The sequence below is a fragment of the Mixophyes fleayi genome, chromosome 6 (assembly GCF_038048845.1).
Source record: "Mixophyes fleayi isolate aMixFle1 chromosome 6, aMixFle1.hap1, whole genome shotgun sequence".
Classification (NCBI taxonomy): Eukaryota; Metazoa; Chordata; class Amphibia; order Anura; family Limnodynastidae; genus Mixophyes; species Mixophyes fleayi.
The window spans coordinates 126758071-126902249 of NC_134407.1; the positions used below are offsets into that span (position 1 = coordinate 126758071).

The 144179-nt window shown below is 41.7% G+C and overlaps 1 protein-coding gene across 5 annotated transcripts; it reads right to left on the reverse strand.

Moving 5' to 3' along the window:
- Positions 1–46706: 46706 nt before the first annotated feature.
- KDM2A (lysine demethylase 2A) lies at positions 46707–109797 on the reverse strand. Of its 5 annotated transcripts, none has more exons than XM_075176390.1 (22): positions 109543–109797; positions 105622–105729; positions 102503–102641; positions 102335–102413; positions 102150–102196; positions 100442–100620; positions 99548–99654; positions 98474–98567; positions 92045–92198; positions 90341–90456; positions 90109–90235; positions 89452–89918; positions 75727–75810; positions 70152–70421; positions 69771–69902; positions 68437–68517; positions 68039–68074; positions 60714–61300; positions 52753–52916; positions 50123–50281; positions 49794–50009; positions 46707–47859 (listed from the first exon to the last, which is right to left on the reverse strand). In XM_075176390.1, the coding sequence occupies exons 2-22, from the start codon at positions 105655–105657 to the stop codon at positions 47678–47680; spliced, it is 3456 nt and encodes a 1151-aa protein (XP_075032491.1). In that variant the 5' UTR covers positions 105658–105729; positions 109543–109797; the 3' UTR covers positions 46707–47677. The 5 variants fall into 5 exon arrangements, with proteins under 5 accessions (XP_075032491.1, XP_075032492.1, XP_075032493.1 ...); XM_075176391.1 differs by lacking the exon at positions 109543–109797 and adding an exon at positions 109012–109506; XM_075176392.1 differs by lacking the exon at positions 109543–109797 and adding an exon at positions 106203–106226.
- Between the last annotated feature and the right edge of the window lie 34382 nt (positions 109798–144179).

Here is a 144179-nt window from a genome sequence, read left to right on the forward strand (position 1 = left end):
CATCATGCCCCTTTTACATATCTGCCATCATGCCCCTTTTACATATCTGCCATCATGCCCCTTTTACATATCTGCCATCATGCCCCTGTTACATATCTGCCATCATGCCCCTTTTTCATATCTGTCATCATGCCCCTTTTACATATCTGCCATCATGCCCCTTTTACATATCTGCCATCATGCCCCTTTTACATATCTGCCATCATGCCCCTTTTTCATATCTGCCATCATGCCCCTGTTACATATCTGCCATCATGCCACTTTTTCATATCTGCCATCATGCCCCTCTGTGTCCTTAATGCCTGGCTGTTCCACATTTCTCGTGCCCCTCACTGAACAAGCATGGGCCCTCCGTTAGTTAACTTACCTTTTAATTGACTGTTCTGTTCTTGTTTTCTTCTTTTTTCGATGGCGCGCTGCAGCTGCTCCTCCTCCTCTGGTCCGGCTGTGCTCCTCGCCGAATTCTCACTGAAAATGACGTCGGGCGTGACCTCATCACGTCATCATGTCAGTGGGAGACAAGGAGAGGAGACTGCCGGGACCCGACGCGCGGTCAGCTGACTTTTTTTTTTTCTTGGATGTTGCATCAATTTGAAGCCTGTATTGTGCCGGCGGCCAGAGGGGGATGGCAGGTGGAGGGGAGCGCCCCTCTGCCTTGCCTACCCCACTCACCGTCGGCTCTGGCAGGGCCCCCTGGGTACCGCTGGGCCCTAGGCAGTTGCCTAGGATGCCTAGCAAGAAATCCGGCCCTGGCCGGGTGTGTGTGCTTCGTTTACCTGGAGAAGAGATATGGCACCAGGATGCACTGTGGGAAGAAGGCAAGTCGGTGGAAGAAGTGTGATGCTCTGGGCAATGTTCTGCTGGGAACACTTGGGTCGTGGCATTCATGTGGATGTTACTTTGACACGTACCACCTACCTAAACATTGTTTCAGGCCAAGCACACCCCTTCTTGACAATGTTATTCCCTGATGGCAGTGGCCTCCTTCAGCAGGATAATGCACATTGTGACACTGCAAAAAATTGTTCAGGAATGGTTTGCGGAACATGACATAGATTTCAAGGTGCTCAGTTTGCCTCCAAATTCACCATATCTCAATCCAAACAAGCATCTGTAGGATGTGTTTAAAAAACAAGTCTGAGCCATGGAGGCCTCGCCTCAAAACGTACAGGATTTGCTGCTAAGTTCTTCGTGCCAGATAACACAGAGGTCTTATGGTGTACGTGCCTCAACTGCTCAGAGCTGTTTTGGTGGCACGAGGGGGACCTACACAATTTTAGGTTGGTGGTTTTAATGTTGTGGCTGATCGGTGTATATATACATATAACAATAAATATATGTTGTTTAGCCATGAGAGAGTTGCTTAACAGATTAGTAAAGTCTAATCAAACACAGAAGAGTCTATAAATCCACATATTTGAACTTTATGATTTAACTATGCCCTGGCAGTCTTGAGTATACTTGTGCTTGTAGTACAATAAACACCTGTATGCCCAAACTCTTAATGGCAGCTTGGGCATGCTTTAACCTGTAATGCACCAAGGACAAAATGGATTTATATAGTTAATAAATTAACATTGCAACACAACCAGGGAAGGGCTCTTCCCTAGTGCTATCAATACAGTGCTAGTTAAGTCCAGCAGGGGGGGCAGCATTTTTTTTTGCAGTCCCGATCTTCCTAGGGATCCAGTCCTTGCTGACCAGCCTGTGCATTGTTTGGCATTATGCCAACTTTGCCAGTACCAGCCTAGGCTGGCAGCACTATAGTTGGTTAAGCTGTATGGGGGAAGGGGGGGTGGCATACACACTGTTTTTTTTAAAATGTATTACCTTTTCATGTCTACGTCTATTTATGCCGACATTTTGAATGTCGACATTACAACCCTGTAAACATTATGACAGTGTGTACACATTTGACATTTTAAATGTGGAGACGTTATGTATACGGCCACCATCAGGGGAGTACAGGGAGTACAGCAGTATGGGGCCCAAGAGCAGAGTGGAGTCCCATCAGCTCTGGGCACAAAGAAATTTATTAGGGACAAGGACCTCCACAGTGAATTAAGGGAGGTAGTGGACGCCATTTCTAGGCAGCAGTTTTGCCTGAGATGTGAGAAGTGGTGTGGGGAGAAACCTCTGTGCGTAATTAATGATGCGGCAGTGTGCCCCTTCACATGCAGCATGTCTGCCTCCGCGCCAAAGATGGGAGGTTCCCACAGCTGGCGCTATTTGCTCCAGTCCAAGATTAATTAATAACAACAGAGTGCTGGCAATATAGAGGAGCAGAAAGGAGACAGCAAGAAGATGCAGAGATGTAAGTAAACTACTGCGGGGGTTAGATGAAACCGGGAATGGGGGGGGTGACTGTAGAGAATGGGGGGGGGCTAATGTTGGGTAGAGAATAATTTAAAAATGAAAGTGGGGTGAGAGATGGTAGGAGGGGGGCCCTGCCTGTTACATTTGTACAGGGTCTCGCAATTTCTGGCGGCAGCCCTGTTTATGTATGTCCACATTTTAACTGTGTAGACATTATAGACATGTAGACAGTATAGCAGTGTATACATTATGACTGTTGACATTTTCAATGTCGACATTATGAATGTAAACATTTCATAGCCAAGTACTTTATTACCTCTGACTTTGTGTACAAATGAGTTTTGTGTGGATAGAAATATTACAATAAATGTATTATCTTTTTTCAGAATATGATAAGAATCTAGAACACATGAAATATTATATTTAGATCTACAGATCCCATCCCTCCTTGTGGCAAAGCAAGTCCAAGGATTAGTCTAACAGGCAGAAGAGGATATGAGGATATGTTCAGAGCCAGCCTTCCTCATTATCCAGAGACAACTGCAGAATGGGTCAGACGGAAGATACAGAAGAAGCTGGTGATTTTGTTTTTTCAAGTTTGACAGGTGACTGCAGGTATAGGATGTCTGAATTGTCAGGTTATGTTGGGAAGCTGGAGACACTGGTTTTCCAATTTTGACAAGTGACTGCTGGTATAGGATATCTGGATTGCCAGGTTAAGCTGGGAAGCTGGAGACTCTGGTTTTCCAATTTTGACAAGTGATATCTGGATATTCCTTTTAAAGGTGGACACTGAACACCTTAGACTAAGTTTGTTAGGAAATTTGGTATGAAATTTCTTCAGGAGGACTGGATCATGAACATTAGTCAGAAGAGTTGACCCAAGAGTGTTCCTCCGGCCCATATTCCCTTCCATTCCACTAGGTACCGAATACCGCTACGAGACATCTTTTTGCTTTCAATTCTTCTCCTTGTTTGGTACTGATGATGGAAGGAGGAGTTGAAGTGGATGAAAAGCGGTCTTCAGAGGGAGTGAAGTTGGGAGTTTCAGTTTGAAGTACACCGGGTTAATGACTCTAGGAATGAACATCATGTGTGGAATCTTCAGGCAGATATTCTTAGTGTAGAGCCATACTCTGTCTCCTGTCTTTAGTGTTGGTGCAGCTTTCTGTTTCTTGTCAAAAGAACTAAAAACTTGTATCGACTGGAGGATTTTTTTAGGCATTTGAGAGCTTGGGTCCAAATGGAGGTAGAGTTGTGACATAAGGCATTAACAGCAGGATCGTCAGTGGGGAATAAAGCGGAGAATTTGGGGAGGAGGGAGTGGACACCATAGACAATTGAGAAAGGTGTTCCGAACGTCGACTCATGATATAAATTATTATGAGCAAACTCAGCCCAGGGTAGAAGGTCGGACCAATTATCTTGAGTGGAAGAAGTATAAACCTCTTGGTTTGGCCGTTAGTTTGAGGGTGGTATGCGAAAGAGAAATTGAGTCAAATGTTGAGAAATCTGCAAAGGGATCGCCAGAATTTGGAGATGAACTGGACTCCTCAGTCAGAGAAAATTTCTATTGTCACCCATGCAGGCGAAAGATTTCTTTAATAAAGACTTGGGCGAGGACAGATGCAGAGGGAAGACCCATAAGTGGAATGAAATGGGTAATTTCAAGAATTGGTCAACCACCACCCAGACCGCATTGAATTTCTTAAAGTCCATGGAGATATAGGTTCAGGGTTTTACAGAAAAAGGTAGTGGTAGAATAGGGCCACAAGTCATCTGGGTGGAGTTTTGTGCTTGGCAGTAGTATCACAAGTCATCACAAATTCTCTCACATCAAAGCGGATGATAGGCCACCAATAACTTCTGGAGATAATTTCTGTAGTTTTGAATATTCCGCCATGAGCAGAGAAATGGGAGGAATAGAACCACTGAAGAAGTCTTTTCTGAAGTTTCAGTGGGACAAAGGTTTTTCCCAGGAGGAGTTAAAGGAGGCACTGCCGAGGTGGAGGATAAAAATTTGGGGTCTAGAATTGTATGACTCTCAGAGCCTTTCATCTCCGGCTCCGTGTCAAAGGCCTGAGAGAGCCTTCTTTTTATTGTGACCGGGCTTAAAGGTGATGTGGACATCAAAAACACATTGAACAGTTTGCAGATACAATAAGTTTTTGTGGTGAAGATGGTGACAGGGAACCTGGATCCTCTAGAGGTATCTCCACTCAGTGAGGGCTGTTTCAGGGGTTGGATTTCTTTGTCACCGATGGCATAGTTCTTCTCATCAGTAAGGAACTTACGCGAAAATGACTGCTCCCACTCCCTTGGAACAGGCATTGACTTACAGATAGAAGGGCAAGGTGGTGTCCAATTGGATGAGAAATCAAAGGCTTCCGAGGCTGCCGATGACCAATTCTTCACGTCCGCTCCCTTGTGTGTGAGTGCCACAATGGGGGCAACAATGGTGACCCTCAAAAGGGTGGCCACCAGACGTCCATGAATCTATTTATGGGGGAATTTCCTCAGGAAATTTTTGATTGCCTGTGAAACTTGCATATCTGATGCCCCCTTCCAGGTTCATTATTCCAGGTTAAATACCATCCAATCTACTAGATATTGAAGGTTACCTCTGTATCTGCAGACATCTAAAACCTGCTTGATTTCATAATCCTCCTGTAATGACAGTGCAACTGGTGTTGTTGGCCAGTCCTTGGATTAGAGGTTTTTGCAGTGAAGTGTGGAACACATTGGAAATCCGCAGGGAGCCTGGTAGTTTTAGCCTAAATGCCACATAATTGATGATTGGGTGATTTGGAGGTATCCAATGTATCTCGGGGCAAATTTCATGGAGGTTACCCGTAGATGAATGTTCTTGGTTGACAACCAGACATTGTTTCTGTGCCCCAAATGTGGCTCCTTCCTTCTCCTTTTATCAGTCGGCGTTTTGTGCGTGGCAGAGGATTTGCCTAGCAGTAACTTGAAATTCGCCTAAATGTCCTGGAATTATTTGTGTACATTGTCCGCTGCTGGTGCTTCCAATGTCAAGATGACCAGAGGTTTGGGAAGTGCAAAGAATGTGGAACATGTATTTGACTGCAGGTTGTGAGCAAATTCTACCCACGGGAGAAAGTCTGCCCAGTCCTCCTGGTTGCCTGAGATGTACATGCACAGAAAGGTTTCGAGGTCCTGGTACACCCTCTCCGTCTGACCTTTAGACTGAGGGAGATATGCCAAGAAAAAGTTCAGTTCTATGCCCGCCTTCCTGTAAAAGGTCCTCCGGAAACGGGATGTGAATTGGGTGCCCCTATCTGATGTAATGTCCTTTGGGGAGCCATGGAGTACTCATTGTAGTACTCATGGAGTACTCAATGATACTCATTATTCCTTACATTACCCCCTTCACAGCACCGATGACCGCGTTGCGGATATCGGTGACATCATCAGCTGGCGCCGGCTTCTTCTTCAGGGATCGGCATCACTTCCAGTCGCATTACAAAAAAGTCGTCCTGGACGCTGGTCGGGGAAGGAGCCCTTCAGTCTCTCCATGTCTGGGTAAGTAGTGTCAAGGTAGTCAGCATCGATATGCTGACTACCATCGATGGAGTCGGAATATGTCACTAATGAAAATTCATGACAATTCCACAGCTGATGGTATGCCCTTAAGAGATACAAAGTGGGCCACCTAAATGAACCAGTCCACTTCAACCCAGATGGTGTTACATCCTTTAGATGTTGGTAGTTCAGTTATAAAATCTATGGATATACTGGACCAGGGTTGACTTGGGATGGGGAGTGGACACAGAAGCCTTGTGTTGGGCACAACTGTCACAGGTGGAAACGCATTCTTGCACATCTTTCATGAGAGTCGGTGACCAGTAAGAGAGGAAGTGGGTCATTTTCGGGGTCCTGGGGAGTCTCCAAAATTGTGATGTGTGTGCCTAGCAGAGTAATCTGGGTCTCAGCCCTGCTAGCATGAAAGATCTGCTGGGGAAACTTCAGCCGGTATGGTATCCATGGCTGCTAGAATTCTAGCTGGGTCGATGAGCGATTTGGGCTATACCTCTATCTCTTGATAGGGTAGATCATCTGCTTTGGTGTTCCGAGAGTCTGGTCGAAAGGTGATAGTAAATTGGATCCTAGAAAAGAAAAGTGACCAGCGTGATTGTCTTGGGGTTAGTCTGCTGGCCGACTCCAGATCTGCCAGGTTCTTGTGATCAGTGAATACTGTCACCGGATGTAGGGCCCCCTCCAGCAGATGTCTCCACTCCTCAAATGCCAGCTTGATGGCTAGGAGATCCTTGTCCCTGATGCCGTAGTTCCTCTCTGTGGGCAACATCTTGTGGGAATGGTATCCACAGTAGTGAAGCTTTCCAATGGTATCCCGCTGGTATAGTACTGCCTCTGTGCCGATGGCACAGCATCCACCTCCAGTGTGAAGGGTCAAGAAGTGTTAGACTGTTTGAGGATGCTAGCTGACATGAAGGCCTCTTTCATGGTATTAAAGGCCCGTACAGCTTCTGGCGGTCATTGTTTAAGATGGCTACCTGTCCTGGTGAGGGCCATTATCGGGGCAACCACTGTGGAGTAATTTCTTATGAACTGCCACTACTAGTTAGAAAACTCCAGGAATCAAGTGACTTGCATTCCAGGGGTCATGTGGACAATCTTTGATGGCCTGGGGGTATATTTATCAAGCTGCGGGTTTGACAAAGTGGAGATGTTTGCTATAGCAACCAATCAGATTCTAGCTGTCATTTTGTAGAATGTACTAAATTAATGATAACTAGAATTTGATTGTTTGCTATAGGCAACATCTCCACTTTTTGAAACCCGCAGCTTGATAAATTTACCCTTTGGAGTTTTCGCTGATCCATTTTCAGTCCTGTGCCCAAAATGATGTACCCAAGAAAAGGTATGGAGGTCTGCTCAAACTGACATTTATCCAATTTGCCATATAGATGGTTTGCTCATAGTCATTTAAGCAAATCCTTCACTTGTTGCCAGTGGGTCTTGAGGCAAGAAGTGAAGATTAAAATGTTGTCCAGGTACACTATGACAACTTTATACTGGAGGTCTCTCAATATATCATTCATGAAGCCCTGGAAGACTGCCAGGGCAGTGCAGAGCCCAAAGGGCATCACCAAATATTCAAAGTGACCATCCCTTGTTTTAGAGGCGGTCTTCCACTCATTTCCTTGTCGAATCTGGATAAGGTTGTATGTCCCTCTAAAGTCCCACTTGGTAAAGAGAGTGGCCTCTTTCAGGTGGTCAAATCAAATAGTTTGTGGAATGGGGCACTCATTCTTAATGGTTATGGAGTTGAGACCCCTATAGTCGTTACCCATACTTTTTGTCTACGAAGCTCAGGCGGGTGATTTGGATTTTCATATAAAGAGTGGGGTATTCTTGACCCCGAGGTGGGAACTTCCCTGCGACCAGTTTGATGTAGCAGTCACTCTATCATTGGGGTGGAATCTGCTCCCCTCTCCGTTTGTTGAAGACATCCGAGATTTCAGAGTAGTGGGAGAGTAGGGTTGTGGTGACCTGAGAGTGGTATAGCGTCATGGGGCTTCCTTTGACCACTTTGGTGAAAAAATGTAGTGGTCATTTGATCCCCCATGCCTTGTGTTGGCAATGTTTGAAAAGCAAATAGCCTGCAATAAGGTACACAGATGTGTTGGTAATATTTGAACAGTACATAGTGTGCATTAAACAAAAGGATACAATGGAGTATATCACATTGACACTGTAGAACAGAGACAGCAAGTGTAGCATAGTCACGAAATCTGGTGAATATTTAGAGAGTCCTGTGTGTCTGCAAATAACTAATGCTCGAACTGGGGCACGGAGTCTAATGGTAGGTGGTATTCAACATTGGCCCCTAGGAGAGGGCATGGACTTTGCAGCACCTATGATGGCAGAACAATAGGTGGAGCCTGATGTAGAGGGAAAGCTATGGTAGCGGGGACTGCTCAGGGAGATATAAGTAAAATAACAAAGGGAACTCTGGACGTGGTCCTTGAATAGTAGCGATACTGGACTTGCAAATAGTAGGTAACACAGAGCAAAAGTAGCTGGCCACTAGTACAGCGGCAGTTCGGTAGGAGGAAACGATGAGATGAAATTTAGCTGATCCGTCAGATGGTAACTCAGAGGAACGGCAGATGAATACTGGTGCAGCGGCAGGTCAGTGGAGACAATAATGATGAAGAACTTAGCTGATCCGTTAGATAGTAACTCAGAGCAACAGCAGGTGAATTACTGGTACAGCGGCAGTTCAGTAGAAACAATAATGATGAAGAACTTAGCTGATCCGTTAGATGGTAACTCAGAGCAACAGCAGGTGAATTACTGGTACAGCGGCAGTTCAATAGAAACAATAATGAGAAAGAACTTAGCTGATCCGTTAGATGGTAACTCAGAGCAACAGCAGGTGGATTACTGGTACAGCGGCAGTTCAGTAGAAACAATAATGAGGAAGAACCTAGCTGATCCGTTAGATGGTAACTCAGAGCAGCAGGTGTGGAGAGTTCCTAATGAGGCTGGAGTTCCAGTAGTGAAGCGCTGAAGTCGGAGCAGTAAAGCCGAACAGGAAACACAGAACACGGCTGCAGAGGACAGGTACTGTGAAAGTTCCAGCAGAGGCACCGGAGAGAGAGTACAGCTGACCCTGGAACAGCGATGCACAGCAGCCACAGGTAAGTCATACGAAGGAAGCCCAATCCTGATGAGAGTGAGTAACTCGAAGAACAGGCAACAGATAGCAGGAACTTGGAGGTTTAATTAGCGCTCCATAGTACCAGGGCCAATGGGAACGGGTAGGAGGTCATAAGAGAGAGTGACACATGCGCAGAACGGAAAACCAGATGGAGACTGTAAAGCAAAACACTGAGTTCAGGATACCAAGGTCACCGCTTATGAGATAGAGGTAACAAAGCCGGTACCCATCCATGGGGCCGGTGTTTGACAGTAGTACACACACAGATGACAGTAACTAGGGATTGGTGCAATAAAATACACTGGCACAGTCTAAGATCCCCCAGAGTCTAAGATCCCCACCAGAGATCCCTGCAAGAGGATGTTGACTTTGCTCAGTGACCTGCTGAGAGTTGGTAGCAGGTCAGTGATGTCTAAGACTGCTGGTAGAATGCATGCCTCCTTAAAGGGGCATGATCAGTAACCACAACAAAATGTATCTCACTAAGGTAATAATGGAGGCACTCCTTCTCTACCATCGAACACCAGGTTTCCCGAGGGTACAGCTTCTAGCTCAGATATTAGATTGGATGCTGTACCCCTTCAAAATCTTGACATGGGTCTGCCCCTAGTCCACATCGGAGGCATCAGTTTGGAATAACAATAGTTTAGCAAGTCCTGAGACTGTCTGGACTGTCTGCCTTACAGCACTCGGGTCTTGAGTTCAATTCCCGACCATGGCCTTATCTGTGTGGAGTTTGTATGATCTCCCTGTGTTTGCGTGGGTTTCCTCCGGGTGCTCCGGTTTCCACCCACACTCCAAAAACATACTAGTAGGTTAATCGGCTGCTACAAAATTTACCCTAGTCTGTCTGTGTCATTGTCTGTGTGTGTCTGTGTGTATGTTAGGGAATTTAGATTGTAAGCTCCAATGGGGCAGGGACTGATGTGAGTGAGTTCTCTGTACAGCGCTGCAGAATCAGTGGCGCTATATAAATAAATGATGATGATGATGTTGATAGTGACCAACACAGCATGACACTCCATGCTACCCTGTTTGGAGCCGAACGTTTCAGCTGGTCCATTTCAGTGGCTGTCAATGTAGAGAATTTGGGAATAAACCGCCTATAGTAGTCTATCAGTTCTAAAAATGAGCACAACTGTACAAGGAACTGAGGCCTGGACCAGGGGCTGTAGGCAACCACTACCCCTATTGTATCCCAAATATTGTGTCTTTTTTTTCCCGAAGGCACATTTTTTTAGATTAGCTGTTAATCCCGACTGTCACAGGGACTGAAAAACAGCACACAGACAATAAAAATGTGCTTTCCAATGTTCATCATAGAGGACGATATGATCAGTGTCGGACTGGCCCAGCGGGCTACCGGTAAAACCACCCGTAAGCCTGGCTACCTTACGGCCACACCCCCTTTTACCCCTGGATGGAGCTTACCTGGAGACCCCCACGAGAACCCGGCATCCCTGCTGCTCAATTGCGATCGCAGCTGCGATCATGTGACCCGCCCCCTCCCCCTGTCAGCTAATTTTCCCGCCTGCCGCCGTCGCTGAAGAAGAGAGAAGGAGCAGAGAGCCTGCAGCAAGCAAGATATCGGTAAGTATATTTTTTAACCATTTGTTTACACTAAGTATATATATCTATATATAGTGTGTGTGTGTGTGTGTGTGTGTGTGAATTGTGGTGGTCACTTGCGTGGCATAACATTGGGGGCACTATGTGGCATAACATTGGGGGTACTATGTGGCATAACATTGGGGGCACTGTGGCATAACATTTGGGGCACTATGTGGCATAACATTTGGGGCACTGTGGCATAACATTGGGGGCACTATGTGACATAACATTTGGGGGCACTACTGGGTGGCATAACATTAGGGGCACTATGTGGCATAACATTTGGGGGCACAACTGGGTGGCATAACATTGGGGGCACTATGTGGCATAACATTGTTTTGGGGGCGCTACTGTGTGGCATAGGGGGGCTGCCTATCTATACTAAACTATAGGGGGGATGCCTATGCTAAACTATAGTGAGGGGGGGCAGCACAGAGAACACTATAGGGAGGGGGTGATGGGACCTTTAATTAAAATGTGAATATTAATTATTTAATACTAGGAATAGTCGTGGGAAATGGATGTATTAAACGTAAATGCTAATAATTTATTGCTGGGACTGTTTGGAGGGAGGGTAATAGGTTTATTTATTAAATGGGAATACTATTAATTTAATGTTGGGGTTGGTTGGACGGAAATAGATCTATTCATCAAATTTGAGCATTATTACTTTAATGTTGAGGCTGGAGAGAGGCCTAATTATTAAATGTGGGTGCTGTTTATTTAATGGTAGGGATGGTTGACGTTTCTAAATGTACCCATTATTTTTTCCAAATAGGGCCGATCCTCAACATTCCAGGATCCAGCCAAACCGCAACTAAAGAAACCAGCAGCCACAGGTGTTAATAGTGACAACAACAGGTAGGACAGTCTGTCAAATGATCTGAGTCTAGTGCAGGCTTGGCTAACCTGTGGTACTCCAGGTGTTGTGAAACTATAAGTCCCAGCATTACCCTTCCAACAATAAGCTGCTATATATTGGCAAAGTATGCTGGGGTTTGTAGTTTCACAACACCTGGAGTGCCACAGGTTAGCCAATCCTGGTCTAGTGGGACAATCCTGATTTTTGGTGACTGTTCGGCCCAATCTAAGGGGCAGGTCAACAATGTGTACTCTTTATACACACACTGCATTCTTTACATACTAGACTATGGTGCTAGCTGTCCTTCGTGGACTGACCACTCCCCCTCTAGTGTCTGGTCCCGCCTCTATGATGGCTGACCACACCCCCTTTGGTGGGCCCCTAGTGTTGCTTTCCCCGGTGGGCCCTTCATGCCCCAGTCCGACACTGGATATGATCAAGATAAGCAGCAGAATAATTTTGGTGAACTTGTTGGAATTAGTCCATAAGGCACTTAAAAGAAGCATGGGCACAAATTAATGCAAACACTGTTTTGCAATTGGGCTTGATCTGCCAATAACCTTTTATATGATTGAGGGTAGAAATATACTTCACCTTGTGTAAATTGTGTAAAGAAAACTGGGTTCTTGCATCAGATTTAGGGACAAGTACAATTAGTCTACACTTTTCTCTAGTGGGCTTTTGCATGACACCTAAGAGTAGCATGTCACGTACTTCCTTTATTGCCTGTTCTCGTTTCCCCCTAGGGAGTTTGTATGGCATTTGACAGACCACTCCACTGGGTGGAGCCACAATGTCATGCTGAACCAAATTAGTCCTACCTGGCGTATCCCAGAACAAGTCTAGAAACTCAGACACCAGGACCTTTAAGGGGCCTTTGTGCCCCTTAAAGGTGCCTGTGTGGAGTTAAAGTTGGTTTACAGTGAACCTCATGCACCTACTTAGTGATACCTGAGGACCAAAATCTATATCCTTTTCACGAGAGTGTATGAATAAAGTTTTCTGCTCTTTCTAGACTGTTAACAGGTTTATATGGTAAATCAGTTGTCATTTCCAAGTGTCAGCTTGGGATATCTTGTAACTAACATCCTCTATCTTGCAGATCACTTCAAAGGGACCTTGACATTTCACCAACAGTTTACTCTCCTGTCTGGGTAACAACAGCAAAACCTTATCTCCTGGCATAAAGACTCGAGAGCAAGTATTGCGATTATAACACTGCTTTTGTGCCTGTTGCATATTTAATAAATTCTCTCTAGTTGAACAACTAAATCCAGGCGATTATGCATCTAAACAACATATTGTAAGACATTCTCTCCCTCTACTGGCTGTTGTTCCCATGACTCTGGAAGTAGATCGAGGATTTTCTCCCATAATGGAGCTCAAAAAAGACTGATGAACCTCATGTACTGCAAACAACAAGTACGGGAGAAGTTCGTTTCACTGCTGTTTAGTTTAAAAAAAACTGTTTCAGCATTGATTTTAATGTCAACTAAACCAGTGTTTCCCAAACCCAGTCCTCAGATACCCCTAACAGTGCTTGTTTTCCATCATCATCATCATGTATTTATTTATATAGCGCCACTAATTTCCATATCTCTTTGCTGGAGCACAGGTCTATTCATTACTGACTGCCACATTTTGAAAGCTCCACAGGTAGTACTAATTATTTCACTTGTGACCTGGAAAACCTGCACTGTTAGGGGTACTTGAGGACTGGGTTTGGGAAACACTGAACTAGACCATCTGTCTGCGGATAGTATACAGACATTCTCACTGAAATTCAGGACCCCTTGTATCGACTAAGAATTAAAATTGGTAGCTTGGTCAGTGAGGACCACCTTTGGCAAGAACACTTGGGAAAATAATTCCATTAACTTACTGGCAACCTGTTTGGCCGTGGCAATCTGCAACGGGAATGCCTCCTGATACCGGGTAGCGTAGTCTACAACAACCAGAATGAAATTAAAACCTTTGAGGATGGCTCAAAAAGCCCTACTAGACCCACTCCCACTCCAGATTTTCCAAAAGGAACACCAACAATGGGAAGGGTGATCAGTGGAGCAAGGGCTAGATGAGTCTTAGCTGTTCTATGAGAATCAGAACTTGTTGCCCAAAATCTAGCAAACGCCGCAGAGAAAAATAGCCAAAAAAAACTTGCTATGTTCCTATTCAGAGTTTCAGTTATTACCTGTCCTATCCAAAGTCATAACCTATTTTTTAAAGGGGATGGGAACAGCCAAATGCCGTATAACCTCCACCACTTGTTTATGTATTAAAGTGTTATTGGGAACAGAGTCCACTATGCCCTTAACCACCTTACTCTCATCCTGCACCAATACCTGTATTACCGGCAAACATTGAGAAGCGGAAAAGATGATGAGCACCTCAAAAAGGGAACAGTCCATCTACAGGCAAGTGGTCTCGCTATTTCCTTGGCCTCAACCAGATGAGTAAATTGGAACCAGAGGCTCTTGATCAAATAACAGAAAGAAAGTGCAGGCTTCCAGAAACCATACGCTAAGCCTCTTCCCCACTGTTCTGTACCTTGGCTGAAAGGAACCATGAAATGCAGGTAAACTGGTAGGGAGACTGGCTTAGGGGAAGATGACTAGTGAACTACTCCAAGAACACGGTCTCCATCAGCTGACTGGATGTATGAAGTTTCGGCCAAAGCCACTTGACTGCAAAGTCAGACAATTTCTGTCCTAAGGCCCGTGACCTAACGAATGGATCATAGCAGTCTGTACAGAACCACTGTCGGTAGACCTCTGGATTAATGGCAAACTGTTTCGCAGATGGCCGCTTTCTCTTTTCCGTAATCACCGACAATACCAGCGGAGAGGTGTACTCTTTGTCCTTGCAGCTCCTTAAGATGTGCGAAGAACTGCCGCATCATCGACTCCAAGCTGGCTCCCAAGTCTTCAAGGCAAGACCCGACTTAATCCCACTTCTGAGATCAACTTATAGTGTGTTAACATCAAGTGACCAGCCAAAGACTTTAGTGGTGGTCAAGTAGGAGCTTTATTGTGAGGACCACAACCCAACACAGCAACACACGTGAAGAGCAAATCAGAGATATGTACAAAGATCAGAGTATATTGGCTCCTCCAGTGTCGAAATGGGAGACAGGGCTACTTTTTGTACTGGGGTGATCTATAGCCCATCAGGTCTTGAAGAGGAACTGGACAGGAACCTATTGCAGGACATCACTAAAATGGCAGAGGTCTCCCTCAGAAGGTATGCCATGGCTAAATCCATGAGGAGCAAGCCAAAACCAAGGCATAGCCTAGACAGGGACTTTTTAGTAGTAGAGAAACATGAAAAGGTTGTTGTGAAGGGGTATGTATATCTGCAGTCCTGGCTATGTGGACCAATCTTTTATTTCAATTTGATACCAGCTCGTCACGCTTGGAGGCAGTGCAGAGGGCTGCGGCCTGCGAACCTACCTACAGAGAAGCCCAATCGTCCTAGCAGGGGTCCATGGCAAAAACCAGGGGTTTGTTAGACTCCGTGCCTCTATTACTACCAGCCCTAATCTTGGCTGGTGAAAGTGAATCCACATTATCTGTTAGATTTGTGACAGTATACTTTGGCCATTGATTCCCCTGGTAATTCGTCTCCTCAAGACCTGTTGCAAAACTCAGCAGGTTGAAAAAGCAAGAAGCTAATTTGGAGCAGCTGATGTAATTTGTTCATGTTCTCTCCTGCCGACTGGACACACTCTAGACTACCCTGGGCACGAAGGCACCTCCAGCTACCCTTGCAATGGTAGTGTAATGGTGGTTCCAATCTAACTTCGTATTCCTACACCGTCTAAATGCACCTGAGATCCCATCTAAACCAGTGTGCTATACAATTTGAACTCTTTCTTTGAACTCCTTCTGGAGAACTTCCCTTCTGAAAAATCAAAACTAGCTTCTGTTATATCCCTACTTTCTGGTCAAGCACTTGGCTGGGCCCTCCTACTCTGGGAGCGCAATGATCCCCTTCAGCACCATTACAACTCCTTTCTGGAATCTTTTAGAAGAATCTTTGATGAACCTGGTCGTATCTCTTCAGCTGCCTCGAGAATTATTCGCCTGTGTAAAAGTTCGACAGAGTCGGCCAGTATGTGGTTGAGTACCGGACTTTATCATCAGAACTTGTGATTTCACTGCTTTTTTGATTTCAAGTGCTGTTTTTGTTTAAAGTGTGGAGTTGGTTCCTGTAAGGATTGCTGTGCTGTGCTGAGAGAGTGATATAGTTTGGGAAATTATTCTGTGTGTTTATTGAACGGGATTCGTTTTTCTGTGTGTTTATTAAGTGTTTTTTTTTTTGTTTTTTTTTTCCTTCTCTCTGTTAGAGCTAGTGGGTGTGGTTTAATTGCATAGTTGATACAGCTGGTTAGTGCAAGCTCTATTTAACAGGAGGTAGCAAGCGATTTCATTGAGCTTGTGATTTCACTGCTTTTTTGATTTCAAGTGCTGTTTTTGTTTAAAGTGTGGAGTTGGTTCCTGTAAGGAGTTGAATCCAGGAAGGGGTTTAATCTGGTAAGTGGCTAGAAAAGGCTAGTACTAAAGTTCACTGTAGGCTATAAGAAGTTAAGTTAGCCATAATAAGATGAGTAGTAGCAGGCTTGATGATCTCACTCAATGCATATCTTGTCATATGTATGCACACTTGGAGCAAGTGTTCCAAGGTTTATACCTTTGTGAGAAATGTGAGCAATTGGTCTCTTTGGAAGCCCAGGTAACTGATCTAAAGCAGACCATTGCAACATTGAGAGACATTGCCAACCTGGAGCAGAGTTTACAGCTCACCGTTGATGCGTTATCTGAGCAGGGTGGAGCAGAGACAGAGGTGGATGCACAGGTAGGCAGCTGGGTAACAGTTACTAGGGGTAGCAGAGGGAGGAAGAGGCAGGCCAGTTCTGAGCTAGGCAATCCCAGCAGATTTGCCAGATTGGATGAAGATACTGTGGAAGGCAGTTCAGAATTGGTAGAGTTGGATGACACTGCTTCCTCTAGCAACCAGGGGAATGGTCTCTCCAGCACAGAGGGGACCAAAGTTACTCAGGGACCCAGGCAGATTGTGGTGGTAGGGGATTCAATTATTAGGAAGGTAGATAGGGCAATCTGTTACCGGGACCGTGCATGCCGAACAGTGTGTTGTCTCCCGGGTGCTCGGGCTCGGCATATTGCGGATCGGGTGGACAGATTGTTGGGAGGGGCTGGGAATGACCCAGCGGTTTTGGTGCATGTTGGCACCAATGACCGAGTTAGAGGAAGAAGGGGTGTCCTAAAGAATGATTTCAGGGACATAGGTCGCAAACTTAAGGCAAGGACATCCAAGGTAGTATTTTCGAAAATACTACCTGTGCCACGCGCTAGTCCAGGGAGGCAGCGGGAGATTAGGGAGGTTAATGCGTGGCTAAAAGATTGGTGTAGGAAGGAGGGTTTTGGATTCTTAGAGCACTGGGCTGATTTCTCGGTCAGTTGCCATCTTTATTGTCGTGATGGATTGCACCTGAATGAGGAGGGGGCTGCAGTGCTAGGCGAGAGGATGGTTAGAAGGTTGGAGGAGATTTTAAACTAGGCTCCGGGGGGAGGGGCAAGCAAGTATTTATGGGATAGACATTGAGAGTAGTAAGGAGGAATTTAACAAGAGTAAAGGGGTTGGAGAGGGGGGAAAGGGAAGCATAGCCGATAAGGAGCGGCCCTTTTTAAAGCAAAAAGAAATACCTAAGGGAGGCAATAGACTTAAGTGTATGCTTGCAAATGCAAGAAGCCTGACAGGTAAAATGGGGGAGTTAGAACTAGTAGCAATGAATGAGCAGTATGATATTATAGGTATTACTGAGACCTGGTGGGATGATACACCTGACTGGGCAGTCAACTTGGAAGGCTATTCTCTCTTCAGGAGGGATAGGGTAAATAAAAGGGGAGGAGGAGTATGTCTTTATATTAAGCCAGAATTAAAACCAAGTATTCAGGAAGTTATATACGAGAATATTGGTGATAATATAGAGGCATTGTGGGTGGAAATATCTAGCGGAGGAATAAGTTCAGAGAAGTTTCTGATAGGGATATGCTATAAACCGCCAGATATTAGTACGATTGAGGAAGCCCAACTTCTACAGCAAATCGAAAAGGCTACACAACTAGGTCAAATTTTAATTATGGGGGATTTTAATTATCCGGACATTGATTGGAGTACTGAGACCTGCGGTACAGCTAGGGGAAATAGGTTTCTGAGCACGCTAAAAGACCATTACATGTCCCAATTAGTTGAGGAACCAACTAGGAACCGGACTATACTGGACCTAGTAATAACAAACAATGTAGACGTAATATCAAATATTCAAGTAAAGGAGCACTTGGGAAACAGTGATCATAATATGGTCTCATTTGAAATTAGTTTCCAGAAACAACAGTATAAGGGATCAACTAGGACTTTAAACTTTAAAAAGGCAAATTTTAATATGCTAAAGGAGTCTATAAAGAGCATAGACTGGGACAAAGCCTTTGAAGGAAAAAATACGGAAGAAATGTGGGCTGTCTTTAAAATGTTGTTGGAAACATACACGTATAAGTTCATTCCTATGGGAAATAAATGTAAAAGAATTAAGTCTAAACCAATGTGGCTAAATAAAAAGGTAAGGGAAGAAATGCAAAGGAAGAAGCGTGCATTTAAATTGTTTAAGTCTGAAGGGTCAGAGGAGTCCTTCCATAGGTACAAGGAATGTAATAAAACATGCAAAAAGGAAATTAGATTGGCTAAATTAGAAAATGAAAGGCACGTTGCAAAAGAAAGTAAGACAAACCCCAAAAAGTTTTTTAAGTATATAAATGGCAAAAGGATTAAAAAAGATAATATAGGACCCCTAAGAAGTGAGATGGGTGAATTGATAAATGATACTAAGGAAAAAGCAGAGATATTAAACACGTTCTTTTCTTCAGTATTTACCAGAGAGGAACAAATGGCAGGAGTAATACATAAACATGGAAATGAAACCATGCCATTAATTAATAGTTGGTTGTCAGAGGAAGAAGTCCAAAGGCGACTGAAGAATATTAAGATAAATAAAGCTCCAGGTCCAGATGGCATACACCCAAGGGTCCTTATGGAGTTAAACTCGGAAATAGCTAGACCGCTATTCTTAATTTTCAGAGATTCAATCTCATCAGGCTCAGTACCAAGGGATTGGCGAATAGCAGATGTGGTGCCGTTGTTTAAAAAGGGGACGAGATCACAACCAGAGAATTATAGACCTGTAAGCCTGACATCAATAGTGGGGAAACTACTTGAAGGTATTTTAAGGGACAGTATTCAGGATTACTTGGTACGCAATAAAATTATTAGTGGGAATCAACATGGATTTGTGAGGGATAGGTCATGTCAAACTAATCTAATTAGTTTCTACGAGGAAGTTAGTGGGAACTTAGACCAGGGCAGGACAGTAGATGTGGTCTACTTAGATTTTGCAAAGGCCTTTGATACAGTGCCACACAAGAGGTTGGTTTACAAAATAAGGGAACTGGGTCTAGAAATCAAAATTTGTACTTGGATCGAAAACTGGTTAGAGAATAGGGAACAGAGAGTTGTGATAAATGGAACATTTTCTAATTGGTCAAAGGTCTTAAGTGGAGTACCTCAAGGTTCCGTGCTGGGACCACTCCTTTTTAATATATTTATTAATGACCTTGGTGATGGTTTAGAGAGTAAAGTTTCTATTTTTGCAGATGACACTAAACTCTGTAAGGTAATAAAATCAGAGCAAGATGTAGCTTCTCTACAGAGAGACTTAAATAAACTGGAGGATTGGGTGGCTAAATGGAATATGAGGTTTAACACAGATAAATGTAAGGTTATGCATTCAGGGATCAAAAACAAGAACGCAATCTATAAATTAAATGGAATTAATTTGGGAGAATCTATAATGGAAAAGGATTTGGGAGTGCTCGTAGACAGTAGACTTAGCAATAGTGCTCAATGTCAAGCAGCAGCTGCAAGGGCAAACAAAGTATTGGCATGCATAAAAAGAGGCATAGATGCAAGGGAAGACAGTGTAATTTTGCCACTGTATAAATCGTTGGTAAGACCTCATCTTGAATATGCAGTACAGTTCTGGGCACCACTCTATAAAAAAGATAATTTGGAACTAGAAAGGGTTCAGAGAAGGGCGACAAAATTGATAAAGGGTATGGAGTCATTAAGTTATGAGGAAAGGTTAGCCAGTTTAGGCATGTTTACTTTAGAAAAGAGGCGTCTAAGGGGAGATATGATTACTATGTACAAATACATTAGGGGTCAATACAGAGAGCTTTCATGGGAACTTTTTACCCCAAGGACCATACACAGGACACGTGGTCATCCCCTAAGATTAGTGGAGAGGAAATTTCACAACCAGCAAAGGAAGGGGTTCTTTACAGTAAGGGCAGTCAAGATATGGAATTCATTGCCAGGGAAGGTTGTGATGGCAGATTCAATAGATATGTTTAAGAAAGGGTTAGACAAATTTTTAGCGGAAAGGTGTATCCAGGGATACGACCGTTAATTTAAAATAAAGGATAGTAGTGGATATAGGGTAAAAATTGGATTGCAATATTGAGTCTGGGGGGATTTTCAAAATTGAAACAGATGGGCGATTGCCTACTCTGGATTAATTTCAAATATAAGTGCAGGATCGCAGGAGATCCAAAATAGGTTGAACTTGATGGACTGGTGTCTTTTTTCAACCTCATCAACTATGTTACTATGTTTAACTGCTGTGGAAAAATGAACCTCTAGTGGCAACATTCTGGCAAGGACTCTCTGACAGTGTGAAAGATTAACTGGCTTCTCCAGAGATTCCTCTTCCCTGGACGACCTTATTACGCTCTGCAGTAGAGTGGACATCTGCTTTAGGGAGGCATGGAACAACAACAATTACCATTCGTTGGGTATATTGTCTCCGGGTCTGGTTTCCAGATGGATCCCACAAAGGTACAGGCTATCCAGAAATGCCCACAACCAACTGGTCTTAAGACCATGCAATGCTTCTTAGGGTTCGCCAACTACTATCATCAATTCATTAAAGGTTTTCCTACTGCTTTGACTGCTATCCCTAAGAAATGGTCCCCTAAAGCCTTTCGCACACTCAAACAAGCTTTCACATCTGCACCCATTCTATGTTGACCAGATATATTTTTTCCTTTCTTCTTGGAGGTAGAGTAAGGGCAGTGCTGTCCCAACGTCTTTGGGGAAACTCCATCCATGTGGATTCTTTTCATGAAAGCTGCAACCTGCAGAGCAGAATTATATTATTGGAGATAAGGAACTCTTGGCTGTTAAACTAGCACTCGAAGAGTGGAGACATCTTATGGAGGGTGCCTCCTTCCCTGTGACTGTTTATACAGACCATAAAAATCTTCTGTACCTACAAACGGCTCAATATCTTAATCTCTGTCAAGAAGATAGTCCCTGTTCTTCTCCTGCTTCAATTTAATTCTCACTTTTCGTCCAGGTTCCAAGAACTTGAAGACTGATGCCTTATCTTGCTCTTTCCATTCCCCAGATCTGGAATCATCTTTCGAGGGTCATCGCATTATTGATCTGAACTGTATCATTGCCATTACTCCATTGCTATTTCTCCAGCAAATCCATCTTCAGAAAAATAATTTGTTATTCCTCGACATTGTCCAAGTCTGTTACGATGGGTTTATGCCTTTCGTTTTGCAGGCAATGCAGGAGCTAAAAAGACACAGGATCTAATTTCCAGAAATTATTGATGGCCTACTCTTCCTCTAGATGTTAAGGAGTTTTTGCAGCCTGTTCTACTTGCGCTAACCATAAAACTCCATATCAAAACCTCAGTCCTTTACATCCTCTATCAGTTCCATTCAAGCCTTTGACACACATTTCAATGGATTTTGTCACCGTTCTACCCCCTAGCAAAGGATACCTGGGTGGTGGTTGATAGATTTTTGAAGGTGGTCCGCTTTGTTCCCTTGAAGGAGCTTCCTGCTGCTCCTGCTCTAACTGATCTATTTGTCAAAGAAATATTCATACTACATGGTTGTCCACAAGAGATTGTATCTGAATGAGCGGTGCAATTTGTGTCCAAATTCTGGAGATCTTTCTGCAAAAACTTTGACATCAAATTAAAATTTTCCACACCTACAGTCAAATGGACAAACAGAGAGGGTCAAGCAAGACCTGGAGACATTCATTAGGATGTATATTTCTGCAAGTCAAGACAACTGGATCAAATTGCTATCTTGGACTGAGTTTGCTCATAATAAACATACTTTTGAAGGGAAGTCCATTTCCTCTTTTTTCATTAAGAAGCTGGGGAGCATGAAACTGTTTCATAGAAAATGTCCTTATATGCCTTTTATTGAGTGTCCGGAGTCCATCTCTAAGAGGGGGTGTACTGGCACACTTTGAAATCAGGCTGTTATTTTCCAAAACCATTGTCCGGTACGCTCCCTCTACTCTTCCCTTAGCTTCAGGCACATAATTTTGTGTCCAACAGAAGGCGCATGGACCTTTAAGAGCTCTGAACCTGTGATTCTGACCGGAGACCCTCCCTATTTATCAGCTCTGACCTGGAATGTTCCTTACCTCTTTTCTGCCTGTCGTTTGGTACTGTTTAAGCTCCTGACCCAGCTTGTTCTGAGCCTCCTTTTGTTTGCTGATTTGGCACCCTAATATAGTCATTAATGACAAAACATTGTCACAGTTTGGTATTCTGGACTCTTGGGGGAGTGATAGTAACTGGTGTGAAGTAGGCACACTGGTAATGTCAGTTCTATACCCAGACAGCGAATAGACAACAGATGCAGGATAAGGTACAATTAGCGATTTAATGATGCTTGAATGATCACAGAAAGGGTAATTAAGCACAAGGAACATAGGAACAGGGTGAGCAGTACCACCAGCAATGCAGTATGAGTGCATACAATATAGCAGTATAATCAGTGTATTCCAATATAGCGATAGCAGGAACAGTCCAGCAACAAAGTGGAGATGGTAATGCAGCAGGTATATGAGACCACAATGAGGCAGCACGATACAGGAGGTACAGGTAACAGTCCAGCAACAAAGTAGAGTGGGTAAGAGCAAGCAGCTCAGATGATACGACCTGTAATAACCACTGAGCCACCGAGACAAATGTGGAGTAGATGATCTTGCGTGGTGCAGTCCATGGAGATGTAGTTTGAGCAGTATAGCCTTTGAACAGCACACAGCAGAGGTAAGTGCAGTCTGAGCAGTATAGCCTTTGAACAGCACACAGCAGAGGTAAGTGCAGTCTGAGCAGTATAGCCTTTGAACAGCAACACAGCAGAGGTACTGACGATCCAGGTGAGCAGTATAGCCTTTGAACAGCAACACAGCAGAGGCACTGACGATCCAGGTGAGAGCACACAGAATAGGTAGGAACCTAAACAGCCAGGTAACTTGATGAACAGGCCCAGAGGAATGGGAGGAGGTGCCTTTTCAAGTTTAGAGCCAGAACCTGAGACCAATAGGAATCTTGCCAAAAACAGACAGGTGCTCAGTCTGCACATGTGCAGATCAGTCTAAGGGTTTGAGGCTGCTAATGAGGCATAGGTGAGTGTCTTAGTCTTTGTTTATGGAAGCCGAATAAGCGCCGTGTGACAGTACCCCCCCCCTTAAAGGTGGGCACCGCACACTTAGGTTTCGGCTTCGATGGAAACTTCTTGTGAAAGTTCTTAACCAGAACTGGAGCATGGACATCCGCAGCGCCGATCCAGGAGCGTTCCTCAGGACCAAACCCTTTCCAGTCTACTAAATACTTCAAACCTCCTTTACAGACTCTTGAATCTAGTATTTGTTTAACCTCAAATTCTTGATCCAGATGGACTTTAGGTACTGTAGAGGAAGTACGGGTAGACGAAAAGCGGTTGATGACCAGCGGTTTCAACAAAGAGACATGAAAAGAATTGGAGATCCGAAGAGCAGCTGGTAACGATAATTTCACAGAAGCTGGATTAATGACTTTAGAAATAGTATAAGGTCCAATAAAGCGAGGAGCAAACTTCATACAAGGGGTTTTGAGACGTATATTCTTTGTAGAGAGCCATACTTTATCACCTATCTTGAAAGCAGGTGCGGCCCGACGTTTTCTATCTGCCGCAAACTTGTAACGTTTGGAAGATTTCTTAAGACAACTCCTCACTTGATTCCAGATTGACACGAATCTCCGTTGAACGAGATTAACAGCAGGAACCTGGATGGGTGGGAGGGAGGTAAACCTGGGAAATGATGGATGAGTCCCATACACAGTAGAAAAAGGTGATGTAGAAGTTGACTCATGAAGGGCATTGTTATGCACAAATTCTGCCCAAGGTAGAAGGTCTACCCAGTCATCTTGATTGGCATTAGAGAACATTCTGAGGAAAGTTTCCAAGTCTTGATTTACACGTTCTGTCTGTCCATTAGACTGAGGATGGTAGGATGAGGAAAAATTTAACTGGATACCAAGAACTTTACATAAGGCTCGCCAAAATTTAGACACAAACTGAACTCCACGATCAGAGACGATCTCTGTGGGACAACCATGCAACCGGAATATTTCCTTGATGAAGTGTATGGCAAGGACAGATGAAGATGGAAGGCCAACAAGTGGAATGAAATGAGCCATTTTCGAAAACCAATCTACCACTACCCAGATGGTATTATACTTTTTACTAGGGGGTAGGTCGGTAATAAAGTCCATGCTCAGATGGGTCCATGGTTTGTCCGGAATGGGCAGCGGGATTAATTTTCCAGTAGGTGATTGACGAGATGACTTATGTTGGTTACAGATCTCACAAGAAGCCACAAAGTCTTTAACATCACGATGAAGTTTTGGCCACCAATAATTGCGAGAGACCAAATCCATGGTTTTACGTACCCCAGTATGACCAGCAAAACGAGTAGAGTGGGACCAGGTCAGAAGCTTCTTTAGTAAATCAGATGGCACAAAAGTCTTCCCTGGTGGTGGTGTACTGGCTGGAGACAGAGTAGATGTTAATATACACTTGGGATCTAATATAGGACGAGGTTTTACCTCCTCGGTCTCGGCATCATAGGAAAAGGCCCGAGCTAGAGCATCTGCACGTTTGTTCTTTTCTCCAGGTTTAAATGTAATTCGAATGTCAAAGCGAGAGAAGAGAGACCACCTAGCTTGCCTAGGATTTAGGCATTGAGCGGATTGTAGATACAAAAGGTTTTTGTGATCCGTAAAAGGGTATCTAGCTCCTTCTAGAAGATAACGCCATTCTTCCAAAGCTATTTTAATGGCAAGTAACTCTTTATCGCCAATGGCGTAATTCTTCTCTGCTGGCAAAAACTTCCTGGAGAAAAACGCACAAGGATGGAACTGATTAAGATGAGACTTTTGAGAAAGGACAGCCCCTACTCCAACACTTGAGGCATCTATTTCGAGGAAGAATGGCTGAGACGTATCAGGTTGTTGAAGAATTGGTGCCAAAGAGAATGCTTCTTTGAGGAAATCGAAAGCCTTTAAGGCCTCTGGTGGCCAAGATTTGGGGTTGGCACCCTTCCGGGTGAGAGACACAATGGGTGCCACAATGGTGAAATATCCTTTAATAAAACGTCTGTAATAATTAGAGAATCCTAGGAAGCGTTGTACAGGCTTCAACCCCAAAGGGAGAGGCCACTCAAGTATAGCTCGTACCTTCTCTGGATCCATCTTTAATCCTGTGCCTGAGACTATGTAGCCAATGAATGACATTTGAAGTTGTTCAAACAAGCATTTCTCTAACTTGCAAAAAAGTTGGTTCTTACGGAGTCGTGAGAGGACTTCTGCCACGTGAAGGCGATGAGAGTGAAGGTCCTGGGAGAAGATCAGAATGTCATCCAGATATACCACGACACAATCATAGAGGAGGTCTCTGAAAATCTCGTTAACAAAGCTTTGGAACACTGCAGGGGCATTACATAAACCGAAGGGCATCACTAGGTATTCGTAGTGACCGTCACAAGTGTTGAAAGCAGTTTTCCATTCATCGCCGGTTTTAATTCTGATGAGGTTATAAGCTCCCCTAAGGTCTAGCTTTGTGAAAATCTTGGCCCCCTTTATACGGTCGAACAATTCAGTGATGAGAGGAATGGGGTATCGCTTCTTAATTGTAATAGCGTTAAGACCTCTGTAGTCAATACATGGGCGAAGAGACCCATCCTTCTTTTTAACAAAAAAGAAACCGGCCCCAGCAGGAGAAGACGAAGGTCTAATAAATCCACGTTGAAGATTCTCTTGGACATACTCAGACATGGCTTGGGTCTCTGGCAGTGATAAAGGATATACACGACCTTGCGGAGGGATTTGGTTAGGTAGAAGATCAATAGGACAATCCCATGCCCGGTGAGGAGGAAGATGTTCCGATCTGGCTTTGTCAAAGACATCCCGAAATGACAGATACTGACTTGGAAGGCAGCTGGGTAGAAGTTCAGACGAGATGCTAGTAGAGGCCAGGGGATGAACACGAGAAAGACAATTTTTAAAACAGTTTGAACTCCAAGATAGAACTTGAGAAGTGGTCCAATCCATCTGAGGAGAGTGTTGTTGGAGCCATGGTAGTCTCAGAATGATAGGACTGGTAGAAGAGGGTAAAACATGAAAGGATATCTCCTTATGTAATGCTCCTATTTGTAGAAGAATAGGCTGAGTGCATTTCTTTTTTTTTTTTTTTCAAAACAATTTTATTGAAGACATTCAGACATCAATTATGTAATACTGTTCATTTCACAAAAGAAGAGAAACATTCCATTGTAAATACAGTCAATATAAATGTACATGGGTATTATTACATTTTTTCCTTGGATAACACTTGAGGAGGTTTGACGACCATAATACAAACATTCTAAAATATGTGTGTCCGATATTAATGTATTATCACTTTGAAATATAAGACAAAGCAAGATTGCAGTAATGATAACATTTGTGATGAAAATAAATACGCCATCATCTCTCAATAAAAGGAGCAGACATGACATTACAATTTCCCCTTCCCCTATCTACCATCAGGGTGCGAAGGGACCAGAGGAAGATGACAGGCCCGCCCCATCATCCCCCACGAAAATTGGGGGGTCTTGAAGGAATATTCTTGTTTCATACCACAGTGTCTGGTGAAAGCATTCATATAGTTGGTTGCGTAATTGGGAGGGTAGGATATTAATATAGCTTTCCCAAGTCTCAAAAAATTTGCGAGTTAGGGTACTTTTCTGAAGAGAAGCTTCCAGCCAATCCATTCTCAGGAGAAAGTACATTTTTTCTTTAAATAGCTCAAGTGTTGGAGGGGAGTTCTGGATCCACATATGGAGAATCGATTTCCTAGCCGCAGCAGATATTGCCATATGCAACTTTCTGCCTCCTGTAGATGTTCGCGTATCAGAAGGTAAAATACCCAGTATTGCCCACTCAGGAGTGAATGGCAAATAGTTAATTAAGTCTGTGGTTGCAAACCTCCATACCCGGGTCCAGAAAGCTTTGATAATAGGACATGCCCATAGACAATGAAATAGATCTGCCTGGGTTTCACCACATTTAGGACATTTAGAGTCAGCTGAGAGCCCAATAATATTTCGGCGATGTGGTGAGAGGTAACCCCTGTGAAATATGTTGAGGAACATTTCTGCATATGTAGAAGCCGGGAAAAGCTTTATCGAGGTGGCTAATCCCTTCAGCAACATCTGTTCTGTTAATTGGGGGAAATGACGCAACCAACCACTTAGGCCCGATTTTATTTTAGTGTGATCAATTATGGTTCTCAGAAAAGCATAGTTGGATGAAATTGCTCCTCTCTTGGAGGATACATTTAATAATAAAGTATCAAGAGGGTTATCCCAATCCACTGCTGTGAAGAGTGATATCACCTCTCGGACATAGTGCTGGACCTGAATGAAGGAAAGACCGCATGGCCCCAAAAATGGAAACAGCTCCAATGCCTCCGCGTGGCGGAGTGGCCTTCTCTCAGTCCTGTCCAGCAGCTGCCCAACTGACCGCATCCTTCCTTCTCCCACACAGTGAAGGGGCGAGCCGCCATGCCGTTCTGGAACTGGGGATTTTTGATAAACGGTAAATGTATGGACTTATAGGGATTGAGGTGAAGTTTGTGTCTTAGTATATGCCAAATTTTTTTGATCGAAAGGACAAGAGGGTTTTCAAGAATATTAGAGGGCAATTCCCGGTCGTGTAAGTGAAGAAAAGCTTTTTGATTAGTATCCAAAAGAAATTGTTTTTCTACTGCTAAGTTAGTGTAAATATTCTGATCCATTATCCAATCCTTCAGGTATCGCAGATGAGCTGCATGGCTGTACTGAACTATGTCTGGGAAATTTATGCCTCCATTTGTCTTGGGTTGTTGGGAGTTTAATAAGGCTAATCCTGGGGCGCTTCTTTTTCCAAATAAATTTACGGAAAAGATAATTAATTTGCTGTGAATCTTTTTGTGTTAGAAGGAGTGGTAATGTTTGTAACGGGTATAGTAATCGCGGAAACGATATCATCTTCAGGAGGTTTGCCCTGCCTAAGTAGGATAGATTGAGTCGTTCCCAGCCCTCCAGCTCCCTTTGCATATCAATTATGACTTTACTAATATTGAGATTATAGAGAGTGGCCATGTTCTTCGGGAGTTGGACCCCCAAATATGATATTGAACCATTTGCCCATTGCAGCCCAAGGGGCCTAGCCCAATGAGGTTCTGCTGGGCCTCTCCCTAAATAAATAGCCGTAGATTTTTCGAGATTTACTTTGAATCCTGAAACTGACCCTATTTCTTTAATCTTCTCCATCAGCGGACCCAGACAAGACTCTGGATTCGAAATGTGAAGCAGAATATCATCGGCAAATGCTGTTATTTTAGTGCACTCTGTGCCAACCGAGATGCCCTTCATCCGGGGCCACTGCTGGATAATTCTCAGCATAGGGTCTATTGATAAGTTAAACAACAGTGGGGACATTGGGCATCCCTGTCGAGTGCCTCTTGTCATTACTATTGGGTCTCCCAGTAATGTGTTAATTATTAGAGATGTTAATGGGGTTTCATAGAAATAATCTATCATTGCTATAAAATCTTGGCCAAATTCCCTCACATTCAATACGGCTGATAAAAAAGACCAGGATACTGTGTCAAATGCCTTATGAGCATCTAAGCTGAGAAGCATGTTGGATGAGCGGGAATCTTGGGAAGAGGCAATTATTGATGCTATTGCAGTACGAATGCCACGCACCGAGTGGCGTCCGTGCACAAAGCCTATCTGGTGTGATGTCAACAGGGAGGGCAATATAGTTTGGAGGCGTTTGGCCATTATACGGGAAAGAATTTTAAAATCCAGGTTTAGTAAAGTTATGGGGCGATATGAAGACATTAACATAGGGTCTTTATTTGGCTTTGGGATTAACGTAGTGTATGCCTGGTTGAAGGATGGGTAATGGGGACGGTGCCGGTGAATTGTCCGGTATAGTTCCAGTAGAGTAGGGACTATCTCTATTTTTAGAAGTTTGAAATATTCACCTGTGAATCCATCAGGGCCAGGGGATTTATGAAGTTTCAGATCCGAGATAGTGTCCAAGATCTCTTGAGATGAAATCTCTAAGTTTAATAATTCCTGTTGTTCAGGAGATAGTTTTGGTAAATTGGCTTCTTGCAATATTTCGTTCAGGAGTGCATTATTGGATGGAGTAGCCGTATATAATGTTTGGTAATATTTTAAGAAGGCTCCCGCTATTTCTTTGGATTTAGTGAGGGGCAGTGAAGATTCAGGAGTTTTGATAGCCACTATATGGCTTTTTCGTCTGAAGGGCTTTGAGAGGTTTGCCAAAAGTCTTCCAATTCTATTGCCCCACCTGTAGTATCTGTTCTTTGTGTAGTCTATTTTAGATTGAGCTTGGGCCAGTAAAAAGTTTTCTAATGTTATTTTTGCCTGCTTATAGCTAGCATATGTTATATCTTTAGGATCAGACAGATAGGCATTATACTGAGTTCGCATAGTTTGTGAAAGGGATTGGTAAACTTTATTCGATTCTTTTTTCCGATTGGCCATATATGCTATTATATTTCCTCGAAGGACTGCCTTAGATGCCTCCCAGAATAGTATAGGGTTGTCAAAGTATTCGATGTTATTGTCCTGGTAATCCAGCCAATGGTATTTAAGATTTATTAGTTTGTGATTTTGGTTTTCCCATTGTGGAAAGAGATACTTTGGGTGCACTTGTCACTGTTTTTTGTTTATGTAAGTATTTTTCCATGGGCTGAACAGGACAAATAAAGAAGGGAGACCCCCGTTTAGGTGTTGTGCCTAGGTTGTCAATTTAAGGTAAGGGTTTACATTTGCTTCTCTCTTTGAGAGATTACATTTACATTGTTTATTGGAGTCAGTAGGTCACTTTATGCAATTGAGTTATACCATATAGCTCAAAGATATGTTAGATGACCTTTTAGTTGTTCTAGTTATGTTTTAGCACAGTAGCCGCAAAAAAAAAAAAAAGCACCACGTATGTATATAGCAGCCTGTCAGGTTGTACAGTTGCTAATGCAATTAAGACACCATATATAAACGTAAAGATATTTGGCAACTATTGCCACAAGGTGACAGCAGAGTCACAATTTATATAAATTGTAGCCTGTACAGAACTACCTTGTAAGAATTTAGCACATTCTCAATATCAGTATAAAACTTGACAATTATGCAAAACAATACAGCTTTTCAAGCTAATATTGAAATCTTAGAAAGCAGAATAGATTGTGTAACTTCAGTTCTATACTGGTTATATCAGAGAAATAGTAAAGAGAGAGAAAGACAAATTTTCCTAGTATACAGATTCTGAAGCACATACAGTCAGCTACACAACATAGACCTAGACCTGGTTATCCGGGATGCAGCTGGAGAATGCAGGAGTGTCCAGCGTCTCCAGCCTCCACTTCCAATACTTCTTTCCAGTGAGCTGGTGCGCCAGGTGATATTAAATTTCTAAACAAGTTATTTGTTTCAGGTGTGACGCTGTTCTTTGCTGTCACAGTGTTAGGCACAGGTCAGGCTCTTTATTCTTAGCAATGCAGGGAACGGGGAGCGCCTCCGCTGTGTCCGTTGCGCTTGCCCCTAGAAAGCTGATTGCCTCTTCACTGCTGGGTTCTTCACCCGTCGTAACCGCTCCGGCTCTGAACCTCAGCCCTCCCTGGTTGCCTCCGTTCCACAGCCAGACCAGGACCCTCCAGCACGGCCGCCGGGGGTTCACCTGCGCCTCCCGCCACGTGTCTTCTCTCCTTCTCCTGCTCACCAACACTTCCCGCAAAAAGCTGTTTGCAGTTTTTTTGGGTTTTTTTTTCGGGGGGGGGGGGGGGGGGGGTTCTCTCTCTTTTTTAAGATCTAGCCCCTGCCATCCGATCAAAGCCGCCGAAACAGGATCCTCCGACTCTGTTCCTAGGTGGGTGGTATCGTTTGCAGCCTTGTAACGATGGGGTCACTGCTTTTCTCCACCAGGGCCAGACCCTCCAACATGGCCTCCGGACAAGCGGGTAAACGGCGATTTAGTTTCCAATCAGACTGCTCCTAGGAGGCTTGTGGTATAATTACCCATTCATATAGTACATAGATGAGTGGGACAGTGTGTTCTTCTTTGGCCCTCTATAAAATATCCGCCATGTGGCGGGAAAATTTTGCGTGGCTCACACTCAGAGCCGGACTCCGGGGATATCAAACGAATTAACTCCGTGTTACTGTATGGGTCTCCCTAGACTCCTAGGCTTAATATAAGCCAGATTCTGGTGGTTTTTGGGGTAGTCTAGTGCCCTGATGCCAACAGATGGTAAGGAATTGCATGGAGCTAAACTAAAAAGCGGCCATTCCAGATGCCCCGCCCACCGGGAGTCCCTGAGTGCATTTCTTAACGAGACCATTGGAGATACGAGATCCATCAATTGCAGAAATAGATACAGGATGCTCTAGGAAGGATGTGGGCAAGGACCCCTGAGACACAAGAGAAGAGGAGATAAAATTCCCAGCAGCTCCAGAATCCAATAAGGCATGAGAATGAATAAGGCCTGAAGGACCATGTAATATGATTGGAAATGAACATACTTTAGGTCAGGCCTGTCCAACCTGCGGCCCTCCAGGTGTTGTGAAACTACAAGCCCCAGCATGCTTTGCCGGTAGACAACCAGTTGATAACTGGAAGGGCATGCTGGGACTTGTAGTTTCACAACACCTGAAGGGCCGCAGGTTGGACAGGCCAATGTAGGTAATGATGATTGAGGAGAAGATTTAATATTGCCTAATTTGACTTCCCCAGAACAAATCAGGCTTTGGTATGTTCCCGATTTCTTGGGACACTTGTTAAGGATATGCCCTGGGTCGGCACAGTATATACACAACTTATTTTTAAATCTTCGGTCGCGCTCCTCCAGAGTCAAACGTGACCGTCCCAATAGCATCGGTTCCTCCTCAAGAGTTGGGGGAGGATAGCGAGCCAATGTCCTAGGTAAAGAACGATGAGGATTATCCTTCTCAGCAGCTCTCTCTCTGAAATGTAGATCCACTCTGTTACACAAAGAAATTAAAGCATCTAAAGTAGCGGGTAGTTCCTGGGAGGCAAGGACGTCCTTGATCTTATCCGATAAGCCGTGCCAAAAGGTAGCCACCAAAGCGTCATTATTCCAACATAATTCAGATGACAAGATGTGAAATGAGATAACATATTGTGCCACCGAACGTGACCCCTGGCGGAGTCTAAGGATACTTGAGGCTGCAGAGGTAACTCAAACGGGTTCATCAAATATTTTCCGGAATGTGGCTATGAAGGCAGTACTATCAGATAGGAGAGAATCATCACGCTCCCAGAGAGGAGAGGCCCAGGCCAAGGCCTGGCCAGACAATAAAGATATTAAATAAGCAACTTTTGACCTGTGAGTGGAAAAATTCTGAGGTTGCAATTCGAATTGGATCGAACACTGGTATGAGGAAACCTCTACAGACTTTCGGATCGCCATCAAACTTAGCAGGGGAGGGAATCCGGAGGGTGACATTAGAATAACTGGATAACTCAGGTACAGGAGGGTCTGGTGCAAGAACAAGCGGAAGAAGTGTGGGTATAGCGGATTGAATAGAGTCCACTCTGGAGGCCAATGCCTGGAAGCATTGAAGGAGTTGGCGTTGACATTCATCCTGTTGTTCTATCCTATGGAGTAACAGCCGCTGAGTCTGTTTAGCCACCGGTTCCCCAGGGGAGTCCATTATGGCCTGTTCATACTGTCACAGTTTGGTATTCTGGACTCTTGGGGGAGTGATAGTAACTGGTGTGAAGTAGGCACACTGGTAATGTCAGTTCTATACCCAGACAGCGAATAGACAACAGATGCAGGATAAGGTACAATTAGCGATTTAATGATGCTTGAATGATCACAGAAAGTCTTGGTAATTAAGCACAAGGAACATAGGAACAGGGTGAGCAGTACCACCAGCAATGCAGTATGAGTGCATACAATATAGCAGTATAATCAGTGTATTCCAATATAGCGATAGCAAGAACAGTCCAGCAACAATGTGGAGATGGTAATGCAGCAGGTATATGAGACCACAATGAGGCAGCACAATACAGGAGGTACAAGTAACAGTCCAGCAACAAAGTGGAGTGGGTAAGAGCAAGCAGCTCAGATGATACGACCTGTAATAACCACTGAGCCACCAAGACAAATGTGGAGTAGATGATCTTGAGTGGTGCAGTCCATGGAGATGTAGTTTGAGCAGTATAGCCTTTGAACAGCACACAGCAGAGGTAAGTGCAGTCTGAGCAGTATAACCTTTAAACAGCACACAGCAGAGGTAAGTGCAGTCTGAGCAGTATAGCCTTTGAACAGCAACACAGCAGAGGTACTGACGATCCAGGTGAGCAGTATAGCCTTTGAGCAGCAACACAGCAGAGGCACTGACGATCCAGGTGAGAGCACACAGAATAGGTAGGAACCTAAACAGCCAGGTAACTTGATGAACAGGCCCAGAGGAATGGGAGGAGGTGCCTTTTCAAGTTTAGAGCCAGAACCTGAGACCAATAGGACTCTTGCCAGAAACAGACAGGTGCTCAGTCTGCACATGTGCAGATCAGTCTAAGGGTTTGAGGCTGCTAATGAGGCACAGGTGAGTGTCTTAGTCTTTGTTTATGGAAGCCGAATAAGCGCCGTGTGACAAACATTAATAACTGGTGACATTGATTGAATTGTTTTTCTTCTGTGCATTCTGCTGGAACTTTGTATTTCACATATGGATTGGACGTATCTTGTAGTATATTGTCTGTCAGAGCAGAGCATACCAAGACACGTATTTAACAAGAGACGTTTCTTCAGATACGCTCCTGGTTGAGTACGGATGTGCATGTGCCTGATTTATGTTCGTTTTGCGTGCCTTAATGAATCAGGCCCTGAATGAGTGGCATAATATCAGTGATTACTTTTTTACCTCATGGTGCCCCCACGCTGAACCATGGCTGCAAGGGAATCATTGTTTTTGACTCCTGTTAGATCTACAAGGGTTGTGGACATAAGCTAAGTCTTCTATCATATGTCTGGGGTAGGGACCATAAAATTTGAATGGGTCTTTATTTAAGCCGGTTGTTAAGTCAACTGCCTTAAGCAGTATGTGGAAGGTATCTACTTTTATATATTCCAGGCTTGCCCAGCAATACAATTATTCTGGAAATCAGTGCATTTTATTGACAATCCTTGCAAGTACTTTGGTAATAGTTGACCCAAAACTTTGGTTAGCTTGAAGAACTTGTTCTTCCACATCATTAATAACAGAAGCCCACTTCCACGTGCATAATTGCATACTGCTACATTGGAAGGACACCCGACCTTCAGCAGTGGAGAGTACTGATAAACCAATTCCTCCCAATACAGGCATTGGTGAAACTGCATAAAAAGTCCCCCGGGAAATTTAAGCCTATTTGGCCCATATGGCTTAATAAGCCTTTTACTACTTGAATCTGAGCAACCACTAGCTAGAGAGACAAACATGTCTATATGCTTAATAATATACCTATATACCATCCAACACATATTTAAAAAACAACAGAACAAAAATCCATGCTTAGTATATACACTCAGTGGCCACTTTATTAGATACACATGTAAACATGCTCATTAATGCAAATATCTAACCAGCCAATCAGGTGGTAGCAACTTAATGCATAAAAGCATGTAGACAATGTAAGCAATTTCATTTGTTGTTCATGTGAACCAAGTGACTTTGGCCATGAAATGATTCTTGGTGCCAGATGGAGTGGTATGATTATCTCAGAAACTGCTGATCTCCAGAGGAGAATAGCCAGACTGGATCAAGCTGACAGGAAGATGACAATAACTCAAATAACTAGGTGTTACAACAGTGGTATGCAGAAGAGGTGGATAAGCTACAGCAGAAGAAGTCCACACCAAGTTCCACTCCTGTCAGCTAAGACCAGGAATTTGAGGTCACAGTGGGCAGAGGCTCACCAAAACTGGACAGTTGAAGATTGGAAAATCGTTGTCTGGTCTGATGAATCTCACTTTCTGCTGTGATATTGTTATGTCCGTATCTATCGTCACCAATAAATATTGTCCGATGCGATCAATGTGGCTCCAAAGCACAAAAGAGATTTAATAGCAATAAGCAGCAAAATACAAGAATGAATGTTACAAAGTACAATCGATAAATACGCTGCACATCCTGGATCCAGGAACAGTCATCAAAGCTGATGTCTGTTGGCAAAGAGACTGTTCCTGTACCAGAGGCCAGTTGAAATACTGTTCGGTTTAGAAAAAACAATTATGTCACAAATATACACAGATAACATTAAGAAAGTTTTCCATTGGTCCAGGGTTTACGATGTTCTATGACTGCTGGTCATAGGTCAGTTCATTTGATCCTCTTTACAAAGGGGAGAGGGAGAGCAACTCACTCCTACTGTTGCATACGTGTCTTCCTGCTGAAAATACAGTTTAAACTGACCCATAATAGAGTGCTTTTAAGTATTAATCTCATACTATTCAAAACTAGCGATCACTTCTCTGTTGACACCGGATTTCTGCTGGTAAAATATGGATTAATATGAGACCAATACATTTCTGACCTGTCCGTCTGTCTCCCTCTCTGTCTTTCTGTGTGTGTGTGTGTGTCTATATTAGGGAATTTAGACTGTGAGCTCCAGTGGAGCAGGGACAGATGTGAATGAGTTCTCTGTACAGCGCTGCGGAATCAGTGGCGCTATATAAATAAATGGTGATGATGATGATGATGACCTGAACCAGAATTACCTTTAATGTAATATTATCTAGGTATAAATATCTCTAATTCATTTATTAATAAATGAATGTGGATTGAAACTTTAGTAAATGTGTACTATTTACAAATGTAAGTGTTTACCTGTGCGATTGCGTTATGAACCAATATTAATTAATTTAGCCGCCTTCATCCAATTGTTCGACTTTGACAACACGCAGATGGTAGGGTTGTAATTTGTTGTAAACAATATAGAACAATCCTGGTGTTAATGATGCACACTGGTAATGGTGGTTAGTGTAATGGTATGGGGAATGTTTTCTTAGTATACTTTAAGCCCTTTAATACCAATAGAGCATTGTTTAAATGCCACAGCCTACCGGAGAATTGTAGTTGACCATTTGCATCCCTTTACGGCCACAGTTCACCCATCTTCTAATGGTTACTTTCAGCAGGATAAAAGCACCAGTCAGCTCATGCTGGTTCCACTAACATGACAATGAATTCAGTGCACTACAATGGCCTCCACAGTCACCACAGTTCTCTTTATAAAGAACCATGAAAAACAATGAGGGACATTTCTAAATAATAAAAAAAAAATGTTCCAGAGGTAACTACAGGGCCTTTGAAAAATATTCTAATACGTAATTTCACCGCCTGACCTGCCCCCTTGCTCAGCACTTTAATGATTTACGTCTGGTAGCTATTATAGTCAATAGATTTATTTGGGGGGATAAGTCTCTATTAACTTTGAACACTGAGATGGAGCAATAATTGTTCATTCCTCCATGCAAATTTTTATATGCTCAGGTTAGTCAGATCGGCAGTGGAGAGCATATTGGAGGGCTGGTCATAGATCTTCAGTGGAATTAAGTTAAGGTCTCTAAGGCTGGGTGCACACTGGAACATTTTCATTCAATAATCGGGCAAATCAGCCGACATACAAACGTTCGGTCAGAAATCGGCTTAGTATGTATAGTGACATGATGGTCGAAAGTCGTCCCAAAGTGCCGATCATCGTTTCATTTGGTTGGTCATACTGTTTAATATTTTCCAACCAATCACCTAACAATTATATAGTGTGTATGCACTCATGCTCACGATCTCCATAGAGTTGTGTTCTTTTCAGCTGATGCTATCGATGAATGTCCCGGTGAATAAATGTAGAGAGTGCTGTAGAAGGAATAATTCATTTGTTCGTTCTGAGACAGAATGTTTCATTTCAGAGTCACATAAGCTAATGAAATTCGTTAGGACATGTGGATAGCTATAACAAGGCGGGTTTAATCTGTGTGATAAGAACGAATGAATTTTGTGCTGTCATTCTCTGAAGACTAATGACCAGGTGAAAAGCACAGAGCTGAAGGTAAATCATGTCAGTATGTATGGATGGATGGATGAATCGCCAGACTGATCAGACCTTCAGTCGTAGATACAATCGCTTGAGGTAACACATGGGTCAGAAAATTCTGCAGTGTCTACCTAGCTTTAGCCATTGGAGGCAAGCCCGTTTTCTTCCATTTAAACAGCAAAGCCATGCAGGTTTTATTTATTTAAATAGCAAGTTAAGAACCTTTACAGTATGCCTCATAGTCATTTTTCTTAGCTATCCTCACAACAAATCATTATCTCCTTTTAAAATCTCTCCAGTGAACAGAAAAAGTCTGGGGGCCATTCTCACACACAGGCTCAAGCCCTCAGCATGTCATGTGATTGCGGGGGGGGGGGGGGGGGGCGCAAGGTGGTCTGTGAGGCTTTTACAGAGCATACAGAGCTGAAAGGGGGGTTCCAAAGCCTCTCTGCTTACTTCATGATGTATATACAACAAAAATTAAGAGGAGTTGGCGCTATAGGATATCACACCAGGATAAATAGTTCAAAATTCAAAGTCACTAGTCCTTTGAATTTTGAACTATTTATCCTGGTGTAATATCATATAGCACCAACTCCTCTTAATTTTTGTTGTATATACTATCTTAGTACTCATTGGGGATTGTGTACCATAAGTGGAGAGGCAGCTTTGTGTATAGACTGCGCAGATAGACATCTTTGTTTTATTTTTTTTTTTTTTACTTCATGATGTGCCATGGCCATCTTGTACCACCCTGATCGTCTGAAACTGAATCTTCTGCTATTTGTTCACTTACACACCTAGAATTCCCGGTATCTGCACTAACCAATTGATAACTTATAAGTAATATTATGTTTTATTTATATGGCAACACAAAGAGTACGCAGTGCCGTACATAGAGCATGGACAATAGAGACACGGCATACAAGGCAGTACAAAAACAAAATGCAATTAAAACCAAACATAGCTGAGAATAAGGTAGAAGCTAGGAAAGGGAAGAAGGAGAGATGAGGCGTGAACTAAAGCAAGCTGAACCTGGGCCCAGCAGTGTGGGTGGACTAACAGGATCACAGGAGAGATAGAGATGGAGATTCGAAGGCAAGGGAAAGTGAACAACGGGCAGGGACCAAGTATGGATTTGGAAAAGTGGGGTTAGGGAGCCGCAGACATAGATAACAGGAGGACTATGCATGTATATTATTATGCTTAATTGTATTCATGTATGTCATATCTGTACAATTATCTGGCACTATGGAATGAAAATAAACAATGATGAGATTTACAAAAGATCTGACAACTGGTGATCCACTTATTTCTGATGATGGTAAAGTCAATTCTATATGAAGGCTTTCCATGCACCGTAATGGTCTTTGCTTTTGTAGCTCTCGAAGTCACCTATCAAGGGTTTTGTGTTGGCGTTAACCATTAGAATGCCATACAGACACACAGGAACTGCCAGTCTGGACACTGCCGCTTCTGAGTGCATACACACTGCAGAATTGGAACGACATTGTTCCATCGTTGAATTAGTGTGGTTTAAGAATAAAACTAAACAATACTATCTGCTTTGGAACAATAATAGTTCATTGTTGTAGCGTACACACTAGAGATGTTCACTGACCCCTGTGTTCTGGTTTTGCATCTGGATTAACTCTGTGCTTTGGTTTTGGATCCCTATTGTTTTGCTAAAAATCACATAATTTTGCTCTTTTATTTCCGCTACATTATCATTAACCTCAATAACACTAATTTCAAGTCATTTGCAGTCAATTTTGACAGGTCAAAATATTATTTTCATACACTTTCAAACAAAGACTGCAGCGACCTGGCTGGATGCTAAGCGACAGAGCAATGACACAAGCACGGCAGTTCATAGCACATCTAGGAAACATTGCCACAAAAAAGAAAAGTGGTGCAAGATGGATTTGTCCTTGGGCTCTCCCACCCTTATGTAAGATTTTGAAAAGGACATGTACAGTTTAAGAAAGCAAGCACTCCAGCGACAAACAACTTTTGTAGCTGAAGTGCTTGGTTTGTTTGGGTCCCCACAAAACAAGCTAACAACGGGCTTAAGGCACCTAAGCAAACAGTGCTGTTTATGAACTCTACTGTGGCAAGTCATGCACCAGTGGAAGCAGTTCTTGCCAGTAGTAAGAAGGCCATTGTCATGTGTGGGCATAAGACCAAAAAAATCCACCTCTTATGTGTGGAATTATTTTTACACAAATCCTGCGTTTTCTAGCTATTTGTAGCATTGTAAAGCCACAGTCAGTAGAGATAGGGACCTTAACCATCTAGGATCCTCATCCATGTTACGCCATTTCAAGCTAGTTCATGGAAAGCTTTTGTGAAAATCAGAAACCTATGCTAAAAAATAACAAGCAGTCCAGCATCAGCTACCTCCCTTCTCTCAGCTAGATCCCAGCACCTGCAATCTATACCCCCAACACCTTCATCACCAAAATCCTCACAAGTGGTCGGAGTTAGTCCTGCATACAAGTTGCTAAGGCGAGATGAGTCCTCCCCTATCCAGGACTTCTCAGAAGAATCCTTGAGCGTTAGGCCTATTGCTGCTGCTACTGCTGTGGATCTTCAAACCAGAAGCAGACCAAGAAGACTACTAGTAGTTAACAATTGACTGTTAAACAATCCTTTGCAAGAGGAAGAAAGTATGGCAACTGTCAACCAGTCGCACAGCAGATCACAAGAGCCATGGCGACTATGCTAGTATTACATCTGCATCCAATATCCACCATTAATACAGCAGGAATAAGACAGTTAGAGGTTCTGTGTCCCTGTTACCAAATTCCATCTCAACACCATTTACTAGACAAGCAATTCCTCACCTGTACCAGGAGTTTACAAAAAAGAAAGTTATTGGGCTACAAAATGTCATTCTACACACTGTACACTTAACCACAGGTATGGAAACAAGTGGAACTGGGAAAACTAAAGATTATATGACTGACAGCCCACTGGGTTGGTAAATCGCCTTCAGCAGCAGGAACAGCAGCAGCATCTAACAAACAACACCAGATCTTTCAGAGGCAGGCTACTCTGTATCATCTGCTTCACCAAGAGGCATACTATTATTATTATCGTAGATTTGTAAGGCGCCACATTGCTCCACAGGGCCGTACAGTAGGGAAGACAAGGACATACATAAAAAAAGAACAGAAAAGGCAGACAAAATAAATTGAAACATGAAAACAAAGGGTATGGAGGACCCTGCTCATTACAGAGCTTACATTCTAAAAGGGAAGAGGGCACAGCTGAAACAAGAGGAGCGAGTGTGGCTCAGAGTAGAGATTGGGATATTTGTGATGGTGCATTAGTGTGAATAGTGTTATCGAGGATAAGGTCCTCTAAAGAAAAAAAAAAAAAAGAGATGGATTTTCAAAGAGCATTGAAGGCTGTGGGAAAGTCGGATTGAGCATGGTAGGGAATTCCATAAGTGGGGAGTAGCACGGGAGAAGTCTTGTAGGCGGGAGTGAGAGGTGGTTATCAGAGACGAGACAAGGTGCAGGTCAGAGGTAATACCGCTGACAACCTGTTTGAAAAACTAAGGGATGTCATTGCAACATGGCTTATCCTGCTTGGACTCTCCTGAGGATATGCGATTTCTGTTAACGCCACCAATATTGCTAGAGCATTACAGCAGGGGGATTTCATCACATTTCCTGTTTTGCTCACACAATCAATTTGGTGGTACTTAACTTTTTAAAAAATTACATGCAGGTGATGCTGTCTGTGTGCCAAAATATTTAGGGTCATTTTCGGCATTTTGCAACAGCATGTGTGGTACATGACACAATGACGTCTCCTCCTTCAGTTTCTCTGGAAATTGCTGCTAGGAAAAAAACTTAGCTTTCCCAGGACACCCAGTGGTAATGCAGAGGAGTCTGCACAACATTTTGACATTTGGTCTGGTCTAAAATAATTGCCCAAAAATCGTGACAGTTCTTCCGTACAATGAACTACAAATTCCTCGAGGAAGGCCTTTACATCAAAGTAGACTTCGGTGATTCCAGCGGGGATGAATTAGTATTGTTTGAGGATGATGACCACACCGATGAGGGTGAATATGATGACGGTGTAGACTGCAGGTGCCGAGATCTATCTGAGAGAAGGGAATTAGCTGATGCTGATATGCTTGTTAATATTTTGGGTAGAATGGCATGTTTGCAATATGTTTTTCTACAGTAAACTTTCATCTTTATTAGAGATGCGTTTTCTTTAAAAAAAGGTACAAGCTTTTTATTTACATTTTGTTTTCCCCGACTTAAAACTACTATGCACTTGAACATAGGATTTAACACATGAGGTAGAGGAATTAGTATCATCATGACTGAGACTGGAGAGGGACAAGAGCAAATTTGACTGAAGACTGGAAAGGGACAAGGACACTGCCTCCCCTGCTCTTTCTGTATGAGCTATGGCACAGTCGAATGTCACTGCAGATTTTGAAGAACACTGTCAATCCAATTATTTCTATTTCAGCAATGACAAACAGCAATGGAGCTGTCCTGTTGGTGGGTTAGCTAGATAACACAGTACAACAGGGGTGGGCAAACCTGTCCTCAAGGGCCAACAACAGTTCATGTTTTTAGGATTTCTGTCTGTAGAAACAGGTGGGATAATTACTGACCCAGCCAAATAGATTAACTCAGCTGTGCATGATTAAAGAAATCCTAAAAACATGAACTGTTGCTGGCCCTTGAGGACTGGTTTGCCCACCCCTGCAGTACAATGTGACTGCAGATTTAGAACAAGACTGCCAGTCCTATTCGTTCTATTTCAGCAATGACCATTAGCAATGGAGCTCTCCTCTTTGTGTTTTACCTATTTAACAGTACAATGTTAGAGAAAAAGCTATAAAAATTATGGTAAAAAATACTTTTACCAGGACTGCAAAGGGAACAATGCCACCTGCAGGAAATAAGTAGGCTCCATACACCATACTAAGACCAGCATCCTTAAAAATAACAGGCAAAAATGTGTTTTTGTTTTAAAATACAACATTCATTTTAAATTTTGGTTACATTTCCTTGCTTAAATTTAAAACACCTATTAATTTTGATAAAGGTTCAGGTTCAATTTTTGTGTTTTGGCTTTAGTCAATGGTTAACTGGAAAACAAGTCCCTTTTTATCTTGTTAACAAGGTTTTCATAATGAAAAATGTCAGTCTTTTGCTACTATATATGCATAAATAACGTATTAGAGGAGGGCTGTCCGGCGTTCTAGGTACAGAGTGCATAGGTAGAGGCAAAATTAATTAGCATATCCAGCAAAGCAAAATGGAGTGTGGAAAATAATATACTTACTGCACAATGCTTAACATTGCAAAAAAATTAAACACACTGCATTCAGATAAGAAAGAATTAGAACCTTGTGTCCAGCCTACTGTCCATCATCAGCAGATATATAAAGTTTCATGCCCCCTGCCAAGGTTAATAGCCCAATGGCCACCATTAGGGCCATGTGTCCAGCATTTGGGTAAAAAGACAATTACCTGGAGCCCCTGGACACTGGGCTACTAGCTGTGCATTCACACTTGTATGTTACACATTGGGCTGTTGTGGAGACGTGGAAGCTCTGGGCTATTATATGGCAAATGCATTATAAAGCTATATATTGCACTACTATTTCATCATCATCACCATTTATTTATAGAGCGCGGCTGATTATGCAGCGCTGTACAGAGAACTCATTCACATCAGTCCCTGCTCCATTAGAGCTTACAGTCTAAATTCCCTAACATGCACACACAGACAGAGAGAGAGACTAGGGTAAAAAAAAATGTTATAGCAGCCAGTTAACCTACTAGTATGTTTTTGGAATGTGGGAGGAAACCGGAGCACCCGGAGGAAACCCACGCAAACACAGGGAGAACATACAAACTCCACACAGATAAGGCCATGATCAGGAATTGAACTCATGACCCCAGCACTGTGAGGCAGAAGTGCTAACCATTAAGCCACCGTGCTGCCCTATAATATTTGTACACTTACACAATTAGTTTTTATTTACCTGTGAAATGATATGGTGAAGACTCGGCATTTATCATGTAGGCCTATCCTTCATTTTGTCTTGGGCCTCACCGTGTCTAAAACCCTCCCTGCCAATAAAACTGCACACTAGTCTCATACCCACCACATATAGCAATGTGCATATGAGGTTTAGGCTCTCATTTAGCTGTGCCCAGATTAACAGCCTTGGCATGCAATTGCATAGGACACAAGCATTTCAGCCTTAGGTCTACCAAATACAGCCCATTTCCCAGATAAATCATCTTATTCCCATGAACACAAAGTAATCTGTTCATAATACCAGGAGTGACTATGTTGGAGTATTTGCTTTGAAATGCTTTTGTCAGGCTGGGATCTGCCAGATTTAGGCTATGATACACAAGAGCTTCCATTCGTTGAGAGAAAGGTTAATTGTAATAAGTATGTTTCTCCATTTGCCTCTCAGGGGCCTATTTATTAAGCCATAAACCATGCAGAAATGGATTTTACAGCATAATTAAGGCACTTTGAAGTATCAGCTCTACCTAACTAAAGCCTTATGCAGAAGATATCAGTTCTCCTGCATTGGGCTAAATTCCGTATTAAACCGCAGCCACCATACTTTTCAATGCGGACTGCAGTGTGGGCAAATTTATCAAGATCCAAAAGGCCTAGCTAGTCGGAGCTCGACCCCGATAGCTAACTTTATCCGTTCTACCCAATGGGGAATGTATCCCAGGAGAGGGACCTCCCCTCTAGTAACTACCACAAAATGGCTTTGCGCAGAAAAGACTGAGCAAGAACCTGCAGCTGCCAAGCAAGGAGAGTCTAGCCAGGACAGCCTCCTATAGGATGTATCATCCCAGGATGATTGTTTTTTTTTTTTTTAAAATAAATGGCCACAAAATATCATCCCTTATCACTGTGATAAGGAATATTTAAGAGGGGGCATATGCAGCAATTCATAAATAGGACCCTTAACCCTGCATGCAAGGAGTACCTCCACTGATTCATTACCCGCTACAGTGTATTTATAATTCATATCACCATTTATTTATATCGCGCCACTAATTCCGGAGCACTGTACAGAGAACTCATTCACATCAGTCCCTGCCCCATTGGGCCTTACAGTCTAAATGCCCTAACTTACACACACAGCATATCTTAATGATGTATCTCCCCACCACCCCTGTACAAATTTCCTGATGTAACAGCTCTTAAATGTTGTGCCTTCTTCAGTCATTCATTTGTAAACTTGCCTGATGAAGGTGAAAGCTAGCAAATATAATATTTTTTTTTTGGTTAGCCAAGGTATCAATCCTATAATACTTTTGTCTTTTTTGACACAAAAGTATTTAACATCACAGAATTTTCTGGCTAACAAGATAACTGCAATAATAATAAAAATAATATTTTTTGTTACACATTTTGATAATGGAATTAACTTATTTAAAATTCTAAACACACTAACATTGCTTGTTTTTAATACAGATCAAATTAGCTAGCACTAATAACGGGACAGACATGTAAAAGCTTTACTGTACCTCATCACACAACAGTTCTGTGTAATAAGTTAAATACACAAATGGAAACGATCTGCCAACTCTAACAGCAGCTGTTAACTTTGGTGGGGAATTGAGCTGTCCATAGTGCTCAGTGGGGAAATGTATAAATACTAGTGCAGGGTGAAACAGTTGGCAATTGCAAAACTGTGCCCCCCCCCCCATGTTTCCATTATGAGTATTGTCCCAGTTAGTTAAAAAAAGAGATTGAGGCTTATGTTTGAGCCTTTCACCTTTCTTCTACAAAAGTCCAGACTTGTGACATCTTTAAGGCACAGTGCAAAATCACACCAGTGTTTGAGCATGATAGTTTTATGACCAGTAACTCAGTGTTCTACAGTGGATGAACTTGTCAGCCAACATAACATAAGTGAATGGAGAATGCTGTTCTTAACTCCACAGTGCATTTTAATGGTAGAATCACTGGACGCCAAGGTCTCCTGGGCAGGAAATCATGACCTTGCCCTAAACAAGGTACATATTACAGTAAGAAAGAGGTGTAAGAAAGGCATAGGAGGCTTTTGACTGATTTCACATGCTGAGAAGGGATGCAAGATTCATACAATTTTAATTCGGAACACGCTTCCTTTTATACCACAATGCGTCTTCACAGGAACGTCAAGAATTTGTGCAGGACAAGCAAGCCTGAGAGATATCAGGAACTAGGCGTAACTGTGCCCGAGCCTACACCATTGATAGATGGGAATGAACAGAGCCCAACTTACAGAATATTTTCAGATAAAGGCTGGACAGAAAAGTCGTAGCGGTGGACATCCAAAATCTGTTACATTACATATAAGATACCTGCAGTGTGATTTTTTTTTTTTTTTTTTTTTAAAACCCTTGGAAACACAACTGCTTCACACCAACAATTGGCTAAGGCACAGCCCCATTAGATGAATAACTCCATAATAAAACTAGTCAACTGAAAAAGGCCCCTTTTAACAAGTTGTGTCTCAACGGCTCGATTACATAAAAGGAGGAGTTAACTGATGTCTTCTAAAGCATTTAAATACATATATTAGATGATGTTTTTTACTTTACATTTAATATACCCAATTGTTAAAATTTGCAAACTTTTGTTAATAACTTTTCTTTTAGATAAGCTGTTAGAAAAATAAATATATATTAAAGTTATTGCTAACCCATCTACTTGTCAGCTGGAAAGACCAGTCATCCCCTTCCTTCCATCATTACTACAGTAGAATTTGACAGACAGCAAGCATTTGCTGAAAGTATCACGGTATAACAGGTAACTCAAATTGCAGATAAACATTTGGAATTTGCTTAATCATGAGCAAGCAGAAACATGAGCAACAGTTAGAAGATGTGAATTAAAACAATGAGTTTATGTCCCCTTTACTACCCCCATTTATCTATGATTCACGTTATTTATCCTTTTGTGTTTTAGCAGAGTATCTGTATGTGATTTGCAAAGACAGAATTGTCATTTGTAGTCTGTGAAAAGGCCACTTCCACTTGTGTCAGTTGGAGATGAATTTCTCATCTGAGATAAGGTCTCTTTTTTCAAGCCCCTAAATAAAATACCACAGCAGTGCAGGTCAGCAGCTTGGCTACACACAGAAAACATTGTTGAAGTGATCATTTGTTTCTGGCGATTTAAAGATTGAACGTTGATTTTTTTTCCCCCCCCACTCTTCTTGGCAGTTCATTGGTTTAGCTAATTACACTTGAAATTCTCCTCCACAAAACCGGTAATAAAGGTCAGTGAACAAAAACTGTATATTAGCTTATTGAGAAATAGGTCTGTAATTTCTGAATGAATATAAAGTAAGAGAAATTGTAATGCTCATTGACCTGAACCTTATTTATACTGAATTTTTAATTTTATTTAAAATTCTGAAAAAAAAAAAAAAAAAAAAAAAAAAAAAAAAAAAAAAAGGTATTTTGAACTGTGGGATGCACAGAAAAGCAGTGTTCATGAACCCTTGGTTACTTCCACATGATGAATGAATATATGCTTTGAATAATAATACCTTTACTATATACAGCGTTATTGCAGATCCAAACACACAGACCAGGTTTATATCATAACTTTTGTTTTTAATTGCAAAAGAAACATAGGGAAAGCGAGACCGCCCTCCGCAGAGAAAAATATTATCCAGGCTCTTTTTATACAATCTAGTCCCGGGCCAGGGAAGGGAGCAGCCGACACACATGCCTCCTGTGTGTGAAACATCGGCGTATGTATATATTTATAATATATTTATGTATATATGCACAAATGGCTGCACAAGTGTGTGTGGAACTAATGCATTGATGAGTGCACTTCTGCATCTACGTTCTCTAGGGAGAGGGGCTGGGCACCAAAAGCAACAACCCCAATTTTAAGTTAAAAATAAAAAAAATATAATATTAACTCTCACTATTTATCATGAAGCAGCCAGCACCCTCTCTCCCAATCACACACACTACCCCAAGCGCCCTGAAACCTTAGTTGAACACTCACACATTCTAATGCTAAACAGGAGCAAGACAAAAAAAAAAAAAAGAAAAAAAAAAAAAAAAAAAAAAAGGATGTGGTGTTCAAAAAACAAAACCCAACGAAAACCAGCTGAGCTGCCCGCCCACTCCTCAGTAACCTCTCCATTAACCTGTCTGGTGGAGGGCTAGTCTGTACTCAGGAGCCAAAAACAAAAAATAAAAAACAAAAAAAAGTAGGAAAAAATAGAAGGTGTTTGCTCTGTGACAATGGAGATCCCTGTCCTAGAGGTCTCAATGTCCCAGCCATAAAAAAAGTGCCCAACATGACCAGGGCTGCCAAAGCTGTTTAAATACCCGTTTCAGATTTAGCCCACTTTCTTGCACCAGGAGATTGCCCCACCACAGGCAGATGGGGCAGGATCTTGAGTTGCCAATTATTGCTCCTATTTTGTATCAGATGAAGGTGGGAGAGCTGGAGACAACCGACGAGAAGGAGGAGTGATTGACAGTGTGCTTCCTCCGACACCACGGCATCTTCCTGCCCCACACCTACGACAGACACCCCTGTTCTAGCTAATCCTTTGGATGAGCTTATCATCTGACAAACAGTACAAGGTGCTCACAGACAGGTCCGAGATGAAGCCCTCACATGCTCCGTGTGACACTTGTTTGCAGCCACGAAGGTCGATAAGTGCCAAATTGGAGGCTCGCCGTAAATATAATAGGGACTCATCAGTTACTCCTTTGCAACCTGACAGAGAAAGGGAGGCATTTAGTATTAGGCTGAAAGAAGCTTCTTGTAAACATACCTTTTTTTTATTAACCCGTTTAAAACAAAAACAAGTATAGATTGATGAATAACCAAAGATTAAGATTAAGACTAGTATATAACCGCTGTATTTAACTAGAGAGACCAAATTAACATATGCAAATTGCATATGTTAATTGAAATCAGACAACTCACTCAAGATACAGATTTTGGAATAAATTATTTCTAAAATAAAAGCAATCATGTGGAATTATATAGTTGCAACATTACAATTGCTCAGTAATTTCCAGAGCACACCAAGTAGTCATTTTCATTACTTATTCTACAGTTTCTGTACAATTGTAAATCTCATACAAATAAGAAAACCGACCTTAATCAATGTTTATGATGTTAGTTACGATAAGGATCAATTAGGATATATTGATATGTTTTTTTTTCTTCAATTAATCAAACATGAGGAAATATTTTTTTTTCCATGAATGGTGACAAAGATAGTTTAAAACAAGAGATATAAAAATTCCAAAGAATTGTTATCTGTTTCCATATTTGTTCTAATGTTTCCTGATGTACTTTTTGGTGTGTCCAACTGCTGTAAATGCTATACCAATGTACCTGATCCCCTTATCTTCCTTTATGAAATATTTCCCCCTCCACTTTTTGTTTTGTAAACCCTCTGGTATTTGAATGTTAATACATATAAAGTTTAAAACACAAAAAAACGATAAGAAATATATGGTAGATATAGATTCTATTTTCGATCTAACTAAGGGAAAGCCATAGGTTAAACTTTTTTTTTTTTCTCTCTTTTTTTAATCCTTGCTCAACAATTTTCCATCACTTCTATATTTTATGGGCATACTTCACTGCGGCTGATATAACCAATATTTTACTTTGAATATCAAGTTGAGAAGATTTTATTCTACAATTCATTGTGCACTTCAGGAGTGCCTCCAACTCAGAATATATTTTCTTTTTTTCTGAGATTATACATTATTCTTTGAGAGCACATTATTGTGGGGAAATGGGAACAAAACAAAACACAGCTCTACATTTCTGTTACCTGGGCACATCTCATTAGGGCAATCTGCTTTAATTATTGAATGGTGACAATTTTTAAAATACGGTCCACTAATAGTACAATAGGAACAGCTAGTTCACATTTAAATAACCATAATAAAAAAAATATAAAAAAAAAATATCTTTAGATATCAGGAGGAGGAAACTAATGTGTAAACCATTTGTTATATTGTCTGTCCCTTTCAGAGCAACAGGAAACTAGAACACATATAGGCTAAAAGTAAATCATCAATTCTCAACGCAGCCAGATGCCTGGTCGCAAAACTTTGAAAAAGTCCAAGTCCTCCTCCCAGGCAACAACTTCTCAACAAAATCTGGCATTTAGCATCCATGGAGAAAATTTCATCATACCTTAAGTAAACCCACAAATTCTTCCAAATTTGGGGTGATTGGTTCATCTACAATGGTCCCTTCAGTTCCAATCCAGCACTTGATCAAACCCAGAATTTCTCAACCCTGTGAACAGCTCTGTCTAGGGAGCAGGACGCATAATGCTTTATTAGGCTTGACCTCTGACCGCCGGGGAGCCTAGACCTGGTCTCAACCCGTCCCCCCTTTCTCACGTTTCCACTATTGTATACAACACCACACTCCACAGCATCTCTTTAAGGTTCTTCATTGTTAAATTGTTGCAAAATTCTTCTAGCTGTTTATGTTTTGTAACCACCCCAAGTGAACTTGTTCTCTTTACTCTGTTACCCAACTCACAATGTAATTTGGTGTTGCCGTCTTGTGTTTCAGTTGTTTATCTACCCAATGCATGAAAAATTTCTTCAAAGAAGCAATTGGAAAAAAAAAAAAAAAAGAAAGTAAACCAAGTCAAAGAATTAACGACTTACCTGCCAAGTGAATGTGTGTGAGGGAGCTCCGGGTAGAGGAGCCCACAGCCGTAAGCAGGTTGACAGACTGATCAGACAGCAGAGGGCAGTGGCTGAGGTCGAGCTTAGACAGGAGAGGACAATGCCTGATAATTAACCGGAGCGTGATATCAGAAATATCCAGGCCAGAGAGCCGCAGGTCTGTTAAGAAGCGGAGCTTACTGCGAGAGTCATGTCCTGTAGACACAAAAAAAATAAAAAATATGTTGTCCATAGCTTTTAACCTTTGCAAACATGAGCAAGAAAAAGCAGTCAGAGCACGATAAGTTCTGTGTGGCCCATGCAGTTACCTGGCTTGTCAGAGGCTGGTGTGAGCAAGTCTCTGATCTGTGCATCTTTGATTCCAACAGTCCAGCGTAAATCCAGAGTTCGCAAAAGAGGACAGCTAGAAGTGCTCAGGGCAGAAACTGCAGACCATGAGCAACCTGCGAGGATTAAGTCTTTCAAACCTAGAAGAGTCCAAAGAAAAAGGGACATGGGTGGGGTCTGCTTTGAAAACATTGTATGCAGGTCATAAAATAAAACTAGGTATTTTTCAGTCTTTTCCAAACAGTGAACTGTACAGAAAATACTTTAAACCCTGATGAATCTTTAATTGAAATATGGATATGTTCAGTGAAGCCCATTCCACTCCATCCACCCTCTGCATTCCCTGTGCAACAACAGTCTTTTGCTGCCATTATACAGAGACATTAAGTTACCAACACATGTGCATATCTAGTGGACATGGCCAAAGAGGAGATCCACTTTGAATCTGACCACCAATGAGAGTGAATACATTGGAAAAACCAGATTGCTTTGTACTAGAGCCAAACTTCACATCACACTGAGCCCAGTTATGATCAGCAAATGACTGAACAGATATTCAGCTAGAAAGTCCTAATCAATACCCGATGAAGATCAGACGCTGACTGGAAATACTGGTCTTTTTGGGCCCATACATGCAACGATTTGGGGACAATGTGGTCTTAAACCAGTCTAAAGCTTGCCATACATGCAGCGATTTTTCATCACTTGACCTGTCATGCTGTTTGGAAATGAAACCATTGACACAACTAGGTAGTAAATCCACTTAAGCTCATTACATTTCATGGCACAGAGTATTTGCCAAGATGCCTAAATAGTGGCCTTCCAAGGACATGTTGTGGATCCAGCCTGACACTTAATGTATCTTATATACAGATCTATATATACACACACACACACACATACATTTTGTAACGCTATACTGGTCTTTGCAGAAAATATGAATGGCAAGACCAACTTCCAACACTGAAGATGTAAAGAGCTGTTCTAATTGAATGCCAGTGATACAGCCTTTGCCAGGATAATTTATACTAGAGTATTTGTCCATACTTTTCTGTAAATTAGTTTATTTGCATTACTGAAAGCCAGTACAGACAGAAGCGTTTAGGGCATAAGAGATTCAGCCAATCAGGCTCTAACAGGCTTAACAAGACAGTACTTACCTAAACAAACCAGTTTTTAAAGACAGCAGAAGCTGGTGTAGTAGCTTAAAAATCAATGTGCAAATTATATTCTTACTTTCTTCTAGTCTCAGCCACTCCGATTGTATAATTCACAGAACTCCTTTCACCAATGACACATTTCTCTGCGCCTGAATTCATCAGTTTTCTCTAAAATTAACCTGGGCTGAATCGCAGAAATAATAGAAAACAAAAAAAGCAAACACACCAAACAGAACAAATAAACATGTTCAAGTTCAGGGTAAACTGGGCATAACAGGAGCTGAGCAATGTGTCTTGGATGAAATGGTTCACGTTGGAAGATATGCAATTGGAAAGATCTCCTTTAGAGAATAATGGGAGATGATCCAAAACAGATTGAAATCACCCCGACAGGACACTTTACATGCTGTGATTTGTGGCCCATGGGTGACTGTATAGCTGCTAATGATAAACAAACCCAAATAGTGGTTATGGGGGCAACAGTAAGCTTTCTATATTATTGCAGTTTATGTACATCGTGCTTGCATGTACTACTAACTTTATCTACAACATTCGCCTCGTACAGGGCCCTGGCTCAGAGACTGTCAATGAGCAATGTTTCCCTCTAAAAATAGGCTATTTGGAAGCTCAACTTGCTTTAACAAGTGGAAAAGCATAAATAACCCAAGTAACCTAAAAGCATACTTTGGTGAATTCAGAGGAAATATGGGCTGCAGAAAGGAGCAAGGGTCTAAGCTGGTAATACTTGCAGCAATCCTGACAGGAGGATTACTGTCCAATATGGCCTCATACAAGGGGGACCAAATCACACATCGCCATCACTCCCACTCTCATTGAACTGGCTTACAGGGATGTAGAAGAAAAACAAGGTATTATATAGAAATAAAATGTCAGCTCCACTTGAGCAAGTACTAGTGCTAAAAGTTGAATTAACTTTAACTACATTAAGCAAAATGTATAAACAGTCCCCGGTACAAATCTGGCAGAATCATGCTTTTTTTAAACTCCGTTCTGATTATAGTTGCATTACATGGTTCCCATTTCCTGGTTTGCAATGTGGAACCAAAGCTTATTTTGCTACACAAAATGGGCATAAATAACTATGCTGCAATAGGTTTTAATTATAAGTGTAACCGTATATTTTATAACTGTAAAACATGGGCAAAAACTACCTAACAATCCTGCATCGTTCTGTAGCCAAAAATGCATGCCACTAGCCACGAGGTGTTTTGAGAGCGATACATGTAGCTACGGCTTGCTTTATTTACTGTGCATATTGTAAGTAGGTAAGCAAATTGTAAGGCTGTATTAGCCAATCATTAATCAACAATAGCCATCTCAGACACACAAATGCCCTTTTTGATTAGCAAAAATGAAACCTAAAAAGCCCCCATTACACAAATAATTTTCTTTTGTATAACGTCCCCTTACTCCTCTACACCAGTACTCACCAGGCAACCTGTTAACGAGCCACGTGAGCTGCTTCTTAGACACGTTCGTCCAGCTAAGATCAAGATGCACAGGCTGCCTTTTAATGATACCACTCAGCGCCTGCGGCACCAGAGACTTGCAGCGGCTGACATCAATCTTGGACCAGAGGCGCTTATCACAACCCCTTTAAACACAGCAACAGGTTTTATAGGTCAGTGAATTGTTAAGCATGTCCGGCACCCAAATAAATACATACAGAAATATTTAAAGAGCAAGTAAAGCTATTATTGTGATCTTTTCTGCCATGCTGTCAGTCACTCGGTCTGCTTTATTAGCAAAGTAATTTCCTCCTGCCATGGCAATCTGCTGCAGATAAAAAATAGTGTATGGTGGACTTATTTACTTAAGTGTAAACACTCCGGTTATTTCATGTATATTATTCAGCTCAGTAAAAGTGATGGCGTTTCCGCAAAGAAAGCCTGCCAACCGTCACTGTGGATAGGAGGATTTATAGACAGGAAAAGGGCCAGTGATATAACAACTCAAATGACTGTATTCTAAGCTTTTTGGCCTGCATCAGATCTCATTGATCCCGATCATAAAAATGTGGGAGGTCCCTTAATACAATGCACAGTACGTATGTTTCTTCAAGGTTTCAGGTCACAATAAAATCACAGTAATTTGGACTGAGACAAAACATTCACAGTCTAAAAGCATGATCCTTTACATGAAAGGCCAGGAGCCATGTTCATATATGGATATGTAAAAGTATAGCATGCTTTTCAGAACTAAAGATATTTTAGATGAGGCTTCCTGCTGCTGACTTCCTACTATAATGCTGGATACACACGTTCCATCCAAGACCCAAGGATTAAGATCACTGTCCCATATTGGACAAGATCCACTCCTAGTGTATCTGGGCCTTGTCAGTGCCATGAGAAAAGGACTGTCAATAGTCTTACAGTGGTAATCCCATGACTGCATTTACTAACAAGTATAATAGTCAAATTAATGTCAATAGATTTTTTTTTGAACCTAAGAACATTGATCAAGCAATTATTGTACATGTTAGCTCTTCAAATGAACAGAAAAGACCCCACTGTAAGATTCAAAGTTAGAATACGGAAGACATTTGTTAACATTCTGGACATTTGCAAAATTGTAGAGCAATGTGTACTGTATACTATCTTGCCTTCCCCAGCATGTCAAAAATTAATTTAGAAGTTACTCATATTTCTGTATCAAACCCAACCCACAATCCAAGCCACTGATTTGAATTAACAAATGGCCCTGTTAATATGAAACAGTTTTCTACCTTCTAAAGCGCTTTACATACATAGACAATCAGTAGAAGCCCGCCATCATGGGATCCCTTTTCTGACCCCCGTTCACCACGCACAGAAGTAAACATTATGTCAGACTATTGTATTGGCAAACCAGATATGTTTACTTCCACCCCCTGAATATGACAGATAGCCACAGGTCTATGAATTAAATAAGACTGCCCACATAGCAGCTCTGTTGAAAATAAAAGAAACAAATCTGTCTTTGTAATAAAAAGATGATTTTAATACATACGATAAATCCCTTTCTCCGATTCCATATGGGGGACACTGTTACCATGGGGTTGTATGAGGGAACATGGAGTAGGCACTCAAATAGTTAACTTATTTAACTTCCTGCCGACAAGCTATATCCCCCTCTGTAACCCCGTGCAAGCCTCAGTGTGCAATACAAAAGCCTGAAGGAACGGAACTCAAACACCAGAAGAACAGAAAGGAGGGAACGCAGTGTCCCCCAGATGGAATTAGAAAAAGGGATTTATAAAAAAAAAAAAATCCTCTTTTCTCCTTCATCCTATCTGGGGGACACTGCTACCATGGGGACGTATTAAAGCAGCCTCCTAAGGGAAGGACCGCTCTGACAGTCTGGTTCACAACACTGCATCCCCGGACGCCAGTTTCGGCCGCACAAACACATTAAGTTGACAAAACCTAGTGAAGGTATGGACAGAGGACCAGGTGGCCGCATGACCGAGCTGATCTGCTGAGACCCCGTTATTCGCAGCCCAAGAAACCTCCACTAAGCGGATGGAATGGGTGGCAAAACAACTAGGCGCAGGCCGATCGGAAGTGACATAGGGCTGCTTGATTGTGGATGTTATCCACCTAGTGATGGTCTGTCTAGAAGCCGGCCAACCCCGCTCTGTTGAACCCATTGGTTCTAAGGGGGACCTCTGAAGAATGACCAGAACCAAAGTTTAGGTCCCAGGGAACCGAAGGCGTAACATAAGGGGCTGTATTGCAGGACCCCTTGAAGGAAGGTTCTTGCTTCCGGAAGATTGTTAAAAGTTTTAAATTTCATGGTTTCTTGTGTTCATTATGTATGCTGTACACCAGTAATTGAGCATCAACTTCATTATTTTTTTTCTCCACTATGAAAACAGAGTACCCTGCTGATTTTTTGGCGGTAGTAATGTATATCTTTTTTAAACACCTCCCCAAAATATGGGAACCCCAACGTTGATTGAACCTAGCGTTTTTAATTCTATTCGGAAAACCTGCGTTTTTGCCGTAACGCAAAACGTGAGGCAGATAATTTGGTTTGGATTTTTGGATTCGGGAGTTACCTTAGAGGTCCAAATTTTGTGGCGATTCCTTAATAAACACCCGTGATACTTCAAATAAACAATTTACTAATCGCGATTTCTTTATCCAGTTTAATAAATTGAAAAATCAATATTTAATCAACTAATTGTCAGACAGTCGAGATATTTGAAAATTTTTTAGTTGAGAGGATGTCAAAACAACTATTTCTGCCAAACAAATCTGAGATGGGTGGTGAACATTTAATGTTTTTTTTGGGTGATTTGATGTGGAATGACCCAGCTATTTTCAGTTGGAAAAATATAGATAAAGGCAGACACCTGGACCTTTAGGGACCCAAGTTGCAGACCTGCATCCAAGCCACCGTGAAGAAAGGCTAGGATACGGGAAAGATGAAAACGAGTGGCAGAGGTATGTAGGTATGCCACACTCTAATAAATGCGGCTGAGGTCGGTTTCCTGGCTCGCAGCATGGTGTCTTCCACTCTGAGGCCAGAGGGCTTTCCTCCAAAGACCATGCCATTAAAACTCTCAGGAGGTAGGTGCTGGTAAAGAACCGGGCCCTGCCATAACAGGTCGCCTCAACGGGGCAGAACCTTCTTGGAACTGCTACCTGGCTTAGAATGTCTGTGAACCCTCAGGCTCACCAGAAGCTGCCCTAGAAAGGCCAGCAACTTCTGGGGCTCTGTGAGGGACAGAAAGTCCCTATGCCTGCTCTAGGGGCCCTACATGAAGTAGCGAGACTTGGGAGATTTGTATCTGAAGTGTAAACTTTCATGCCCAGCCATCTCTTGAGGAGAGGTCTGAGGGACTAAGGGAGTGAAAGGAACCCTAGGTTTAGGGGTACTCACCAGAAGGAAGGTACTTTTACCTCCCTTGGCCTAAGAGATATTATCTAACTCTAGGTCAAAAAGGGCTGAGCCACAGAAGGTAAACTCCTCCAGAGATTTCTTTGCCTCTGCATTGGCATCCCAGGACCTGAGCCAGAGTCCTATGGGCTACTATTGCTGATGCTGAGATAGATGAGGAAACTGAGGCTGCGTTTTGAGCAGCCTCATACAGGTAAGGCCTTCATTAAATGTAGAGCCAGGGGAAGAAGATCTGAGTCTGGTAACCCTGCTACCAGCTGGTCAGCCCAGGTCACCATGGCCCGGCGACCCATACTGAAGACAGCATAGGTCTTAGTGAGGAGCCTGCCGTCAGGAAGATGGATTTAAGAAAAACCCTCCACCCCGCGGTCAGTAGCGTCAGGGAGTGCCGCAGAACCCGGCACCGGAAGAGTAGTATGGCGGGCCAGCCTGGCTACTGGCATACCCACATTTGGAAACTGTTCCCAGTGGGCTGTTTCGAATGCCTGCAGGGTATAAAGGACTGTAAATCTGTGTGGTATAACAAACTTACGATCTGGCTGCTTAAAGCTGACTCAGCTATCTCTAAGATCCAATGATGCCTGAAAACAGACAAGACGTTTCCTGCGCTTAAAGAGGCTTTGGTCTGACAGAGGTTCCTCTAGATCCTGTACCAGATCCTCAATGCCCTGACTCGCTGAGGGTTCAGCCATATCACCCGCTGGGGGGGTATCCGAATCCTTAGGAAGCTCACCTTCCTCCACCGAAGACTCTTCTGAATCAGAAAGTGATAGGAGAGAATGAGTAGACCTATGACGCTTGCAGCGTCGTGCTTGGGTTCTGAGAGTGTCCAGAAATCGATTTAACTGTTCCGGTCCTTTGACTAAGGACATGGACCACGCAGGCTCTCCCTGATAGGGACCTCTGAAAGAGGAGGTGGATGACTGACCAAGGTGGCTCTGGTTCATATCCTGCCCTGCTGCTGGTGTCAATAGTGCAGCAGAGAGGACAAAAGGGGCAGGAGCCAGGGGGAGAACCCCTGACGGGCAAGCATCTGAGTTCGTGCCGACAAAGATTACGCCAGTGTTACCGCCCATGCTGGTTCCTCCAACTACTGTGGAACAGAACCCTCGGCCTGTTCACCCCTGGCCCCCGCCTCACAGTCTGCACAAACCACCCGTGTCCGACTGCCCACTAGGAAGCTGTACTTTCTTTACATTTGTTTAAGCAGGTGTAATATTTAGTCCAGGGTGTCTTACCCTTGTCTGACATTGTTATATACAAAAAGGTAATACTTTCCCTCTATTACCAGCCACCTGTCTAGTATAGAAGCAGAGGGTAACCGCTCAAAATAGATTTTTTTTTCATTTTTTTTAAAGAAAAGAAATCTAAAACTTTCTAGAGGGTACTGTTTTGTCTGTGAATTACCCCACAGTACCACACACACACGTCCCAGCGTATACTCTATTTTAGCAAACCTAGGTACAAAAATGTGTTTATGTTGCACAATGTGTACTCTGAAACAAGAGCATACATATGTCCACTGGAAAGCTTTGCTTTACACTTGGTCTTTCCCTTGTTGGACATATAACAAGGTAGTGATTTGCCCCTATTACCTGCCACCTGTCGAGGGAGAAGCAGCAGCCACACCCAGGGATAATTGGGAGAAGGTGTGCTGTTTTTGTTTTTTTCAGAAAAGAAAGAAAAATAACTTTCTTAGAGGATACGGTTTTGTCTGACATTTATATGGTTGGGAAGTACTGTGGTGTATATGTGTATAAACATACACATGCGCCTTGCTTCCAGCCTATGCTCCTATAGCAAACCTAGGTACAGAAATTGTGATTTATGTGGCCCAATGTTTACTCCAAAACAATAGCATACATATATCCACTATAACAATATAAACACTGTGCATGTAATGTGTAAATAATTATAGAAAATGGTACTTATTCCTAGATGGCCAAGGACCAGCTCAAAATGATTTGAAGAGGAGAAAAGCCTGTGCAGCAATGTCCTGTTTTAATTACAGCCTTGGCTGCCTCAATTGTATTTCCCTCTTGTGAACATACCAACTGCTGCAGAAAAGCAGGGAGATGTCTATATCTTCTCTCCCCCAGACTGCTCCTTTCCTCCTTGGCAGTCTGAGAATGCTGACCGAAGGTAGACTTCTCTCTAATAAGGCCATCGGTCTGCTTTTTTTTTTCCCCTTCCTCCAAGTCATCCCTTTATTATTCTCTCTCTATCCATCTATAAATCACAAAACCCCCTTCAAAAAAACGTAGTGCGTAGACCTCAATGTATTATACATGCATCAACTTCACTATATTCTGTATAGTACACAATATGCTTTCCCTTTGCATACAATGCAGCAAGTACAATGTCCGATAGATAGGCAAAGGAAAAGATACTTCGCTTCCTGCTAACACTAGCAGGCAAGAGGGAGCAGCCAACGTGTGTTTGGTTTGACTGCAAAGGTTCCTCCGTGCTCAGCAACTGATTGGTGCCTACAGAAGAAACCAACATGCTGATGAAGGCAGGTGGAGCTTAACTCCTCCCTGTCCATAGACCTTGCCTAGATTCCTTTAATTCTTAAATACCTCCTGTTCTGCGGGGCTTCCAGAGTTAAGCCCGCAGACAGTAGTATACATTCTCTACCCCCCCTAATCGTGTTCTGCGCTCTAGATCCGATCCTCCCCCTGTTGAAGAGGGGACTTGAAACATTCCCAAGATGGGACCTGCAAACACGCTGACTGCCGGCGCTGTATGCCTGACAGAGCAACGCCTGTCCTCAGAATAATATGACCGTAGGTTTTAACCGACAGCATATGTAGGGGAGAGAAAAATGCACTCAGTGAGAACCTCTGCTGTTCTCACGGTGACTGCTAGTACCCAGCCGAACACTGTTTGTTCCAGCACCGCTATTATAAAAATATAAATTAAACTATCAGCTAAACAATAGTGCATCTTTGCAAGAAGAGTACACCAGAGGTCCTTACTCCTCTGGCAATCAAAACACACTGAGGTTTGCACGGGGTTGCAGAGGGGATATAGCCTGTTGGCAGGAAGTTAAATAAGTTAACTATTTGAGTGCCTACTCCATGTTCCCTCATACAACCCCAAGGTAGCAGTGTCCCCCAGATAGGATGAAGGAGAAAAATCCATTTGTGGATCAGACAAACAGTTTGGAGAATATGCTAATCAATGTCTACTATATTCATGCTCAATACTGTACATTAAGGTGATACCAAGACCCTTGCTAGAAAGGACTACCAATCTTTTACCTCAGACATCTCTACAGAACATACATTGTTTAGTAAAAAAAATACCGGCACTACCTCCACAAATGTGCATGTTTTTAGATGTCCTCAAAGAATCATAAGCTACCAAGTGACCCATTTGGAACTTTAAAATGAGTCAGCCAGTTACACAAGTCTGGAGAAAAACACAGGGTCCATATAGCCAAAGTTAAAATAAAATACTTTATTCTGCTTTCTTTTTGATAAAAAAAACCCAAACATTCTATTGATGTACGTTTTCCATAGCAATTAAACAACCATAGCTATGGCTCCTATAGTTTACTGACTGGCTCTTAAATTTAACATTATTTTGTCTAGTCTTCAAGAATATTACACTGAATCTGGAAAACAGCCCAACACTTTGGGGAACCTTTAGAGTAAAATTAAAGTTGACTCATTTGGATGACCATAAAAGCTGTACTTTAACCAGTTGCAATGTATAGGGAATTGGACTGGAGGGATCATAGAAGGAGTTATTATACAAACCTGTCACTTGCTTAATACAGCATATTAATCCCAGTCATGACAAGCCTCACCAACTACAGGGATGTACATTTAACTCAGATAATGGTCTCTGCTTCTGAATAGCCTGTGTAATAAATGGACATATCCTTTGGGAAAAGTCCCAGCCATACCATTATGTGTGAATCAGTGAGAGTCACTTTGCTCCTCCTCTCACTACAGTCCGTGCACGTTTCTGGTCTTCCCTTCGCTGTTTGCAAATATTGGAGGAATAGTTGACCAGATTTCTATACGTAGGGCCTGTATTGTCATGGCCTATTTTATTCCTCTGGCTGTCCGAGTTTTTTGCATGACATTAGGAATAATTAAGAACAACTAAACCATTACTGGGCATGCCAACAGCATGTGGTAACTACATCACATGCACAGTGTTTGAAAAACCTAAATGCCACCTAGCTCCAAGCAAGAAATAAAGCATAAAAGTTGTTATTCCCAAATTAACCAACTAATTGGTTAAATAATGCAAATCTTTTACATGAACAAAACATTTCAGTGATGAAAAGTTGTCCACAGGGCTATTTGAAAGAACTCCCTGTATACTCCTACAGCATATTTATACACTGTCTATTAAGCACTCGTATGTCAAATATCTTTAGTTCTGAAAAGCACGTTTGCATACAGGTTTGTGATTTGACACATTTACAATCACCTCATTATACAGATGGATTTGGATGCTTAGGCCAAATAAAGCATATGCACAAACTCACCACTTGTACCAGGCCTTGCAGACTCTCATACAAACACAGAGCTCCTTTCTTGAGAGGTACTGGAAGACAGATAACCACACATCTTTCTGCATAGACGGCTGATCCTTTTTTTGTCCAGATATTAGACCATTTTCAGCTTCATCGTCGTCATCATCATCATCTTCCTCCTCCTCATCCTCTTCATCCTCGTCGGGTGGCTGAGGAGGAGGTGGGCGGATAGACTGCCGGGGATTTGGTGTAATGGCTTGCAGTTTAGGAACAATAGAAGAGGAACTGAGCTCTTTTGGGGGTCGCTGTAGGGTAACAGTGAGGTAAGAGCCCCGGAGCCAGATGCGATCAGCTTCTGACTGCTCTCGTCCACTCGGGTGATTTTCTTTCTCCCGGGTCAGCTGTCGTCTCTTGGCTCTTTCTTCCCTGCTTGCATGTGTGACTTGTGGTGCTGTTGCAGGTGGTGTGGGGGGACCAGAAGATGGGGACGGTGGTAGAAGGAGAAGTGGTGGTGAAGGGGGACTCTGTCCCAGTGGAGGCCGTAAAACTTTGGCTGAAAAGTGGGGGTCAAACTCACAGTTATCCACAGCCTTTCGTTTCTGAAAATTGGGAGAGAAAAGCAGCATTAATCATGCAGCACAAAAACAAAATAAAGGTTCATTTAGGGTCAGTCTATTGAGTATTTAGAGACATATCACCACTCAGCCTAACAATGTCCACAGAAAGCAAGATACAATGATTGGAAACATCGCAAAAAGCATTCAGTGTCCAATGCTACATTACAAAAACAAATGTACACTTTGTTTTCCCTCACAACATTTTACAGTTTCAGTATAATGTCCTTACAGCTTTTATCTGAAAGGACATTACACTGAAGCTATGAAATGTTGTTATGCTAAGGACACCTTTAGCAATAATTTGTAAAGCTCTCCTTATGAACGAAAAGCTTTCTTCAAGAGATGTTGCTTGGTAAAGGCCTCACATTTAATTTTATAACAGTGTGGCAGCTATCTGTTGAAAAGACTACTACAGTCCACATGGCCCCATTTGCAAAACAGATCTGGCATATTTTCCTTAGAAAGGTAAATTATCAGCTATTTATTCAAGACTTTAGAAGTCTTACAACAAACTGAATATAACTACACATGTTAACAAATAATTTCCTCCCCTGACCAGCACTACTTTTAGCATATACTTTTCTTAAGGCTTACTGCCTTCCTTCCATGCTTTTATTTAAAAAAAGTGCAATATAAAAGGATACCTAATAATGTATTCCAATATTTAATGAGGTACTGTAGTACTTCTGAGTATATGGATACCAAAATGTGTGTAATGTACAGAAAAGGTAGTACTCGAATCCAAAGCAAAAGCAGACAACCTTGAGTCGTCACTGCAGACTCAGATAGGTCTGCCACATTGATCTGAATATTTCTGATGGATAAAATGAAACCTGGATCAAATAATTTTTGAGCCCTACTAAAAGGAGAGGAGAGGATTTTACACTTACGATAAATCCGTTTCTCTTTCATCCTATCTGGTGGACACTGCTACATGGGTTGTGAATGGAGGTGGAGTGGGCACTTAACAGGTTAACTTCGGTAATGTATCAAAGCTGACAAACCCCTCCCCTCTGCAACCCCTGTAGCTCCTCAGTTTATTTATAACACCCCCAAGGAAGGGGAGACAACCAACCAGAGACCACACAGCAGAAGGGAGGGAACGCAGTGTCTCCAAGATGAAATCAGAGAAATGGATTTATCGTAAGTATAAAAATTCTCTTCTCTCTTTCATTCCATTTAAGAGACATATCTATCATCGGGACGTTCTAAAGCAACCCCCTTAAAGGAGGGAACGCTCCGATAGCCTGGCACGTAGAGCACTACTGCCAAAAGCAGCGTCTGCTGACGCAAATACATTGAATTGATAAAATTTGGTAAAAGTATGGACCAAGTACCACGTGGCTGCTCTGCACAACTGGTCAGCTGAGGCCTCATTTCGTGCAGCCCAGGACGCCCCCACTGAACGGGTAGAATGGGCTACAATACAATCTGGCACAGGTCTGTTAGCACTGACATAAGCCTGCTTAACAGTAGAATGAAGCCACCCAGCAATCAATTGCTTAGAAGACGGCCATCCTCGTTTAGAGGAGTCAAACGAAACAAATAAAGAATCCGTACGGCGAATATTTGATGTCCTCCTGACAAATTCTTAGAGCCCTGACCACATCCAGAGACTCCATGGAACCTGTCCCTGAAGACTGTGGGCTATCCTTAAATCCTGAAACCACTATTGGTTCACATGAAAGCTGGACACCACCTTTAGTAGGAAAGCGGGAACTGTTCGGAGAACCGTCCTATGATCATGAAAGATAAGATATGGTTCACGTCATGACAGAGCACCCAATTCTGATACTCTACGAGCCGATGCCATAGCTAGTAGAAATACAACTTTAATAGCAAAGAACCATAATTCAGCGATGCGTAATGGTTCGAAAGGAGGCCCTTGAAGCATATTAAGCACCAGATTAAGATCCCAGGGCGCCGTTGGAGGAACATATGGAGGCTGGATATGTAGGACTCCTTGCAAGAAGGTCCTGACATCCGGCATGTGCCAGGTGCAGATGAAAATATACCGAAAGGGCCGATATCTGTACTGTCAAAGAACCTAGACGAAAGCCTGCATCCAAGCCATCCTGGAGAAAAGCCAGAACCCGTGGAAGACGAAAGGCAGCCGTGTGGCATGATCAGTTTTCACACCATCTGATGTAGGTTTTCCAGATGCGGTGGTAAATATGTGCCAAAACTGGTTTTCTAGACCGAAGGAAGGTGTTCAGTACTCGTGGAGAGAACCCTCTGGTCCTCCACAGGCTGGCCTCGATAGCCATGCCGTTAAATTGAGCCGAGGCAATTCCTGATGTGTGAATTGTCCTTGCTGAAGGTGGTCTTCTCGCAGAGATAATTTCAGACCCAGAATTTCTGCGCACCAAACTCACCTCGGCCAAGCGGGAGCCACTAGAACGACTGGGCGTTCCCCTTGCTTCACTCGGAGGACTCTGGGAATCATAGGGATGGGAGAAAAGAGGTATCCCAACCTAAAGTCCCATGGCATTGTCATTACGTCGATGGCCACCGCCAAGGGGTCTCTTGCTCAAGAGCAAAACGGAGGTACTTTCCTGTTGAGACGTGATGCCATTAAGTCCAGGTCCGGAATCCCCCATCGTAGGGCCAGAGACTGCAAGACCTCCGGATGGAGCATCCATTCGCCAGGTAACATAGCATGCTGGTTGAGAAAGCCTGTTTCCCAGTTTTTGATTCCTGTAATAAAAATTGCAGATATAGCAGGGACGTGGTTCTCTGCCCAGATCAAGATCTAAACAGCCACCTTCATTGCCCCCGCGCTCCTGGTGCCCCCGTCTGTTGACCAAAGACACCTGCCGTCACATTATCGGACTGCAGACGGACTGGGTGTCCGTGAAGTATTGCCTGGGCGCTCTCTAAAGCCATTAGCATGGCTTTCGCTCCAGAATGTTGATGGGGAGAGAAGCATCCTGAATGGTCCAGTCCCTGGAGCCTTAACTAAAGTACCACAGCCCTCCCATCCTGTCTGGCTGGCGTCTGTGGTTATTCAGATGCAGGACAATGGGGCAAAGGACCTCCTTGCTGTCAGATTGTCCACCAGCCGAGGGAAGCCTTTTGCCTCAGGCGACAATTGTATCAGCTGTCTCTCCAATTCCAGATGGGATCCTGACCACTTGCTCAAAAGGTCCCAATGGAAGCAGCACGAGTGCAGCCAAGCATAAGGGATGTTGATACCATCTTTCCTAATAGACATGCACAAGTGGACCGACTGTCTGCGGTAGGTCATAACCCGAGCCATCAGATTCCTCAGGGATTAACATTTGTCCTCCGGAAGAAAAACCGTTTGTTTGTTGGAGCCCATGATTAGTCCCTGATTAGTCCCTGAAAGGTCATTTTCTGGCACGAAATCAATTGCGACTTTTCTCGATTTATGAGCCACCCGTGCATCGCCAAGGTCCCGATAGTGAGAACCAGGTGCTGATTCAGCAGGAGAGCGGAGGAAGTTTTTATGAACAGATCGTTCAGATAGGGCACTATTTGCACTCCTCTGGAACGAAGACAGGCTGCCATTATATTTGTAAACACTCCTGGTACCGTCAAAAAGCCAAATGGGAGAATGAATTGCTAGTGAGGAGGTCCCACTGCAAATCTGAGAAGGGCCTGATGAGCCTTCTAGATAGGTACGTGAAGGAAAACATCTTTGATGTCTATAGATGCCATGAATTGATCCAGTCCATTGATGACTGACCTGAGAAATTCCATTCGAAACCTGACCACCCGTAGGTGCCGGTTTAACTGCTTTAGATTTAGCACAGGCCGGAACGAGCCGTCCGGCTGCAAGACCAAAAAGAGATTGGAGTAGAACTTATGTCTCTTTTGGTGTTCTGGAACCTGGCGGATGACTCCGGCGGAAAGGAGAGGCAACACGCCAGCATCGCCTCTTTCTTTGGAGGGTCATGGGGTAAGCTGGTTGTGAAGAACCGATGAGGAGGCAGATCTGATAGATCTATCATGCATTCTCTCGTCATGATCCCTCAAATCCAACGGTCTTCTGAGGACGCTGCCCACTGATATCTGAACAGTAGCAGACATCCACCCACTCCCGCAAGGAGGAGAGGAAGACCGTCAAACTGACTGCTGTTCTGGAAGCTTGGGAGATGGATGTTTTGTGGATGAGGAAGACCTACCTCTCTACGATTGTCCTCAAGAGGCCAAAGTTCTCGGTCTATGTGTCTGGGACTGGCTAGCAGAGCAACCACGAAAGGACTGCCGGAATGAACCAAACCTCAGTGTCCTAGGTTTTGGAACATTTAAAGGGAGGAAACTGCTTTTGCCTCCTATGGCCTGGCAAATTATGCTGTCCAGTTCAGGTCTGAATAACACACCCCCTGAATAAGGGAGGGATTCTAACGACTTTTTTGATTCCGTGTCTGCATCCCAGGACCTGAGCCACAAGGTTTTCCTGGCCGCCACTGCGGTTGCAGAAATGGATGAAGATATGGATGCTGCATTCTAGATGGCCTCATATAAGTATTCGAAAGCCTCCTTGAGATGCAGGGCAAACAATTCCGAATTTTGCAGACCCGCTGCTAATTGGTCAGCCCATGTTTCCGTAGCCCTGGCAACCCATGTTGATGAAAACAGGTCTGAATGACGTCCCTGCCGCAGTGTAGATAGACTTTAAAAAACCCTCTAATTTGCGGTCAGTATTATCCTGCAGGATGGCTAAGTGCGCCACCGGTGAATCAACACTTGGAACCTGTTCCCAACGGTTGATATCCTCCTCCTGTAATGGATATAAAGTCAGATACCTTCGCGGAACAGTAAATTACCTATCTGGTTGTTTCCAGGATGCTTCTGCTATTTCCTTCCGATGGAGGAAAGCGAATCGCACGTTTCCTATTTTTTTTTTTTTTTTAAGAGACTTTGATCTGATGTTCTCTTCTAGATCCAGAATACCCAATGTCTGACGAAGTGCTACCACCAAGTCGTCAATACCCTGATATCTGGAAGACTCTTCTGGGTCTATGACCTGTGCAGAATCAGAGACTTCTATCAGTAATCCCTGCTCTTCTGACGATCCCTGCAAATCAGAGAGGGTCAGAAGGGGGTTAGTGGTTTGCTGTGCCTTATTTTTGGGTAAAGGTCTTCGCGCATCTAAGAACTGGTTTAACCTATCAAGTCCTCCAACTAGTAAAGCTGACCAAGCTGGTTCTCCTGTAGGAGGGTCTAGTGAGGTGAGGACAGAGAGCCCCAGCCTGTCCCAAGTCTGTGGATTTGGCGGTTCCCGTAGTCCTGCCTGTTACTAGGGGGTCAATTGCTACGGAGGTAGAGAGAACTGCAGCAACCGCTGGAATCTGTTGGTATAGATAGCAGCTTAACCAATATCTCAATCACCTGTGTTAGGGCATTTGCCCATGCTGGTGTTTCCGCTAGTGGTGGTGCGCTAACCTGAGCCTGCATGGCCAGGGTACCCCCGATGCAGTTAGCACAAAGGGGGGAGGGGGAGAGGGAGAGAAACACTCTGCCCTTAGTATCCTCCGACTGCACAGTTTTCCTGCTCTGCTCGAATTTTCTGCTGGTTCATAAGGCGATTTGTTACATCTATATTATGCAACAGTCTCCAATAGCAGATTCCTGCTGGCCATTTTTCCAGAGGAACAAGTGCGCCCCTTCCCCCTTGGTGGGGGGACTTGGTATCTTCCAATATAGCGTTCCGATTAGCGGCAGTCTGCAGTTTTTGGCAGTGCCAGTATATCGGTATTGCATCAGCATGGTAGAAGTAGCAGCTTTAAGCCACTTGTCCGCGCCAAGTAGTTTTTTTTTTTTTAAATATAAAATTTTCGATGTTAGTGAGAGCCATCTGGCTCTCTCTGTCTGATAAGTGTGTTCTGTATAATTAACAGAGCACACAGCTCCAAAAATAAAAGTTAAAAATTAGTAGAAAAAAAGGAATATTTCTTCCAGTCATTAAAAGTAAGCCCAACTTAACGAAGACTGAGGAGCTACAGGGGTTGCAGAGGATAGGGGTTTGTCGGCATGATTCATTAACAAAGTTAACCTGTTAAGTGCCCACTCCACCTCCACTCTCACAACCCATGGTAGCAGTGTCCCCTGGATAGGATGAAAGAGAAAGGCAGATTCAGTACTCCTGCTTCACCGTGGCCTGGGCCATCCCATTTGGGAGAGTCCTCCTGCATTAGGCTATTGACAGCCACTATGATACTGTGCTCTGAATGAGAGCCAAATACAGCCGCCCAGATCACTTACAGGATTCACTGCGGTCTGATAATGCCATCAGATGATGACCACACAGACAGGCCTACAGCGACCATCTTTCAAATAATGTAATTAATGTATACATTTCTATAGGATTAATCTCTGAAAATTGTATACCTGTGGCAAAATTGCTGTCCTCTTTAACGGATATTATAAATGTCAGTACATAGACGTGGTACCCTCAGAAAAGGCATTTGCATAAAAGGATAAAGTATTTGTTTATTACTTATGAAATAAGATACTCCTCCAAAACATAAATTAATTTCTGCGTTACAAAATTATTAAAAAACAAAACAAAAAACAAAACATAAGCCATGGGATCCATTTTTAACTAGTCACCTAAAGATTATGAACTCTTGAGCTACAGGCTTAAAATTGCAACAAAAATATGAAATTAATGTCCAGCAGCTATTTCATGCCAGGTGTACAATTCTACATATCTCTGGAGACCTCCCTCCCCCCCACCCCCCTAGAACTTACATTGTGTAGCAAGGCTCGGTCCTGATCTGTGCCCACCTAACAGACAAAAAGAGGAAAATAAAGCAAATACACTGTAAGCAGCATGTCATTTATCTGTTTAGAGCAAGTTAGGTTAATAAATAGGAAATCCCCAACTTGATAATATATATATCCTAATGGATGGACACATATACAAGACTTTCTACAAGTCACATTTTATAGAAATTATAGAAATTTTACAACAGGCAAAATGTTCAGGCTACAAATATGGAAGTGAAGTAATAAAAATTGCAATATGACATTATTGCTAGGCAACTTTCTCACATATCTGCGAATGTCTCAATTAAGACAGGAAGTGTTCCTTTTCCCAAGAAGGTTTATTACATGTAGCTGACATTGTGTGCAGTAACCATGCTCACCATATGCTTCTGCCCCTCGTAACATTTAGGGCACTCCCAGTAGTTTGGAAGTTCGTCACTCAGCAAACCTTCACCGTCCATCTGTAGTAGACATAGATGAACAAGAGAAATTAGTTTGGTCTTTTAATGTTTTAAGTTTTTTTTTTTTTTCATGTCTTCGATACCAACATTGGTATCATTCCACCCATCCACCACCAAAAAATATAAATCAAAGGCCATACGTGTACCCACATCCTGGGTATGTATAATGAACCGTGAAAAAGCTTTTTTTTCCCCCCCTTATCTCACACACACTTGACTAGGACTTCCTGTTTTTGATTGATTGCGTTTCTAGTTTTAGTCTCTGCACATAGATCAGTTAAACTATACAAACTACTCTTCCTGTGATGTAGTACAGAGAAAATATAGGTAAGCAGAAGCAATTCAAAGTGCTTGAAACCCCAGCAAATGTCTTGCCAGCATTGCCACCCATTCAACCTACACTGGCAATATGCATGCTTTCATCTTCAAATACATGGAACCATTATCCTTCATTAACTACAGAACTAAAAACTTATAATCCGAACTAAAAAAAAAACAAACAAAACTACATTCAGTTGAACTAGACTGTTTTCATTATCTGCAAAACTCATTTTTCTCTGGAGAAACTAAAGATAAAAAAAAGATTTTAAAAAAAGATGGTACAAAAGAAAATATTTCAGTAAAAATATGTTGTTTTAGTGGGAAATACTAAGAACTATATTTTTGGCAAAGAAAATCAAACAAAAACACACACACACACACACAAACCTTGACCCTAATCTGCACTTTTGCCAGCCGTGACCACCAAACAGCGCCAATGATTGTTTCATGCTACTTTGGCTTCTGCAAAATGGAATCACACTGTCCAGTATGGAAGATGCGCCTGGGATGTGACTCCATTGTGCAAATGCCAACAACTGATGCAGCTGGATGCTAAGACCAGCGTCTGGAAATTAAACCTGAGAAGCAGGGAGCTATCAAATATGGCATGTGATGGGCACTGGGCAGAATTTGGATGTTGCTGACAACAGGGAGTAACAAAGATAGTTGATGGCCCCTGAAGGAGGAAGGAAGCACTAAACAATGGCAATTACTTATCTATAAGAAATTTAAATAAACTGCACAATAACATTATCTCTGTTCAGCGTGTTGTGAGGACAATTCAACATGGGACTGCCCCAAATAAGTAATGTACACAGGAAACCAAACAAAAAAAATATAGAAACTTGGCACACACTAAATTCTTAACAAATATTCAACCCCCTTCAAACTGCAGAAATAAAAAGGTTTCAATCTGGTAAGAGGCTACTTACTGCCAGGCAGCCTGGGTGCACAATCTCATTGCACAGCGAACACTCCATGAGCTTCCGGTCAAAGTCTTGAGAATCATTTGTCTGATCCACCTCCCCACAAATGGCACAGGTCACAGAGTGAGGCAATCTGGGCTGAAGGATAAAGGTAACCTCATCAGTGAAGCATTACAACAAACAAGGTACTTGTATAAGACAAGGTCTTTCACTGCATTACTCTACACATTGCTCACAAAATCAGTCCTGTGGCAAATGAAAGGGACCTGATTATATAGGCACAAAGTAACAAATTGGGTGAATACAGATGTCTCAAGCCTAAGATGAAATTGAGGAAAAGGCTGGTTCAAGAAATAAGGAGCACAAAAGAACATACACTATACTCACCGCAAGGCACTGCCTTTGCATACACGACTGCTTCATCCTTCCTGGACCCCCAAATTTCTTCATATCTTTGCAGTAATGGCAAGTCCCACACTCTCTCTGAAGACATGCCTGACACTTCCGGCATCTAACCCGTCGTCTCCGAGCACCAGAGGAGGTTGAGTGGCCAGAAATGGTGCTAGACGGCCGAGGAGCCGAAGAGGTGTGACGGGCTGCAGGCCTCATTGTGTGAGGTTTGGTAAACTGGATCTTGGGCCGGAGATGAACCTTGTACTGTGCGTGTTGTTGACAGGGAGAAAAATAATTAGAGGGAACTTCTAGAAAACCATTACTTAAATTAAAAGCTTTATTTTGTTGGTGAACAAAATAAGGGCAATATTAATTCCATGCAAATATGCTGCTTATCCCCACTGCAGAGGACAGTGGCTATCATTTTAGAAAATCATTTAGTGGTTGCTCATTTTACACCTCTATTTTTATGTAAAAGCCCATGCCACATAACTAGGGTTCATTTACCAACATTGGTTGCTTTGATTCAGAGCAGTATAATGCAGACACTTGGGATAATTGCCTAATTTAAACTAAACCGATAAAACACAGGTTCTGATTGTTACTGTGGTTCAATAAATTGTGCCCCTAGATGCAGTTGTAGTAAATCAGTCTTCGGATTACACACAATTCCTATACTAGGAAAGGGACAAGGACATTTATGAAAACAAGACACTGCAAAGGCAGTTTTTGACAATGGATATTCCTGATCCTTCCTGATGTGCAGAGATCGTTGAGGATATGATAGATCATATCCTCAACTATCTCTGCACATGTTATTTTTCTGGACCTCGTGAAAGACGCAGCAAAACCTTCTTGTAAATACATGCCTTGCTGGGCCCATTTATATTATTTAAAAAAGTTTTAGTAGGTTTTAAAAATCACTAAAATGGCCAGTAACCCCAACCTATTAGTTGCCTCTTTCAGAGTTGGACAAAACAAAAGAATGCAGGTGCCAGTAAGCCAAATTGATAAGCCAACAGGATTTTTGAAAGGAACCAGGAAAGGAGGTGCATCCATTAACACCAACAGAAGAGACTCTCAATAGTTCCAGGAGTGACATTTTAGGTGTACTGTCTACATGGCTGCTCAGGTTTTTATCAAGCCCTGGCCTTCTGTAAAAGACAACAGTTGCGTTCAGATATCTGTGTACAAACTTTTCTGGAGATTATATTAAAGGACCATATTCAAAATTAAGTTGGGATTGGTGATCAACTATTTTGGACCTTCACTGCATAGCGCATGCTATACCGCATGGAGCACCTATGAGCAAGACTAACAAGTGCATTTTACAAGCGGTACAAAAGGAAAAAGAAAAAAACCAAACTCAAGCAGCTGACTCCAGATATGAAACAAAGCATAAGATCATTCAAACTTTTCACTCTTTAAAAACATATTCTATCACATTACACCACAGCCCACAGGACAGTATCAGTAGCAATATGTTCTTAAAATGTACTGCTATGGAGACCCAAAGAAAGCAAAGCGTTCCTTTTGGGTGTTCAAAGCAGCAGAAAAGGTAAGGGGCTTGAAAGATAGGATTTTCTTGCAGCTAAAAAGAGGAATCAAAGCAAAATACAATGTTAAAGCATTGCCTCCCGGCAGGAAGGAAGGCCTTCAAGATCAGCATAACCTCCCAGATAACAGTTTACACCAAATCTTGTGTCTAAAATATTCTGTACACTGTGGTATATAAAACTGAAGACAACAGACAGTGGGGTGAGGGTACAACCAACCATCAATTAGCTGGTCTGTGTACAGCAAGTTATACAATGAGTGTTAACAAGTCAAAACATTTGCAGTAAACCATGTACCCATTTAGAAGCCATGTTTTTTTTTTATTATTTTATTTTTTATTATCTCCCCATTACTAAACTTAAGTTTTTAAATAAGACTTAAATCTCCTTAATCTCCTGCATCATGCCAGCAACTATTTGATTTATCACTCATTCATTTTCTGGTGCTAAATTATTTAATTGGGAGTTGATACATAGCCAGTTAGCAATTTTTAATATAAAAATTGTAAAATCCAACAGCGCTTCACTTCTAACTGCTGCATGTTATATTCCAATTGGAATATACACTAATCCCAAAAAACATAACAGTAAAAGACAATATGGAATCCTACAGGCGCTGCTTTAGTTTCTTTACAGAATCATAGAAACAACAATAGAAAGATTAGTATACTTATAATTTACGATGATTATCTTCAGATCCTTGATTTTCTACAGTGTTGTTCTCAAAGACCATGTAAACAAAAGAGAAAAACGCAATAGTGCAATATTGTATGTACCAATGTTAAACATAAAGTTCTATACTTTATGTGAAACATTGAACCCACACCTTCTTCTCTTAACGCCCCCTCTGTTGGGCTACTCACAAGAAATGTAAGTATGGGCAAATCAATGTTAAGCGAAGAAGAAGGTGTGGGTTCCTAATATATAGAACTTTATGTGGAACATTGCTATATATGTGCATTGGTACATACAATATTGCACTATTGCGTTTCTATCTTTTGTTTACATGGTCTTTCAGAAAAACACTGTAGAAAATCAAGGATCTGAAGATAATCATTGTAAAATATGAGTTAGCAATTTTTGGCTTATTACTTTAACTAGTGATATTCATTTTTACCATTATAATGGTATAGCGTTATTGAAATTTGATATTACTTGTTTACATCTGATCCCACTAACCAGAGTAAATCAATTTGCTCTGTACATTATTGAACATTTCTTTTTTAGAAACACATTACACAGAAGAGCATTACAAGAAAAAAAAAAAAAAACAGAACAAAAGCTTTTAATAAGGATAAAGGTTATTATTGTAAGTCGTGCTGCCTCTCAGTGATTCAGACAAGGGTACTATCTGTTTAAATGTAATCCCCATGTTTGGCGCTTCCTGTGCATGCTCCATTTTCCTTCAAACATGCTGGTAGGTTAATTTGCTGCTGACAAAAACGGACCTTCCTATGTGTGTATGTGAGAAGTGGAGGATTTAGACCGCAAGCTCCAATGGGGAAGAGACGGATGTGATGTGAATGGTAAAAACATTCTCTATACAGCTCTGCATAGTGTGATGGCGCTATATAAAAGAGAACAGGCTTTTCTCTTATGCACATCGAAATCACTATCAAAAACCCACAGCAATTGGATTACTGGACATTTACACTTTGGGCCATGCAGAGCCCGATATATCTTCTAACATTGGACAAAACGTTGCTCTCCTCTAGATAGCAGGTGCACATCCAGTATTAAACAGAACTCTGATCAGGTATTGGGAACAGATAGATTTGTGGCCGTTACAATATATTTGCAAAACTATTTAGGACAGAATGGGCAAAATTATTTATTAAAGTCATTTTTGATTACCATGGCATATACATTAGTAGAGAGGTATGTCCAAAATTAAAAGGTTTGCAAAGCCAATGGTGCAAAGGACTCAAATGGCTGAAGATTGTCCACTAATTTAATGCACATTTTATAGGTTTCTTCAAATTCATATTATGGATAAATATGATAGGAAGAGTGGAATTATGTTCTTATGCACAATATTACTTTAGTCTACAATTAGGGAGCACAAATATGGCTTTTACTGGTGTTTGGAACATCGCTTCAGTAAAATCTGACAATCTAATACAAACTGCAAGTGATCAGAACAATCTGCTGTGAAATACTATGCAGGCATCTGGATCATTTATGCAGTGTGCTCACGACACGGTCTGTTTGGAACATAGCATTTAGTCTCTATGTTCTCATGCGCATCTGAACGAGCCCTAAAAGGACACTGAAGTTTAATTAATCACAGATTATGTATACAAAATGACTGCTACATGAACAGACACATCACTATTTTATTAATATCAGCAGATATGGCTTGATTCAACATTTACAGGAGCTTACTTGTATCAGTACAGAAATCCCACAACTGGCTATTGAGAGATTACAGAGGAACTATAAATCTTAAAGCTCTGTGAAAAAGGAGTCGAAGAGCTTGTACAGTGCTAGAAACAATAGCACAAACACTATTCAGATTTAAAATCATGATTGATGTTAAGAGGTACTCCAGGCACCAGCAATTGCCACAAGTGCTTAACCAAATAACAGAATGATTACTCGTACACCCTTTCCCTCAAGTTATCGCCCCACAATCTTTCTTTGGAATCTAAAAAGAAAAGCAGAACCCCCCACTGAAAAAAAAAACAAAAACAAAAAAAACAAACAAACAAAGAGGGATTTTGAGGGGGGCACAAAAACCCAGTGATGTGGAACCAAGAATATGATAATGTACATAGGGAAATAATAAAAACAGGCTGAACAAAACATTGGGAACAGGCATGGAAGACCAAAACTGCCTCATTTGGATGTGGCCATGTGTAAGAAGGGGCTTCATAAAAAAAACAAAAAAAACAAAAAAAAAAAACAAAAAAAAAAACACCCGCCCAAAATGTCTTTCATGACATAGCCAATGAGGACTAATCATAGACCACCCTTTATCGGTACACCAAAAACTGCTGATGTGCCTAACAAATAGCAGCTTCCAAACTAATGGTCCAATTAATCTATAAAAAAAAAAATGTTTTAAATCACCGGCACATTTCTATACATACACTAATACAGAGACTTGTGGAAACAAAAAACAAAACAAGTGTTTCAGGTAAAGCAGACCACATGAGAAGTATTTTTGCTATGCATACAGCAGGGAGCCTTCTAAGTCCAGGATGGCTGATTGAATTTGACCACAGCCTGCATTCAGCTACATAGCATGGTTGAATAGAATCTCACATACTTCCAGAAAGGATAGCAGAAACAACTGATCAGTCTGGTGGCATTTTCACATGACAATGTGCAGTAACTTTCATGCACACACATTTGTGAATGCCAAGTCTAGATACACTTAAATTAAACAAAAATAACTAAAGAGACAAAATAAAACTATTACTTGTGTTTATGGAATCTATGTGACACTACAATTAAATTAATATGCCTTAAATTCTGGGGAGAAAAAGAAAAGACCATTAGAATGTAATTATGGTATGTCAAAAATATGGCTGCATCTAATAAGCAAATAAGTTATATCCAGACATATCCACTAAAAACCAGAGATTGCTGTTTTTCCCTCTAAAACAAGTAAAGTTAAAATATGCTTCGTTTTTATTTCAGTTTGAACACACCAACTCAATGATCTTGTCAACAAGAAGCCACTGAACGAGAGACAAAACCATGTCCTCACTGTGAACCAGAATGTGAGAAAACATTGTGAAAAGGGTTAAAAATGAACCCATAACCATAAACTACTATCTAATGAAACAGTCAAATAAAGTTCTACAGTATTCTAAAAAGACTACTGGTTTCTATCACATCAGCACTCATTTTATTTTAATATTTTAGTAAACCCTTTAGTTACTTTGCCTCATACACAAGGACAACAAGATACCTAACAAAGCTGCACAGAGCCGAAATAGGTCATCAGCAGGAGAGAAATGAGGACACAGTGCCAATAATAAAATGATTCACTTATCAAGACTCACCTGCTGTCTCTTGGGCCACTGAACAATGGGGACTCCGGAAAGTGCAAGTTCAGGTGGGTCGTGCGCGTGTTCCTCGAGTATCTTCTGTTACCCTCCAGGGAATAAATAAGAGAAGGAAATAAAAAGGGAGGGGGAAGGTTAAATCTGCAAAAACAAACACCATCAACCATGATGAAATAACAGAAAAATAAAACACGTGGCAATAAAATCCCATTATGAATTGTCAATTTTTTAAGAAAAGCCTGATAATGTATTGGCACGGAGTGAGATTACTGCGTTACAGAGGACTCTGAGCCCATCCTACCATCTGAGCTAGGGTGAGAACATATCTGCAACAAGCACACACTGCTGAGCTCACACTAAGAAAGTGACTGATGATGAAAGGGAGAATCAGCTGATGCACATCAAAGGAGGGGAGGGGGTTACATGACAGGTAAACATCAGGAAGAACATACAAATCCACAAACTGTATTATATACTTGCTGGTGTGACTGTGTTATACTACGCATCACACAACTCACAATAACTGGGGTATACCGGTATATAAATAGCAACGCAGAGAGCATCAGGAAGGAAAATAAATAAATAATGAAAAAAGTGCCGTCTCCCCCCCCCGACTCCCTTTACCAGTTAGTGGTTACCATGTAACACACTGAAGTACGAGTTACCCAGAAGACAGACGCAGAGACCACTCCCCTCTCACCTCGGCTGCCTCTTGTCGCAGTCCAGCTCGCCCGACTCCAAGAGGAATAAATGAGTTTGCACTGACCAGCCCTCGGTTCTAGCACATTTCCTGCAGGCTGCCAACTCACCCAGTGGGAGGGAAGAGGGACTGAGGCTGCTCTGCAGTCTTCATGCAGCTGTGCTCCCCTGGAAGTCTGTGCCACTTCACTAGTGCCCGTCAGCCTAGTTACTTCCTGCCTGTGTATACCAGTCCGAGCCACCTCTCGGCACATCCGTCCCCAGTATACAGCACAGCTCAGCTGTCTCAACTCAACTCCCTGTTGGCAGTCTCCACTTGCTTACACACTCTTCCCAGCAGTGCTTTGCAGTAGGCGGGGAGGAAGGTCGCGCACAAAGAGAGAGAAGGGGGAAGGGGGCAAAGCCGTGGAGGGAATAAAAGAGGAGGAGGAGGTGACAGAGGTGGGGTGGGGGAGAGGGGCAGTGTGATTGGTGGCTAGAGGCTCCTCCTCGCTCTGCACAACTGTTCTCTCTTCCCGTCTCTCACCCTAGGGGTGTCTCAGTCTAGAGGGGGAGGAAATGCAGCGCTCCAACCTGCAGTGCTACCAGCACACACTGATTATCTGCCAGAAATATAATGGGGACACTTCTGCCACGAGCCGGGAACAGGTGCGGAAACATGCACAATGCAGGGCTATGAAATGGGCATTCTGGATGCGTATTACGTATTTTGGAAGACGTGTCTCCTAATGCCGGCCACAAATAGTTTCTTTTTTGAATCAATTTCATTACTGGGCTATTAGATATTTTAAGGATATATATACACACACGGATCACTAATTTTAGGAATCTGGTGTTTGAGAAAATAGTCTCATGTCGTAATTTAAAGAGCATATGCAATTTAGGATAGTTTGATTTTAATAGAACACTTACAGCCTGATCTCCATATAATGGAAATGTTCCAACAAAGACCAACATTATCAAATTGTGATTAATTGAATTAAGATTGGATTGCATTGAATTGTTTGTCATCAACAAACTTAATAAATTAAGAAATAAATGCTACATGTGGGGCCAGTGCTCAACAGCAATTCTTATGTGTCATTTAGTGCTGGTTTAGAGCTATCCATTTATATGCATTCAGCAAGGCTCAAAAGACAGGTGAAACAACTAGACCACTAATTCGCTCAAAGGATTTCCTTAATGAAAACTTGTCCCAATACACCTATGGTAACACATCAAATGAAAATGTTGTGTGGACCCTAAATATAAGGTTAAAGCCAGATAGTCTTTTTATTGAGCACTTTTGACACTTCAGATACTCTTAAATGAGCCATTCATTTGAATGAGGCAGGTGTGAAAAATGAACACTGCCTTATAGGGCAGTAAGTACACAAGTCTGGAAGTAACCGAAGAGAGGACAGTAGTGGGTCTTCATGCGGTAACTTTTTCAGGCAAATCATGGATAGTTTCTTCTTAAAGATTGTGCAAATGGCTGGTGTAATGGACAGTAGATGGATGATAGGTAGTTAAAAATACATCAACAGCTTGTTAGTCCAAATTTGCCCATATGATCTTTCAATGCAACAGGAGCATACTCTGCGGAATAGCTTGCAAGCTTTAAATATTTGATTGTCCGAGCCTACACCTCTCTGCTGTTAAGATAAACAGCAGTGTAAACTGTAGGTTAGCACCAAATGGCAGAAAATCAAGTACACAATTTTACAGCATTATGGTCCAACTATTTCTACAGCTCTTTGCACTGAAGAGGAGTGCATATACCTAGATCAATGATCCGGATTTCTTTAGGATATGCAGCAATGTTTGCTCACATTTCATTTAGAAGACTGCACAGGCAATTTCTGACTCAATGCTTGTGTGGAGGGAAAAAACCCCAAAAAACAAACTATTTACTATGAGGTACTGTGTTGTGTGTAATAACCAGAAACCTATGACAGACTGACACTTCCTTCATATGTGCAGGGGAGCTATCAGTAATCATGAGGTATGAAAAATTAGACAAAACACACACACACACACACACACACACACACACACAGTGCCTATGACAAGATTAAAGAAAACCAATTAACGTGAAAGATGAAAAAAACACAACGGTGAATGCTGAAAAACTGCATTTAAAAGGAAAAACAAAACAAAAACCTCATTGACACACATCTAGAAATCTCACAATTACTGCAAGGTCACGTGAGCAATTTAGAGTGCTGCCATTTAATGGTCAGGGAATTGTGGCATCTGAAAGGACAAGCTAACAAAATGCTCATAACAGGGAAGGGGACAGGGAACACTGTTCCCCCAACAAACCATAGCACTTTTCGCAGTCACAACACAGCATTCAGTGTATGGACAACTGAATCATTATGGTGTTACGGGAATAGCAACTCCCAAATAACCTCCATATTACAGAAAGTAAACGTATCTTCACATTAGAACACTGGTTACAGATCAGAAAGAGGCAGCATTTAAACATGCATGTCTGACAAGGGAGAGAGAGAGAAACACACACAGATGTATCAGACCTTCATTTACAAAGAAAAGAAAATCCAGTAAATTGTTAGGACTCTTCACCCTTCAAATAACAACCAAAAAGTAGGCCCCTACTCAAGGACTCCAAAAATATTTCAGTGGTATCATCCTAAAACACAGGTGAAATAATCAATATTTAAAACATATAAAGTCTCTGTGAAACAGCATATTAATTTGGCTTTGTGCCCAAATCTTCCTCTGCCCTCTTTCCTTCAATATGTTTAAGTAAGCCTTGTGGTGATACACTGCTCAGTCTCACACCTCCAGCTTAAATAGGCCAAGTTGTACATAATAGCGAGGGTAAATTAATAAAGAAATAACATTAATGGATATTTGTGCAGTGAATACACATGGTGAAGGTAGCATTATAAAGAGGGAGCACCGTTTATAGCTCCACACCTAGCTCAAGTGTGAGTGGCTCCTAAAGTGTATGATGCACTGCAGTGCAATTTGTATTTCAATGTGTTGTGATTATTGGTGTGAATCTGATTATTTGTTCCAGAATTTAGGTCTGCCTTAGGTGTATGCGCTGATAAATTGAGTGACTAAGGGAAACTTACATTTGACCAATACTGCCACATCCTACTAAACATTTCTTGCTCAGATCCCTAGGTTTTCTTTCGTGGAGCCATAGTCAAAGATCTTATCCCACCATCACTGATAACTTGTGGGAAGTTAGTGACACCAGCCTACTGCAAAAGTGGGAGGCACAGTAATACTAAGTATTTTACATTTTTATTTGCAATCTTTATGATCATTACAAAAATCAAAACAATCCCAGCATTGTAGGATGGCATTGTGTTAAATTAACGTATCCAAGGAGCTCACACACACACACTAAACAGAAGAGGGCCTTTATAACAATGGAAGAGCACTACCCAGTGTTCAGGTGGAATCTCTTGAAGCATAATTGGTTTTATTTTCCAAAGTACCAACTTGCAAGAGAGAGGTAGACATGTTGAATGGCTGTAACTCTACCATCTGCACATTCATTTAAAATTGCTCTTATATTTTTGTGCCTACACATGTTAAGAATATGATAACTGCCTATCGAAATAACTTGACCATTCTGGCAGGAATATTGGAAATCTTTTCTCTGTGCCTATGGTCCTTTTTTTTTTTTTTATTAAACATTTTTTATTGAATTGTACAATAGCAGCAACAGAAAAAGTGGGTCTTTATGCAACAAAAATGGTGATAGACTGCACATGTGAAACGGACTGTTTTACAATGTCATTCATTAAAATAGTTGTCCCTAGGCTAGAAGTGGCTTTCAAGGAAGGAATGTTCATATAACAGTCCCTTACATGTACACAGGATGGAGAATTGGGTTGTCCAGATGGCAGGTAAGAATATGGTTTACACAGGAACACTTTTAAGAGGATTAAACTGTGTGCCTGTATAGAAGCATTGGTTGTTTGTTGGACTCCTTCATAGCCTAAAACCTGCCTGGCTCTAGGAAAGTGTAATAGAAATGTTGAAAGTAATTATTGACTTTGATAGAATCAGTTACTTTGAACAGAATGTTTTAGTACTTGTGTCAGAAAACCATATCTTGGCAAATCAATAGGTCAAATGGGATGACTAGACAGACCAGTTATCTGCTAACATCCTATGTAATATTGCGGGGACTGCTGCTTGGATGTGCGCCCTTGGTTAGGTGCCCTGCCCCTGCAACCACCAATTATGTCTGCTAAAAGCATTAGTTAGACTATCACTTACTTATATAGTTACCTTTAGGTAGTGTTTACCACAGCTGCACTGGAACACAGGCAAATATCCAAGTACTACTATGTACACACTGCTATCATTTTATGGGGGCTATAAAATCTGATCAGATGGAGAGGTGATGAAATAATGTTAATATTTAAGGGAATATTCAATAAGTCAAAGATTGTCTCCGGAACGGTGGCGAAGGCACTCCGCTGCATTGTAACATCAGATGTCTCCTTGCACCTTAGAGGTACCGTAGTACCCGAAAAATGTGCACAGCCACGACGTTCGGTGGAACATCGCAGCTAATTGAATATACCCACAAATCTGAATTAAATATTAAAGCTAGTTTAGATTGTTTCACACTATAAATACAGTAACTAATACAACTTAATAATGCTATCTGGAATAGTTCTGGTTAGCTGGTTGTTTATTTGTAGGGATAGTTAAAATAGTAAGTGATTAGCCCGGGTCTTGGGCGACAATTGTGTAATATTTGTCCGACTGCTTTTAGGTTAACAATGCACCGTAATTTCCTCTTGGGGGATTAACTATGTTCTGCATTGTTTATTTTTGTTATTAAAGTGTATAAAGACCCCCAAAACTAACAAGTCCACTATTAGGGGGGAATTCAATTGGCCGCATTGCTCATGAAACTAACTGGGCCTGCGCACTAGTACCAATAGTACGGTAATTTTAACATGGATTTCTGCTCGCAGAGCAACAGCACGGTGTATAGGTATTGAGATCACAATTTTTAGAACAGTTTTCTCCATTAGCAGTCTGTTTAGAATGTGGCATTAGCAAATCCTAACAAAACTCTTAGGTGGACAAGTCCTTAGGGTACATACACACCTATCAATTTTGAGGAATTTTCCTCTAATGCATTGAAACACATGACTATTACAGCAGAGAACTTCTTGCTGCCTACCTGTGTTACTAAATGTGTTTACACTTGTTCTCAATGCAGTTTCAATAAGCAAAAAGTAAACATGCATACATTGCATAGCTATGTATGTACTTTAGGCTAGTTCCACATGGACTCTTTTGTCCAGGCATGCAGGAGCATAACATTATATTTGCATTAATTTTCAAGCTCCAACTCTTAGCAAAGCATAGTGTTGATGTTGCCTTCCTCTCAATTACTGGTTCTCAAACCTATCCTAAAACCAGCCCAGCGGTGAATGCTTTGTGGACATCCTGAAATGATAGGTGGAAATCAGATGGTCATCAGTCTGAGGAACTACTGGTTTAAATACAAATGTTATTATGATAGATTGGAGAGAGAGGGTGGGACAGTGTAGGAACACATTCCATTTGCCCAGCCCTGGAGAGAGCATGATGCATAAAGATTGCACTGAATTTCATGCTCTCCCAGGTAAGTGGGATTGTGGGAACCTTTGATTTATTGCTGTACAATGTGCTTGGCAAAAAAAAGAGGACTTGTGATAATTTATGAAAAGTGTGCATGTAGGGAGGGGGGGGGGGGGGGATCATCACCACCATTTATTTATATAGCGCCACTGATTCCGCAGCACTGTACAGAGAACTCATTCACATCAGTCCTTGTCCCATTGGGGCCTACAGTCTAAATTCCCTAACAGACAGAGACTAGGGTCAATTTTTGATAGCAGCCAATTAACCTACTAGTATGTTTTTGGTGTGGGAGGAAACCGGAGCACCCGGAGGAAACCCACGCAAACACTTGGAGAACATACAAACTCCACACAGATAAGGCCATGGTCGGGAATTGAACTCATGACCCCAGCTCTCTGAGGCACAAGTGCTAACCACAATGCAATAAAAGCACTCTGTAAATAATGCAGACACAGGGATTATCGATCCTTGTGTAAAGAATGATGGCGTAAACCACCTACCGCAGCACAGCACTAGAGAACACTGCATGCCTGACTGTCAATCTTCACTCTGAACATTTAAATGCTCAGCTACACTACTTACACTGGTACACCCCCACTGCAGTCCCACTCTGAGCCATACATCTCACTATGTCCTTTTCCCACTAGATTATAAGCTCTCATAAGGAGGTCCTTCTTTACACTTTACGTTTACATTTATTTGGTCTACTTTGTATGTTCCAATTTTATATATGCTTTGTTTTTCCCACTGTCTGGCACTACAGAGTGCCTTCCAACTTAATAATGCATTTTGCTCAACCTGTCATTTACACAGCCACTGTGTGAAAAGTGGATTTATGCAGACATTAGAGTGTATTATCTTTGTATCAGCAATATCAGAGTGCATTTAACACTTGTCATTCCAAGTATAATAGGTCGCAGGAAAATGCTTAAAAAAAACCCAAAAAAATAAAACACGCTCATCCAAACAAGTCTTCGGTTTTACAAGCATGGAACACAGATTCAAGAAAAGCACGGAAACATTGCGGGCTTAGCGAACAATCATCAAAAACTAGCACAATGTTCATTTGAACAGCAATTGCCAATTCAGTACTGGCAGAACACCTGAACAATCCCCAATACTATCACATTTGATCACTGAAAGTGCACATAATAAAAGATATGCAACAGGACAGATCTGTAAACACAGTGAAGTTCAACAGTTTGTTCAAAATCTAAAAATGTTTAAAATCACATTATTGTATTCTATCATCTCTTTATACTGGATGTCCCCAGTTCATTACCCAATCAGATCACCATAAATCATAAAATAGCAAAATATATCATCAATTTATATAGAGCCATTAATTCCGCAGCGCTGTAGAGAGAAATCACATCAGTCCCTGCCCCATCGGGGCTTACAGTCTAAATTCCCTAACATACACACAGACTAGGGTCAATTTGTTAGCAGCCAATTAACCTACCAGTATGTTTTTGGAGTGTGGGAGAAAACCGGAGTAGCCGGAGGAAACCCATGCAAACACGGGGAGAACATACAAACTCCTCACAGATAAGGAAAGAAATTAGGTCATTAGAATGTTTGTAGAAGTGTAAAAACCCCTACAAAACAAACGAGAGAAGTGTGCAGATCTTGTAGAAAGCAGTGACCCCTCAACTCATGCGATATTAATAAAAAGTCAGGGCTGGATGTGACAAGGACAATATCATGCAGGAAATGGATGCAAGCAAAAAGCCACAGACTAAACTATAGCGGTAGTATCAGGGATCCTTGGAGGAAAGGGTAGTGACTCCTGTCTATACTGAAATACTGCAGATTAGTAAAGCAACCAATATTTTAAAATACATTGTGAATTTAAAGTTTCATGTAAACAGTTATTTGTTTAAATTAAAAATGGGTTTAAGATTCATTCTGTACAAGAGCAAGTCACTACAATAGACAACACACTAAGCCTACTAGTAGTAATACAACTACCGAGTGTTTGCAGGATAGTGAATAAGGGACAAGTTAGTGAAATTGATTGATTGAGAAAAGTTAAGGATTATACCTGCAACTTTACCATGCAAGATCCCGATTCCAACAAAGTATATACTTTTCATGAATCCATTGTATCCATTGAACAAAACAAAAACAAATCCTACCAGGACAATGCTATGCAAACAGCAAATATACCAGCATAAGTTTGTATAATTTAGACCTCCGGTACATCATTGTCTTTCCTAATGGTAAACCGATCGTTATAAGCCATTGCTAAATATGGCACACCAAGGTCCATAGAACATAAAAAGGATCAACGCTCATCAGGTATTGCTCAGTTTAGACCAAAGTACAGGGCAAGAGAGGAGCAACACAGCCCTTTGAGCATATTATTCACTCCTAAGCTATTGTGCACTATATACTGAATAGCACAATTGGGCTCTACATTGTATACTACGCAGTTGGAGCTGTTCTTTTAAAAGTTCAGTATTTTTTTTTTTGTTTTGTTTTTGCCTGTCCTATTCAGATAGACACAGTCCTAGTTTCATTCAGTGGCTATTACATCATGAAACCAAAGAGAATGTGGGAATTCGTATCACCAAGCAATGCAAAACACAAGCCATCCTCTAAAAGCTTATGTTTAATTTCAAATTACATTAATAGGTGAAAAGTACTCACCCCTCTTCCTACCCATTTTAAAACGTGATAGTAGCTCCTTTAGTTATAATTGGAACAGAGGGGCGATTGAGCATGTTTCTAGATTTCTACATCTAGACAGTGCAATATTTACCCACTGTTATTTGCAATACAGCTCAAGTTTGTGAACAGACCATTCCACTGATTATTGATGGGATTGGAGGTCTAGGCTTTGGCCGGGCCACTACAGGGCATTGATTCACTTTGTATTAAAGACACTTTTGCTATATTCTTTGTAGTTGTCCTGTAGGAAGATAAATCTTCTCTTAAAAACCTTGGTCTCATGCAGACTACAGCAAATTTTCATCCAAGATTTGACTAAATCAGGCTTGGCCAACCTGTTGATCTACAGTTATTGTGAAACTACGAGCTCCAGCATGCTTTGCCAGTAGGTAGCTAGCAGAGCATGCTATAGTTTCACAACCCCATGGCATTTTCCAACAATTCGTATGTGGGTCTCACAGATGCTTTTTGGTAACAATATTTTATGGCAGTGTTTTCTTTTGGCCACCCTCCCATTGTTGTCCCATTTACCACTCTGCCATGGAAGTCTAACTTTGGTGCCATAGACCTCTTGGAGGCCTCCCTAGCATGTGCTCCTAACATAGATGCTCTGGAGATTGGCCAGTTCTAGATGAATTCACAGTTGTACCATATTATCTTCATTTCTTTATAATGGACTTGACTGTGCTCAAGGGGATATTAAAACTTTCAAAATGTTCTTTGATCCTTCCCCTGACTGTTGTATTTAAGTAAGCAAACTTTAGATTTGCTCTGACCATAATAAAGCTATTTGGAAATAAACTAACCAACTTTGGAATGAGACAGACAAGTGTTTCAATTAATTTTAAAATAAATAGACCTGGTGGATTCTGTGACCTCTGTCAAACTGCTTTGTGCAATTTTTTTTTTTTTTTAGACAAAGTGCTGAATATTTATTTAACCATTTATGGTCTCTGCTTATTTGGAATTAGAAAAAACCTTTAGAGATGATTTCTCTATTTGACATTACAGAACATTTTGCATTGAACAGTGGTAAGAATTCCCAAATAAATCCATTTTGATTCCATGATGTTTCATAGAAAATGTGAACAATTCCAATAGGGCTTCATACTTTCTATGGCTATAGAAAGTACAGACCTACACTTGCCATTTATCTGCTACTCTGTGCAGACAAAACACTGTACTGAAAGCCGAAATCTTCCAGATGGTTCCTCGACCAATATGCATAATGCCATGTGCTAAGTAACTTTGGATAAAGTCATTTAAGTGCATTATGTTGTATATAATATTCAAGACATCTTTAACAGTGTAAAACACAGACAACTATGAAAATTTGCATCCGTCTCTCTAAACAACCATGGTTTGTGGTGGAAAAAAAAAAAAAAGGCTAATCTTTTTCTTAATATTAAAAGATCGGGCAAGTTAAATGTCCAAACAAGCTTTGGTTTGAACCACATGAAAACGGCTGTCCACTGAAGGAAGTGTGCTTGAGACAAGTTAGTTATGGCAGCACCAGGTTCAGGAACCTCTATACAATTTCTGAAATCTTAAGCAAAGAGAAATATGATGCCTGCTATCTCCTAACATTTGTGTGGTGTATGGAAGCCATGGCGAGGGATATCAGAGCTAACCCCGATATTAGTGGTATGCTAGAGGGACCATAAACTAGTTTTCAGACAATCTTTTGGCAACAATCACTAATCCAATGGTCCCTACCTAAAGTACATTTATGCAATTATCGTGCAGATCACACGATTTAAGACAGTTTGTACGCCTCCATAATCATGTTTTATCATACCAAAACACATTGCATCTGCTAATTTGGTTTTTTAATCTTCCTAAAAATCAAGAACAATGGAACAATATCGGCTAATGTGGAAGTGTGTATGCACTCAAAACCAGCAGTGTAGGCAAATATCTGTAGACTGTACAGTCACAATCTTTTCAGTAGATAGTTACGAGATATGAAGATCACAGATCTTAAGGTAAATAGCATAGATGTGTACGCATGAATTGGCATGCTCATCTGGACTTTCCAATCTTTAGTGAAATAGTTACAGAAATTGCATAGGTACCCAGCTTAACTTGAATTCCAACAACTTGGCCACCTATTAAATTTCAATAACATTTACGCAAAATCAGTAGCCTTGAACCATTCAACACCAGCAGAAATTACAAATTAGACTTTCAGGCCTTCCTGGTTAGGTAAAATATATACAATAAAAATGAATCTCCTACCTAAAATACTCTATCTTCATCTATAAAATATTTTCAAAGACTTTGAATCCCCCTATCACAAACAAATATGACATTTTATTTAGGCAGAAATTGAGGTGGTCTAGAGCTCCCCCACTTTATCAGTTACCATGATTTTGCTCCACTTAATCGTATAGTGGACCTGACTCGGCAGAAGTCAACAAAAACAATGGGTTAGCATTGAAGAATTTTACCTCCTTGCGTTGGCTAATAAGTAATCCCTAGAGCTCATGACCCTCATTCCACATTGCAATGCTGGAAGAAATTTAAACTCAAACCTTTTTGCTTCCAACATTTCCTCTTTAACCACCTTAGTACATAATACAGATTTCCCTCTTGGACTCTTCCAAATATTTAAATGGCCACAATCAGCAACCTTACAGATAGGCCAAATGTGAACCTGTGAAGACCTTAAAGTATTCTAAACATGTCTCCAAAGAAGGCATTTTATTCACAGCTCAAATATAGGTTAATCATTGAAATGTATTTTGACTCTTTCCAAATACACAGAAGCTTGGAATAGGGAACTAGAGCAAAGTGTGAAGGAGAAACAATGACATAATGTTTTAAGTTTTCACATGGGGTAGCATTGTGGCACAGTGGTCAGCATTGCTGGCTGTCTAACAGCTCTGGGTCAGAAGTTTGATTCTGACCAGGGTCCTGTGTGTTGCATTTGTATGTTCCCCCCAGATTTGTGTGGGGTTCAGGTGGAAGATGGGGCTGTGTGTGATATATATCCTTAACTCTAGACACCAACATGTATTTCAATAACTTTGTGCCCAAATTTAGTGTCTCAAATTACACTGGTAATCAAATGCCTAAGTGTATATGTTGGTAGCTATACTAGTCATGGCATTTGTGAGAAATAAAAAATTATATTCATAAGAGCTGAACAGCTCCATTAAAATGACGAGGCAACTACCTACACTTGAGGACACTCCTGTGTTCGGGGAGGATGAGTAATTTGTCATAAGAGCAGTTCAGCTCCTATGAACACTGTTACCAAGAGAAAAAGAAGGTTAGTAAGTGGTTAGAAAAGCTTAGTAAAATTCTGCTTATAGCAAGTTTAGCAATACAGCAAAATTAGATTCAACTATTCCGGGCTTGTGTTTTCTATAATTCACATGGTTTTGACATTTCATTCCCCCCCCCCAAACTATTTAAGGGCCATTGTTGCCAGTTCCCCTTCTGTAGAAAAGTGGGCTACAAGTGGCCTGAACTACATCTAACTACAAGGGTCCCATCCACCCGTCTGAACATAAGTCTCTAGAATAAGGACCAGAGAGGGGAATTACATGTCCGAGTATACATAGTGGATAAGGCAGTTACTGGACCTTGAGGTCTTCCTACCAGTTTTCTTAACCAGTCATATGGTAACCTACAGCTTGGCCTGTGCCCATCTGCTGCAGCGCTCTCAAAGTGGTGTGATGCTTCTCCTGAAAAGTAATCGCTACTAGTGAGGCAAATTAGAGATTTCATGTTGTCTAGAAGGATTACTTTACCAATACATGACGGCAACTGGCATTTTAGTTCTCCCTCAGGTGCAGTTAGCTGCATTCACAGCTACGTAGACAAAGCTTGAACAGCCGTCATTAGACAGAACATATCCCAATGGTACGTGTATCCTCCATACTTGTCGAGAGCAAGATAGAGATTGCTCTTACTATAGAGATTATTGATCTATATACTGAAGGTCACAGGTAGCTACAACAGCCAGCGCCCAAGGTAAAACTCTTGTACACATGGCGTACGAGCCTTCAGGAGGATAAAAGATTTTTTTTTCCTAATAAACTTTGTAATTTGTTTAGCACAACTCATGAGTTTTTCAATTGTCATTACCTCATCTCAAAACTCTCCTGATGCTCTTCTTAATGTGCAACATTCGCCCATAGAACACGGCTTAGTGGTAGCAGTGGTTTACCACTACTGGGATGTTTGGAAAGGCCACATGTTTGAGGGTGGAGCGGACAGAAGGTAAAGGAGGAAAGACCATCACAAGTGACTACATTTGCATCTAGTATATACATTAATCTGTATAAGGTACAATTAACCAAGAACCATTTTGAATTTAGGGCACCATTTGTGTAAATGAGTCTTTGGGTGAAAGATTTACAAACACTTGCCCAATTTACTACCACAGTGATAGGTTACTATATAATAAGTCATACCTAATAGATCTTAAAACAAAGTAACAGTTCCCATTTAACAAAAATGCAAAGTTCAAACCATTCACAATATCAAAAGAGTTTCAATCAACATAAATGTTAAAAATCTAATCCTAATAGCTGTACAATTGCTTTTACCAATCTAGTTATGAATCAAAATTAACATTGACAGTAAAATGGGTGGATCCTATTTATTAAAGCGGCGGTATTTTTTAATATATAACAAGACAGAACAAAATGAATGTAGCAAAGAAATTAATAAAAAAAATAATCAAGTAGAATGTAGTTAAACTGAGTATTTGAGAACACTCACCTTGATGTCCAAGATTAGAGCATCTGGGTCCTGAATACCATCAGGCAGGCACTTCTTGTTTGAAGGAAGGGATTCAAGCTTCTTTACAAGGCAATGCAAGCCTTCAATCTCAAACCATGTCAAAAACTGGGGTGTAGTGGGCGGTGAGGGAGGAGTGGGCAGTGGGAGAGAAGGAGGCGGAGTGAGAGGCTGATGTGCTGCAGGGAGGCTGGAAATAATAATCCTCTCTGTGCGCCGTGCTTTATCCCTCTGTCGTCGTTCCCTCTCTCTTCTTCTCTGTAGCTCTCTCTCAACTTTTCTGCGATCTCTCTCCCTTTTCCTAATTCCTTCTTCTTCCTCCCAGTCTTGATCCGATGAGTCGTCGTATTCAGATGAGGAGGAGGAGGAGGGCGAGGAAGATGAAGTGGATGAAGATGAAGAGGAGGAGGATGGAGTGTCGGGTCTCCTACGGCCATTCAGCTCCAAATCTGTAGAGAGATAAAAATAAATAAAAGAGAAACCCATATCAACTGTATGCTGTTAGGTGGTTATGCACCATAATAAACAAAAACAAATAAATAAACCTTACAAAAACACATTTTCATAATTTACTAAGAAAAACCCCCAATATAATTGAACCATTTGTATTTGTGCTGCCACCCAGAACATGACACTTACCTATGCTCAGTGACTCCCTCTGGTAGTCCTTAGTGAGATGAGAGCGCCTGGTCATGCAATAAACATATCTCTCCAACACATACCAGCACATTTCATAATAAAATGGATAGCGGAACTTTGTGGGTACCTGAGAAATTTAAATACAAATAAATGAATAGTTACTGGAACATTTATATCTTGAAATACTGCCTGTGTGACATTACACCTAAAATTACAAAGCATTTGAACTCACTCTTGTTCGGTCTTCAATGCTATAAATGCGCAGTTGCGTTGGAATGTTGAAACTATGCAGAAAATTCCCTCCAAAAACTAGAGTGTCCTGAGGAGTGTACACAGCATGAATCCATCCTGTAGAAACAATACATAAATTAGACCGCTAGCTAAGAAAGATTCTGATACCATATTCAAATGGAGCAACGGCATTTCAGTATGTACTAAGATGCAATATAAAACAAACCTATAACTGTGGTAATTGGCTTCTGGGTACCTAACAAGACTCTCTCACAGAGATTTGTAGTAAAATGCATGTTGTTCAATTTGGTCACATACTGACGTGACCAACCAAATTGAAGGAGATACGGCTCCTTTCGGCTTCATCATTTCCTAGCTTACACTGCAGCTCATTGAGTGCAGTCAGACAATGACCACACACAGGCTGATGTAGGCAACATTCTGACATCCCTGATGATCCTACAACTTTTCATCAGATTAGCATCAGACACAGAACTTGCTTTAGTGTCAGACACATTGAAACGTCAGGTCAATAGCCCAATAATGGCAGCTACATTGCAGTGTATGACCAGCCCTTTATGTTAGATCACACAATGTGATGAGCAACATACCTGTTTCCGTCTGACAAACGAACGTATAGTTTAGCTGCAACTAATCCGCTAAGGGGTATGGAAGGTTTTGTACTATGAAATTCTAATTTGTATTTGGGAGAGAATCAAGTCTTGTTGCCCTCTTTGCTCCATGAACAAGAATAATAAAATTAAATGGCAATACATTTTTCTTTTAAAAATATAAAAAGGCACATAAGTCTTTTCTCTTTCATTACATTTGGGGGACACTGCTGAACCACAGGGTATAGAGGGCACTGTGCTGGAGTACTAGGCACTATTCAACTAAAATCTTGTTTTTATCCTAGCTATTCCCCTTTATACCCCTCCATTCATATCTCTTCAGTACCCAGTAGAGGGTGTATTTTTTTTTTCTGTGCAGCATTTCTATTTTATTTATCCATTTGGCCTTATATGGTTGAGTGATGTTCTGTAGAAGAACACCACTGAACTCCGGAGCACTGCACCGCTTCCTTACAGAGGGCTCGAAGAGGGGTCACCTCTTCCACTATAACAGTGACCAAGGACCCAGTGTTCATGTGCAACACCTGTAACATGGCAGTGAGAACCACCAGAGTGCTAAATTGCAATCTGGAACTCTAGTTTGAAATAAGATATAAGCCTGTCATATTTTACTTTAAGCCATCTCACCACAGCTTATTTTGTTGCAGACCAACCTCTCTTGTGCACGCAAGAACAAGGTGGTTATCTTTTCTACATAAAGATGATGAACTGTCTATCTGCATCCCCTAGCTCTAACCACAGACAGTAATTTATGGATGCTAGATCTATTCCCAGAGCCGTTGGTTCAAGCAAAACCTGTCAACACCTAGGCTGGAAAGAAGGGCATGTGTGCAGAAGGGTTGGATAAGAAATGTCGACAGTCATAATTTGCATATGTTCATAATGTGGACACAGTTAAAATGTGAACAGGGTTGTAAAGTCGAAGTTCAAAACGTCAACAAATCACTATATTTAAAATACACGAAAAAAAAAAAAGAAAGATGGCATCAATTGAAGAAAATATCAACTATGAAAGAATGAAAAAGATAAAAGGTGGGAGCAAAATGTTATAAATCCCTGTCTACAGGGTGTACCTGAAGGGATGACAAATGTGTAACCTTGCTTTAATTCAACACGCTGACAGTCTGTCACCCTATCCCCCAGGAAGATGTCCCCTTGTTTCCCCGACAGTAGCCAGTTCTCATACATTTCCAGGTTTTGGTCTGTAGGAGGTATCAGCCAGAAAACCTAAGGGAGAAACAAACAAGTCACATTTTGTTCCTGTGTGCGCACTAGGGGAAAGAAAGCAAATCATGACCCTGTTAGATTAGAGCTACTATGAATGCAGTAAAAGGTCCCTCAAGGTAAAAAGGTCTTAATACAAAGCAAATCCCTGCTTAAGTAAATCAACATTAAACACGCCAATATGTTTAATTTTCACCATAGGAGACGGTGGTAATTCTGCTGCCATCTGCACTATGGTGACAACTACTCTTGCAACCACCACCAAAACTGAAGAGGTAAAAATAACAGTGTTATAGTGCTGCGGAATGACAGATGCACATTGGAGACATAGTAGAGCAACATTTTCTGTAGTAAATGACAGCAGAGCAAACTTCGAATGTGAAGTAGCAACATTCCTACTGAACAAAACTCCTAGGCGAGAGGTAGCTTACTAATTTTGCACAATAAAAATCACACATGTAAACACCTTTACAAAGTACAAAACCAGTATATTGAAGCTGATGGGTTTGCACAGTATGTAAATAAGCTATGCAGTATTTCAAGTTACCATTACACTGCAAAGAAAAAAAGAGGATTTATGTACTTACGTTAAATCCGTTTCTCTGATTCCGTCTGGGGGACACTGCTTACCATGGGTTGTGGAGGAAGCTTGGGGAGTTGGCACCTAACTAGTTAACTTTTAGTACTGCCGACAGACCCCTCCCCTCTACAAGCCCCCTGCCTCTTCCTCTTCCTGTCAGTTAATTAAAAAGCCCCAAGGAGAAGAGGCCAATCAACCAAAAGCACGCAGAAGAAAAGCAGAAGGAAAGGATCGCAGTGTCCCCCAGACGGAATCAGAGAAACGGATTTAACGTAAGTACATAAATCCTCTTTTCTCTTTCATACAGTCTGGGGGACACTGCTTACCATGGGGACGTTCTAAAGCAGCTCCCTAAGGGTGGGACTACTCTGAAAATCCCGCTCGTAAGGCATTACGAGCGAAATTTGCATCCGCAGATGCAAATACATTAAACTGGTAAAATTTTGTAAAGGTGTGGACAGAGGACCAGGTGACTGCCCTGCAAAGCTGGTCTGCAGAAGCCCCATTTCTCGCGGCCCACGACGCCCCTACCGATCTGGTGGAATGGGCAGTAAGTCTCTCCGGCACAGGACGGTTAGCCTTTATGTAAGCTTGCTTAATGGTTGCCGTAATCCATCTTGCAATGGACTGTCTTGAGACTAGCATCATAAAGAACAAACAGAGAATCAGTACGTGTAATTTGAGAAGTTCTCTTGACATAAATGCGTAGAGCCCTAACCACATCTAACTTTTCCATAGACTGTTGATCCGAATGGGAAGTAGATGAAAAGACCGGAACTACAATTTCCTGGTTCAGATGGAAAGCCGAAACTACTTTTGGAACGAAGGAAGGGAGGGTTCTTAACACCGCTCTGTCCTCGTGGAAAACCAGATATGGTTCCCGACAAGACAGAGATCCTAATTCCGAAACCCTACGTGCAGATGCAATAGCCAAAAGGAAGAGGACCTTTCAGGTTAACCACTTCAAATCTGCCACAAGTAATGTCTCAAAAGGAGGCCCCTTAAGCATATCCAGTACCAGGTTGAGATCCCATGGTGCTGTGGGCGGAACATAGGGAGGCTGAATATGCAAGACTCCCTGGAGAAAAGTCCTAATATCTGGTAAATCCTTTAATTTCAGGTGAAAAAATACTGACAGAGCCGAAACCTGAACTTTTAAAGAACCTAACCGAAGCCCTGCTTCCAGGCCATCCTGAAGGAAAGCCAACAAGCTAGGGAGGCGAAAAGAGGACGAGCGACATGTCTTATTTTCGCACCATCTGATGTAGGCTCTCCAAATCCGGTGAAAGATGCGAGCTGAAACTGGCCTTCTGGCTTGCATCATAGTATTCACTGTGCTGGAGGAAAAACCTCTAGCCCTCCAGAGGCTGGCTTCAACAGCCATGCCGTTAAACTGAGCTGAGGTAAATTCTGTTGACGGAAGGGACCTTGCAGAAGAAAGTCGTCTCGAGACGGAAGACAAAAACCTTGTCCTTCCGCCATAGAGATTATGTCCGTGTATCAAACTCGGCGCGGCCATGAGGGAGCTATTAGAATTACTGGCAGACCGCCCTGCTTTACTCGTCTGAAAACGCGAGGAAGCAAGGGAATCAGAGGAAACAGGTATCCCAACCTGAACACCCATGACATTGTCATGACGTCCACTGCCACCGCTAAGGGGTCCCTTGCCCTTGCACAAAACCTGTGAACCTTTCTGTTGTGTCTGGAGGCCATGAGATCTATGAACCAGAGACTGGAAAACTTCCGGATGGAGTGACCACTCCCTCGGCATCATCTGGTGTCGACTTAGGTAGTCGGCCTCCCAATTCTTTATTCCTGGAAAGAAAACTGACGATATTGTTGGAACAAATTGTTCTGCCCCAACCAAAATTTGAGCTGCAATATTCAATGCCGCGGCACTCCTGGTTCCTCCTTGCCGGTTGACATATGCCACGGCCGTGGCATTGTCGGACTGAACTCTGACAGGGTGGCCCTGAAGGAGGGACTGGGCCCCCCGGAGGGCCAAAAGAATAGCCTTCAACTCCAGCAAGTTTATTGATAGGGCCGATTCCTGAACCGACCAAAGTCCCTGGAGCTGGAGGTGCAGAATTACCGCCCCCCAGCCTTTCAGGCTGGCGTCCGTCGTGGCTATGATCCATGGCCATGGAGCGAACGACCTGCCCACTGTCATGTGATCCTGAATCAGCCACCACTGAAGCGATTCTCTCGCCCTTGGAGATCCTCTGGAGATCCAAACGTAGGTGGGATCCTGACCATTTCGTCAATAGATCCCACTGAAAACAACGAAAATGGGCTCGACCGAAGGGGATGGTCTCGAAGGAGGCCATCATCTTTCCCAGCAGCCGCATGCACAAGTGCATTGAGGGGTTGGGAGAAGACAAGACCGAGTTGTTATACTCTGAATTGAACTGATCTTCTCGACAGGTAGGAACACCCTTTGCTGGCTGGTGTCCATAATAAGTCCTAGGAAAACCATGCATTGACACGGAACCAACTGGGATTTCTTTAAATTTATTAGCCATCCATGGCCCTCGAGAACCGCCAAGGCGAGGGATAAGTGATGACGTAAGCTATTTTCTGTGGAGGATTTGATGAGCAGGTCATCCAAATAAGGCACGACCTGAACTCCCTGAAGGTGAAGACATGCTGCCATAACTGACATGATCTTCGTGAAAACCCTCGGTGCTGTTGAGAGGCCGAAGGGGAGGGCCCGAAACTGATAGTGGAAGGATCCCACAAAGAATCTTAGGAGAGACTGATGGTGGATCCAAATGGGAACGTGGAGGTATGCGTCTTTTATGTCTATAGACGCCATAAACTGATCCTTCTCCAAGCCGTTTATCACCGACCTTAGGGATTCCATCCGAAATTCGTCCGGCTTCTTGACCAGAAACAGGTTTGAATAAAACCCCTGTCCTTTCTGGTAATCTGGGACCCTGCAGATAACTCTGAGAAAGAAGAGAGGCGACACAATCCTGTATTGCCTGCCTTCTTGATGGATCTCGGGGTAGCGGAGTTAGGAAGAAACAATGTGGGACCGGGCCCAGCAGGTCTATCATGTACCCGTCTGATATAATACCCCGAATCCAAGGATCTTGGGAGGACGCTGCCCACTGTTTCTGAAACAAAGACAGACGTCCCCCCACTGGTGCCCCCTCCGAAACAGAGTGGTCGTCAGGATGCAGGCTTCTCCTGGGTCTTGGAGGCCTGACGCCTAGCTGCAAACGAGGATCTCCCCCTGGCAGAGGAGCCTCGAGAATTTGGCTGTCTGCCTCTAAAGGACTGTCCTCTAGGTAAGGAGGTCCCCCGAAAGGGCTGACGAAAGGAGCTGACCTGAGGGTTTCGGCTCCTGCTAGGGAATACCGGCAAGAAAGTGCTTTTCCCCCCCGTTGCCTGTGAGATCAGGGTATCCAATTCCGGGCCGAACAAACCTCCTGCTGAAAAAGGAATGGTTTCCACTGACTTTGATTCCGCATCTCCTTCCCAGTATTTCAGCCATAACGTTCTTCTTGCTGAAATAGATGCAGCCTGAATAGAGGAGGATACAGCCGCTGAGTTCTGGGCCGCCTCATAAAGTTACCCCGATGCCTCCTTCAAATGCAAAGCCAGGGTAAGTAAATCAGAGTCCTGCAAGGCCTCTGCCAGCTGGTCTGCTCATGCTTCCATTGCTCTAGCCACTCAAGCGGAAGCAAATGTGGGCCTAAAGGAAGAACCCGCAGCCGCAAATAGATTTTAGCTGGGATTCCACTCTGCGGTAATTGACATCCTGCAGAGATGCAGAACCTGGAGCTGGGAGTAAAGTGTGCTTGGCCAATCGGGTTATGGATTATCCACTTTTGGAATACTCTCCCAGCGAACGACATCTTCCTCCTGCAATGGGTACAGGGAAGAGAACCTTTTGGGAACAGAGAACCTCTTATCAGGCTGTTTCCAGGCTCCTTCTGCAATATCCTTAAGTTCTACTAAAGGGGGAAAACGGATAGCCTTTCTTTTGGCCTTCTTAAAGAGACTTCTCTCTCTAGGAGTAGTATCCTCCGGTTCTGGGAGGTCCAACTCTTGTCTCACTGCTAAATCCAAATCATTAATAAATTGGCTTTTAGAGCTTTCTTCCTGTCCCAAAGGTTGAACCTGGTCAGGATCAGAATTAATTTCTCCCTCTTCCTCTGAATAACTCTGTTTGGGGATTCAAGTAACTGGTTTAGTTTATCCAAACCCTTTATAAATGCTGCAGACCATGCCGGTTCTGTGGGAACAGGGGCTTGGTCTGTATGAGAAGAGGAAGGTCCTGGTATAGACGTTCCAATAGAACCTGTGGTAACAGGGAGGCCCAACTGAGTACTAGTATTATTAGCCACCGAAGTAGCCACAGTAGATAGCAATTGATTAGGTTGAAAAACCATCCGTGCTAAAAAGGAAACCGACTGTGACAGAGAGGTCACCCAAGCCGGTTCCTCCGTCAGTGGGGCTGGGCTTGCGCAGGGGGGACCCCTGCCTCGCAGGCAGAGCAGAGCGCCAACGGGTCCTTCTGCCCACAGGGTAATTTTACATTACATTTAGAACATGTAAAATATTTTGCAACAGGGCCCTTTCCCTTATCTGACATTTATTAATAAAGAAAGGCACACCAAACACACAGACTTAAATTGTTAAGTTTAGCTGAGTAGAGAGAGAGATAAATGTGTGGAGAGAAAAGTGTAAACTACAAGTAATCAACTAATCTAGATATAAAAGTTGTACTTGTAAGATTTTAAACACGAAGTAATACTTAAGCAAGTAGGAGAACTATAATATAACTCCTACTAGCCCACTTGTACACAGCAATACAGAATATGTGTTTAAATAAATCAGATACTTAGCCCATAGGCCAAACAAGGGAGAAGTCCAACAGCAGTATCCTGGTGCCTGCTCCCTCAGATCTGTTCTCTCTTCCCGGGCTTCTCCTTGGCGCCAGAAGACTGGGATAAACCATCTCTCTCTGGAAGGAAGGGGAGCTCTATGTGTTTGCTCCCCCCCTTCAGTAATGCTGCCTCTGCAGCGATTCTGTGTCTGAATAAAAAATTAAAAGTATTATGTGACAGAGTAGTGGAGACCTCCAGGGGAGGTCTCCGCAGCGGATAATACCAGATGCCCCCTCCTATGTATGAGGGAGGATCCTGGTATAGCCCCTTTCTCCTCTCCTCTGAATCCAAGGTGGCCGCCGTCAATGCTGTATCCGACAACCGGCGCTCTAGGCCTGCAGTGGCAGCGACGGTTATCGGGGAGGCTCCAGGAGTGACAGCGGTCCGTGAGACCGCTTGTCACTCCTAATTCAGGCACCAATTTCTTCAATCTCCTCCTGTCCCTGTCAGTGAGAGCCGCTGGCTCTCATCTGACAGGGTAGTGCCTGCGCTGCCCTGCTGTGAGTGTGTTCTCTATATTAGAACTCCAGCTCTGCCACCTGTAAAAAAAAGTTAAGAATAAAATAAAAGTTAAAAATTACCTACAGTACTAAAACACTGCCCAACTCCATGGGCACCTAAAAAAAACTGACAGGAAGAGGAAGAGGCAGGGGGATTGTAGAGGGGAGGGGACTGTCGGCAGTACTAAAAGTTAACTAGTTAGGTGCCAACTCCCCAAGCTCCCTCCACAACCCATGGTAAGCAGTGTCCCCCAGATTGGATGAAAGAGAAATGGAACATATTGTTATACAATGGATTACCTTGCCTCCTCGAAGGATGTGGTACCATACAGATGTGCCACCAAAATCCACATGGAAATCAGTGTAACAGCCACGCACACTCATGAGGCAGTACCTATAATAAACAGGCAAATGATAACAAATATGTACCAACACATACATTGGTCATCTTGTAAAAATGTGAGCTTCATATTAAGAAAGCTTTATTCTTGTACTTTAGGTCACTGTAACAGACTTACATTGTTACAAATATAACCTCAGCTAAATACTATGGTTCAGGCCCACTAGAAACGGTCAGAAGTAAAGGAAACACATAAGACTAGAAAATGATTGTTGGGTGTGAGACAACATTAATACTACCCTTATTTCCATTTTTCCTGCATTAGCAAGACAAAAACCCATACAGGTAGCGAGAACTATAAATCTATCTATGGACATTCAAGGCTGGAGAAAGAGATAATTAATATGTCAGAGGGCAATGTAAGTGAAGCCACTGCTTTATTGGATGGACACAGCACCTGTTCAACAAGGTACCAACTTTACTCATTCCTCCGATATATTATGAATGGGCCTTAGCACCTCCAGTCCTCCATGATATTTTAGAAGGTCAGCAGAGTAAACCTTAGTAGTGGAGTTCACTTTACTTAAGAAACGGCTATTTATAAAGCCAGATGCATAAAACCTGCAGATTACCGTACTGTAACTATATAACTAATATTGCTATATTAGGATTTCTGTTGATCTATTTAAAATTTAGTTAGTATTTGACAGTCATCCTTCAAACACTGAAAAAAAAGTGAAGACAGGAAGCAAAGTTAGGGTGTAGTTTGATTCGGTTTAAAATGTAAATAAAGCAACAAGTGTTTACTATGTATGGTAAATATTTAGAGATGAAGAAAAAAACAGCAATACTTTCATTTTAATAAGTAGAGTGCTTTCAACAACAAGGTATATGAGAGATAACAAATAGGGTTATGAATATGCATAGCAAGTCAGAACAGAACACAGCTGCTGGACAGTAAGTGAAGCTATGGTAAATTTAGTGACAACAGCATAGCGTATTGCAATGCAGTAAAAGAGTTAGCAATCACTCACTTCTGCACCTTGGGGTATTGCATCTCCTGAATAACATTTGTGGATTCTGTTTGTCTGTCTTTCAAGTGTCTAGGCCAGATGTTGTCAACCCAATCTATTTGATCCACCTGTTAGGAATGGAAAGAAAACCATGAAAAACTTGTATAAAAGAGGAATAACTGGAAGGATAGCCTAGTACAAACAAATAAATGAGGAACCTAGACAAGACAGTGTAAAATAAGGCTTAACACTGATGCAAGAAGGGAAGTTTATACTACAAACTATAAGAAATGAAACTAGAGGTCACACAGGTGACTTAAATACACTGCCAAAGATCAAACTTTTGTTTTTGGACTCAAGCTGTTACACAAACATACCTAAAATGTATTTAAAATGAGAATGCTGGGCTGTACTTCCCTATCATTTTTTAAAAAAAAAAAAACATTCTCCAAAAAGTAAAACCATTGGAGTTCTGTCCCTGGACAGCCAGTGTTCATGGTGTATACTTTTGCAGTTAATTCCGCACTGGCTTGTTCCTGGATAACTGGTTTAATCAGTCTCAACGACACGCTGCCAGCAGGCCTATATGAAATCAATGCAGCAGAGCAAACAGGAACCTAGTGGTGGAAAGTTGCCCATGAAAATGGTGATGATCCGGGGGACAGGACACCTATGTTTTTACTATGGATGCTTTGTTTTAAATGACTTGCTACAACTACTAAAAAAAAAAAAGAAGAGTAGAACACGTTGGTTTATGAGTTTTTGTTTTCTTTTTTCTTTTGTAAAGGATGTATATTTAAATTAAATAGACAGACATTGCTAATAAAATGGTAAAGGGACTGGAAAGGCTCAAGAAAATCGCAGAGAAACTGCTTAAGATGGCACTGTGAAGGGGATTCAGAAAGTGCTGCTAACCGTAGCTGGTCTTTGCACCAAATTCTCCAGCTTGGTGTGACTGAACTCCAGGCTAATCACATTGTACAGTTTCTCCCTCTCTTCTTCAGGGGTTTCATAATATTTTGCCCACTGTGCCATTGTCATCTCAATCCCCCTTTGAGTACCAACATCCATAACATCTACAATGCGCCTACTTCCTGGAAGAGAAAACATTAAATTACAAATAATCAGAACATAAGCTTGTCTACATTATCCCATTCTGGATGCCTGAAGCCTACGCTGAGGATTTATATGTGGAAGAATGAGGGATAAATATTGGCCTAGTACATTAGATGAATACATAGTGGACAATTTAAGGAAGATTATACTCAGAAGAACAAAGGAAAGCAAACATTCTATAAGAAATTGGTAGATTTAAACGCATAATGTCATAGCAATCTGTAAAGGGAACAAAAATGATCTATTGACAACTTACAAACCGTTTAGTCATTGACCAAGGCTGGGTACACACTATAGGTTTTGCACTACATTATCGGGCCACCACACGATGAACAACCATTTACCCCCTTTCCCCAGAAGAGCTGCTGAGCATGCATACTCTATTTGCATGTCCATGTTGGCAGAAAAAAAAAAAAAAAAAAAAAAAAGAAAAGAAAAAAAGATGGGCCAAAATACCCCCCACTAGAAAAAAAAAAAAAATATCATATAAATGGACTTAAACTATGTAAATGATCCAACGATGTTGTTCAAATTCTGCAGTGTGCATGCACTGACGACCAGCAGTGTAGGCAGATCTCCATAGAGTTTACAGAGCCACGATCTTTTCAGCCAATGGTTATGACAGATGAAGAGCACAGATCTGCAGGTAAATCTTTTAAAACATGTTTAGTGTCTATACATGAATCATTAACTATATCGCATCGGGAGAAATTTTCTGTAGTGTGTACCCAGCCTAAAAACAGTGAGCTGTATTTTTTCACTTTGTAACAGATCTTCTATTTTATTTGTCTAATATTAAGGTATGCATATATCATCTCTGTGTCCAGCAGCAGAGCTCACAATCCTATACTAGAGCCCCACTGTCAGTCTTACTGAGGTGCGATAATCATCTCCCAATACAATAGCTTGTGTGACCTAACGTTCAGGAGTTTACAGTATAGGACATCACCATGGGTGTGATATGGCAGAATTTTGGCCATTGTTAGAATTTCTGTCTTTTCTGGAGCTAAGGAGAGGCAAGGGGGAAAGGTGGCAGACAACTTCCCAAGTTTTCTCTTTACATGCAATATAACACACTACTACATACATTCCTCTGTGCTATGAACAATTAGGCAAATAACATTCCCTGAGGTTACAGTCCCTTTAAAAAAGCAACAGTGATAACGGAAAGCCAAAAGTAAACAGTGCACTTTACTTTTAGGCTTCATATGTGAAAGTTTTAGATTTCAATGTTCTTTCACTACTGGCCATCGCCAACCATGCATATATGTTGTGGTGTTCTTCATCAATATAGTAGCAAGGCACTTAAGAATATATAGAACACAAATGGATCATAAAAAAAAAAAAAAAAAAAAGTAAAGAGTGTTTTGGGAATAAAAAAGTGTCGCTCTTCTACATTGACAAGGGGAATTGTGATGTCACTTTGTATAACGGAGTGAAGTTAACACAGTCAAATAGTAGTTGAGATATACACACACACGTAAAAAAACAAAACCTGTAAACTTACCTACAAACATCTTCACATCATTCACGCTAAAGTTAGGGTCCGGCATTCTGTAGAAAGAGATCAGAGAATGTGATGCTCAACCCACTTCTGTATATTCCTACTTTGCACAAACCCACAAATCTTAGAACCCTTAGTACGAAGAGCTTTAACAGGTACAGACAGATAAACCATAATCTCTCACTTGCCTGATTCCAAGCCCCTCACAGCTAGTAAATATCAACGGGTTCCTGAGTCCTCCCTGTTGAATGTATCGCATGTTGAAGTCTAAAAGCGAGAAGGAATGAGCAGAGTAAGAAATACACAAAACACCAAGTCTTCTTTCCCCTGCAGAACCCACTCCATAGGAATCGGACCTTTGCCCTCCATGTAGATAATGAACTCCGAGTTGTACTTGGGGCTGCGCAGCTTCTCCTCCAAGTCAAATGTTCTTTTGCCCTCAATCTCCTCGTCAGAAATGCCATCATCTTCATATTTTCTACGGAGCGTGCGCCTCTGCAAGTAAAGAGGATAAATGTCAATCGTATTCATCATGTCATTAAAGCCATCACTTCCAAGGACTGATCCCACTGTATACAGATTAATATACTCCGCAGCACTATACAAGTATAAATTTATACAGGTGGTGATAAGAGATCTTATAATCTAGTGATGTAAGCCTTTAGGTGGCTACAGATTGAGAAGAACTAACCACATACACACACCCATACATATATACACACATCCACCAGCACTTTTTTTACACAGCAAAGAAAGGGAGAAAAAAAACACAAACGCCAAGTCTAAAATAAGATAAAAATGCAAAAAAGTAGTAATAGATTGGTAAATAAGTAAAAGTCCACCTTCTAGCCAATAAAACAGTTTAATACTATCAATAAAACAAAAGTAAATCAAATAAAAAAAAAATGTATTTACTCTTTCTATTGTACAAGTGCACGCTCTTCAGCTCAGAGTTTTCAGCGCATCATTTACTGTGACACTGTATTTTAGAAATGTATTAGCGATGAACAGTGTCATTCAGGATATAACTGTACCCACCACTTACAATTTGATCAAATTTCATTACATGATTATTCTAGTACGTGTGTGTTTTACAGTGTACACTGTGGGGGTAAATCATTTTATTTGATTTACTTTTGTTGTTTTATTGATATTGATAGTATTAAACTGTTTTATAGAGTAGAAGGTGGACTCCATGTTACTTATCAATTACTATTATTTAACACTTTTAACTTATTTTAGGCTTGGCGTGTGTTTTTCCCTTTCTTTGCATGGTGCAGATGTTAGCAAACCCCTCTTTACCAGCTGCCGCCCTCTTGATCATAATTTCAGCACTCTTATTTGTTTCCCACCTTATTACACAGCACTTTACAGAGAATATTTAATCATTCACATCATTCTCTGCCCCATTAGACCTTCCAATGTAAATTCTTTATGGCACACACAGGTTAAATTTAGATAGTAGCCAAGTAACCGGCTTGAATGTTTTTGGAGTGTGGGAAGAAACCAGAGTACCCAGAGGAAACCCACTCAAACACGGAGAACATACAAACTCCACACAGATATTGCCCTTGTTGGACTTGAACCCATGACCCCAGTCGTGTGAGACAGCAATGCTAACCACTGTGCAACGTATGGCAATATGGACATGCGCCTTTTCATTTTTTCTGTAGCTGTGGTGTTGACAAAAACAGCTGTTAAGCTTGGGCCTGTGACCAAAATATGGATACCATGGCATTAAGGGTGTGCCGATGTGATTCTCTTATTACAATAAGATTATCAGTTAATGTTTCAAATTATATAAACAAGTTATTCATAGAAGAGGAACCACGCTGAACAGTTTCTTTTTTATTTTCGTCTTTAGATCATGTTTCACTGATCAAATAAAAAAAACTGTAATTTGTTTTAATAAACATTTTGGTTTATTTGGGAGTTCCATTGTGGAATTATTCTGTTTTTTCATTTGTTAATATTATTTAACACAAGAAACTAATTTCCGAACATCTTAATAAAATTAGACTTGTAGCAACAGTAATAGGAGCAAGCCAAGTAATCAGCATATGGTGCAGCTTTAACATTGCCTTTTGGTTGGGGTCCTACACGTAGGTTTTCTTTTTGCTGATGAGAAACTTATAAAAATGGTAGTGCTAATTAATGCCGAAAGCTATGGAAACCGCTTCCTATTATCAGTGACATCTTTGTAACCTTGTGATAGGAAAGTAGTGTTTTACACTTCATATTCAACAAATTGGTATAATGCTGAACAAACATGATTTATTAGCCTTTATTGATAGTGCCTACACATTACACTCACTTTACAGAGAATATTTTAATAATTCACATAAGTTCCTGACACACACACTTCATTAGAAGTCAGTGAGCCTACTAGTGTGGTTTTGGGATGTGTGAGGCAATAGGAGCAACTGGAGGAAATCCAAACAAACACCACACAGATAGGGCCTGTTTGGAACCAGACCCATGGCACCAGTTTTGCAAAGGAGCAATGCTAACCACTGTGCAACCCTGTATAAAATATCAATATTGTCCATAAGAAGTATTTATGACCTCCAGTTGCATGCCATTACATCATGAGTACACATTACTAGTGGCCACTTTAGTTATGATATTGCATAAAGTGGGACCACAGGGATGGTAAACTAAAATAGAAGATGGGGGCTACTGCTTGACCACAGATGCATATATGAAAACAAATCGAAAATATAGTACACTACATAAAATTCTACTACTTGAAACAGTTCACATTTACAGGCCAATTACACACAAAATTAATAAAAAAAAATAAAAAATGGAGAGTTATGTGGAAGGGACAAAAGCTCATCCAAGTGGGTGGAGTCTCCTGCTCAGCCCATTAGACACATTGGGGAACCTGGAAGACTTCAGATCCACCAAGCCCTAGTAAAGAAAACTGTATAGTATTTTAGCCTGATTCCACCCAAAACTAAACTCTGTAGGCAAGAACATTCAATATAGTGAGATGAACTTGTATGTGCTATGCATTACTGCATATATTTCACAGGGAATGTAATCAGATATTCAACCAAAAAACAAATACCAACATTTTGACATTTAATAAAAGTTATGCAATGTCCATTGTCCACTGAGAAAAAGGATTTGTTTAATTCAACTCAAAACTTACACCACCTTGACCAGCCATAACAACATTCAGCCATTGCCTGTTAATTTATTGGTCAGTCTACCAGCATTCTGGATACATTTTGGTTCATTCCTTCTTATAGATATCTGTGGTGAAAAGTCCTGTCACAACATCTCGATATCTCAATGGGGGTCTAGGTCATGACAAGACCATTTACCGACCAGTCCAATAATGATCCAATCAATTTCCCTCAGATTATTGGGCTACAGATACCATAGACTTTGCCGACTGTGTGGCCAGAAAACAATATATTTAAAAGGTAACAGTACACAGGAGAGTGTGTAGAAAAGAGTATCTCACCAGTCTGCGGCTGTATCGCACTTGCTCGTCATCCATCTTTCACAATCTCTCACCTCACAGTAGTGAGAGCACAGGTCTTTTCAAAGCAATATTCAGAGATTCAGTTATCTGTCAGGAGAAAAATGATGACAGGTGTAAGTACATGTATTAAAATGAATGGCTTATTTATTTACTAAATAGATTATGTTAATGGTTCAAGCTTACATATATGAACAGTCTAGTGCAAAACACTCAATTACATTCAGAGCAAAACTTCTGTCTATATTTGAGAACCACTGTAGAAAAAGCAATAATCTCTGTCATTAGCTGTGCTGGTTGATTTTTCCTCTAGTTTACTCCAACAGACAATCAGAGTTTACTTAAAGAATCACTAAACCCAAAATTAAAATACATACATATGAACCATGAACATAAACTACATTGTCCTCTGTGGCGCTATTAAAAAATATTAATTTCCCCCAGGTTACAGACAGCTGAAAACCCTCCCACTTTTTCAGTGCAGCAATCTAATGGTGTTTGACACAGGTTAAAAAGCAGAGACTGCATCCATCTCCGTTGCTGTGATATTGCTGGCCGTGTACCTGTATATGTATCCACTAAATCACACAGTGCATTTGTGCAGATCAAGCCTGCCAGTTCACAGTATGCCAGTTAGAGTAGCACCTTCCCCTAATATAGCAACCTGCTGAAGACAAGTTAAAGGGACCATTTAGGTAAATATAAACCCTTCACTTATTTCAATACATATATTATTTAGCTCAGCGATACATAAAAGTGTACGTATATTAGTGTCAAATAGCGGCCTTACATGTTCTCCAGTGATCTAATCCATCCCTTCCTCTCTCAGGAAGCAAACAAAATCCTGGTCCATTCACTCATTTCTCGTCTTGACTATTGCAACCTCCTTCTCACTGGCCTTCCTGACTCTCACTTTCTGACCGTCAATTCATATAGAATGCTGTGGCTAGGCTCATCTTCCTCTCCCGCTTCTCCTCTGCGAAAATCCCTTCATTGGCTCCCCATCTGTTTCAGAATTCCGTTCAAGCTCCTTACCCTCACTTACAAAGTCCCTTACCAACACTTCCCCTCCTTACATCTCTGACCTTGTCTCGAGGTGCATACCTACCCTCCCACTCTGCTCCAGCTCAATTCACCGCTCATTACCTCCTCCCATGCTCGCCTTCAAGATTTCTGCCGTGCAGCTCCATCCTTTGGAACTCCCTACCTCGCCTCGCTTGACTCCCTCCCACTCTCCTGACTATCTTATCCATCGCCTCCTCTTCCTTAGCTTGCCATCTCCTTTTTCTCCCAGTTGGTCCTACTGTCTCTCACCAACCCTCCCTCTAGAATGTAAGCTCTCGCGGGCAGAGTTCTCTCTACCCATTGTCTCACGTCTGTCCACCGTTTGACTCCCTTGTATGTCCTGTCATGCATTTTGCTGCACTCCGTGTGAGTCCCCATAGCATTACTCACACTCATCTGTGCTACTTACATGTATTACATCATCTAGTCGTTACCTGCTTCTGTATCTGACGCTACAGAATCTGTCGCCTTACAAATTAACAACAAGAGGAGCAGCAGCCAGTTCGATGATCGTGCTGGTTGCTTTAAATCAATGCAATGTGTGGGTGTCATGAATCCCTACAGTGCAGATCAGAGGTAGCATACTTCAAATTTTGGTGGGCCTCACATGGAGCCCCCAACTCACACAAAGGACCAAATGATGTATTTATGCTACAGTCACATAAGTGTGTTTGTCAGCATTGCATTCATGAGTAAAATATACTTAATTAAGTATAACATTTACAATAAACATTGTTCTCTATAATAAACTTTTCTCATCGTTAACATTTCAATGAAAATTAAAATTCACCACATTGAAAGTGTAATGGATTCCATTAACAGCACTTTGAATTTCAACTTTATTCATATTATAAAACCTAATTATTAGTTCCAATAATCGTAGCAATGCGTTTATAGAAACAGGGAATAACTAAACATCTTTGGACGGAAGGTGTGTATCGAAGGTAGCAATTAATTGGACTACTGTCAGATCATAGTATCAAGTGCAACCTTACACTACTAAGATAGAGGTTGGAGTTCCAGAGCAGGTCCCCGGCCTAACTACCATATGAAAGGTGGACGTCTGAAAGTGTGACTTGTATTATAACATTGGGATTATAAGTTTTCATTTTAACAATATATAAAAAAAATATATATATAAAACCACGTTAGCATTGTTAGGGTACATATCCCACTGGTGTTTCATTTCGAACTTTTATGAGATGCCTGTAAAGGAGTCTGACACTAGAAACCATTGTACCATACCCATTGACACTTTTCTTGCATTGTGGTAGCGGTTTCACAATTCTACTTGTTCCATTACTGTGCATTTCAATGCAACGGAAAATCTAAAAACGCTATTAAAAGTGCATGTCACATGGAAATCGTTTGATACGCTTATTTACAAGCGTTAAAAAGAAACCCAAGAACATCTTTAACACCAGTAGGTATGTAGCCTAAATAAGTAAAAGAAATACCTTGCATGATTTCTTACTAGTCTCCTTAAAAATCAGGTGTTGTAACCCAGAGCAACCAGACACTGGGTTATATTTTACAAAATGAAGTAGAAAATGCATTACAGTCCATATTCTGAACAGTTACCTGTGTACTTGTTTTTTTATAAATGGGCGCAAGTATTTAAACATTAAAAACACACCATCTAAGGAGTTTCAGACAGGGCTACACTCAATGAAAATCAAAAATAAGCCATATCACCACAAAATTAGATCAGGAAAAGAAGTACAAATCTAAAACAACAAAAAACACCAATTCTTAACCCAACTACAATCATTGTCACAAACTTTAAGAATAGTATATTTCTATTCTTGTAAGGCACCAGTACATTCATCAGATCTATAATATAGAAGTCGCAAAATTAATCTAAATCAATAAAAACACAGTTGGCTCACACTTAAAAAAAACCAAACACATTTATAGGTTTAAAATCTCTTTAACAGATCAACTTTTTAGATCTACTTATCCATCAACTATAAAAATAAACACTTTTGCTACTGTCACTACTAGAAAAACAAAAGTAAACTGCTTTATGTATATAGCGCAGCAAAAGGCATGCAGATTTTTGTATTGTATCCCTTTACAGAAATCTTAAATTAGGAGATCCAACGTCAAAAATAAAATACTTCTGACAAAGCGTGCTTGTCCTGAAAAGCGTATAATACATTTATGTTAGAACAAAAAAAACTAAGCAGTCATGAAGTAACAAGACTAAGGTAATTCATACATTTAACAAGCAACATACAAATTATTTTAAGTCTCTTCAAACTACAAGATAATTTTTAACGTATAAAGCAAAAAAATCACACTTACCAGTACAACTAGATAAGCTATTAGTTTATAGCATACAGGTATTTCATTCACGCAAGGAGTATGCAACACCTTAGGGAAACGTGTAGAACACCATACAAATAAACACATAAATAAGACGGGAGCGATGGTAAGGGAACATCGCTGTTGCTCACATACAGGCACTATACTCTCCAACAAACCAGGACTAGCGGATAGGAGAACAAGTAAACTTTGGCGGAGGCAACATACAATATACGATGGGCAGCTTATGCGTGCTGGAGAATGGACGGGCCCAACCACAAGAACTGACAATTCAGTGAAACAACGCGAGCCATCTCATTAAGTGGCAGCAATCCCTAAACTGGTGGGACAGTATGGGAAGCTTTGTCCAGGCTGTGTTACGCTCCAATGCAGAGCCCTACTGCTCCCTACCTCACCACAACTTCCTAGCAACAGAGACTGTGAGGAAACAAATCACCACACACAGGCGAGCCCCCAAAACAACACAACACCATAGGCTGAAGGCAACAGCGTCCACCATCCCCTACCCACCGCTCATCTCAGCTCAGGCGCCCCCATTCTTTTCCAGGCTTTGTTGCTGTCGATGGAGCAATACGTCAAAAATATCCGCGAACTTGCCCACCCCCCCTTTCCTTTCTCCGTCTCAATTACGTCACTCGGTCGCCGAGGTGACGTCACGCAGCCCCTGCAGGAAGTCTTTTCCTCAGCTGCACTCTGAAGGTAGCAGGGCGATGGACACCACAGGCGCCATTTTGGACCGAACCGGCAGTGACGCGAGCGGCCGTGTAAAGGTGGAGCCAGCCGCTCGGGATGGTGACTGGAGGGGAGACAGAATCGTGCACCTGAGCTGACAGCTGATTGGCTGTTATTGGGCAAGGCAGAATCCAATAGGGGCAGCGATAAAACCACGCCCACATCCTTGAGGTTTGTCAGCCAATAGAAGGCAGGAGGCATTGAATGTCTGGGGGCGTGGCTGGAGTAAAACCTGTCAATCATGTTAGGCCGACGCAGGGATTGGCAGGAAAGATGTGGGCAGCAAATATCAATAGGGAGTAACCCGAAACCTCATAACAAAGTATACACGGGTGCCGGTCACAGTTACATCACATGGTTAGAAGGCAGCCAAGTTGAGAGACCCTCTGAGTACACATGGCTGAAGTTGAAAGAAAACATTAGCTCAAATACAGTGATTACTACTCACCTCTGTGATATGACTAAAAAAATGTTGTTTTTTTTTTATTTTTTATTCGCTACTGCGGCAGCATCAGGTGCAAGGTGCCCGATTCCAAGATGGATATTGGTAAAGCCGCTTCCGGTTACGAGGGGCTCTCCCGCAGAACGCTAGAAGTCTCACGTGCGCCATGGTAGACGCGTCTAACGGGATTGGTTGGGCGATACTCACGTGTCTTAGGCAGAGTTTATATATACGTAGTGGTATTAAGGGGCTGCGTATAAGGAACGACTGATCAGAAGAACAAACCAAGCTTGTTCAGGCGCCAAAGAGCAGATAAACTTAAAATATAATAGAGAATACCTAAGCATGTATTCATGGGGGCATTGGTACCTTTCCTCGTGCGTAAAATATACGAAACATTTTATAACAGCGCTGGATAATTTATTTAATTAGCTGATGGTAACGTTACAAAACCTATTGTGTTAAAAACAACATGATAGCATATTGGCCAAAACAATTTAGAAGTTTACTTTGACAGGCAGTTGAATATAAACAGTTTTTGTCCGTAGATAAGGAAAACGTGCACTATAAAATGAGGCTGAACTCCGCTTCTTATTCGGACAGCTTCTTATTCAGAAAAGCTTATATTTAAAGGATTAAATCAATTTGGATCACTGATTTCACATCAGATTAACATTAAAGGGTGTCCATTATATAAACTGCATTAGTATTTCGACTGATCCAACAATTTTGGGCATGAAATCAGTGGGCAAAGTCACCATATTTTATCATTTTGAATAAGTAGCCGCAGTTTTGCAAGGGTTAAATGCCGTTGGGCCACCAATTTGACAGTGGGAATTAACACAGGGTGGAGATTTTTTATTTTCTATAAGCTGTAGTTTTGCAAGGATTGATATTTTTTAATTAAAAATTTCAACAAAAATAAATCCCAAATCACTTTGTCCAAAATACAATAGACTATATACAACATCAAGGGGTAAAATGGACCAATAGGAACGAAACTTCACATTATCTTAGCACCCAATTTTACTACAATCCATCCACAAAAACTACTGCATCACTTCATAAATGTGAATTATATACATCAAAGAAACATGACATCTTCTAACACAATTCTCTACATTACACCCCGTCACCAATCTATATTACCACCCACACACCCTTTACAGTCAGGAAATGAAAACAAACTTTATATGTATGTAAACCTTACTAAAAAAAATAGATTTCCACAAAATCTAAAAGTGAAAGAACAAGTTAGATTGTGAAGAATCGAGAGACCTACAGATGTTAGCTACCACTTAGGGATGTCTCAACCTACACCAGAGTCTACCCCAGCTCGCAGCATCCATCCGGCCCCCTTCATTTCCCTAATTTTCCAAACCACGAGCAGAATACAATCCCCCACCTGACTACAGGGAAGGATTTTGCCCCTAATGGACACTAAACACAGTGCATTCCACGAGTAAAATCTAACAACCGCTCTAACTAAAAAACTACAGCTACTTATTCAAAATAATAAAAATTCTATCTGTGCCCACTTTGTCACCTGATTTCATGCCCAAAACAGCGTTGGACCAGGTAAAGGAGAGATGTTTTATATGTAACTGACCACCCTGTGTTGATTCCCACTGTCAAATTAATTGGCCCAACGGCATTTAACACGTGCAAAACTGCGGCTACTTATTCAAAATGATAAAATATGGTGAGTTTGTCCACTGATTTCATGCCCAAGACCTTGTTGAGTCAGGCAAAATACTAATGCAGTTTGTATAATGGACCCCCTTTAATGTTAATCTGATGTGAAATCAGTGATCCAAATTGATTTAATCCTTTAAATATAAGCTTTTCTGAATAAGAAGCTGGAGCATGAATAAGAAGTGAATAAGAAGCTGGCCGAATAAGAAGCTGAGTTCAGCCTCGTCACTATAAATTAAGATTATACTGAAAAGTAGGCATATTCCCAATATTAACACCAAAATAAACAAAAATGTTCAACTCTCAACTTGGTGTTATATCCAATTTTTGTCTTAAAAAGTTGGAAAGCTGACAGAAAAGCAGCTTCTAATTGTGGATGCCGTGTAAACCACTCGTACATATATAGAAAAGGAGAAATATAGTAGCGCTTGTCTTCTCTCAGATTTACCTCTTAGGAAACATTCAAATGTCAGTATGTAAATCATAAAATATTTATTAAATATCTCTAAAACACAAAAATATCAAATACATTTTAATCACCTTATAAAATAACTACTAGACAACTAGCATAGGTATCACAGGTACTGGAGCATTCACAAATGTATATTCACATGCAAGATCACTGATATGTCCTGTTTGTATAGTATTTTAATGCAGACAAGAGGTGGCAGATGCTGTTTCTTCCTTCCAAACCACAGAACTGTCATGATACACAGGATCCGTGAGTGCATGAATATACTGAGAGGCAACCCCCCCCTGGATTGCCATCCATGCCAAGTCTTCATGTCTTTTCAGTTGCAGGGAGCCATTGAACAGAATCCATCACGTCCTTAGCTCTGATAAGCTTGTGGATAGTTGTGGGCTTCAGCAAATCTAGTTTAACTTCCTCCAGATGATGCTCCCTCACAAATTGTCCAACATCTAGGTAGAACCAGTGAGTTGTCCAGTTGTAAGGGAAGGAGCTGTCCCACTTGCCCCAGCCAAGACCCCTCCAAAGAGCATAAGGAAAAAGCAAGGTATGGAATTCCCAGCAGAGCTGTTGTACTTTTCACAAAGAGTCCTGCGGACCCAGTTACAAATAGAGAAGGATTGCAGCATGTTGGGGATATCAGTTATCCCTTTCCTGCTTTACTCCGTCCATCTTAGTTCCCCCAATTAAAGTGGAAGACTGGTTGGGATGTTGTAGCTTCAGAAAAAGAATGACAAAGACAACAAACAAAAGAAGCTAAAAAGAAAAGATATATTAATGTTGTAAAATGCACATCCTGGTGTCAAGACTGATATAAATTCATATGTTAAATAAATCCTGGATACCACACTATAAACTCTTTGTGGTTGGTGAAGAAAATAGTAAAAAGTTGTAGTCCAATATATAACTTGCACATTAAAAGGCAGGTTCCTGTCCACTAAAGGGAATTGAAAGTTTGATATTTTCCACAGTTGCTACAGGAACGCTTAAATCCAGGTATCATAAAATATGCCTAGTCCCCATCTTGCTGAACAACTCAAAAGATAATAGGGATATGCTTGAGTAATGTCAATTAAACCAAACGTAAATCTAAAATGTCAGTAACGGTAGCAGGATGGGGTATGATTAATTTACCCCTGTGAAGAGTTGTTTCCTGCATTGTCTGGTCTTGTGGGTCCCTCCTATTGGTACTGAAGTGTCTGTCAGGGACTCTGGAGATGGTTGCCAAGTTAGTGAAAGGAGTCCTAGTAACGGCTAGACTCAATTGTGAATGTGGCGATATAGAATGAAAAGCCGTTCAATGAACTCAGATAGATGCAGAAACCAAATTGGTGTGGAATTTGGTCTGGTGTCGCAAACAAATATATGACCAACACGGTTCGCCCATAGAGGCTTCCTCAGGGATATGGAAAATGAAGGGAATAAGGTCCTTAAGTAGGTGGTCAGGTTAGACATGTGAAACATGATTGGGTAGTGCACAGCTGTATCTGATGTTCATTAAGTCCATGATTGACACATCTAATTCAATCTGGTAATGTTTACAGGGCAAAGGGGGTGCGCAGCCAGGTTTATTTACAACATATATACATAAATAAAATTCAGTAGTAAAATTGATCACATATGATTATTTTTACTTGCGGACTGAGTAGCCTATTTTCCAGCTATGATACCATAAATCATGCCCTTCAAATACATCTTATATATGGTCAGACAGAGTTATCAGGGAAATAATAATTAATGGAGGACACATACTTGTGTTTGCGATTGCGGTCAGGGTTCTCCAAATATTGATCAATAACATATAAGGTATGACAGTGACGCTTATAAAATCACAATAACAAGCGTAAAGCCAAAAGGCAAGGGGTAAGGTATGTATGGTAGGAGGGTGTGTCCAAAATGTGGGAACCAAACACATACTGCTTTAGGTCATTGCAAAATGAAGAAATATAAAGTGAATCAAGAATGGACTTGACAGATGGAGATCAAATATCAGTGAGATACCAGGGAACAAATGGCCAGGGATGTGGAGAGAGAAGTGAAAGCAGGGTTCCAGAATTGTGGGGAATGTAAGGTGATTCACTTTCAAGGTGTTGTAAGGTTCTTTTAAATAAAGGTCCCTAGCTCAAAATCCACGCCTTTGGGTTTTATGTGTTTTGAGATTAAAAATCCATTTTGTCTCTTCACGGGATATGAGACTTATGAAGTGCCAGCCCCCCCCACCCCAAGGTTTGTGGACTTTGTTGATTCCTATAACGGTCAGTTTTGAGGGGTCTTGTTCGTGATGTTCTGCAAAATGTTCAGAAAAACTGTGTTTCTAATTCTTTCCTGATATTTCTATGGTGTTCAGATATTCTTAAATTAAGTTTTCTGATCGTTCCCCCAATGTACTACTTCCCACATGGGCATTGTGGGAGGTATATGATACTTTTAGTATCTCAGGAAAGTTTGGGTCTGATAGTATGTTTCCCCAGTGATATTGGTTTTGAACGACTATACTGGTTTGGTATTTCTAATCCGACCAATCTTACATGCATGGCTTATATTACAGTAATAGAAGCAGCTTGTGTTTTTATAAAGCCAGGTATTTCTGGTTCCTGGGATATCAGGGGGCATGGTGCTTTTTACTAGTTGATTTTTGAGGTTGTTAGCTTTGTTATGTATAAATCTGGGCTTATTCGATAAGATTTCTTTATTTTTTTCATCTAATAGTATACTCCAGTGCTTTCTAATAATGTTCTCAACATTCTTGGAGTCTCAGCTGAATCTAGTTATAAATGCAAGATGCATGGAGTCTGTGATTTTTTCTCTTTCTTTGTGAGAAAACGTTCTCTATTTGTATCTTTCAGATCTTTATAGGCTCCTATGATTTTTTGATCATAGTTTCTCTCAAGGAACCTATCTTTAAGGATACTTGCCTCTGTATCATATTGCTCAAGGTTAGAGCAATTGACCTCAGTATTGTGAACTGTCCTTTTGGAATGTTCTGTAGCCAGTTTTTGTGATGATTGTTGGACTACGGAATGTACAAATTATAGTCAACTTCTTTTACAAATGTTCTTGTTTCAATTTTATTATTTTTGATATAGATCCCTAGATCCAAAAACTTCCCTGTGCTGATATTATGTTCAGGTCATTTTGAGTGATATATTGTAGGAACATTTCAAGCCTGTCTCTGGCACCGGACCATACACAAAGCATGTTTGTACCGACAAAACACAAGAAGAATGGCGCTGTGGGAAGTGGCTAAATAGGTGTACAATAATACAGTATAAAAATAAAAGTAAAATAAGGGATTGGTTCTGATGATAAACAAATTTTTAAATACACAACACCATAAAAATAAAAAAATATACATATAGGAACATAATAGAATGCAACAAAAACCTATTGCAAATATCTAAAATCAGGGCTCCTAGAAAGTAACTCCCCAGCTTGGAATAGCAAACCGTATGTAGCCTCCAACCTAGGGTACAGCATGCTCTCTCCAGGGATCCCTCATTGTCTTAATTAGAAAACCAGATATCCTCAAAATAGTGACACTCGAATGGAGATCAGATCCCAATAAGTCTATGAGAGTGGGACTTAGGTTGAGGAAATCCTCTGATCAAATATGCAAATTGACGATATAATTGCTCACTGCAGGGGAATGATATGGATCCACATCCTGGTTTCCAACAGAGAGAGAAAAAAATCTTACTGGTAAATAATAGATCAGACCCTTCGGAGGGAAAAAGGAAAATCCAAGGCTGTGTGAGATGTCATGGACCCTGCCGCCTTACTGTTGTTTAAATTGTCACTGTATCAGCCGTGTTGTGTGTTACCATCTGATTCGTCCGTCTAGAAACTCGATAGCGTGTGAGCTTAGTTCCTCAGGCAAAGTTCCTAGCACTGCGGGGAAATGATGAGAGTCAGCATGCTAGGGAGATTTGATAGCTGACGCTTTTCGTCGTGAATCACCAGGACTTTCTCAAAGCTGCCACATGAATCTCCCAGGTGTCATGATATAGAGAAACTTAAGGAGGCAGGTATTGCCAATAGTTAATTAACCTTTTCAGGATCTCCAAATCTCGCATTCACATTACCACCATTTATCTAATACATTGCTCTAATTTATAAATAAAGTCTCACCAGAATAAACAAAAAACTAATTCAAATAATGTAATAAAATTAGAAATAAATTAAAAAGAACCAATCACCTAAGAAATCATATACCTTCTTTAGTATTTATTAACTCTAAATGAATAATCTTAATAACACTGAGATGTTATCATCACAAGTATCTATCTATCTATCTATCTATCTATCTATCTATCTATCTACATATACCAAGCAATATATATCTATATACATACACCAATATCTATTACAGTGTGTAAGCAAATACATATCAAAGATTAGTTCGTAAAATATCTAATAGTCATTTTTCTCTGTGGCAAGATTAAATAAGGAACTCAGTATAAACTAACAATAGCGATTAATTACCTAAATGAATGCATAATGCTAAATACCATAGACAAGAATCTCAGATTCCAAATTATGGACTCAAAAACACAGTAAATGTAATTATCCATATAAAACATGGGCACTTTTTTTTTAACTTAATAGATTTTTTATTGAGTTTTAGTAGGAAAACATGTAACAGACAAAGCAGTAATTACTAGTTACAGTGCATAATGTAAAATTGTATATTCAATCAATACAGCCAGCAAACAAACAGTGAAGATAAATAAAAAATGTAAAAAGACACATAAAACATTGAATTACATTTAAGCATAGACATCAGGGGGGAGGAAGGGGGAAACAAACAAGGGGATGTGTCGCAGACAAACCATTCAAATAATCAATATTACCAATAGAGTGATTTTGTGAACAGCAAGCTAACGCACTTCATGAACACTCAACACGATATATCAGAAGTTAGGAATCAGACCCAGAACTATACTCTGTGAAGTACTCGTACCATATAAACCATTTGATCAATGGTTAATAAACTGCTGTAGCGTAATTAAAGTCAATGGTTTCCATTTCATAACTGTGTTGGACTTTGTTAATAATTTAGGTAAGGGGCGGAATCAAGGGAGATTTCCAATTCTGAGCTATTGCAGCTCTAACTGCGATAACTATGTGACCAGTAACATAATGATTGTGGCTCTGAAGTTGAGGAGGGTAAAGGTGTAAAAGTGCAATCACCAGGGATGGAGATAAATTAACCTTGGTGACCTGAGCAATTAACTGGAAGATTTCAGTCCACAATTGTTGAAGTTTAGGACAATTCCAAAAGATATGCATAAGTGTTCAAATCTCCCCACAATTCCTCCAGCAGTATTTTTTCTCTGATGGACAGGTTTTATTGAGCTTATTTTGAGAAAGATTACCCTATGGACCATTTTAATCAACATTTCTGAATGATTAATGCATTTTGACATCTTGTATATGTTCTGGTAGATTTTCTCCCAAACCTCAGTTGAGATAACCATATGAAGGTCCTTTTCCCAGACAGCCTGAATCGGGAGGTCCCGATTATCAACAGGGGTTAACAGGAGCTGATACCAGGTTGAGATACCTCCTGCATGAGAAGTAGGGGAGAGATATAACATATTACCAGGTGGAGCCGATCTCAAAACCAGTGGGTATGAGGGCAGGGATTGTATCCAGTGTCTGATTTGAAGGTACTTAAAGAAATCTCGAGGTGGAATATCATACTTGTCCTGAATCTGGGAGAAAGGGGAGAGTAATCCTCCCTCTATATGATTCTGTATCTGCCCAGAGCCCTGCATATTTCAAAAATCAAGATGGAGGTCCGGGATCAGTTGTGCCAGTGCTATTATGAAGAGACTAGAGGAGGGAAGATGGTAATCTGGTAAAGAGATCAACATTTTGTCCCAGATAGAGATTCTCATTTTAACACTTCTAAGTGTCTGGGCAGTGTGCGGTCTACTGGGTTTATCCAACCATAAAAGGTCTGCTAATGGAAATGAGGAAAGACTAAACTGTTCAATGTCCACCCAAGGCTTCTTTAACGGTGGAGTGGCATGCCAGTCCCTCAATTGATCTAAAATGGCCGCATATAGGTAAGTTTCTAATTTAGGAATAGCTAGTCCACCTTTTATTTTAGATCTAAACATTCTTTCTCTTGAAAGTTTAGGACGTCTATTGTTCCAAATGAATTTAAACGCAATTGTATAAAACTTTTTGAGCAAAGACATGGGTACTAAATAGGGAATACAGCGAAACAGATACAGGATCTTCGGGAGGAGCATCATCTTAGAGCCGCAAACCTATCCATCCAAGAAATCTCAAAGTTTGTCCAGGATTTTGTGAGCTTATCAAACTGTCCTAACAGTGGCTGGTAATTATGTTGGATAACCAGGTTAGGGTCTGAGGGTATACGTATGCCTAGATATGTTATGTAGAGGGAACACCATTGGAATTGGTATAGAGACTTAAGGAGTTTCAAAGTGTCTTGTGTGAGGGCCACCCCTAGAGCTTCTGACTTGGTAGAATTGAGCCTGTAATATGATACCTCTGTGTATTCTTGCAGTATGCGATATAAAGCGGGCAAAGAAGACTCAGGATTTGAGATAAACAAGAGAACGTCATCAGCTAACAAACAAATTTAATGTTGATAACACCCAATAGCAGTCCCCTCCACCTTTTGATCCATTCTAATTTTAGCAGCCAGGGGTTTCATAGCTAAAACAAAGATCAAGGGGGATAGTGGGCAACCCTGTCTGGTACCATTACTAATCTGCAAGGCAGAGGAGAGAAACCCATTACTGAAGACCCTAGCCGTAAGAGTAGTATACAAAGTAGCTATAGCTTGGAGAAAGGATCCCCCAAAACCGAATTTAGTGAGGACAGTCGTCATGTAGTCCCAATGGATTCTGTCTAACGCTTTTTCAGCATCTAAAGACAGTAGCAGAAGGTGCATAAAGCCAGTTGAATGAGTCTCTAAAATTTTCAGAACTCTCCTCGTATTATCTGGAGTCTGTCTGCCAGGTACAAATCCCACCTGATCTATGTGAATTACTTGCGGTAGAATAGGGTTTAAACAATTAGCAATGAATTTAGCAAAAATCTTTTAATTAAGGAGTGCTATAGGTTGATAATTGTGGCAGTGAGTGGGGTCTTTCACTGGCTTTGGAATAGTGATTATCTGGGCCTATAGCATTTCTGCCAGTAGAAACGTGTCCCTAGTTGCTGAATTAAGTAAGTTAGTGAGCACTGTTCAGACCGGAAGGAGGAATAGAAGTCTTGCGTGAACCCGTCAGGGCCTGGAGCTTTCCTTCACTTCATAGACTTTATCGCAACTTGAACTTCATCCTCCGTCCAGTCCGAACACAAAGCCTCGGCATCCTTCGGAGGTAAAGATGGGAGCGAGACGGAAGCAAGAAAATCATTAAAAGCCTCGGGGATGGTTGGATCAAAGTTGCATCTGCCTTTAGATTATATAAATTTTCATAATAAGAAACAAACCTATTTGCTATGGAAAAGGGATTAGAGATATGAGTACCCTGTGCATTACATATAGATTTGATTGTATTAACAGCGTTCTTTCCTCGCAATTTACGGGCTAACAGCTTATTAGCTCTGTTGCCTAAAGTGTAAAATTCCTGTTTGAGCTTAGCTATAGCATTGTTAACTTGTAACAAAGAGATTTCATTAATTTTCATACGAAGGCTTGCCAGTTCAGCTTTAACCTTAGTATCCTGAGGGATACGGTTGTGAAGGGCCTCTAAAGATGTTAGCTGTGACTCATGAGGACAGTACTTCGGCCTGCGTTTTACTAATTGTGACATATACTGAGGTGTCTTCAGGTTTGTTGGTCTCCAAATAAGAGTCTAATGCCACCCGCATTACATGATTTCCTTCTGTACTAGCCAGTATGTGTTCTGCTAACCTCAGGGGCCGATAACATGGTCACTTTTTTTTAAGAATTTACACTCGGAAAGAACAGAAAGGTTTAATGGTATAAAAAGGTATAAACCAATAGAGGGCAAAAAAAAACCCTAATCAAGAACAAGTAAACAATTAATAAAAATAAATGCCAGTCTAACATGCATTGACTTTAATGGGAATCCTAAGAAAGGACCCCCCGGACACTCAGTCACGTGCATTAAAGCATAGGAACTTGAACAGTCTTGACAGTTCACATTCCCTTCAGTTGAGGCAATTATGGTCCAGGGCTTCATTAAGCCCTATTGGACACAGAACCGCTAGCTTGAGTATCCATGCTGACTCACTGAAACACAGCTTGGAAAACCTGTCCCTCCTTCCTGATGGTATTAGCAATATATTCAGCCCCTATAAGGGTTAGATCTCCAGGGTTACCAACATGTACATTTGCAAAATGTCTTGATACACTGTGTATCATAATTTTATTTAGTATATTCCTTCTGTGTTCCCTGAAGCGAACCTTCAATGGCCTTGCAGCTACATTCTAAAACATACACCAAATAAGCAGTACGGCAAAATCCACTCCTAGATGATTCAACCTAATATGCTTAGATTTGTTTACAAAATGTTTACAGGTTAAGGCAAATTGGCTTATTACATCAAAAACAGCCAACCTGTTTCTTAGCCAGCCAACTGAGGTTTTTTTTATCTCTGCTTCAAAACACTTGGGGCTAAAATTCTTTTCAAATCTAAATTCTTTTTGAATATTACAACTGGTCTGTCCTCCAGACAGTTATTCAATATATTATCTTGTTTCAGGAGACCAAAACTAGTATTCATTATATTTTTAATTTGTTGTGATTTAGTGTTTAATGTAGAAACAAAACAAGAAACATTTCTCCTATACTGATCCTTTGAATTAATCTTCCTAGAGGCGTATTCCTCAGTCTCTAAAAGCAATTTGTCTGGATAGCCTCTATCCTTGAGTTTGCAAAGCATCTCCATAGTTTTCTTAAGAACTCAATATCATTAGAGCAATTCCGCCTCAATCTACCCACCTGGCTTTTGGAAATATTTTTTATCCAGGTGTGGTAAGGACCACTCTTGTAGTGTAGAAAATACATGCGTCACCAGTTTATTATAATTGGAGGTGATTATATATCTAGGAAATTCACCCTGTGATGATCAAATGTGTGTGTGAACTTAAGATTGTGAGTTTTTTGATTCAAAAAAAGAAACAAATTCAACTGCCAAATCACTACCCCCATTCAAAATAATAAAAAGATTGTCAATGAAGTGTCCATAGAGGACCAGGTTCGCTCCAAAGGAGCCATTCCAGATATACTGGTCCTTAAATTCTCCCATGTATAAATTCGCAAAACTTGGACGAACATGGTTCCCATCGCCATTCCCAAAATCTGTAAATAAAAACACCCTTCAAATAAGAAATAGTTGTGAGATAGCTTCCAAAATAAATTCCAGCCTCCCATCCGAAATGACCACATCCTTTTCAATAAAAGAGCTAACTCATGGGGAATATTTGTGTATAAGGCTTGGACATATAATGTTAGAAATCCATTGCCATCACACCATTTCACAGATTCAATTAACTTCAAAATATAAATGGATATCGTTATTGTGTGACTTCAGACGGGAGACATGTCTCTGTAAATAATGATCAACAAAAAAAGATAAATTTGAAGTCAAAGAACCCACACCTGAAATAATAGGTCTCCCAAAAGGTGCCTCTAAAGATTTGGGAATTTTGGGAAGGTGATAAAAAACAGGTACAATAGGGTGTTCAGTGTATAAGAAACGAAATCCAACCTTGGATATCACCCCTTCTGATAATATTCTATCAAGAAGATCTTTCACCTCAATTTGAAACCTAAGAATGAGGTGTATAAAAGATGGCATCCCCCAGTTGTTTTAGGGCTTCATCAATATAAGCTGTACGATCCATCACAACAACCTCTCCCCCTTTGTCTGCCGGTTTAATAACTAATGAGTAGTTATTCTGCAGTTCCCTTAAGGCTTGTCTATCTCTTTTACTTAAGTTACGTAGACCTAGCGTTTGGGAATTCTTTGAGTTATTATTATTATTATTAATTTTTATTTATAGGGCGCCACTAGGTATCCGTAGCGCCATACAGGGACAGACAGAAACACGATACAGTGTGAGACATCACAGTACAGTTAACAGAAATCACAGTAACTCAGAAGCTCAATGAACAGCTAGATTAGAGGTGAGCGCCCCCAGCGCGGTAGAGACAGGGGCCGGAGGACCTCACGGAGGAGACAAGAAGCTGGAGAGCAGAGTTAAGGTGGTGGAGAACAGAAGGAGAGGAGGCCCTGCTCGGAGGAGCGTACAATCTAAGGGGAGGGTAGGACGGACAGAGACACAATGGTAGGAGGAGGGAATGGGGAGAACGGAGGCAGAGACGGAGAGGAGGGGGAGAGGAGAATGAAAAGGAGGGAAGTAGGAGGGGGACAGGAGAGGTGTCAAAAAGCCGGCATCAGAATCTACCCTACTCTTGGTTTTTGTCCCACACAAAGACATAAAATCATTAAGGGTTTTATTATAGAATATAGTAATAGCTGGACTCTTTTGATTGAGGGAAAAAAAATTGGATTTTTATACCTACGTAAAATCCGTTTCTCTTACTCCATTGGGGGACACCGGGGACATTGGGGTTTAGAGTAGGGACAGGGTGAACTGGCACTTTAAACTTCTGTTTAACTAAGCCCTAGCTCCTCCCCCTCTTCACCCCACTTCCTGTCAGCCTCAGTTTATGTTTAACCAAGCCCACAGAAAGTGGAGATAGAGAGAAAACAGGAAAAAAGAATACAATTAACACGGCAACATTCTCTTAACAACAAGACAACATGTCAAACAGTAGGAGAAACCAGATCGTTAAGGGTGGGCGCCCGGTGTCCCCCAATGGACTAAGAGAAACGGATTTTACGTAAGTATAAAAATCCAATTTTCTGTGTCCTTCTTTGGTGGACACCAGGAACATTGGGGACATCCCAAAGCTGCCCTATGGAAGGGAACGCTCAGAAGAAATGGCACAAAACACCTTTCTTCCAAAACTTGCATCCTTGGATGCAAACACATTAAACTTGTAAAACTTAATGAATGTGTGTACAGACGACCACGTGGCCGCTTTTCACAGCTGTTCACTGGAGGCACCATGGCGGGCCACCCAGGAAGCACTTACAGACCTTTTAGAGTGCGCCCGGAAATGATCTGGAACAGGCTCCCCAACCCCACTAGAAGCCTGACGGATAACAGCCGTAATCCACCTAGCAATAGTCACCTTAGAAACTGGCCAGCCTCTCTTGTGAGTATCATAGAGAATCAAAAGATCCTCAGTCTTGCGCAACTTCTGAGACCTTTTTACATAAATGCGCAAGGCTCGGACAACATCGAGGTAACAAATAGAATTATCGTTATCTGAAGACGTAGCGTCAGTTAGGGCAGGAATGACAATTTCCTGATTTAGATGAAATCTAGACACTACCTTAGGAAGGAAAGAGGGCTTGGTTTGAAGAACAGTCCGGTCTTTATGAAAAACAAGAAGAGGAGACTTGCAAGATAAAGCAGCAAGCTCCGAACTCTGCGTGCCGTAGAAATGGCCAAAAGGAAAACCGTTTTCCAGGTTAGAAATTTGAATTCTACTGTATTCAAAGGTTCAAAAGGCGATGATGTAAAGCATTCAACACCAAATTCAAATCCCATGGTCATACTGGAGGAACATATGGAGATTGTACAGTACAGTATGACCTGAATGAAAGTTTGCACATCAGGTATGTCAGCAAGTTTTCTTTGAAAGAAGAATGAAAGAGTTGACACCTGACCCTTTAGAGAACTAAGACGCAAACCTGCATCCAACCCGTCCTGCAAGAACCTAAGTAACCTGGCCAAGCGAAAAAAAGTAGGATATCCCTTTTTTTCACACCAGCCAATATATGCCTTCCAGACTCGATGATAGATTTTTGCAGAAGCTGGTTTTCGAGCATGAAGCATGGTTTGCACCATATGTTCGGAAAAACCCTTAGCTCTTAAGATCATGGCTTCAATAGCCACGCCGTTAAAGCCAGATGTTGTAAACCTAGATGATAAAAGAGACCTTGAGTTAATAGGTCTGGGCATAGCGGCAACCGCCACGACCGAGCTCCTGCCTTGGAGAACACGTCGGTGCATCAGGCCCTCCGCGGCCAATATGGCGCTACTAGAAGAACTGGACCACCCTCTCTCTTTACCTTTTTTAACACCGGTGGGAGCATGGCTACCGGTGGGAAAAGGTACACTAAGCGGTACCTCCAAGGGACATGGCGTCTACTGCGACAGCCATAGGATCTCTTGCGCGGGAGCAGAAAAGGGGCACCTTGTGGTTCAACCGGGATGCCATCGTGTCGACATCCGGCTGACCCCACCTTTCCACCAACTGATGAAGCACCTCTGGATGGGTAGACCATTCGCCCGAATGCAGAGTCTGCCTGCTTAGAAAATCTGCTTGCCAATTTTCAATTCCTGGAATAAATATGGCCATGAGCACCGGACCGTGAACCTCGGCCCACTGAAATATTTTGTGTGTTTCCTGCATGGCCAAGCGACTCTTGGTGCCGCCCTGATGATTGAGGTATGTCACTGCTGTGGCATTGTCTGACTGAATCTTCACTGACCTTCTCTGCAGCAAGTATTGCGGGCTTATAAGAGCATGAAACACTGCTCGCAGTTCCAAGACATTGATTGGAAGCATGGATTCCTTCTGAGTCCAAAGACCCTGAAAACAGACAGCCCCCCAACCTCGAAGGCTGGCATCAGTTTATCAAAGTCCAATTCCAAATTGAGAATTTGCTTCCCCTGGTGAGATTCTGTTTGTGTAACCACCAGAGAAGCGACTGACGCGTCTGCGGAGACAAGCGGAATACCTGGCCCGCCAGATTTAGATGGCATTTGTTCCATTGTGACAGAAGTTCCAACTGAAACTGCCGTGCATGAAGCTGAGCAAACTGGATCGCCTCGAAAGTCGATACCATCTTGCCCAGAACTCATGGCGAAATGTATCGAAGGCCTGCTTGCCACCAACAGAGATTTCACCATCTTCTGCAAGGCTAGAATCTTGTCTTGGGGTAAGAACACCCATCGTTGTCGGGGGTCGAACACAAGACCAAAAAAGATCATCCGCTGGGATGGGATCAACTTGGACTTCTTGAAGTTAAGAATCCAACCTTGAGACTCTAGAGTCTGGATTACTACCTGGATATGTGACTAAAGCACCACTGGAGAATCTGCCGTTAAAAGAAGATCGTCCAGGTAAGGGATGATTGTAATCTCCTTGGATCTTAGCAGAGCACCCATGGCTGCCATGATCTTGGTGAAAATACATGTGGCCGTGGACAGACCAAAGGGAAGAGCCTGAAATAGGAAGTGCTCTGATCGAACCGCAAACCTCAAAAGGGACTGATGACCCTTCATGGAGATAGGCATCTTTGATTTCTATAGCCACCATAAATTCTTGTTCCATGCCGTGAATGACCAAGTGCAAAGACTCCATCTTGAACCTGGGCACTCTGACCTGGGTGTTCAAAGATTTCAGATTCAGAATTGGTCTGAATGAGCCGTCTGGTTTTGGCACGAGAAAAATTCTGGAATAAAAACCCAAAAAACCCAAACTGAGTGTCCGGGGGGTCCTTTGTAAGGATTCCCATTACAGTTTTCTCTGAGTAAATGTATATGTTAGACTAGCATTTATTTTTATTAATTGTTTACTTGTTCTTGATTAGGGTTTTTTTTTGCTCTCTACGGGTTGATACCTCTTTATACCATTAAACCTTTCTGTTCTTTCTGAGTGTAAATTTATTAGAAAAGTGACCATGTTTTATATGGATAATTACATTTACTGTTTTTTTGTGTCCAGAATTTGGTATCTCAGTTTCTTGCCTATGTTTTTTACCATTATGCATTAATTTAGCTAATTAATCGCTATTGTTAGTTTATACTTTGAGCTCCTTATTTAATCTTGCCACAGTGAGAAATTACTATTAGATATTTTATGAACTAATCTTTTGATATGTGTTTACTTACACACTGTAAATTTAATCATTGCATATAATCAATCATTATTCTAATGAATCAGAGTAGTAGAAATGAACATAACAATGGTATCGGCCGAAATACATCAGATGTAGTGTCAGGCTGGAACAGCCTCTGAATTGCGAAAAACACCAACTGGTATTAGCGCCACTGAACTAGGAGGTGCGGAATCTAACGTACCCCTGCAAGGAGGTATGGGCTTTGCTGCAAGAGGCACGCAGGTCGCGATCCACCTAGACAGTTACCAGTGTGGTGAAGAAGGGTCAAGACGGTCTGGGTCAAACCAGCAGAGATAGGCAGTACCAGTGTGGTGAAGAAGGGTCAAGATGGTCCGGGTCAAACCAGCAGAGACAGGCAGTACAACGGAAAAGCGAAGTCAAACAGGTCGAGGTCAAGGTTCACGAGAAATCCAGAGAATAGTCAGCAAGCCAGGGTCAATAACCAGATAAACGCAGGAACAGGAGAGGAGACAAGGGAAGTTGGGTCAAAACCAAACAGAACAGGAACAAGGAACGCTGGAGAACAGGGAGACCAAATGGAGACCTGATACTCTGGCACCCTAATGGTGCCAGAGTGAGGTTAAAATAGAGGCTGCAGTCACCTAATAGGAGGGAAGACTGGGCGGAAGGAGCGCTACAGAAAGCATCCCATTCACTATCAACGGGACGAGGCGGCGGGCATGCGCCCGACAGCGGCAAGACGGCCAGGGACTCTGCGTGCCTGTTGCCTGGCAATAGAACGCCACCAGCCGGATCCATCAGGTGACCGTCCACCGCTTCGCCTACAGTACCCCCTCCCTCTTTGCCCCGTAGAGAAGGAATGCCTTTGTCCTGAAATTCAGCAAGAAAAGTCAAGGATCATGGAGGTCGGCTTCATCCACCCACGATTTCTCCTCTGGGCCATAGCCCTTCCAGTGAACAAGGTACTGAATTTTACCACGAAGAAAACGGACCTCCAAAATTCTCTCAACCTCATACTCAGCTCCAAGGGAATTCTTGATGGGAGGTGGTGTGACAGGCTCCTTAAAAAACTTGTTGAGGAACCGGGGCTTCAATAACGAGATGTGGACGGTGTTATGGACCTTGAGGGAGGGTGGTAGAGAAAGTTTATAAGAGACGAGATTAATGATTTGCAAAATAGAAAAGGGTCCAATAAAGCGTTGTGCTAACTTCATCAAAGGAACATGGAGTCTGAGGTTGCAAGTGGATAGCCATACACGATCACCAACCTTTAATACAGTAAAACTCTGATGGCGATCGGCAGCATCTTTATAACGCACAGAGGACTCCAAAAGTCTAGTTTGAATCTGAGACAAGATCTGGGAGAGATTGCGGCAGGAATGGATGAGACAGGAATCTCTTGTATCGAGGGAGGTACCGGATGTCTACAATAGACAGAGAAAAACGAAGAAAACCCAGTAAAAGAATGCACTTGATTATTGTGCATAAACTCTGCTTAGCAAAGAAGTTACTGATTAACACGCTCTGTCTGAATATTTGTTTGGGGATGATATTCGGAGAAGAAATTGAGATTGACTCAAAAAGCTCTCCAAAACTTAGCCACAAATTGAACAGATCAGAGATAAATTCTTGTGGACAGCCGTGGAGACAGAAGATGTTCTTCAGGAAAAGCTGTGCAAGTTCAGGAGCCGAGGGTAGACCTTTACATGGTGTGAAGTGAATCATTTTTGAAAATCTGTCCCTGAAGACCCAGATGGTATTGTAGCCATGACTTCAAGGAAGCTCAATAATGAAGTCCATGGTAACGCTGGTCCAGGGAGAATCTGGAATCGGACGAGGAAGCAGAAAACCAGGTGGACTACGTCTGGGAACCTTGTGATGTGTATAAATGCTACAGGCCTGAACATATTTACAGACATCAGAGCCAAGAGAGTGCCACCAATAATATCTGTGTCACACGCCGGTCGGTCCCATAGATAGGTGCCGGCGCTGTGACTTTCCTTTAGTAACGGTGATTGAGCTTGCTCCTGCTTCTGAGACATTGCTTTTACACAGGTGTTCCCTGCTACCTTGTTCTGGACCTCCTCCTGATTCTCATTGGTTCTATTTAAACCACCCATGGTTCTTGGCTCATTGCCTGTTCTTCGTGTTACTCACTCTGCACTAGGATCTGGCTGCCATAGCTTGACCTTCCGTTTGTCCATTGCTGTTACTCCTCTCCGTTGTGTACCTGCATGCTGAACTACTACTGTGAATCGGTTGCTGCACCTGGCGCTATTCTTACAGCTCAAGTTTCCATCTCTACCCGGCTGGTTCAACATCGCTATTACTTCATTGATAGACCTGCTGCCGAAGTTACCTGTCATCCGTGGTTCCATGCTTGGCTCAGCTGAAACTCCATCCGATGTTAAACCTGCACGCTGAACTACTTCTATCTACTGCCGAAGTTACCTGTCATCTGTAGTTCCACGCTGGGCTCAGCTGAAACTCCTCTCCGCTGTTTACCTGCACGCTGAACTACTACTGTGAGTTGTTTGCTGCACCTGTGGCTATTCCTACGGCTCAAGTTTCCATCTTTACCCGGCTGGCTCAATACCGCTATTTACTTCACTGATAGATCTACTGCCGAAGTTACCTGTCACTTGTAGTTCCATGTTTGGCTCAGTTGAAACTTCACTCTGCTGTTAACCTGTACGCTGAACTGTTATTGTGAACTGCTTGCTGCACCTATGTCTATTACCTCAGCTCAAGTTGCTTGTCTCTATCCGGCTGCTTCAATATTGCTGTGGACCTACTATTGAACCTACGGCTGAGTTACCTGTCACCTGTAGTTCCACGCACGGCTCAGATACACTTCGCTCCTCCGCTACTTCTAGGTAACGAACTGTTTCGTGTACTTGTGTTCATCTATGTCATTTGGGATTGTTATCTGTAGAACCAACAAGTTCAACGCTTATTGCTTTTCCACAATGAGAAATACAGCAATACCGGTAACCCACCTGCTACGTTGAATCATCTTTGTTTTTGGATCAGCCAGTTCTATACTATTTCTCTGTTTGGACTATTGCTGTACCAGTGATTCACATTTATCAGCCGTGTGTTACTTTATTGGATCCAAGAATTCTCCATTCATCATCCTTGCTTTGAACTATTGTTTTACTCATCTCATGCAGTCGTAAAGGGTTACCCACTATGAAGTAGCATGATGTGATTTTTCTCTGCATTCTGACCAACTTGTCGTGTGTTTAGTCTCTGCCGTTTTATATATTCTCTCATTCTTATTGTACCATCAGCCAATACATTACTTTGCAGCACTACCACTATCTCCAGTGTTATTATTATCAGTGATACTTGTGAGCCGTGAACTTTTATCCTGTGAATATCATCATTCTCATTGTCCACTGTGTTCTGCCTCCACTACCCTCTGCTAGCACTTGTCTGGGAGACCGCAACCTGCGGAATAGGAGCAGCGGAGTCCATATTCCCTTGCGGGGATCCCTGGTGAAAACCTCCTATCCGTTAGACTCCGCACTCCTGGGCAAGTTCCATCTTAGCATAGGCAAGGGATCTACAAAATCATTCAGAGTCGGGGCAATCTGGATAGAAGAGCAACAGTTTTCTTGTAGCCCGAATGACCGTTAAATTTGGAATCGTGGGCCCAACATAACAGCTTGGAGAGGAGATGAGGACTCACGAAAGAGCGACCAGGAGGAGGAGACTTCACTGAAGAGTTGGTTAAGTAAGGCCACTACTTGAAGAGGACTGAGGATAGGTTTGGTGTCAGGAAGACCCAAGGAGTCAGAATTATCAAAGGCTCTGGATAATGCATCGGCTCTGATATTCTTGGAACCCGGGCGATAGGTGAGAACTAACAATAAACGAGAAAAGAAAGACCAACGAGCTTGGCAGGAATTAAGACATTGAGCCTCCTGCAGGTAGGTAAGGTTTTTATGGTCAGTCATTACCGTCACAGGATGTTGAGCCCCCTCCAAGAGATAACACCATTCCTCCAACGCGTTCTTGATAGCTAACAGCTCTTTATCGCCAATCCCATAATTTCGCTCACAGGAAGAAAATTTCTTAGAGAGAAACCCACACACGGTTCAAAGGATCCAGAAGGGGTCTTTTGAGATAAGATAGCTCCGATCGCAACAGAAGAGGCGTCTACCTCAAGAAAGAAGGGTCTCTCCTGGTCAGGTTGCTTAAGTTCTGGCACAGAAATAAAGGCCTTCTTAAGAGATTTAAAGGCTGATACGGCGTCCTGAGGCCAGGACTTACAGCAGGCTCCTTTGCGTGTCAATGCAGTAATAGGAGCGATGAGGGTGGAGAATCCCATGATGAACTGACGATAATAGTTGGAAAACCCAATCAACCGCTGTGACTGGATCACTGATAAATAACTTTTAGTATAAATGTATTTAAAAGGAAATACCGCAGGGCGCTTATTTATATAATTGCACGTGCACTTATTTTTTAGATTGTGTATATTTTGAGATAGGAAATCGTTCTTTCTGAGACCAGGGTATAAAATGTGTTTTTTCTGTTTAGTCTTGCTAGAGGGAATGCATTCATGTCTAAGGTATATGTTTGATTTCTGATAAGCATGTTTAAGTCTGTTCTGTAGTCTAGAGGATGTGCTCATTAAGGCTAATTAAGTCTATTCAATTTGAGTGACCAACACTTGAATGCACAACAGAGGGCTGTTACCTGAATGCAGGTCCTGTTCGACAGACAGGAACTCTAAGCAATGGAGACAAAACATCTGAAGAAATCAGGGGGATGTGGAAGTCAAATTGTGTTAGATGCAAAACTAGATTACATCCTGAGATCTGATGTAAATCAAGTTGACATGGAAGTTCAATTGTTAGATGCAAAATTAGATTACATCCTGAGATCTGAGGGAATATTCTAGACGGGTTGTAGCCAGCTAGGTCCAAGGGGCTGGCTTACCTCTGCTAGGAGTTATGTCAGAACTGTATAAAAGGTGAGCTGTGTGTGACAGAACAGAGCAGCCCTATAATAGTAGAACTAAAACAAACTCAAAAAAAGATCAACAAAAAGATTAAACAGATTCGGTTTATTTATCTGTGCAAATGTCAGACCCTTTTGAAGCAATCTCAATTCGGATTGCGTTAAGATTTTGGAAGAAAGATTAAAAATTCCTTTACCCGTTAGTTTAGTCTTATGTTTTTGGCTTGATTTGAGTGTCCCTCCCCTGGATCCTCTATTTCGCTTCCTCCTACCCTTTTGGAGAGATTTTGTCCTTGACTTCCTCGATGATGATAATTTGGGGAGGGGGCTCTTCCTAAAAAAGAGACTTTGGATGTCTCTGAAGGAGATGTTTTATTATAGGATCGTAAGTCCGTTTCTTCACATGAATCTAATATCCTGAATCGAGAGCCTCTAGGGTGGTAATCTCTTTTCTCAGGCCCTACTTGTGAGTAATCCTTGAGGTTTTCATCTCTATTTGAGTATGAATGGTCAATTGTCTTTGGACTCTCTCTACCTCTATTTACCTCATAGTCTCTAAATTTCCTATTCAATGATTGTTCTGGAGAGACCGGGGGTTTATATACTCTATTTTTTTATACAAATCCCCGGGATCTACCCCTGCTAGAGAATGAGGATGATCTATTTCTTCTAGGGGACATGGACCTGTCTAAATGTTTTGGGAACCACTTCTTTTTGTTCCCTCCATCTTTCTTCCTCCCAGTTGAAGGGTTTCTAGAATATCTATTATAGGTCCTTACTCTATCCCTATCGTATTCTTCCTTGTCCCGTTTTAATTTTGTATCTTTTATTGATTTTGTTATCACTTTCTTGGTAACCTTCACAAGACTCAAATGCTTGGAGTGATTCCTGTATCTTTTCTATCTCTGATTGGGTGGATTCAACCTTAATGTTTCTATACTTAACTAGTAACTTCATGAGATTAAAGGAGCAGTTGTCTAAAACACTGTTCCATTCTTCAGTAAAAACATTATCATCCTGAATTGAAGAGGACTTAAACACACGTAGCCCTCTGGGTATAATTCCACTTTCTTTATATTTTTGTAAAGTGATTGAATCCCACCAATGTCTGGTTTCAGATAGGCAGAGTTGTTCTAATTTAAAGAATAAGAAATTTTTTATTTTTTTTTCTATCTGATGTTGTTTCTTTCAATTTAGGATCCATTTGGAAAGAGAGATTGCCTCTCCTTTCCAATCTATCCGAAATACACCTCAAAGGTGCCATGGTCAAAGAGGAGAATGGGTCGGCAAATTGAATAAAATCTCAAATAGACAACTTAATAAAAGACAGACCAGAGCAGCCCTATAATAGTAGAACTAAAACAAACTCAAAAAAAAGTACAATTAGGGCGCTAGGATAGACCTACAAAGTGGATAACAGCTGCCCCCAAAGACTAGGATACAAGTCTAGGCAAAGACTAAACACCATAAAAATACACAAGGGGGCGCTAGTCTTCTCACTTCCCATCAAATTTATTAAAATACATTAATTTTATATATAAATGCAGATATCTTGTAAATATATTCATAGACAGTATAAAAAAAGCTCTGCATATGACATAGAAATTTGACAGTACATTCTATAGTCCCAGAATTTATATTGGACTTATAGTATTATAGTCATGTGATATTATTAACAGTCCACTCCCGGTGAGGCAAAAACAATAAGCATATAAATATATGCAATATACGGAGATATCGGAAAAAGTTAGTATGACTTCTTGCGTTTGTTTAGTGATATATTGCTTTTTGCAGTGTGGAATTACATCAATGAGAAGTAGTCAGTCACAATATCCAGCCTCTGGAATAGAAGATGAGTATGTTCCCTCGTTGTAGTATGCTGAACTATTCCACTGTTGCTATCGGTATGGCAAATAATCACTTCAAGTCAAACCACACTGTTGGAATCGATATAATAAAACTCCGTTTTATGTGTAGATCTGATTAGAAAGTCCCGTGTAGTGCACTGTATTTCATATCTTAATGGCCAAAAGGACTTCATATAAGTTTTGACAGACACATAAACTGACCTCAGTCTGTATAGGTTAACTTGAAGATAATGAAAGAGTCACCTGGTTTGCCGTACGGCTGGAAAGACCCTCCTGTGTGGAGCGGTCTCTTTCGTAGTGCCGTGTAAATGCAACACATCCAGAACTCCGTATAAGTTGTTCAGATCCCTGGGGCTATCGTGGCATAAAATGGATATACAAAGCTTTCAGTAAAAACAGGCTTGACGCGTTTCTCGCCTATAGCCGTTTCATCAGAAGCTCAATGGATCTCAAGTATGCCGACAGTGTATATATACACACCCTCCTGCAGGTGTCTAATTGATCAATTGACTTCATTCAGTCCAGAATCACCTTATAACCTGATTAATTTATATCTCCAAGGTTAAAGGACTTCTGCATAATCTTTCATATTATGTAAACTAATTAAATCACATGTAGTCTCTGTCTCCTTACTCTCCAGAGAGAGTTAAATATATCATTGTCCAATATTATAAAAATAATCATCATGTTCCAACATTGCATCAATTTTTTTTAAAACATACTGTGGCAAAAGCCGCTACTGCAGAAGCACATGTGAACAACTTCTTCCTTTTATGTAGTTTTATTGTCAGGATGGTAAATGTTTTGACACCGTACAGATTTCACAGCATTTCTTGAAAACCATAAACGCTAGCTATACATAGACCAGCTCTCTCAAGATCAGCCAGCTTCCCCAGCATTGATCTCTCTGAACAAATGGCACAAACAAGCTTTAATACATGTTACTCCTCCCCCAGCCTTAGCTTGATGGACAGGTGACACACCCACCTTCTCTTTAAAAGAAAACACCCATCAGTGGCTCTGTTTGCCCAGACACACCCTGTCTGTTTGCTGAGAGGAAATCATGTAAGTTAACAAACTTTAAACTACACATACGTTTTTACCTGGTTTAATCTCAACCTAGGTGCATAACTGTGCCAATGTTTTATTCTGTTTTTATACTTTCTCTGCCTCTTGTCAGAAAAATGCCTCCCTTTGTTACAATACATACAATAAAATCAATAGAATCCATAAAAATTCCGACCCATAATCCTCACACATGACATGTGTGAAAACATTCTTATCTTATCAAAGTGTCAAAAACATTTACATCCACATATATATGCAGATAAATGTTGCTTTCCATTTATAAGAGTGCAACAGACAGAAAAGCTTTCTCAGCTTTTTCTTACTTTGCTCTAATTACCATGGGTATTAACCCTTACAAACATCAGACTTTTCGATCTCATTTATCTGAAAGTACTTCATCCTCATTAGATATCATAATAATACATAAATTAATAAGGCAAAAATAGTATTACCTAAAGAAAGGAAAAATCCTATTTTAAAATTCAAATATTAGTGTAGGGCAGAATCCAAGTAAAAACAAAAGTCAACATTGAGCAGCTACATGTCTTGAACTGACATCATAAGGGGTCTCCCATTCTCACATCAGCCTCACTGAATTCTGCTTAGCTTTGAAATCTCACTTATACTTTACTCCGTATCCACGGAGTTGTAAAACAATGGCAGAATCTTTAGTCTTATTCAAGTGAAAAGGCACCAATAATTTTCTATATTTAATCATAGATTGAAACTCAAATATTTAGCACTATATAATCCTTGAACATAAGATGGAGTAAAGATAAAAATAGAAATCAAATACATCAGACGGCTATATATCTCGTACCCATACCCCGCAGGGGTCTCCCATCCGAACATCAACCTCACTAGATTCTGCTTAGCTTTAAAAATTTCACTCATATCTTGCTTCGTAATCACGAGGCAATATAACAGTAACAAAGTCTTTTAATACTATTGTTCAAGTGTGAAAACAACAATAATGTTCTGTGTTCCTTTCATCATAGATTGTTTAGCTCTATACAATCATTAAGGCCATTTGGCGACAGGGTCTTTAATTGAAAAATCCAGAAGGCCTCTCGTCTACAGAGGAGGTTAAATCTATCGCCTCCTCTGTCTGTGACATTCACCTGCTCTATGGCTTTAACCAATAGGCCTGATAGTTTCGTGCCTTGACACATATTGATATGGGCTGATAAGGAATGGAATCTTGTATTTCTCAGTATATTCCGGTAGTATTCTCGGAATCGTACTCCCAAAGTTCTAATCGTACGTTCTATATATTGATTGCCGCACTTGCAGCTTATGACATAAATTATAAAAGTCGATTGACAATCCAAAGTCTTTGTAATGGGGAATTTTTCCTCTGATGTGAAAGAGATGAAATCGATGGCTTTATGATCTGCGTATACACATGACATGCATTTTGGTTTTCCACATTTAAAAAACCTTTTCCTCTACTAAGCCATCTCTCTGCATGTGGAATTTTAACAGGAATAGGGATCTTCTCCCCTTTATAAGAACTAGGAGCCAGTCTATCTTTTAGATTTCTTTCAGATCTGGAAAGCCCCTACCTCCGCATTGTGTAGATTTCTTTAGCTGGGTTAGCCGAACCCTGGGGGTCCTACCCCGCCAGACAAATTTAACTAAGTGTCGCTGTATAGCAATTAATTCGGAGATGGGAACCCTAACGGGGAGTGTCTGGAATAGATAAAGGAGTGGAGGGAGAATAGACATTTTAACGGCGATGATCCTGCCCAGCCATAAGATAATTAGGGGCTTCCAAAAGAGGATGTCCGATTTTAATTTGAGGAAGAGAGCCGGGTAATTCTCCTGGTAGAGGGACTCATAGGTGGTGGTGATGTAAATCCCCAAGTATTTTAACTTTTTCTTTTGCCACCTAAAATGAAATTGGAAGGTGATGTCGTGACAATCATGAGGAGGGAGGTTAAGTAAAAGTGCCTCAGATTTAGTGATATTAATTTTTTATTTTTTTTTAAAGTATATTTTATTGACAATTTTACAGTTACAATAGCATACAGGTTAGATTGTAAAACAAACATTTTGTTAATAAAAGTAAAATAACAAGAACATTGTTATGTTAAATATCAAATGAATTGAAGGAGAAAAAAAGGAAGACAGAAAGAGAGTAAAAGGACAAGGGAGGGGGGGGGGGGGGTAAGGGTTAGGGGGAGGGAAACTCAGCCCGGAATCTCACCGCCAGCTAAGTGATCAGAAAATCCTTTTGCAATCGAGGTCATAATATCTTTCTTTTCATTTAACTAAGACTTTGACTTTGATCGGTCACTGGTTGATCCGTTCCATAGATAGCCAGCCAAGGTTGCCAGGTATTTTGAAATTTAATGGGTTTATCATTTATTATACTAGTAATATGTTCACAACGATAAGTTTGCCATATTCTGCTTATGATTTCAGTTAAAGTGGGGGGATCTGTTTTTTTCCAGTTCGCTGCCACTGCGGTTTTAGCTGCGCTAAGAATATGGCCCACAAGCGCTGCTGTATGTTTACCAGCGTCTGGGACAGTTCTATGTAGGAGTGCATAAGAAGGACAGGGGGGTAATTGTAGCCTAGTGACTCTGTGTATTAGATTGTGAACTTTTTGCCAGAATCCCACCATCTTAGGGCATGACCACCATATGTGATGGAAGGAGCCCTCTTGCCCACAGTTCCTCCAACATAAGTTAGAGGAATCGGGATAAATGGCTTTTAGGCGAGTGGGGACCAAATACCACCTATACAACAATTTATAAGCGTTCTCCTTGGTTTTCACACATATAGAGCTCTTGGCGACACGCGCTCTGATCCTAGCCCATTCAGCCACCTTCAATAAGTCTCCAAGGTCTTCCTCCCACTTAAGCTCATACCGATCCTTGTCAGGTTGACGAAATGCCATCAGGATGCTGTAAAATGTCGAGATTAAGCCGGTAGGGAGGGATTTTCTTACGCAGAAGGTTTCTAAGGGTGTAAGATGGTAAATGGTCTTAAGTGCTGGAATTGAATGATACAGGTGTCTAAGCTGTAGGTATTGGTAAAATCGGTTATGTGGTATACCGTGACGACGTTGGAGGTCCGCAAACTCAGGAAAAATACCTAAGCGGGCTACGTCTCTCATAAACCTGAATCCACATGATGACCAGAGCTGATAAAAGGCTTGTTGCTGTCCAGGAGGGAAATCAGGGTTATTCCATAAATGAAACATAATTTCATGGTGCTTTACCAAGTGGAATGTTCGAGTACAGTAGTCCCATATCTGGAGTGAGAAACGAGTAGTAGGTGGAAGTGAAGAGAGAGGCGGGCGGTGTTTGATCGATATCCATAGAAGGGTATAAGACGAGAGAACCTGCATAAGGTTAGCCTCTATGTCAACCCATAACCTCGTGCCAAGAGGAGAATGGAACAGGACTAGTTGAGTTAGGTGAGCAGCTATGTAGTACTTAGAAATATTTGGAAGGCCCACTCCCCCCTCCGAAGTTCGACGATGGAGCACGCGAGGCCTTTTCCCCGCCCAAGTGAATCGAGATACCTGCTTCTGTAAAGTCTTTAGTGCAAGTGAAGGGACTCTAATAGGTAACGCCTGGAATAGATAAAGGATTCGTGGCAGTAAATTCATTTTTACCGCTGCTATACGGCCTAGCCACGAGATGTATAAGTTGTCCCATTTCTCAAGATCTTTCTTTAAGTGTATTCAAGAGCCGGGGGAAGTTGGCCGCATAGAGTTGACTATATTGTCGCATTAAATAGATCCCCAAAAATGTAAGCTTTTCCAACTGCCATCTAAAGGTCGATTGACGTTTGAGGGAATCTAACAGATGAGGAGATATATTAAGGGGAAGAATTTCAGAATTATCCATATTAATTTTAAAGTTAGAGGCTACTCCGTATTCGTCTAGTTCCTCTTGTAAAGAGGGAAGAGAAGTGAGAGGAGAAGTGAGAGGATTGGTGATTGTCAGTAAAATATCATCCGGGTACATAGAGAATTTATAGTCATGTACATCCGTCTGAATCCCTACTATCATTGGGTTATTGCGAACTCGGGATGCTAACGGCTCCATTGTTAGAGCAAACAGCAAAGGGGAAAGTGGGCAGCCCTGACGGGTGCCGTTCGTTATTTGAAATGGTTGTGATGCGGTGTCATTAGCCCACACTGCTGCCGAGGGGTTATGGTATAGGGAGGCTAGTGCACACATGAATTGCCCTCTGAATCCCATTTTTTTGAGAGTGGCTCTCATGAATGGCCAAGACACCCTGTCAAAAGCTTTCTCCGCGTCAAGAGATACCACCAGGGCGGAGGCTTGTGACTGGTTAGCAACCTCGATTAGAGCAATTGCACGCCTTGTGTTATCTGTTCGCTGGCGGGTTGAAATAAAGACCACCTGATCAGGATGGACCAGCGCAGGTATCACTCGGGCTAGTCTGTTCGCTAATATCTTGGCAAATAGCTTTATATCCACGTTCAGGAGAGATATCGGTCGGTAGCTCTCACAGTGACTAGGATCTTGTCCTTCTTTGGCAATAACAACAATGTCCGCCCTGGTGGTGTCCCTCTCGAATTTTTTACCACTCATATTTGCATTAAAAAGGGAAACTAGCATAGGTGCCAATTCAGCTCTAAACATTTTATAGTATAGTGCTGAAAGGCCATCTGGGCCCGGTGCTGCTGAATTTCTAAGGGATTTAATGGTTACTTTAACCTCCTTTATTGTAATATCAGCATTTAGTAATGCTAATTGCGTTTCTGTCAGGCGAGGAAGAGAACATGTTCGGAGGTAGTCTAAAATTTGCATATGTCTAATATCTAGAGGACCTTCAGCCACAGGGAGGTTGTATAATTATTATAATAAGTTCTAAATCTATCCGCTATGGCCTGTGGGTCGTATAGTAATTGCTGTGTCTGGTCTCTAATAGCGACAATACGGTTACGGGTACGTTGATTCTGAAGCCTACGAGCCAGTAATGTGTCTGCTTTATCACCCTTTTCATAGAAACGCTGCTGAAGCCATTGGAGGGTCTTAGCAGCCTTCGCGGAGAGTAGTTTGCCTAATTGTCCTTTCAAAGCTAGCAATTTAAGGTAGGTTGTACTTTAGGATATTTCTGGTGTTGCAGAGTGAGGGTTTGTATTTGGGACTCCAATTTAGTGACTGTCTGCCTGTACTTTTTTTTCTTGTATGTGGCTAGGCTAATTAGACGGCCTCTAATAGTTGCTTTATGAGCTTCCCATCTTATGGCAGGTGTAGTTTGATCCTGACTATTGTCTGCTTAATAATCTTCCAAGGCCTGTCAAATTGTGTTAACATCCTGTTTTAAGAACGGGTGGTCATTTAATCTCCACCTAATACATGGGATACAAGTTGGCAAAATGTCAAGTCGCAAAGTTACGGCTGAGTGGTCAGACCAGGGGACCGGCGAGGTAGAGGCTGATTTCAAATGCTGTGTCGTCTGAGCATCTACAAAGAGCATATCTATTCTGGAGTATGTACCATGTGGTACTGAGTAGTGTGTGAAGGTTCTATCACTGGAGTAAAGTACTCTCCATGAGTCGTATAGGTTAGCCTGAGTAAGCAAGGATTGCAGTTTCACCCCTTCATCAGCAGTGCAACTGCCACCCCGCGCTGACTGTGAACGGTCTACCTGAGTGTTTAAGACGGTATTAAAGTCTCCACCCATTATTACTCTCCCTGCCCCGAGCTGTGAGAGTCTGGCAAAGAAGTGAGTAAAGAACACCTTTTGGGAGGTGTTGGGCGCATATAATGTAGCTAAAGTAATGGGTGTATGTGAAAGAGAGCCTTTGAGAATGATAAATCGTCCTTGGGGGTCTATATCAGGGGTCGGCAACCTTTTTCTGTCAGTGTGCCGGCTAAAACCTTGTCAAGCCCAGGTGTGCCAATATATATATATATATATATATATATATATATATATATACACATATACACACACACACACGCAAAGGACAGATATTTTGTGTTAAATAGGCTTCCCTGTACAAAAGCCTACTGTAGGGGTTACCTCCAACAATAGCAGTATTATACCCAGAGGTGACCCTCTGAAGAAAAAGCCCATACGATTTATTGAAGGAAAGTTTTGCTTACCCGCCAGCCTCAGGTTACAATTTTCAGGTTCAGTTATGTGGCGCTGGATGCGGTTTTGTCTTTGTTCCTTTATGTCGCTTCAGATAAGCAGCTATCAACGCTGCCTACCACATTCAGGAGAGCAGAAGAAAAGGTGAGAAAAGAGAAGATGTGGAAGACGAGGGGGTAGAAGGTGTTATGCAATAGGACTGTGGGTTGTGGGGGCACATAGGAAAAAAGGGGAAACAAATGGGATGGGAGGGACAAGGGAGACATGCACACAATGAGGGAGAGATAAAGGAACAGGCAGCCACAATGTAAGACAGGTACACACAAACAGTTTGGGCACACATGGGCAGGGAGGACAGAGGCACATATGGGCAGGGGAGACACAGTGACACATGGTGCAGGGGGGGCACAGGCACGCATGGGTCAGGAGGGACATAGGCACGCATGGGGCAGGGAGGACACAGCGACACATGGGTCAGTAGGGACAGAGGCACGCATGGGGCAGGGAGGACACAGCGACACATGGGTCAGTAGGGACAGAGGCACGCATGGGGCAGGGAGGACACAGCGACACATGGGTCAGGAGGGACAGAGGCACGCATGGGGCAGGGAGGACACAGCGTCACATGGGACAGGAGGGACAGGCACGCATGGGTCAGGAGGGACAGAGGCACGCATGGGTCAGGAGGGACAGAGGCACGCATGGGGCAGGGAGGACACAGCGACACATGGGTCAGGAGGGACAGAGGCACGCATGGGTCAGGAGGGACAGAGGCACGCATGGGGCAGGTGGGACAGAGGCACGCATGGGGCAGGAGGGACAGAGGCACGCATGGGGCAGGAGGGACAGAGGCACTCATGGGGCAGGAGGGACAGAGGCACTCATGGGGCAGGAGGGACAGAGGCATTCATGGGGCACAGGCACACATTGGGAGGGAAAATTGGAGGTAGGTTTGTAATGCAGATGGGAGAGCTAACTTACTTCAGGCTTCGCTTTTACAGTGCACCGCCGCGAGAGAGGCACTCAATAATAATCAGAAGGGAGGCGAAGAGGGGAAAAACAGGTAGAAGGAGGCTGTAGGTAGAGGATGTAGCACTGCGGTACCTGTATAAATGACCGCACGCGCGCTACAATTCAAATGGAAACTCCCTTTTCCCTTAGAGTCACCGGCGGCGGAAGCTCCCAAAAACAAGCTCCCTTGATGTCGGGACGTGACCTGGGGGCCGGCGTGCCAGTGAAAACGGCTCTGTGTGCCATGTTTGGCACGCGTGCCGGGGGTTGCCGACCCCTGGTCTATATAGTTGGAGTTTATTGTTAGGGGGAGGGTATGATGAAGAAGAATTGCCGTACCTTTAACCTTTTGAGAGGAGGTAGAGTAAAATACCTGGGGGTATTGTTTATATTGTAAATTTGGATGAGTATGCTTAAAATGTGTCTCTTGGAGCATTACAATTTGTGGGGAGTGTCGTTTTAAGTATTGTATCAAAATCGTGCGTTTTTGTGGAGTATTCAGACCATTAACATTAATGGTCATAACAGAAAAAGTCATGGTTGGTACCAATAGTAGTCAGACCACGGTCGATTACAGCAAAGCAAATGGAGGAACATGATGCCAGGCTGAGGGGGAGGGGCAAAGAAGGTATAGGACAAGGGTAAAGTGGGTTTGGTAACGTAGGTACAAGGGAGAAGACAACTTGACTGGCAGAAGTTGTCTTCCATAAATCGAAACCAGTACATCCTGTGTACTTGGGGAGTGTGGGGGGTGGTCGTGTTGCAAGTGGGACACTTGCTAGGGGGGAATCCTAACTATGGTGACTAGCTAACTTAAGTCCTGTAAAGGCAAGACATATTCTAGTGTGTAAATAGGAGAGGGTTAAATGTTCAAGAAACAACAGAGTATTTAACAAGATAGAGTCCAGCATCATATTTAAATATATACAGGAGTCTAACAATTGACATTAAATGAAAACTTTAGTATTATATTGGTGCCCCCCCCTTTTTTTTTTTGCGAAAGGGGGGGGGGGGGTTTAATACAAATTTTGGTCTATCTGTTATCTACCCATCATCTGACGACTATCCTGAGAGTCTATCTCGCATCATCTAAAGGGCAATCCATGGGTTGCTAAAAGGCCCAAGCTTAAAGTTATTCTCTTAAACATGTTATATAATCTTTCACAGAAACCTTTGAAATATACAATGATAGATTATATTATTAAAACACTCTAACTATTTTGGAAACAAAGTTGTCAAATCTCTTCGCTAAACAGACTATTATAGTAGTATAACAAAAGGTACTTAAGTTTTGGAGTGTATCCGAGTCCGAACTGGAGGGAGACATAGAGTTCCAAACCAGTGTAGTAATTAGAGCCCTTCATGCTTCATCTAGACTAATGTCCAGGAGGGCTTCTCTGGTTGTCTCTTATAGTTGGCGCTCATTTGTTGCCATTAGATTAAACATATATGTATATGTCCGTTCCTCTAATTTCTTCGGACTTGTGTCCACGACGTCGTAGGAGCTGTTGGCCTCGGAGCCTCTGCTGAAGCCGTTATTGGTATTGAGGATGTTGCCACTCCGAAGGTGGGAAGAAGGGCCACTCCTTGTTCCAGTGTCTTAATTTTATGAGACTGGCCTTCATGCCCTATTATAAGGTGGAACGGGAATCCCCAGCGGTAACAAATGTTATGTTCACGCAGAAGCTTGGTAATAGGAGCGAGATCCCGTCGCTTTTGTAGAGTGGTAGGGGCCAAGTCCTGGTATACTTGGAGGTTCACTCCTTCGAAAACAAGCGAAGTGGATTTTCGGGTAGCAGAGACAAATTGTTCCTTGAATTTATAATAGTGAAATCGCACTATGACATCTCTTGGTGGTTGGTTCGGAGAAGGTTTAGGGCGCAAGGCTCTATGAGCTCTGTCTGTTTGGACTTCCACAGATGAATCTGGAAGGTAGTGCTGGAATAGTTTCTCCAGGTATTTAGGCAGGAGATCATTGTCTATTGCTTCCTGGATATTACGTATGCGGAGGTTATTCCGTCTGTATCTGTTTTCTGAATTTTCAAGATGTTCTCTGAATGATTCCATCTCTGTGCGAATATCTGACAGTTCTGTGGAGACAAACTCTTGAAAGTGACAGACCTCGTCAACCTTCTGCTCTAAGTCTGCTGTTCTTCTGCCGATAGCTGCTATTTCCTTACGTAGTTCCGTAACTACTTTTTTGTTTTCTTCCTGAATGACAGAACGTACTTCCGATGATAGTAGTCTTGATGATGTCTCTCAGTTCTGTAGATATTGACATCTCATTGACCGAACTAGTACCGTCACTCTCAGAGTCCGACTCTTGCACCGTAGAAGATGTTAAGGTTTGCGAGATGTGCTTTTTTCTAGCTTGAGTGAAAATTGAGGCTGTACCCGGAGTACAGGTTTTTTTATTCTTGTGCAGCATTACAAAAGTGAAGAGCCAAAGATAGACGAGGTCCGCAGAATCCAGGAAGTGTGATGGGCGAACTTGCTTATTGGTTGGTTACCTTTTTCTCTCCCATTGATATAGTAGATGTTCTGTGAAGTTAGCACGTCATGGATTCCCCCGTGTCCCGATGTATTAACATCTCATTTAGTCACTATGCGGCATTCTGGACTCCTGTTCTTCCACCACTGCCAGGGCAGATCGTGGCCTCTCCGTCTGTGTCTCTACTAGTTGAGGATGACAACAGCGGAGCCAGTAGGTACAGTTGAGCTTCAATGCCAATAGGCCGGTCTGAGTCCCAGCGTTATGGAATTATTGCTAGCTAGATTCCTCTGAAAGGATAAATAGCCCTACCCTGTTACGAAATATGTGTCATACAAATAGACTTAGGGT

What these genes read in the sequence shown, in the direction of transcription:
- KDM2A (XM_075176390.1), bottom strand. Translation starts at nt 105,657, where the DNA reads ATGGATGACGAGCAAGTGCGATACAGCCGCAGACTG. An exon ending in AGTGGCCCAAGAGACAGCAG is followed by an intron (nt 70,422 to 75,726) that starts GTGAGTCTTGAT and finishes CAACACGCACAG; the next exon opens with TACAAGGTTCATCTCCGGCC. An exon ending in TGCACCCAGGCTGCCTGGCA is followed by an intron (nt 68,518 to 69,770) that starts GTAAGTAGCCTC and finishes TGTCTACTACAG; the next exon opens with ATGGACGGTGAAGGTTTGCT.